At 46.8% G+C, this 124,320-nt stretch overlaps 1 protein-coding gene and 2 long non-coding RNA genes across 4 annotated transcripts; 2 read left to right on the top strand and 1 right to left on the bottom strand.

The window, feature by feature from the left end:
* The first annotated feature begins 24,166 nt into the window (after positions 1–24,166).
* PEMT (phosphatidylethanolamine N-methyltransferase) lies at positions 24,167–119,259 on the top strand. 2 transcript variants are annotated; one of them, XM_083474827.1, is made up of 8 exons: positions 24,167–24,544; positions 30,233–30,340; positions 68,488–68,603; positions 80,359–80,504; positions 99,085–99,196; positions 112,675–112,749; positions 116,028–118,623; positions 119,127–119,259. In XM_083474827.1, exons 1-7 carry the CDS (start codon positions 24,482–24,484, stop codon positions 116,074–116,076), a joined length of 669 nt encoding a protein of 222 aa, XP_083330953.1. In that variant the 5' UTR covers positions 24,167–24,481; the 3' UTR covers positions 116,077–118,623; positions 119,127–119,259. The 2 variants fall into 2 exon arrangements, with proteins under 2 accessions (XP_083330953.1, XP_083330952.1); XM_083474826.1 differs by lacking the exon at positions 119,127–119,259 and having other exon boundaries at positions 24,358–24,544; positions 116,028–116,304; positions 116,355–118,403.
* LOC310693150 lies at positions 45,143–47,336 on the top strand. The gene is made up of 3 exons (XR_014519015.1): positions 45,143–45,238; positions 46,515–46,605; positions 46,813–47,336. It is a non-coding gene; the product is annotated as an uncharacterized lncRNA (long non-coding RNA).
* Positions 77,062–112,702, bottom strand: LOC310693147. Its single transcript, XR_014519012.1, has 4 exons — positions 112,632–112,702; positions 85,651–85,785; positions 77,665–78,750; positions 77,062–77,403 (listed from the first exon to the last, which is right to left on the bottom strand). It is a non-coding gene; the product is annotated as an uncharacterized lncRNA (long non-coding RNA).
* Positions 119,260–124,320: the final 5,061 nt, after the last annotated feature.

Genomic DNA, 124,320 nt, shown 5'->3' with positions numbered 1-124,320 from the left:
ATATATACAAAGAGGATAAAAACCAACCTGGATGTTGTAGTCATAAATAGCTTGCAGACTCAATTCTGAGATCTTGGAGGCTGAATAAGTTCCCCAGAAGCACTGCAGGCAACCGGTGACACACCTGAGCTGTCATATCCTCCGACATTTCTCCGGTGAAAATGGGGACGTCCCATTCCATGATGATAATTTTACTATTTATACCCCACACATCTTGCTGCATTGCCCCAGCCACTCTGGACGGTTTCCAACATATATAAAAACATAATAAAACATTGAACTTTTTTTTTTAAAAAAAATTCCCTATACAGGATTGCCTTCAGACAGCTCAGGGGTTGGATAATTTCATACCCTCCAACATTTATCCAATGAAAAGAGGGACATCCTAAGGAAAAGTGGGATCAAATCAGAAACCAGGGTGGTTTCTCTAAATAAGGGGTGTCCCTGGGAAAAAGAAACACTTGGAGGGTCTGGGGTTCTGGGACAAAAAAGCAACAGCTGCTCCCTATCTTGGCTGTTACCTCTGTATAGGATTGTGCTGCAGCCAGAGCTGGATTTAGGTTTGATGAGGCCCTAAGCTACTGAAGCTAATGGGGCCCTTTATATGTCCAGCTGTCCTTTGTCAACAACAAATTGTCGCTGTTTTTTGTGCTGAATATATGCTGCATGGTAATTTATGGACCTAATAGGTATCTCAAGCCATTTGCAGATGCAGAACGTAGGCACCCTATATATAGAAATGAGCAAACCAGTGATATTTGAGGGAGCAGGCTAGCAGGCGGGGCCCATGACTTACATCATAGGAGCCTACACAACACAAAACACTGTTGCTGTATGTAGGTTTTATTTTATTTGTTTTTTATCTTAGATTTTGGAAATGTACATCCAGGTTTTTTTCCCCCTTAATTTTTTGGGGCCCTCAAGAAAGTGGGGCCCTAAGCTATAGCTTGTTTAGCTTATATGTAAATCCGGCAGTGGGTCTGCAGCTCTCTTCTTCCACATCAAAAGGGATTAGCCTGCATCGGCTGAAGGCAAGACTTTGATTCTGAACCTTCTGACAGCACCCAAGAAAGGGTTAGCAAGTAGCTGGAAGACAAAACACGTTGTGGGAGAATTGCAATGGCTGATTAAGACCTGGGACATCATGGATATGAATAAATTGAGATAATATGTTCCTGCTCACTGGGGAAGAATGATTATGCAACCAAATCTTTAGTTTGGTAACCTTTCGGAGATTTTTGGAACAGCGCATGACAATATAAATGCACCCATCATAAGGCTCTTCTTCTTCTGAACTGTTTTAATGAGGTCTTATAACCTTGCAGCTGTGTGCTCTTTTTAAAATTTTATTAATTCCAGGAATTGTAGTTTAATGTGGGTCTGTTAAAAAGTATGTTAATGTCAGGGGCTGGCTGGACTGGGGCGGAGGAAGGGGGTGGTCTGCCCCGGATGTCATCACTGAGGAGGGGTGACATTTGGCGCGCCTCCCACTCGTGACTCCCAAGCATAGCCTGAGCCGTCAGGGGAAGGGGCAGAGTGGCGTCACCTTGCCAGGGGCCTTCCCCCCTTCCCCCTTCATTTTGACAGCTCAGGGGAGGCTTGGGAGTCATAGGCAGGTGGCACGCCATTGCCCCCCGGCTCCTGGGCTGCTTCCAGGGGAGGGGAGCCTCCCCTGAGCTGTCAGAGGGATAGAGAAAGACAAAGGTTAGATAGCGGACATGGCGTTCAGACAGCTGTGGCTTGTCTGTGGGTGGAAGTGTGCTTCACACCCGGCAGTCATTCCTTCATCCATGCTTCTCCATGTGGCCTAAGGGTCTCTTCCCAGGCCACATGCCCTCTCCATCTCCACCCTGTGCCCTCCTCAAGTGCTTTTGCTTTTCAAGATTGCAGCCCTTTGAGCTGTGCTCTTGGATTTGATATCCCGCTTTATCACTACCCTAAGGAGTCTCAAAGCGGCTAACATTCTCCTTTCCCCCACAACAAACACTCTGTGAGTTGAGTGGGGCTGAGAGACTTCAGAGAAGTGTGACTGGCCCAAGGTCACCCAGCAGCTGCATGTGGAGAAGCGGGTAATCGAACCCGGTTCACCAGATTACGAGTCTATCGCTCTTAACCACTACACCACACTGGCTTTCTTGCCTTTTGCTCGCTTGGATAGGGAGAGAGGTGGGAGTGGGAGAAAGGCCTGTAGAAAGCTGTGGCTTTGGTATGACTGCAGAGCATCACCTGATATCCCACAATGGCTGGGCAAAATTTAATTATGAAAATATTTAAATCTTGCCTTTCTGCTCTTCTTGGGCACCCCCAAACTGGCTCACGGCATCAGTTAAAAGGATATATCGCCCACCCTCAGGAAATCCCCCATGGATGTTCAGGTGCTGGCATGAAGGCAATTGCTCTCTTCCACTGTGGTTGCCTAAAAAACTGGCACCTGGAAGCAGAGGTCATTTCCCCTCAAGCTGTTAACCATGTAAGCTCTGGGTATCCTCACAGGAGCATGACTCCTCACAGGGTTCAGTCAGAGTCTTGGGAGGCAAATTTTGGCACTGCACAGGGTGCCACTGATATTTAAACCCACAAGGTCCACCACTGTTAGGCGTATGCTGCCTCTTAAATGTGAAGGTTTAACATGGTTACCATGGCTAATAGTCATTGATAGATAAATTATCCATGAAGTTATTTAGTCCCCTTCTATTCTTTAAAAAATTTTTTTATGCGTTTTCCATTTACACATCATGTTTCCTCCACCTAGAATATTTATTTACAGATTTCCCATCCTAGTATTCCACAACATTCATAATAAGCCTAAAGTTTGCTGCATTTCCTTTTATTTATCCACCTTTCTTTCATCTCTTTCATCCCTTAATTACATTTGACTGCTGCTCTTGTGATTACCCCTAAAGGTAAAGGGACCCTGTGGCGCTGTGGGTAAAAGCCTCAGCACCTAGGGCTTGCCGATCGAAAGGTCGGTGGTTCAAATCCCTGCGGCGGGGTGCGCTCCCGTTGCTCGGTCCCAGCGCCTGCCAACCTAGCAGTTCGAAAGCACCCCCGGGTGCAAGTAGATAAATAGGGACCGCTTACCAGCGGGAAGGTAAACAGCATTCTGTGTGCTGTGCTGGTGCTGGTTCGCCAGATGCAGCTTTGTCATGCTGGCCACATGACCCGGAAGTGTCTCCGGACAGCGCTGGCCCCCGGCCTCTTAAGTGAGATGGGTGCACAACCCTAGAGTCTGTCAAGACTGGCCCGTATGGGCAGGGGTACCTTTACCTTTCATCTCTTTCATCCCTTAATTACATTTGACTACTGCTTGTGTGATTACCCCTAAAGGTAAATGTAAAGGGACCCTTGACCATTAGGTCCAGTCGTGGCTGACTCTGGGGTTGCGGCACTCATCTCACTTTATTGGCAGAGGGAGCCGGCGTACAGCTTCCGGGTCATGTGGCCAGCATGACTAAGCCGCTTCTGGCAAACCAGAGCAGCGCACAGAAACACCATTTACCTTCCCGCCGGAGTGGTACCTATTTATCTACTTGCACTTTGACGTGCTTTCGAACTGCTAGGTTGGCAGGAGCAGGGACCGAGCAACGGGAGCTCACCCTGTCGCGGGGATTTGAACCACCAACCTTCTGATCTGCAAGTCCTAGGCTCTGTGGTTTAACCCACAGCGCCACCCGTGTCCCTGTGATTACCCCTACTTGTAGGTTAATTCTAGTATTTTTTTTAAGTACTCCCTAAAGCTTTCCCATTTGTCCTTTCATCGAAATTTCATCCAAATTTCTTATTTTGGCTGTCATACTGGCAAGTTCTGCAAATTCTGCCAATTTATGTATAGCCATTGTTCCTTAGCTGGGATTTCACTTTCTTCCAGCGTATACTATTCTGACCACGGCTATTGCATAGAGAAATAAGTTGCATGCCTTCCTGGGAATCTCCTCGCGAATTATGCCTAGTAGGAAGGTGCAAACACACCCCAAAATATCAGGATATGGTTTATAATGAGCGTAAAACGATCTTTAAATTTACATTTTTTTAAAAGGCTGAAGCCTTCCTATTTAGTTCCCTTCTGCATCCTCTAGCCCAGTAATATTTCACATCTTGAAACCTGGGACTAATGTGCAACTGGGGACCCACTTCTTATTTCTTTACCTTAAATATGCACAGTAGTGCTACTGCTCTTGTGACTCACCTTACATCAAGCTAGGAGTCCTGACTCACCAGCTGTAGGCCATATGCTCCAGGCTACCTTACAATGGTCTGCCAGTGCTGAGGCAACTGAGACTCCCTTACCTGCAGAATTGCTGTCCAGGGTCCTGAAACGCGGCGTCTGGACCTCTGACTCAGCACCTTTGTTGCTGTCCAGGGTGCTGACCTTGATCTTGCACAAAGCTTGCCTGGGCAGCCCTGAGTCTGCTTCCAGCCTCTGTTGTGGTTGCCACCTCCATGTAGCAATACAGTATCAGGACCCTGGAGAAGAGGAGGTTAAGGGGTGATATGATAGCCATGTTCAAATATATACTGTAAAAGGATGTCACATAGAGGAGGGAGAAAGGTTGTTTTCTGCTGCTCCAGAGAAGCGGACATGGAGCAATGGATCCAAACTACAAGAAAGAAGATTCCACCTAAACATTAGGAAGAACTTCCTGACAGTAAGAGCTGTTCAACAGTGGAATTTGCTGCCAAGGAGTGTGGTGGAGTCTCCTTCTTTGGAGGTCTTTAAGCAGAGGCTTGACAACCATATGTCAGGAGTGCTCTGATGGTGTTTCCTGCTTGGCAGGGGGTTGGACTCAATGGCCCTTGTGGTCTCTTCCAACTCTATGATTCTATGATTCTATGATTCTAGGACGTGCACAAGGGAAGTGTGTGTGTGTGTGTGAAGATTTAAGAGGGAAACCAGTGTGAGAATGCCAGAAGTGAATTTGCAATAGGCATTTATTCATTTGCAGTTCTTTTCTTTTCTTTTTTTAAGCGCTCTCCATAACAAATGTTCCCTGGGCAGCTTGCATGATAAAAAAGCAAGGAGGGGAAGAAAACCCTGCAACAACAAAGTCAAAAACAGTCGATGCAAAGCAACAGACCAAAGGAATAAAAGGGTGGAGGTCGATCAATTTAAAACCAAGAGCAGTAGGATAAAATCCACAGTATGAAAATCACAGCATAGTATCATAGAATTGTAGAGTTGGAAGGGGCCCCCAAGGGTCATCTAGTCCAACCCCCTTTAATGCAGGAATCTCAACTAAAGCATCCATGGCAGATGACTATCCAACCTCTGCTTAAAAACTTTCAAGGCATCAGGTGGACCTTTCTGGGGAGAGCATCCCACAGGACATAAAAAACGTCCGTTTGGGGATTTCACATGAACAAAATGTAGGAAGATGTTCCTCAAAGGCAAATTGGGAAATTAAAATCGGACAGTTGGGAGACACTGATTCCCCAGGCACGGGGTCTGTTGCTGGTAAAGAAAAAGAGAGAGATAGCACCTGTTGTTTAAGAGGCACATTTATTTCCCCCCAAACATCCTGACTGACTTTTGCAAGACCCGAAGGCCATCATAGCTCTGCTGCTGCAGCAGCAGCAGCAGCAGCAGCACCAAGCCAAATGTCACCCACACATTCCTCCTGCTGCTTCCTTGCTTGCCTTCGCGCAGCTGGAGGCATCTCTCTCAGAAGCAGAGAAGGCTCCCTGCAGCCAGGAGAGGGTATTTGGCCCAGCTGCCTTTCCTTCGCCTCCAGCTCCGCCACCTGAGGGCTCCTGGTGTGAGGTCTTTAAATAGGCACCACCGAGTCCATCTTCACTGGAGTTATTGACTGCAAAGGCGACCAGTCTGTTTGATCCAGGCCCCCTCCAGGCTGGTCTGTAAGGTTGTTATTGTTATTCCAGGAGTATTCCGTAACATGCCATCGAACCAACGACAGGGCATTAGTGATGGATTCATGCTGGAACGTCCACATAATGTTTTGCTTTAGGAGTTTTCCAGCGATGTTTCTGGCAGTGTTGCTGTATTGCTGGCATCTGGAGAGACATTCTGGCACTACCATGGGGGAAAAGAGGAGCAACACACAGCCCAAATATTTGGGTTATGAAAAGTTACAGGATTTCAGCAGGAAACTGTAGCCCATACACTGATGGAAAACCAAGCAATACATCTACCCTGAAATTTTGGCAGTTGCAAGCAGCATTGGAAGCCCTGATCACCACCAAGTACCACTGGAAAAGCAGGTTCCCAGTACGTTTCCAAGCACAATTCAAAGTGTTGGTGTTGACCTTTCAAGCCCTAAACGGCCTCGGTCTAGTATACCTGAAGGAGCGTCTCCACCCCCATCGTTCAGCTCAGACACTGATGTCCAGCTGCAAGGGCCTTCTGGAGGTTCCCTCACTGTGAGAAGTGAAGCTACAGGGAACCAGGCAGAGGGCCTTCTTGGTGGTGGCACCTGCCCTGTGGAATGCCCTCCCATCAGATGTCAAGGAGACAAACAACTACCAGACTTTTAGAAGACACCTGAAGGCAGCCCTCTTTAGGGAGGCTTTTAATGTGTGACATTTTAATGTATTTTTAATCTTTGTTGGAAGCTGCCCAGAGTGGCTGGGGTACAAATAATACATTATTATTATTATTATTATTATTATTATTATTATTATTATTATTATTATACCACCAATAAGCTGTGATTCCTGCATGGCAGGGGGTTGGTCTAGGGTTGCTGTATTTCAAAATGTGAAAATCTGGACAGAAAAGTTGCAAAGTTTTTGAGTTGTTTTTGTTTTGTTTTGTTCTTCTTTTGTTTTGCCCAAAGTTGTTGAGCCAAAATTGGACGGTTTTGAGCTATTTTTGAGGGAAATAGGCAAAAACAACACTGCCGACATCGGTTGCCGTACATCTGGATTTTAACTCTAGAGCTCTATTATTCTAGTTCTAACTACAGTGCTGAGCAGCAACATCACTCCAATCCGAGCCAAACGGCTGAGTTCAGAGAACACCATTTTAATCTCCCACAATGCCCTTGGCATAGCATTGCCCTGGGGCATTGTGGGAAATTAAAATGGCAGCCCTCAGATACAGCTGCCTGGTGATGGTTGGAGTGCCGGTGATGGTGGGGGAATGAAGGGGTGGAGGCTGCTTCCAGATTCTGAGGGAATTTTCCAGTGTTGTGAGAGAGGGAGAAAACCTTTTCTCTATCTACTTTTTCCTACTCTGCAGGGTGAGCGCTAGGTCTCAGCAAACAGCCAAGAGAAGATGCTGCACCACATCCATAATGCAGCCGACTTCCTGGTCCATGTGACCTTTCCAGGAGAGGTGATTGGTTGTGGGCTGATTGCCCCTCCCTCTCTCCAGGCACATTTGCGCCATCACCAAAGGAACCGCCAGTTGTTCCCTGTCCGATATTAAAAACACAAGACTCTGAGAAAGGGAGGTGTGTACTTTTCTTTTAATTTTTATTGAATTTTACAAGGAGAGAAAGAGAAAGAGAACCAAAGAAGAATGCATAACACTGTAAACACATTTATATACATGTTTTCCAAAATGCAAACTAAAAAAAAATTCTTATCTGTTTTAATTATCAGTTTTTATCCATCCATTATCCGTGTTTAATCTTGTATTTTATTCAGATGTTTTATCCTATGCTTGTTTCTTTGTCCTTATTTGCTCCAACATTTATCAGTTTAAAAAATAAATAAATCCTAACTGCTATTTTATTTATATGTTGTTTTTTATCCTGGTCTGTGACCGTAATAAAGTTCATTCATTCAAAAAAAGACAAAAGAAAAAAAGAAATACTTTTCATAACCAATAATATTACCAAATTCATGCTTCAAACCTTGCAATATATAAATCCTACTTAAAATATTATAAAAGACTTTTCACGGGCCTCCTTGAGCTGCTGGGTTTCCAGGAACTCTCCATTCCCTTTTTGCAGGGATCCACTTGCCCAGATAGGGGAATAATGTGCCCCAGATGGCAAGATGTACGGGTCCCTAATTAGAGACCACACTTGCTTCCAAGAAAAACAACTCTGCCTTTAAGCATGCAGAGAGAGCCAGCTGTGCTCTGGAGGTGCATCGACCAAGCAGTCCCCATCTGCAGAATCCTGGCGGGTTTACACAAACAGAATGATTCGACCTCTTCATCACAATGGGGGCAAATGCCTTCTCATCTTTCCACATCTGTGCATTCTTCAGAATCCCAGCAGCCCGCTGTGTGAGCAGAACCGGCAATGAGTTGCCCTCTGAAGGGCCTTGTTAACGCAGGCGAAGCTGGAAGGCTGGGAGGTGGAAGGGCCCTTTGTGCCTCATCGGAGGCTGCTAAAATTAGGCCCACGGCTGGTGACAATGGCTTCATTGAGGGAACTGACAGTGTAGAGGTGTGATGCAGGACACAAATGATCAAGGGACCTTGCAGAGAAATGTGTTGGACATGCAAAGACAGCCGCTGCTATTTAATTTGGTTCTCCAATGCAGTGTTTTCCTACAGGTTACATCGCCTCCAGTATTTTCATCCGCAAAATCGGGGCATCCGAAGAGGCACGTCTTCCTTTCCAGAGCTCTGGTGCTCATCAGCAGAGTGCGCCAAAGCTCTGGAGTGACCCTGCTGCCTCACACCAGAGTGAGCACCTTTTGCACCGACGCTCTGGCAGAAGGGCTGGATCTAGACACATCCAAGAAGCATTTCAGTTAAGCGCATTGAAAACTTTGTATGAAAAAGCAGGTTGGCAAAAGCGGAACTCCACAGCGCCATCTGGTGCCACAGTGTTATAATGAAATACAACGCATATAAAGCGTTTTTTCTTTGCCAATGTAGCTGAGTCCAAGGACTTGTGCCGGAGCACCAGACCAAAAAAACAGGGCATTTGGGGATGCAAACAGGATGATGATGATGATGATGATGATAATAATAATAATAATAATAATAATAATAATAATAACAACAACAACAACAACAACAACCTGCTCCCCTCTAGTCTCAGAAGGGCAATGTGTTGGCTGGGATCGCCCACTGGTGAAAGGAAGATGCTCTGACGCACAGGGGAAGGCCTGTGAATTGTGGCCAAAGCCCAGGTTCCAAATTAGGAAACAAGGTCAGGTTGGTTGGGCGAACAGAAGGGGCCAGAGCAACAAGGCCGCTCGGACTGGCAGCAGCTTTTCACCGTTTCAGAGAGCAGCCTCTCCGGCTCCCATCCTTACACGGAAAAAATGGAATCTTCTGCAAATGAAGCAGATCCTATGCCTCTGAGGCCCGGAGGCAACCAGGAACCTGGAAGGCACCCAATTCCCACATTCCATCTTAAACCTGTGCCAAAATGCAGGCAGCATCCATGTCCCCAATATCAAGCAGTTTCTCCCCTCTATCCCAGTCGCCCAACCCATATGGCTTTGTTTACCATCTAGCCCGGTGTAAAACTTCTGCAGAACACGGAAGCTTGCACGCTGTCTTGTTTGGCTGGTGAGAGGATGTGTGTGAGAGTTTATGCAGAAACTTGTTGTTGTTTAGTCGTTTAGTCATGACCCCATGGACCAGAGCATGCCAGGCACTTCTGTCTTCCACTGTCTCCCGCAGTTTGGTCAAACTCATGTTTGTAGCTTCGAGAACACTGTCCAACCATCTCGTCCTCTGTCGTCCCCTTCTCCTTGTGCCCTCAATCTTTCCCAACATCAGGGTCTTTTCCAGGGCGTCTTCTCTTCTCATGAGGTGGCCAAAGTATTGGAGCCTCAGCTTCAGGATCTGTCCTTCCAGTGAGCACCCAGGGCTGATTTCCTGCAGAATGGAGAGGTTTGATCTTCTTGCAGTCCATGGGACTCTCAAGAGTCTCCTCCAGTACCAGAATTCAAAATGCAGAAACTACCCTATCGTAGAATGCAAAAAACACCTGCAAGAGAATAGTGCCCCTGAACATTCTTGGCCCAGACAAAAGGCACCTGTTTATCAGTCCTGAATTACAAAGATCAGCTCTGAAAGAGAAGGTTTGTGACATCAAGTCTCCACTTAGGAGGACCTAGGCGTGTTGTCCCTGAATCTCACCAAGGGTAAGGGGGGAGGCCACTCTCCTTGATAAATGCAGCAATTTCTGGGTCATTCCATCATGTTGGCTCCTCAGAGGCTATTAATACCATCTCCTTGTAAATAGGAAGGTGGCCTTAATTAAGAGGCTTCTGTTTGTCTCTCATGACTCGCCTCATGTTGAGATGAAAGGAAGCATCAAGACCGTAACATCTCTCACTTTCTTCCTCTGCATCTTCATCCGCTTGGGAGCTTGGAAGGTGTGAGAGTGACTTCCTAATAAAGCTCAAGACTCTCCTGAGTCATGCTTCACCCTCAAGGCAATTTGGTCACCAAAGAAGAAGAAGAAGAGGAAGAAGAAGAGGAAGAAGAAGAGGTGTTTGGATTTGATATCCCACTTTATCACTACCCGAAGGAGTCTCAAAGCAGCTAACAATCTCCTTTCCCTTCCTCCCCCACAACAAACACTCTGTGAGGTGAGTGGGGCTGAGAGACTTCAGAGAAGTGTGACTGGCCCAAGGTCACCCAGCAGCTGCATGTGGAGGAGCGGGGAAGCGAACCCGGTTCACCAGATTATAAGTCCACTGCTCTTAACCACTACACCATACTGGCATCCTGCTCTTTCTTTGTGCCCTTCAGAGACATGGCCTCCTCGGCTTTGCTCGGCGAGGCTGGTCAGAGCAAGCTGATCCAGGGGCCTAGGCCTGAATGATCTGTTACCTGACCAGGAGGAATGCGGAGAAGCCAGGAGTGCTTTGAGGCCTTCACCAGAGGGAGCGTGATGCAGTTTCCATGCCGCCACTGCTGTTGCCTCCAGCCCTAACCCCAAAGCGCCCCCCTTTCCCTCTTAGGTCCTGCCCAAATTTTGACTAGCGGGGTGTTGGAGGGTATGAACTCAGCCCTCACCAGTCCTGACCTCAGCCCTCCTTCCGCGTTTTTGCCTGGATGGAACTTGTCCCTCGACTCTGATAAATGCCTCTTGCTTGACTGGAGAGAGAGGTGCGAGGGCCAGGTAGATTGTTTTTGAGGACCACATACAGCCCTCAGCCTGAGATTTCCCCAACCTGTTGTTCAGCCTTTCTCCTGAGAGCTGTGTGAGGAGGCCTTCACTGGCCAGCCAACTTTGTGGGGAATGAGGACCAGGGGCGTTTATTTTGGATGCCGTAGTTAACCGTGCAAACGTTCCTAGCTTTAACTCAACAAATCCACGAAAGCAATAAGAAATCCAGAGCAAACAAACAGAAAAACACAACAGTTCAGACTTCGTGGTCTAAATATTTGTGAGGGAAGGACGAGCCGGTGGCCTTGACGTTTTTTGGCCGTCTTGTGGAAAACAACATTCCAAGACTTGGGACAAGTGGCTTTTCATCTTATTTATTTTTTGCTCGGAAGGAGAGGTCTGGCGTGAACAAGATTTGTGTGGTTTTGATCAACAGATCCAGATTTACAGGTACCTGAGCGTAAATAACTCAGTGAAATTTACAGAAAGATGTAAGCAAGCAAGTGATCTTTCTCTCTCTCTGGGGCAGCTGCGGAATGTCAAGCTCAGGCTAACGCTGAACAGCAGCTGGCCAAGGACTGTGAGAGAGAAGCAGGTTCGAATCCTGACTTGGCCATGAAACTTACTATGTGGCCTTGGGCTACTCACTGCCTTTCAGCCTGGCCTAGCTTGCAGGCCTGTTGTGGAATGCTCTCCTAGACAAACATTCATGGTGCCAAGATGGTCAGCATTTAAGTGTCAGGCTAAGATGCCTCACTTTCCCCAGACTTTGGATTTTTAGCATAGATCATATTGTGCTACTGCTCATTTTTGAGTGGTGTGGGGTAGAATTTGTCCTTTTTATAATGAACAATTTTAGACATTCCTGTTCTTTTGTATTTTTATTCTACATTTATGGTTTTACATAAGTGATAAGCTGTTTTGTATATTATATAAGTTGCTTTTTATAGGGAGTGCAAGTAATAATGGTGATTATTATTTTTTAACTGTGACTGCTTTTATATGTCTTAAATTGCAATGCTTTCTAGAACATTTCAATCTGTTTTTGTTTTACAGTGGTACTTCGGGTTAAGTACTTAATTCGTTCCGGAGGTCCGTACTTAACCTGAAACTGTTCTTAACCTGAAGCACCACTTTAGCTAATGGGGCCTCCTGCTGCTGCTGCACCGCCAGAGCCCGATTCCTGTTCTCATCCTGAAGCAAAGTTCTTAACCTGAAGCACTATTTCTGGCTTAGTGGAGTGTGTAACCTGAAGCATATGTAACCTGAAGCGTATGTAACCCAAGGTACCACTGTATTTTTGTTTTTAAATTGTGTGTCTGTTTGCCACCCTGGGCTCCTCAGAGAGGAAGGGTGGGATATAAAATCAATCGATCATCATTGTTATTATAGTTATTATTGGTAAAATACCACTCTGTTCTCTTTTTATAGGCTTGGCATATGTCAGGAATACTCCTGACATGTCCTGGTTTTTGGTTGTAAAAATGGTGTTGGGGGGGATTTTTGCTGAATTGTCAAAAATTCATGGATTACTGAGTAGTATAGCAATGTGATGGAAATAGCAGAAGAAACAACTTTGCAGGGGTCAAGGAATACAATCAATAGTGTTACTCAGCTTAACAGCCTGAAACGGGAAGACTACAAACTGAGGTGACTTTGTAGGCCCCAGAACCCATAATTGTCCATTGACACTTCGACTTAGCACCAGTGTGAGACAGTGACAGAGTTATGACTGTCCTCCATCCTGTTCTCTGATATGACTTTTCATAAAAGCGATTTGCGAATTCAGGCTGCAAAACAGTGTGTGCTGCTAGTGGCAGCGTATAGCTACTTTTCGTGACAATATATTGCTATAGATGTGAGGGGAACACCCCCCCTAAATTCTAGAAATTAATAAATGGTAGGATTTTGATTATTTGGAGTATCGAAGGGAAGATTGGGATGGGGCAGGTGGATGGCATGGCCCTGGCACCGAAATTTGTGGGTGCCCAGTCCAGAGCCCCACAGAGCCGACACCTATGGAACAGACACTGTATCATACACATTTTGGTCCTCCGACACCAGGGAATGGCCAGGAACAAAAGCCAGGGGGAAGGCCCTGCTGTTCACCACCATCTGCCACCTGAGGCCATTGCCTCACTTGGCCGAATGATAGGGCTGGCTCTAACCAAAATAGTCAGGGAGTTAGAGTTCCATCTTTATGGGGAAACATGGAAAGGTCTGAAAGTTTGGGGTGGTAGCCCACTAAGTTTTACTCTGAGCAGTCCCACTGAAGTCAACGCACATCACTAAGCTGGGCGCAGTTTTGCCGAAAACCAGCTCCATTAGGCACCTCCTGAACTGTGCCAGCTGAACATTATAAGAACAACTGTTTAAAAACTGATTCCTTGAATTTGCTTTCTTCCTCTTCCCTTCCTGTCCTTTCTTCCTTGTGTGCCGTGCTTTTTATTTTTTATTTTCGATTGTAAGCCTGCGGGGCAGGGACTGCCTTATTTTGATTGTATATAAGCCGCTCTGAGAGTCTTTGGCTGAAGACTGGGGTCCAAATGCTTTCAACAACTAATAATGATCTAGGTCCATTAATTTCAATAGGTCCACTCTTAGCTGAATACCACCCTTCATTTCAACGGCTAATTGTGGGCAGAGGGGAGAGGATTTCTGCTCATGGCTGTTGAGGGAAAGGCTAATCCTCCCCAACCCGTAAACCACACACTGTGGTCCTGATATCCCTTCAAACAGCACACTCTGTTGCTGCAAGGAGACGTGAATATTATGTCTTAAAAAACCCAAAAAGATAAAGGACCTCTGACAGTTAAGTCAAGTCACAAACAACTCTGGGGTTGCGATGCTCATCTTGCTTTACTGGCCAAGGGAGCCAACATTTGTCCACAGACAGTTTTTCCAGGTCATGTGGCCAGCATGACTAAGCCACTTCTGGCGAAACCAGAGCAGCGCACGGAAACGCCGTTTACCTTCCCGCCAGAGTGGTACCTATTTATCTACTTGCACTGGTGTGCTTTCGAACTGCTAGGTTGGCAGGAGCTGGGACCGAGCAACGGGAGCTCACCCCGTCATGGGGATTTGAACCGCCGACCTTTTGATCGGCAAGTCCTAGGCTCTGTGGTTTAGACTACAGTGCCACAAAAGGGATTAGAGAAATCTGCTGCGGAGAAGGGAACGCCAACTGAAGCCTAACATCTACCCCTGAAGCTCACCTGATACTTCCATGTTCAGAGGTACTCTACCTTTGAATATCAGTCGCTAGGGGTGCTGGGATACCTCAGTTGGTAGAAAACTCTGACCTTAAACTTCCACTGCCTTGTGGCATCTTCAGGAGACGGAAAGGCTAAGAAGTAAACCCAGTCTCTAAATAAGACTGTTGGATAGCACCTTGTCCGCCCTCTTCCGGCAACAGATATATTTTGTCCCCTTATGTTCCCTGGTCAAATGGCATTTTCTCCCCCCCCCCACCTAAAACATCGCCTGATGCCTCCGCATTCCTCCAAAGAGATGGAAAACAAGATGTGACGTTGTCTCTGAGAAGGCAGAAATCAACAGCTACCGAGCACAAAAGCTGCTGTGTGTCCTGATTCGTCCGGAAAGAGCTGTGTGACGCACCGATTCCCGGTGGCTGGAATTTAGCAGCTATAAAGACCTCTGTGTGCATGAAAGATGTACAAACAGGAATTCCAGCAGGTGCCTTGCGGGCAGGATCCACGGTCTTAGGCAACCCGGGACACAAACAAACAAATCACAGATCTCTGGGAAGATGTTAATGGTTGACATCTTCTCCTCGAAGGCTTTTATAAGGACCCTTAATCAATAAAAAGGATCTCAAGGAGCAGGGAAAGCACATCCCATTCTGCCGCCTGAGGGCGAAACAGGTCGGCAGGTCTCTTCCGCCTCTTGTGGTTCCGCCACCTGAGGCAGCTGCCTCAGCCTGCCTCTTGCCCAGGCCGGCCCCGTCAGGGAGGATTAGCGGGGGCCACGGACCATGACTTCTGAGTCTGCATCTCTTCAACTCCCATGGCTCCTGGTTTTCGGCCTAGAGTTTTAGAGGCTGGGTGGGTCAGTCCGACAAGCTGGCCAATCCTGCAGTCCTGCTGTTATGGTACTGAGTTGAATAGGATCCAAATGCAGTAGTCTGATTGGTCCTAGAACAATGCAGCAGTATGGTTGGTCCGCAGCAGCCACCCAATCCAGCTCTAGGTGGAAGTGAATCCGCAACCTGAGAATCCAGGTATTAGCCAATCACGTGCGGCCCATTGTGTAAATAATGTATATAAAGCAGATATTTTGGGGAAACTTTCATTCCTCACTACTATGAGCTGAATAAAGAGCATGAAATCCACACTTGACTCCAAGTATATTTCACTGGCGACAAGGATGGGATCCAGCTGAGCTGACCACCACACACAGCACCTACTTATCTTCAGCCTCCATTTTGAAGTTTACAAAACTGCTCCAGAGTCAAAATTACAAGAGTGCTGGATAAGTGGAGCTCTGTTCCTTCAGAAACCAGGCAGGCATCTGCAATCCATGTTATTTTGCCCGCCTGCTGAAAATGGCTTTGCTTTGCCAAGTCTTTTTAGAGAGTTAATTGGATTTGGCGCCCGGTTACTTTTTCTGATTGGTTTCTGGTGGTTTCTTGTACAGCACCGTGATATTTTTGAATGAGCTGGTGGTTTCTAAGTATTCTTATGGATGAAAATAAATAAATACATAAACTTCAGACTGGTGGAACAAAATGTGATTGCTTTTTTCTGAATCATACAGAGTTATACGCTAGACTCCTAACCACACCTACTCAGAGGTTTGTTTCCTGTTTGCGAAATGCCTCCGTTGGATACAACCCCATAAGTCTTAAATAATAATAGGCAGTAATAATAATACTGATGTCCCACAGAGTTCAACAAAGCTTGTTTCTCAGGTAAGTGTGTAGAGGCTTGCAGCCATTTTTCTTTTTTAGCAGCAGCCAGGAAGATGCTTCCAGAAAGCCCGTCAGCAGGGCTTGAAATACAGGTAAATGGTCTCCCCTCCTGTTTCCCTAGAAAAAGCTCGTTCTGGTTGTGGGGAGAAGGTGGCAAAACCCTCTACTCTGTTTCAGAGCTGGTTGCCCTATACAAGGAGTGGCCAACTTCCAAGAGACAGTGATCTACTCACAGAGTTAAAAACTGGCAGTGATCTACCCCATATTGGGTGGGGGGGCTCAGGCTGAAGTTGCTGAGCTTTTTTAGGGAGGCGAAAGCCACGCTTTTTATGGGTCTAGGGCAAAAATGTTGAGCTTGTAATAAACGAAAGAGCCCTTATAGAGTCCTTTGTGGGTTCTCCATCGGTTGGAGAAAAGAACAGAGGCCAACCAGAGAATATTGAGAAGCAAAGCAGCTAGTAAGCCTGATCTTCATTAAACTGTTGCAATAGGGTGCTCCCCTCACATACAGAAAGGGAGGAGGACCCAGAACAAAGGTGTGTCCACACTTATATAGACATTTTAAATTGCCCACCCTGGAGTCCAAGACCACCTCCAGATACATCATACCTACATCACAGAAAGGGCGGTCTACAACAGAAATCTGAGTGTGTTGTTTACCTCCTGTCTGGCAGGTTACCAGTTAATGCTTACTTGATTGGATACCCTGGGGAGCCTGGCCAGTCTTTTGTAATGATAAATACTTAGTTCCTGAGCCAGGTCACAGGCTCACCCTATTTATAAACAGACATACCCTTAAGACAGGATTTGTGAAGGAAAAGACAATGGGGAGGCTCCCCCACCTCCTCCCTCCTTGAAGAGGAAACATTTGGTCAGTTTGGGAGTGAAAATGGTTTCTGGGCGGTCCTCCTGTGCTGCTCCAGACATGTGATCCACACATCTATATATGCGCTTGGTTGGTACATTTATGAACATTTATAATATATATATATATAAGACCTTTTTTTTTTATTTCAAGCTTTTTGGGGGGGAAGGCAAACTTGTTGAGCTTCTGGGGCTGGGCAGTGATCTACCGGAGATCTACCACAGATATCCAGTGATCTACCGATAGATCACGATCTACCTGTTGGACGTGCCTGCCCTATACAAAAAAATTCAAGAATTCCTCTGGCAGTTTCATTCCAACCCCACCAAAAAAGAGAGACCAGTTTGAAGGGGTTACGTGCGCTCAGAAAGGCTCTCCGCTGAAAAATTCACTTCGTGTACCCTGGTTCATTATGTGCTGGTTTTCGTACGCGTAAATTAGATAAAATGGAATTTTGAAAAGGGGTTGAGGGGGAGTTATGTAACACTTGCCTTTAAAATGCAAATTCGCAGAGTGGGTTTCACAAAGGGCTTTTCACGGTTCAATTTAAGGTGAACGAGATCTCAGTAATAATAATAATAAAAAAAAACAGATTTGTGGGTCCTGTTCGTTCCCTTTTCAAATAGAATTGCCTTCGCCCATCAATGTGCCCCCCGTTCATTTTGCACTCAGGAGAAATGGGTTTGATCAAGAGGCACAGAGAGTGAGCTTTGCAATTTGTCAAATCCATTTGCCCTCCCTTCCAATGTCCTGGAAAAAGCACAAGATGGTAATATGTGTGTCCCTGCTATTTAACCCTTCCTCTGCCTGCCCCACTCTTCCCTGTGCTTGGTGCCTAAGGTGACTGCCCCAGTCTGTCCAACGGTAGGGCCAACCCCAATTTGACAGAGGGAAATTGGTGCTTTGTGTGTGCCTCAAATGACCCATGCAATCAAGGCCGAGCTAAGTTCACAATGTCTGCTGCTTGCTGAGGTCAAAGGAGTGGATAGAGCTCACAGGGATGGACAATCACCTGCAACCCTATGGGATTTCTTGGCTTGGCTGTCCAGCCTCAGGCTCAGCATTGATGGGACAACAGCCAGCCACCATCTAAGGGGCTGGGGCAGGGGAGATTGGCTGTCAATCCACGTGGGGAAGAAGGATGTGCAGCTGCGAAACAGCGATAGAGGATCAGAGGGGTCAGAATCCAAGGCAGAGGTGGGGAGCCTGTCGCCCATTTGATGCTGCTGGACTACAATTCCCATCATCCATGGCCACTGGTCTGCTTGATGCTGCTGGACTACAATTCCCATCATCCATAGCCACTGGTCTGCTTGAGGCTGCTGGACTGCAATTCCCATCATCCATGGCCCCTGGCCTGCTTGATGCTGCTGGACTGCAATTCCCATCATCCATCGCCCCTGGCCTGCTTGAGGCTGCTGGACTACAATTCCCATCATCCATGGCCACTGGTCTGCTTGAGGCTGCTGGACTGCAATTCCCATCATCCATGGCCCCTGGCCTGCTTGATGCTGCTGGACTGCAATTCCCATCATCCATCGCCCCTGGCCTGCTTGAGGCTGCTGGACTACAATTCCCATCATCCATGGCCACTGGCCTGCTTGATGCTGCTGGACTGCAATTCCCATCATCCATGACCACTGGCCTGCTTGATGCTGCTGGACTACAATTCCCATTGTCCATGGCCGCTGGCCTGCTTGATGCTGCTGGACTGCAATTCCCATCATCCATGGCCACTGGCCTGCTTGATGCTGCTGGACTACAATTCCCATCGTCCATGGCCGCTGGCCTGCTTGATGCTGCTGGACTGCAATTCCCATAATCCATGGCCATTAGCCTGCTTGATGCTGCTGGACTACAACTCCCATCACCCCTAGCATTGGCTTCCCTGCTGCTGCTGTACTACAAGTCCCATCATTCCTGACAATTGGTCATGCCAGGTGAAGCTGATAGGATTTGGAGTCCAGCAGCCTCTGGAGAGCTCAGTTCCTGATCATAAGGGACAGGGAGCAGAAACCCAAGCAGTGCCTTTGCTCCTTAGATAAGTTACCTGGACCTAGGAACAAACCTCTTCCTGAGACCCCCCCCCCCAGAGGGTAGCTGCCAGTCAGAGGAGACAACACTAGTCTAGATAGACCAATGGTTTGACTCAGGACAAGGCAATTTTCAATACTCCATCACCAACCTAAAGGGTTTGGGGAGAGTTCAGCCCAGGCGACATAGCCGCTGGTGTCGGATTTCAGCCAGAAAAACAGATATTTGTTTGCCTGCATGTGTCTCCCACCGTTTCTCGCTGCGGGACCTTTGCCCAGTCACTTTCTCAGAGCCTGGCCCACCTCGCAGGATTGCCGTGAGGATAAAATGGAGCGGGGAGAGAGAAAGAGTCGCATGCGCTGCCCTGAGCTGATGGGAGAAAGAGGTATTAGAGAAACACGATTGATAAATGAAGTTTCCTGGCAAGATCTCTTTCTGTTCCGGTTTCGCTGGCATCATGGAAAGCAAAGGAACCCCAGGTGGCGTGAGTTGCCAAGATGGATTCAAGAATTGCTCACTAGACTCCTTGTTGCTGGTGCCCTTAATAAGCCCATAGCCATGGGGTGGGGGGGGCAGTGACCCAGAAAAAAACCCAAACAGTGAAATTAAGGAGAGGTTGCTGGGCTTTTGCTGTTGCTGTTGTGAAGGGGTGGTGGTAAAGGTTTTCCAAACGATTGATAGGAAAGAAAGGACCTTTCCAGGGCATTTCAAGCCCATGGCTTGAACCTTGGGAACTGTAGTTTATTCTCCACGGCGCTATAAGTCCCAGCACCCAGAACATACCACAGTTCCCATGATTCTTAGGGGGAAGCCTTTTGCTTCAAATGAATGGTGTGAATGCAACCACAGAGAGATGGATCGGGTTCCCCCTCTTTTTAAAGGAGAATCCAGAGTCACCTGGCGGAGCCAACTGGCATCGGGTTCACAGCTGACGAAAGAAAGGGCAGATTTCACATTAAAAACACTCTGATGCCTCTTCGAGAGTCATGGAGAATGCCGGGGCCTGTAGTTTGTTAAAGGAGCTGGGAAGTGTAGTTTAGGGAGCTACAGTTTAGGGAGGTTTTTAATGTTTGATGTTTTATCACATTTTTAATATTCTGTTTTTAATATTCTGTTGGGAGCCAGCCGGATGGGTGGGGTATAAATAACAAATTATTATTGTTATGTACTGAGTTGAATAGGATTCAGAATGCAGCAGTCTGATTGGTCCTAGAACAATAAGATTCAGGATGCAGCAGTCTGATTGGTCCTAGAACAATAAGATTCAGGATGCAGCAGTCTGATTGGTCCTAGAACAATAAGATTCAGGATGCAGCAGTCTGATTGGTCCACAGGAGCCACCCAGGTGGAAGTGAATCTGCAACCTGATGGGCCTACAGGAGAATCCTGGAATTAGCCAATCACGTGGGGCCCATTGTGTAAATAATGTATATAAAGCAGATATTGTGCCATTCCTCCTCACCACTATGAGCTGAATAAAGAGCATGAAATCCACTCTCGACTCCGAATATATTTCTATTATTATTATTATTATTATTATTATTAGTCTGTGAGGACAGCTGCCTTTACAAATCACAGTTCCCTGGGATTCTTTGGAAGTAACCATGGCTGTTAAAGTATGATAGGAATGGTGCGAATGTGGGTAGAATCAAAATGTACTAAATTTGCAGCTGTAAGTTGCATTGATGGCCACCAGTTTATGGGATGCCTTTTAAAAAATGGAGGAAAGGCTATCAGGCACCGTGGCTTGATTAAGTACAACCTCAGTGTTCAGAGGCAGCAGGTCGGGATGGCATGGGGATGAGGGACCAACTCCCTTCTCTTGCGGGGGCCCAATTAGTGCCATTGCCTTCCGTTAAGAGTTTGGGTGTAATCCTTGACGCCTCCCTTTCCATGGAGGCGCAAGTTACAGCAACAGCCAAGGCGACATTTTTCCACCTTCGCCGCATCAAGCAGTTGGTCCCTTACCTTTCCTGCTCCGACCTGGCCACAGTGATCCATGCGACGGTCACCTCCAGGCTTGACTACTGTAATTCGCTCTACGCTGGGCTGCCCTTGAAGCTGTCCCAGAAACTCCAGCGGGTACAGAATGCTGCAGCGAGGCTCCTCACGGGGTCTCTGCCATGGGAGCATATTCACCCAGTGCTTTTCAAGCTGCACTGGCTCCCGGTGGAATTTAATGTGCTGCTTTTGACCTTTAAAGCCCTTCACGGCCTAGGACCCTCGTACCTACAGGACCGCCTCTTCCGGTATGCCCCACGGAGAGCCTCAAGGTACATAAATAACAACACCCTAGTGGTCCCGGGCCCTAAGGAAGTTAGATTGGCTTCAACCAGAGCCAGGGCCTTCTCAACACTGGCTCCGGCCTGGTGGAACGCTCTGCCTCATGAGACCAGGGCCCTGCAGGATCCGATTTCTTTCTGCAGGGCCTGTAAGACAGAGTTGTTCCGCCTGGCCTTTGGCTTGGAGCCAATTTGATTCCCTCCCTCCCTCTCTTTCTTTTTTCTTTTCCTTCTCCTCCTGCAATGAGGCTACATTTTAATATTTTAATGTTCCATTATTTTAATGTTGTATTTTATTTTTGTTTTCAAGTTGTAATCATTCTTCTTGTTTTTATTATTGCTTGTAAGCCGCTCTGAGCCCAAAAGTGTGTGTGGGGGGAGCCGAAGTCCCAGCCAAGGAAGAATGGATACAAAAACTTATGGAACATGCAGAAATGGCGAAATTTGCCGGAAGAATAAGAAACCAAGATAACAAACTCTTTATAAAAGAATGGAAAATGGTTTATTGAATATTTACGGATAGAATGCAAACAGATAAAAACATTAGCAGGATTAGTGCAGTTTTGTAAGAGTATATATTTACAGTAGATAATTAAAGGAGTAAATTAAATGAATTTGGATCTGCAGAAGATATGAAAAAAACGAATTTAAGGAACTGCAAAAAGAGGGGGAAGGAAGTCAATTTTTGAAATGTTTAATGGATTGTACAATTAATGAAATGTATAAATGTGAAAAGTATAAATAATAATATAAAAAAACACCCCAATGATAACAACCAGAGAGCCACAGATCACCCATCCAAGTCAATTCCACTAAGGTTCTTGTTTCCTCTGACTGGTAAATGGAACATCCATGTTGTTCAGTCTACGTCTGAATAACAGAGCCCTGTGAGCAAGGCCAGATTTAGGTTTGAAGAGGCCCTCAGCTACTGAAGGTAATGGGGCCCTTTATGTGTCCAGCTGTCCTTTGTCAACAACAAATAGTCGCTGTTTTTTGTCTTGAATATATGCTGTATGGTGATTTATGGACATAATAGGTATCTAAAGCCATTTGCACATGTTGCCCTGCAACCAGTCCATGCAGAATGTAGGCACCCTATATATAGAAATGAGCAAACCAGTGATATTTGAGGGAACAGGCTAGCAGGCAGGGCCCATGACTTACATCATAGGAGCTTACACAACACAAAACACTGTTGCTGTATGTAGGTTTTTTTTGTTTGTTTTTTAGCTTATATTTTGGAAATGTACATCCAGGTTTTTCCCCCCTTTACATTTTTTGGGAGCCCCTAAGAGCATGGGGCCCTAAGCTATATAGCTTGTTTAGCTTACAGGTGAAACTTGAAAAATTAGAATATTGTGGGAAAGTTCCTTTCTTTCACTAATTCGACTTCAAAGGTAAAACTAACATATGAGATCGACTCATGACATGCAAAGCGAGATATGTCAAGACTTGATTTGTTGTCATTGCGATGATCATGGCATACAGCTGATGAAAACCCCAAATTAACAATCTCAGAATATTAGAATATTCAAGGAAATCAGCAAAACAAGGATTGCAAATTGAGCAATATTGGACCTCTGAGAAGTAGAAGCATATCTTGCTTTGCATGTCATGAGTCAATCTCATATATTAGTTTCACCTTTTAAGTTGAATTACTGAAATAAAGGAACTTTCCCGCGATATTCTAATTTTTCGAGTTTCACCTGTATACATAATTCTGGCACTGCCTGAGAGGTTAGCGAGGCTCCGAGCAGGAGACTAGGGGGAACCGCTGCGCCCCCTTTTTTCGGAAGCAACTGCAAAAGTCACACCGGAGCGAATGGATCTGTCACCCTGTCCCGGTTGCACTGCCAGCAGGTCAGCAACCTCGGCGTGCTCTGGAAGAGAAGAAAGGTCAGCCAAGATTTGCCAGGCGCCACGTGCGAGTCTCCAGCTCCCAATCAGCCCACTTTGAACCACTCTCTGCCTGTGTACAGTACAAAGTCCAGGCCTGCCAGGAACCAGCTTAAATGAATTAGCCAGTCTCTTTCGAGCTTCCACCAGCCCAAGAACGAACAACTTGCAAAGGTCAGTGTCAGAATTCTAATATCTGTTTTTCTCTCTCTCTCCGTTGGAACTCTTTCATACGTCCCATACGCTCTGACCATTTACAGACCCTGTTTTTATTTTTCTATAAGATTTACAGGCATACAAATCGCAAACACACAAATCACATGCATTTCCAATATAGGACTCATATATGTTTGACTTCCCTTCTCCCCTTTTGTGGTTCCTTTTTAAATTTATCTTTTTTAAGGCTGCATTTTCCACATTTTTAAGCCATTCTTTAATTTCTCTTGCTAGCGTTTAACTGCTTGGTTTACATTAACCCTGCTAATTAACTTACTTGCATACAAGAATTTTTGAGATATTCCACAATTTCCCCCCAATCTTTAATAATTTCTTCTTCTTGGTTTCTTATTACACCTGTTAAACGGACCCTGTTTTCTGCTAAATCACCGTCTCACCAGTATGCCCTGATTTTTGTCTTTAGTGTTTTGCTTTATAATCTTTATTTGTAACTTTTTTTGTGTGTTTACTGTGTTTCATTTTGCTCGAGATGCTTATAAAACCACTTGACGGATGTTTCCGAAATGTGAAGCTGTATATAAATTTGCTTTTAAAAAAAGTATGTGATGAAAAGATAACCACCTCATCTTGTAAATCGGGACACAAACACGGGTGCAGGTTCAGGGGAAGCTTACAATATTGTCAGTCAAGCCGCTGTTGCCAAAAAAAAACAAAACAACAGCTAATAAATTTAATAAATAATAATAATAAATCCTAATAATGTCTACTCAGAAGTAAGTCCTGTTGAACTCACTGGGACTTACTCCCAGGCTAGTGGGTTTAGGGCTGGAACCTCCCCAACCCCCAATTTTTATTTACGTATGCCTTTTTTAAAAAAAACCTGTAACGTGTGCATGACAAGACACGTGTTTACCGCTGCACCAGGGAGCAGGGCTTGTATTCTGTCATGAATTGGAGGCATCATGCGTGAAGCTGCCGAGACCCTCCCCCTGCACACGTGCACGGAGGTTGACCCGAAGCTGTTTCGATTCATTCCCAAAGAAGCCTATTTTCTGCCCGAGGATCCCCGTCCCGCGCGGCTTGCTGGGTTTTGCAGTTCGCCTCGAGGGCGTGGGTGGAAGAAAACTACATTTCCCAGAGTGCTTTGCGAGACGCTCGCCGCGACCGGGCAACCAGGAAGCTCCCCCTTTTGCAAATGGCATTGCATCGGCGTGCTCAACCCAACCTCCCTCTCTCTCCAGCTCTGTCCTTCGGGAATTCCTGTGCGAATTTTGTAAAGGTGCAATCATTTAAGCTGCAGTCCTGAATGCATCTCTCGCTGTGTTCTTTGGATTGCTGCGAAGGGTTGAGTAATGTGGATTATAGCCAGGTATCTCTCAATATATCTATGCATATTTTGGAAAAAATGATTGTATTTTGATTTGCAAAAAGAGGCGTTTCCTAAATGGATGCAGCCAGCAGGGCTTCAACAGAAAGCAGCAGCACACGCTATTTCCTTTTGCTGGGCTCCCGTGGAAGAAGTTTTGCATTCAGTGGCTTTTAATGTTTCAGAGAAAGAAAGAAAACTAGAACTCTCCCAGGCAGAGATACCCAACAAGAGTCTGGCAGCAGGCATAAGAAGCTGCCTTAAAACTGAGTCAGAGCATTGGTCCATGTAGCTCAGGACTGCCTACACTGGCAGGCAGCAGCTCTCCACAGTTTTCGAATATGGCTGGGGTTGAATCAGGAGGTCTTTTTGCATGCAGAGCAGCAGGCGATCTACTCCTGTTCTGCTGACAATTTCAGCATTAGGTGAAAGCCATTTGGGGGAAGACATGGTGGGAAGCGGGTGGCGCTGTGGTCTAAACCACAGAGTCTAGGGCTTGCCGATCAGAAGGTCGTGGTTTGAATCCCTGCAATGGGGTGAGCTCCCGTTGCTCGGTCCCAGCTCTTGCCAACCTAGCAGTTCGAAAGCACGCAGTGCAAGTAGATAAATAGGTACCGCTCTGTCGGGAAGGTAAACAGTGTTTCCGTGCGCTGCTCTAGTTCGCCAGAAACGGCTTAGTCATGCTGGCCACATGACCCGGCCTATAGAGCGAGATGAGCGCACAACCCCCGAGTCGTCCGCAACTGGACCTTACTGTCAGGGGTACCTTTACCTTTGCCTTTTATGGCTGTTAAAAGTACAGTCATACATTGGGTTACAGACGCTTCAGATTGCGTTTTATCGGGTTGCAGACAGCCGGAAGTACCGGAACGGGTTAGTTTTGGGTTTCGGTGGTTGCTTATGCACAGCAGTGCTAAATCACAACCCGTGTGTGCACAGACGCACCGCTGTGGGTTGCGGACGCTGCGGGTCGCGAACGTGCATCCTGCACGAATCACATTCGTAACCCGAGCGTCCACTGTGCTATAGGAATGGTGCGAATGTGGGTAGAATCAAAATGTACTGAATGTGCAGCTGTAAGTTGCATTGATGGCCACCAGTTTATTGGATGCCTTTTAAGAAATGGAGGAAAGGCTACCGGGCACCGTGGCTTGATTAAGTACAACCTCAATGTTCAGAGGCAGCAGTATATCACAAAATATTAGCTGATAAAGAGGATTGCAATGCAGAGAGGGTTGTTGGTTTCCTGGAGGTAGCTGGTGGACCTCTGTTGTGTTGTAAACAGATAGGTTTCTTGGAGGTCTTTTTGCATGCAGAGCAGGCGATATACCCTTGTTTTGCTGAGCAGCCACAATTTCAGCATTTCCCAGTCTGCAAAGGGTGCTGTGTCTTGTTGCAACATCCTGTAACTTTCCCTCTCCTCCTGCGCCCTTTGTGTTGCCTTCACCAGTTATCTTTTCAGGGAACTCTACGCTCCGCCCCCACCCCAAGCCTTTTCTGAGGCTATCTTGACCTGGGAAAACATGTACAGTATTTCAAAGTTGGGGAGGAAAACCCACGTGGGTTAGACTCGCCTCCTGCTGCCTGGTGCCGAAATTCTCATCTGGGAGAAAGCAGCGCCCCATAAGTTTAACAAATTTGTGCTTTGTTGGCTTAAGAGCTGTGTGTGCTTCTTGCTTTCTGAGCAATCACCCTGACCTGCTTTCAGAGGGAGATGAATCTGGCAACCTTACAGGATTTTTTCACAGTGCAGTCCTGTGTAAATTTATTTGGTAGCTAAATCTTGTTGTTTTCAGTGACGGTTGTCGCCTAGATGAACCTGTTCTCCTCCAGATGTTGTTCTGCTCCATAGAATCAGAGAATTGTAGCATTGGGAGGGACCCCCAAAAGTCATCTAGTCTAACCCTCTGTGTCAGGGAACTGACATCGGAGCGAGAGGCGAAGGGGTGGCTCCCAGATGATGCTGGCGAAGGACCCAGCAGCAGGGGGAGAAACAGCTCAGTAGAGGGGGAATTGGAGAGAGGGCTCCAGGACTCTTCACTGGACATCAGTGAGGAGAGCCCAGGTCCTCCGCTGCCCACGCCCTCCCTGCGCAGAAGACTCCCGCGCAGTGAGAGGAGGAGGAGACTGGGTGTCAAACAACTTTTATGTTGGAAGAGGTTCAAGAAACGCCCACTGACGGATTCTGCCAGTGACTGAGGCAGCCACGATGAGAAGGGGCTGTGCAGTCAGAAAGGTTTAACAAGGCAAATTAACAGAGAAAGGCACCAATTTACGCACGAGTAACTCATACCTATTACACTCTGCAATGCAGGAATCTCAGCTAAAACATCCATGGCAGATGGCCGTCCAACCTCTGCTTAAAAACCTCCGAGGAGAGAGAGTCCATCACCTCCTGAGGGAATCTTCCCCACTGTCAAACAGCTCTTCCTGTCAGAAAGTTCTTCCTGATGTTTCGTCAGAATCTCCTTTCTTGGAACTGGAAGCCATGGGTTCAAGTCTTGCCCCCACCATCCCTTGCTCAGGCTGATAGGAGCTGGCGTCCAATGACATCCGTAGGACCACAAATTGCCCCTGAAAGTGTGTTGTTTAGGCCTGCAGTCTTAGTGTGCTTCCATTTGACCTTTCAATTGAGCATTTGTTTACAAGGAAATTAATGGCATTACATCAAAGGAAGTGCTACTCACACTTTCCAGTTCATTTTCACATAACTTAATGCAAAAAAATTCTGATCTTTTGGAGATGTGTTCCCCAGACCTCCCAACCAATTATAAGTCTGCATGTGATTGAATCCCACCTGAGAATAGCGAAGTACAGTAAGTGCCTTTTTGTTTTCTGAAGTGTGGTGTAGTAGTTAAGAGTGGTAAACTTGTAATCTGGTGAACCGGGTTCACGTCTCCGCTCCTCCACATGCAGCTGCTGGGTGACCTTGGGCCAGTCACACTTCTCTGAAGTCTCTCAACCCCACTCACCTCACAGAGTGTTTGTTGTGGGGGAGGAAGGGAAAGGAGAATGTTAGCCGCTTTGAGACTCCTTCGGGTAGTGATAAAGTGGGATATCAAATCCAAACTCCTCCTCCTCTTCTCTTAAAGATGGCACCTTTGGTGATATATAAAAATATGAGTGAAATAACAACCAGCTTTCGGTTTGTGTTTGGGAAAGGAGGTTTAGGCTTCTGTGCTGGAACCTTCTGCCATTGTTTCTCCCCACCTCTGTCTCTCCAGAACTGAAAGGTGATAAATTGCTATTTCTTCTAAGAATTAATGGAGGTCGTTCTGCTGGGGACTGGGTGCCCTATGGATTTCTTTCTGGGAACAAGGGCCTTGGGAGATAATTGTGAAAATTTGGCAATGAACTTTGGAGCAAAAAGAAGTCTTGCGGCATTCACAGGGAGCATGGGTTGTTGTTTTTAGCTACACTGCGGACAAAGAACTGAAGAAAGAATGAATACCTATTGCTGACTTTTCCTTAAGCTAATGCTTGGCTTGGTGGAAGAAGGTGGACAGAGAAAAGTACCCCCCCCCCCAACACCATAGCACTAGAACTGAATGTTGGAAGGTTCAGGACAGGCAAAAGAATGGATTTTTACAAACAGTGCATAGTTAAACTGTGGAACTCACTGCCACATGAAGCAGTGATGGCCTGGGTGAAAATAAGGTTAGACAAATTCATGGAGGATGAGGCTGTCAATGGCAACTAGCTTATGATGCCCGGCTCTGCCTCCACGGTTGGAGGCAGTGATGCTTCTGAATACAAGTTGCATGGAGGTCTTGCGTCCTTCTGGTTGGTCACTGTGCTGTTGAATTTTCATGAGACCGTAAGAAGAAGTTTGCAAACGGATGTGGAAAAGTGATTAAGAGTGGAAAACGAGAAGCTGAAATCGACCAGGTCACCCATCCCTGCTTGAAGCTCAAGCACATAATGCACATTTCCCTCTGGGCATATTACAGTGGCAGATGTCCAGATTTCACTGGCAATGTGCTTTGGATTGTAAGCAAAGTGTTTATCTTTTAAAAAAGTTGTAGCTTGGGAAAAAGGAAGGTAGGAGCGGGGGGCCCAGAACCCTTTGCAGAAGACTCCATGGACTGCCACGCAACAGGGCCCTTGCATTCATCAGCACATAACACTACAGGTATTTTTGGATCAGATTATCACAAAATTGCAAGTATAACTGGCACGGAAGTTCCACTAAATACCATTCATAATTGCCTTGTGAATATCTAAAGGAACTTGGTACCAAGGACGGAAGGAAGTTAATTTCTCCTCTGCTGCTTGCAGACCCTTAATAGTTTTATACCTAGGTAAGCATAATACATCTCAGCATAACTGTGGGGTTAATATCAGCTGTTTAAAATTAGCTCCACCGCTCAAGAGATGGTCGGATAAAATATGCTAAAAATGATGGGGTGAAATAAAATACAACAGGTTGTTTTTTCCAGAACCTCGGCATAAGCACATCCTGTTGCCAATGGCCTGTCTAAGCCAGCATCCTGTTCACAGGGACCAAAAGGATGTTCCAGAGGTCCTCCAGGATCATAGAGGTGTTACTAGAAGGGCTCCCCCCCCCTTCTGCTTGGTTGTGAGTTGTCATTGAATACAACCTGGGATGGGCTGTGCAAGGCAAAAATTGCCAGCGTCTTGCATGTTCTTACAAGAAGAGGAGCCTTGGGCAGGGAGGGATATACATAATTATAATAAATCAGGGCCTTCTGAGAAGTAGAGCATCTGCTTTGCATTGCATGCAGAAGACCCCTGGTTTAATCCACAACATCTCCAGGTGGGATTGGCAATGTCTCATATTCTGAAAGCCTAGACAGCGACTGTCCACCTGTGTGGACAATGCAGAGTTAGGTCTGACTCAATATAAGACCGCCGCTTATGTTCCAGAATGCGGCAGCTAGACTGGTGACTGGGAGTGGCCGCCGAGACCACATAACACCAGTCTTGAAAGACCTACATTGGCTCCCAGTACGTTTCTGAGTGCAATTCAAAGTGTTGGTGTTGACATGGACCTAAACGGCCTTGGTCCAGTATACCTGAAGGAGCGTCTCCACCCCCATCATTCTGCCCAGACACTGAGGTCCAGCACCGAGGGCCTTCTGGCAGTTCCCTCCCTGCGAGAAGCCAAGTTACAGGGAACCAGGTAGAGGGCCTTCTTGGTGGTGGCACCCACCCTGTGGAATGCCCTCCCACCAGATGTCAAAGAGAAGAACAACTACCGGACTTTTAGAATACATCTGAAGGCAGCCCTCTTTAGGGAAGCTTTTAATGTTTAACAGACTACTGTATTTTAATACTTTGTTGGAAGCCGCCCAGAGTGGCTGGGGAGACCCAGCCAGATGGGTGGGGTATAAATAATAAATTATTATTATTATTCCTTACCCACAATATTGATATGTATGGGTAAGCCATGGTTAGCATCCCAGACATTCAGACCAACCATAGTTTGTGCCCCTTCTCTACCTCCACCCCCTGTTTTCTGGGAACCCTAAGATGTTTCCCAAACAACGGTACGCAATGGTAGATCAGTGTTCCAAACCATGGTTCTTTTGGTACATCTGGAATGCAAAGTATAGTTCAGAGTCTCAAGTACGATTAGCACAAACCACACGGTTCGTGTTTCATCTGAAGCAACCCTGTGTGGAAGCTCTTGCTGGGTGCTACACAACTAATTTCCACTGTCCTTTGCAGGTTGATCTCTCGGCCATGTCTCTGCTCCTTGATTTCGTGGATGTGACCGACCCCAGCTTTGGGATAGCTGTCCTCTGCATCGCCTTTAACCCTCTTTTCTGGAATCTGGTATGTTTTGTCTGTTTTGCCGATTCACTGACCGGGAGTTGTATTTTTAGGTTTTCTGCCTATCAGAGGCAGTCACCATGGTTTGGCCTAGTTCTGCACCAGCGCTTCCTCTCTTAGTGAACTTTTTCAATGAGCGATGGGTTTTCTTTGTTTCCTCCTCCAGTGCTTGAATGCCCTTGACTCTTTGAACTCTTCCTTTGCTTTCTCCCGTTACGATTTTTATTATTATTATTATTACTGTTCTGAGGAGACACAGAGGCTGCAATCAATTGCTTTTACTCTGCCATGATTGCACGGCGCGGGGATTGAAAAGCCAATCAATTGGAAAGCGGTGAGCTCAGGATAGTGCTGGCAAGCCGCAGTTGATGAGCTCTGCAGAGGCAAACAGGAGTGCACAAGAAAATGTTTGTCCAAGACCTGCAAATCTTAAGACTGCCTCTTTCCCGTGCGAGTCAACCTCTCTTGTCATGTACTCAGGCTACAATCCTCCATCTAGCTCAGAGGCAGACACCCACCCCTCACAGGACCACCAAACCCTTCTTCTGTTTGGATGACAGCCCTGCAGCCATCCCTCACTGCCTCCATGCTGTAGGAGCCAGTGGTTACAAACTAGGGCTGTTTAAAGGAACAGACAGCTGCTGATATGGGGTGGGGCTAAGAGGACCAGGCCATCCAGCCTTCAGCAGATCTCAGAAGAGTTCAGCATGCAGCTGAGGCAACAGATCTCCCAGAGGGAGTCCTAGCAAGCTCTCTCTGCTGGGAGCTCTCCAGGGTGCTGACAAGATGCATTTTTGCTCCACTGTGCATGCTGCCACCCTGGTCAGGATCTGGCAGTTCCGACTACATGTGACAGGACTGCCTGACTTCCCTTGACCCTGCTGTCTGGGCTGCCCTATAGGTGAGTGTCATGGTGCTGAGACAGCTGTCCTGGAAGTAGGTGTGACATCCTTGCTCCATTTGCCTTTGTGTGTGTGTGTGTGTGTGTGTGTGTGTTTGAAGTCCATTCAGCAGCAGTGAGGGTGTAGAGCAGCCTTTCTCAACCTGTGGGTCCCCAGATGTTGCTGAACTACAACTCCCATCACCCCCTAGCTAGCAAGGCCAGAGTTCAGGGATGATGGGAGTTGTAGTCCAACAACATCTGGGGACCCACAGATTGAGAACCACTGGTGTAGAGTCTTCACTGCAGCTGCCCCTAGGCTCTAGAATGACCTGGTGGTGGATGCCAGGAGTAACTCCGCCTTTTCACGCTACGAGACCCAGCCTATTCTGGGCTTCTTTTGGTAGCCAATCTGAGAGAAGGACGGTGCTGGGTTTATTTATTTATTTTTCACTAGGTGCTAGATTTTTCCTTTGTTGCCCAGTTTTTGCTGTCTAGCAACCAAGAGAGCTACAGCCCTTTCCCCCAAACTCAATAGGAAGGTAGGAAGCTGCCGTGTCTACTGATCCATGTGGCTCAGTGTTGCCTGCACTGACTTCCAGCAGTTCACCAGGGCTCCCAGCCCTACCTGGAAATGCCAGGGGGTGAACCTTCTTCGTGAAAAGCTCATGCACTACCACTGAGCTTGGGCCCTTCCCACCAGCCTTCTAGAAACTTCTATTTCTGCCAGTCCCAAAATTCGACGGATGTTTAACCTGGGCAGGAGCCCCTGCAGCTACCCCTGAAGTTTCACTTTGTGTAAGTGCTGGCGACCGCTCAAAGTGATAGCTACAGGGGCAGCCAGAAGCTCAAGGCAAGAAGGGGCATTAAAGTTCCAATTTAGCAGCAGCAAGATGACTAAGAGGAAATGAGCTTCGCTAATTTTCTGGAGCCCCTCTAGTCTCATTGGCGGGGCATTAAGAAGTACGAACAAACGACTAGAGCCTGAGCAGGATATGCCACCCACCATGCCGAGATATTAGATGAATTACCCGCAGCGGCTGTCAGGAAAAAAAGAAGGCATTGACAACAGAGTTATCGGAACAAAGGGAGGGAAGGAGCAAGTGCTGAGGGAGGAATGGAAGCTGGGTAAACAGTTGGAGTCAGATGACTTCTGGGATAGGGCAACGTTTTGCTTTTTTCTTTTTACCTTTGGTCAGTCTTTATTGAGTTAAAATGAATACATCCATACAGTATTTGTCATTACATGCTTAGACAGCATAAGAAAGAAAGAAAAGAAAAACGCGAAATAAGGACAAGTGTATAAAAATCAAGGGAAAAAAGAAGAGAAAAAACAGGAAGATCATTTTGGGATGTTCATCTTCACCACGGAGATTCTACCGCATAGCAAGAGATGTAATTTATTCCAGGTTTCCATTTTTTTTCTTAATCTCCTTCCACATTTTGACATAATTATCCTCATATAGGTTGATACTTTTTCTTGAAATCCGGACCCTTAGATATTTTAATTTATTCTTTATCTCTAAGCCCGTCATTTCTTGAAGTACTTTGTTCTCTTCTGTACTTTTAGTTAGCATTTTAGTTTTTGAGTAGTTTACTTTTAGGCATGCCGTTTTTCCATATATTTTAATTAATTCCAATGCCACAGGAATACTTTGCTCCGGATCTTGTGTTGTTATTATTAAGCCGTCTGCGAATGCCCTGACTTTATAGGATTCCCCCCCCCCATTACAACTCCTCTGTCATGGATGCTTTATGGTCCTTGACCACTGGCTATGCTGGCAGGCAGGGTGACAGGAGCGAACCAGCAGCAGAAGGCATGAAGTAAGTGGAGTTCCCCCTTTATTAGAAAGAAGAAGAGAAAAAAAACCAGGATCTGCGCAGGAGTGTCAGGCCTAATGAGCACAGCCACTCTTTTTTGGTAGCTCTTGCCTCTATGAATCATAGAATCATAGAGTTGGAAGAGACCACAAGGGCCATTGAGTCCAACCCCCTGCCAAGCAGGAAACACCATCAGAGCACTCCTGACATATGGTTGTCAAGCCTCTGCTTAAAGACCTCCAAAGTAGGAGACTCCACCACACTCCTTGGCAGCAAATTCCACTGTCGAACAGCTCTTACTGTCAGGAAGTTCTTCCTAATGTTTAGGTGGAATCTTCTTTCTTGCAGTTTGGATCCATTGCTCCGTGTCCGCTTCTCTGGAGCAGCAGAAAACAACCTTTCTCCCTCCTCTATGTGACATCCTTTTATATATCTGAGCATGGCTATCATATCACCCCTTAACCTCCTCTTCTCCAGGCTAAAGCAGTTGCTGAGACTGAAGGTTCCCACAGATGCCTAAGTCTTCTTCAGGGCTTTTCACCAGCAATTGGGAGACTGCGCCTGTGTGACGCGTGACGCCTGTCGCTGCCCATTTCAGCCCTCTCCTGATCCTGGGAGACGAGGGTGGGGAGGGGACAGGGAGACACCCAGGCCTCTTCACCAGCCAGATTCATTTCTGCCTCTTGGCCTCCCTGCAACTGTTCACCTGCTTCAGCTTCTGCCTCTGATTCTGGGCTGCTCTCTGCCACAGCCTCTCCCTGCTCACAAAGCCCTGTTCCCTCCTGAGCTTCCCACACTTCCTTCTCCTGATCTTCTCCCTCTTCCCACCCATCATTTCCCCACCACCACACCCTGGGCTCTGAGCCTTCTTCCCTTCGTGGTTCCCCAGCTGGTTCCTCTCACCACTCTTTTGTGTCCAACCAGTCCAGGACACAGGGTCTGATGGGAGCTGGGAGTCCAGCCATGTCTAGAGGACCTCAGGTTCCTTCACCCTGAGTGAGGAGGAGCTTGGTTGAGTAGGAGGGTTTGGAGAAGACATCTGTCTGGAGCTCTGGTGAGCGAGTGCCCACTGAAGAGCACAAGAAGAGCCTGCTAGATCTTGCCATTGCTTGTGGGGAACCTGGAAGCAGGATTTGAGCACAAGAGCAACTCTCCCCTCCTGTGGCTTCCAGCAGCTGGTACTCAGAAGCATTACTGCCACTAAGCATGGGGGCAGAGCACAGCTGTCATGGCTAGTAGCCATTGATAGCTTTCTCCTCCTCCAGTTGCCTTGGAAAGCTATCTAAGATGGTGGCCATCACTGCCTCCTTGGAAGAAATGGTTGTAATAACAATAGTAATATTTTTTTATTTATACCCCGCCCTTCCTGGTTCAAAAACCGGGCTCAGGGCAGCTAACAACAAATTTAAAACACTTAATTGTAAAAGCATCATAAAATACAGTATAAAATCATGAATAACAATAAAATTCAAAATTCAGAAATCAATTTAGGGGAAGTAAGCATTAGATAATCCCCAGGGCTAGCTGGCTGAAGTGGTCCTACTTGGGCCAGCGTGGAGACCAGGGGAGAATTAGCTGTGGGGTCTCAGAGCGGGTGATCTTCATAAAAGGGGAGGGGGAAGGAAGAGAAGGGAAATAAAAGATCAAGCTGAATTCAAATTAAAGGCCAGGTGGAATAGCTCTGTCTTACAGGCCCAACAGAAGGAGGTTAAATCCTGCAGGGCTCTGGTCTCATGGGACAGAGCATTCCACCAGGTTGGAGCCATCACTGAAAAGGCCCTGGCGCTGGTGGAGGATAGTCTGACTTCCTTAGGGGCCGGGACCTCTAAACTATGGTTCTTCATGGACCTTAAGGTCCTCTGCGGGGCAGACCAGGAGAGGCAGTCCTGTAAATACAAAGAAGGTTCACTCCGGAGACTGGATGACGTTCCAGAATGCATGAAGTATCTTCATAACTTAACCCAGCGGCGTTGTTCTGTTCCTGACCTGACGCACCCCCCATTTCATCCTTGCAGTTTTGGAAAGAAGAATTGAATACGGAATGTGGAAAGATGTCACACGGAACATGTACCCATGCCTTCTTCCTTACCAGTTCCAGCTGGGCAAGGTGCATGTGGCTAGGAACTGGAACAGGAAAAGGAGGCTCACATTCTAGAAGGGCAGTGTGGTGTAGTGGTTAGAGCCTAACCTATCTCTCAGGGTTGTTGTGCAGATTAAATGAGGAGGGAGAGAACACATCACCTTGTGCCCCTTGGAGGAAAAATGGGATGTAAATGCAATTGAAATTCATTCATTTACTCACTTACTCACTTCCTGATCAGAAATAGTGAGCTGTTATCAGTTGCCTGCAGGGAGTAAGGCCATTTTGGAAACTGTTTTTCAGAGCCATTTTGATGTTGATGTCTAACTGTCACTGCTCACTTTTTCGCGAAGCGATTGTCCCCACACCAGACAGCGAGTTAAAAGGGAGGATTGTTCATCCCATTCCTTCTGGCCTTTTGATTTCAGAAATAGAGGTGACCTTTCTCATACCCCCTTTTTGGAATAATGACATTTCCAGAGGGTGGTGGTGGTTTGAGGCTCTTGAATCTGCCTGGGAGAGAGAGAGAGGCGCTGGCAGTTGAGACTTTCTCTCCCAGGCTGAAAGGCATTGATCATCGACGCTTTGTCAACCCCGCGGCTGTAAAGTGAGCAAGGTTCTAAGTAGGCTAACTCATAACTCCGACACCTGGGGATGCTGGACAAAAGCTTTGTCGACTGCTAAATATAGTTTTCCAATGACTCGGCATGTCTAAGTTATACACAAAGGCGCGACAAACTGGGTCATTCAACTGGAGATATTTGATGCATCTGTGGATAGGATTCTGCCCCAGTCGCAGACATCAAAACTGTGAGTGGGCTGAGGCAGTACACTCTTATTTTGTGGGGGGCAGCAGGGCTGGCTATCTTCCCCCCTTCTTAAGCTCCCCTCAAGCAGGTGTCCTTTTGCGGTGAAGGTGAACTGCAGCCGAGGAGAACCGCTGCTGCGTCTGGCAAATAAAAGGCAGAATGGAAAAACCATGTGTTACATCCTTGGTGAAAGCAGGGAGAAAGATGAATGGCATACTTAAGATTATTAGGAAAGGGATAATCCTTTTTGGGGGGTGAAGGGGGGCTTCCAGGAGGCATCTGGTTGGTGCTCTTGAGAAGCAGGATGCTGGACTTAGGTGGACCTTTGGGTAAGGTAAAAAGGTAAAGGACCCCTGGATGGTGGAAGTCCAGTCAAAGGCGACTCGGGTTGCAGCACTCATCTCACTTTCAGGCCGAGGGAACCGGCATTTGTCCACAGGCAGCTTCTGGGTCATGTGGCCAGCATGACTAAACTGCTTCTGGCAAAATGGGACACCTTGACGGAAACCGGAGCGCACAGAAACGCCGTTTACCTTCCCGCCGCAGCGGTACCTATTTATCTACTTGCACTGGTGTGCTTTCGAACTGCTAGGTAGGCAGGAGCAACGGGAGCTCACTCCATTGCGGGGATTTGAACCACCGACCTTCTGATTGGCAAGCCCAAGAGGCTCAGTGGTTTAGACTACTGCACCACCCGCATCCCTTGGGTACCTGTCTCTTGGTCACTCTTTCTTGTTTGCTCGCCATGTCATTCTTGTCATTTGCCAGCAGGGGGCACTGGAGGAGCAACATACTTTCTCCTTCCCTCAGCTTTGAACGCACCCGGTTGATATTATTCCCCTCCCACCCGCTTGGACGCCTCTTCTAATGACATTTTACAACCAAGCACTTGAGGTTTGTGGAGAGAGAGAGAGAGAGAACAGAAACATATTTATCAGTTACCTCTCTCAGTTTCCTTTTCTTATTTACCTTTGATGAAATAAATGACTGGGCACCACTTGGAGTGTATATTATGCTCTGTGTTATTTTGTGTGTGAAAGTGGAAAGCAGGAATCGGCACTTTAGATAATGGCTTTGTCTGTTGGGACCAGATTCCTGGAACTCATTAGGCACTCCAGTTCCTGCTGGGTGTTTGCAAATGGCTTTGGAAAGGTTCCTGACAACCTCGTTTGGGTTCTCGTTAAAAGGCCCGAGCCATTACCTGAGGACGTGGGTGCATGCCAGGGCAGGTGGCTGAGTGCTGCTGAGATGACTCTTGAGACAGCCTTATTCCTTGTGCACCCGGTAGATCACTGCAGTGTGCGGGAGAGTATCTCCTGCAAATTCCAAAGAGCTCAAGCTTGTTTTGTAGTACAGTCATACCTCGGGTTACAGATGCTTCAGGCTGCGTTTTTTTTGGGTTACGGACCTGCAAAAACCCAGAAGTACCGGAACGGGCTGCTTCCGGGTTTCGGGGGCCGCGCATGCACAGAAGCGCTAAATCGCGCTTTGCGCATGCGTAGAAGCATCGAAGCGCATCCCACACATGCACAGACTCTCCGCTGTGGGTTGCGAACACTGCAACGTTTGCACCCCGAGTGTCCATTGTACAGTATTACCTTGGTTCTCAAATGCCTGGTTCTCAAAATCTGAAAACCCGGAAGTAAGTGTTCCGGTTTTCAAACAATTTTCGGAAGCCAAACGTCCGGTGCAGCTGTCGGCTATTGTTTCTGGGGCGCCTGCACCAATCAGAAGCTGCGCCTTCTTTTTCGAACACTTTGGAAGTCAAATGGACTTCCGGAACGGGTTAAGTTTGGTTCTTTTGTTTTTGCTATTTATTTTGCATTTTTGTTTTTGAGGCTTTTTTGGTTAATTTGTTTTTTTGACTGTGTGAAACCCAGTTCAGCTACTGACTGATAGATTGTGTGACTGTGGAAATGGATAAAAGCCCCCCATCCAAACAATATCATCAGTGCAGGGAAGAAAATAAATAAATTTTCATTTTTATCATCTACAATGCTGTCTTATTTATTTTATAGTACATTTATTTCATTTTATGGATCAATGGTCTCATTAGATAGTAAAATTCATTTTAAATTGCTGTTTTAGGGGTTGTTTTTAAAAGTCTGGAACGGATTAATCTGTTTTGTATTACTTTCTATGGGAAAGCGCGCCTTGGTTTTGGAACGCTTTGGTATTGGAATGGGCTTCCGGAATGGATTAAGTCTGAGAACCAAGGTACCACGGTATTGCCAGGTCAAAAATTATGAAACCAATGTCACAATGTGGGCTTCAATTTGCGTGGCCCCTCCCTAGGACCCAGCTCCTTCCTCCCCTGCCTGCTTACTTCCTCTTCTGGATCCAGTGTTTAATGGGGTCTGGTAGAAGAAGAAGAAGAGTTTGGATTTGATATCCCGCTTTATCACTCCCCTTCAGGAGTCTCAAAGCGGCTACCAATCTCCTTTCCCTTCCTCCCCCACAACAAACACTCTGTGAGGTGAGTTAGGCTGAGAGACTTCAGGGAAGTGTGACTGGCCCAAGGTCACCCAGCAGCTGCATGTGGAGGAGCGGGGAATCAAACCCTGTTCACCAGATTACGAGGCTACTGTTCTTAACCACTACACCACACTGGCACCCCTGGTCTTCTGAGCCTGCTCAGATCCTTCCCCGGGGCATTTGACTCTGTCTTCCTGTCCTCCTCCCATTCCTCCTTCTGATCTGGCCACCCACTCCCTGACACCTCTGCAGGTCCACCTAGTCCACTACGATGCCTCCAGCAGTGGCCAACGAGAGGTCTCTGAGAAACTCCTAAGGACGGCAAGAGAGGATGCAGCCATAATAATAATAATAATAATAATAATAATAATAATAATAATAATAATTTTTATTTATACCCCGCCCTCCCCAGCCAAGACCGGCGGCTCAGGGCGGCTAACAACCGATTTAAATACAAATTGATTGAAATACAGCTTAAAAAACAAGATTAAAATACATCATTAAAACATTAAAATGCAACCTCATTTCAGTGGAAACTCAAATCAAAAACGTCTCACATTGCCAGCCCCCAGCCCCTGGTTTTCAAGGCTTGCTGTCTCTGGACATGAGAGTTGCAGCCAGATGTGATGGGTAGTAAAAGCAGACCGACTTTCCAGGAATTTACCTTTCCCCTTTTGCAATGGTCTCTGAGCTAGAGGTCACTGCCCAGCCTTGTAAATAAGCCAATGAAAGTTACTAGCCTGCCTTTTGTTTTCCACCAGCCTGCAAAGAGGCTAGAAAGTTTGTGTTTCTCTGCTGGCTGCGACCCCCCTCCTTCACAGCAGAACTTGAGTGATACTTGTAAACACAACAAATACTGTTTGTGGAGTTGTTGTTGTTGCTTAGTCGTTTAGTCTAAGCTTAGTCGTTGTTGCTTAGTCGTGTCCGACTCTTCTTGACCCCCTGGACCAGAGTACGCCAGGCACTCCTGTCTTCCACTGCCTCCCGCAGTTTGGTCAGACTCATGTTGGTGGCTTCAAGAACACTGTCCAACCATCTCGTCCCCTGTCGTCCCCTTCTCCTTGTGCCCTCCATCTTTCCCAACATCAGGGTCTTTTCCAGGGAGTCTTCTCTTCTCATGAGGTGGCCAAAGTACTGGAGCCTCAGCTTCAGGATCTGTCCTTCCAGTGAGCATTCAGGGCTGATTTCCTTCAGAATGGAGAGGTTTGATCTTCTTGCAGTCCATGGGACTCTCAAGAGTCTCCTCCAGCACCAGAATTCAAAAGCATCAATTCTTCAGCCATCAGCCTTCTTGTGGAGAATATTGTTTGTGGAGTAGACAGGAACAATATTAAAGAATATAAAACTGTGTGGGGAAAACGATGACAGTTTAAACAGTGCAACGAGAATGATTGGAAGACTCATTTTTTCAGAAGCCTTTTTTATTTAAGTGTTTAATTAAGTATTAATTAGGAAGATTAAGGGTTTTTTATGTACGTAAATTTGCTTTTTCTTCTTTCTTTTTTCTGTATTTTTTTCTGTATTTTTTTCTTAATTGTTTTTTCTTTCATTTTCTTTTTGTAGTATGGGATTGTAAATTCTTTGTATAAGTGTGTAATTTAAATTAAGAAAGATTATTATTTTAAAAAAGGGAAATGCAGGCCAGTAATCTCTTTGCGAATCACTTTTCTCTCTTTTTTAAACTATGCATCTTAGTGGAAGAGTGATACACAGCCCCAGTGTAGGCAGCCAGCCCAGAAGCCAAGCAGAGAGACCAGCGGAAGGGAAATGAAGTGAGGTATCTCTCTTTTGCCAGTCCCATTCATTTCATCCGATTTCATGGGATTCTAGGCACTCACCTGTATGGAATTCCTGGTCACCTATGGTGACCAGTCTGGTTGCTAAATGCCAGGGTGTCACCCTTATAGCAATACCATCTTTCAGGCAAAGCAAGCAACCCCCCTCTTCTGCAACAATATAAAATAATGCGTCCCTCTTTTGTTACGTGCAGGCTTGTGGCTGTCGTTACAGGGGAAGGCTGAACACAATTTGGTTTAAAAAAACCCCACCACCAGTCACATGGTTTCACTCCGTTCTGACGTACATAGCTCAGTTTTGTTTTGTTGTTAATGCCATTGATTTTAGAGCGCTTGCCAAATTGGAGGGGCACCGGCGAGGGCAAGCACATTCTGGCAGATGGGCTTAGCCGTTTGCAGGCGAGGTGTGCACCCTGCTGAGAGTGGTGTTCTGTTTGGTAAAACATTAACTCTAAAATGTGATTTCTGCTTACAGCATGGCACTTTTTTTATACAGTGGTGCCCCGCAAGACAAATGCCTCGCAAGACGGAAAACCCGCTAGACGAAAGGGTTTTCCGTTTTGGAGGTGCTTCGCAAAACGAATTTCCTATGGGCTTGCTTTGCAAGACGAAAATGTCTTGCGAGTTCTTGCAGGGTTTTCTTCCTCCCCCCCCCCTTTTTCCCCAAGCCGCGAAGCCACTTATCAGCTGATCCGCTAAGCCGCTTAACAGCTGATCCGCTAAGCCGCTTATCAGCTGATCCGCTAAGCCTGCTAAGCCGCTAATAGCGCTAATCCGCTAAGCCGCTAATGGGCTTGCTTCGCAAGACGAAAAAACTGCAAGACGAAGAGCCTCGCGGAACGGATTCTTTTCGTCTTGCGAGGCACCACTGTATATATAAGCGATGGGAAGCAGGATCAAGGAGGTTGTATCTGCAGGGGAATTCCAGCTGGAGAATGGAAGGAAGAATCTGGGATCCTTCTGTGTTTTAGCTGTAGCTGGAATGTCCCCATGCCCGACATCATGGATGATGTCAGGAGCAGGAAAGGTGGGCGTGGTGAGCCCAAAACAGGTTGCAGGGTTGACCTCAGACTCAGGTCTGGATTCAGGTTTGATGAGGCCCTAAGCCAGCGGTTCTCAACCTGTGGGTCCCCAGATGTTGTTAGACTACAACTCCCACCGTCCCTGAGCTCTGGCCTTGCTAGCTAGGGGTGATGGGAGTTGTAGTTCAACAACATCTGGGGACCCACAGGTTGAGAAAGGCTGCCCTAAGCCAGTGTTTCCCAACCTTGGGCCTCCAGCTGTTTTTGGACTACAACTCCCATCATCCCTAGCTAGCAAGACCAGTGGTCAGGGATGATGGGAATTGTAGTTCAAAAACAGCTGGAGGCCCAAGGTTGGGAAACACTGCCCTAAGCTACTGAAGGTAATGGGGCCCTTTCTATGTCCAGTTGTCCTTTGTCAACAACAAATGGTCGCTGTTTTTTGTCTTGAATATATGCTATATGGTGATTTATGTACCTAATACAGTGATGGCCAAACTTGGCCCTCCAGCTGTTTTGGGACTACAACTCCCATCATCCCTAGCTAACAGGACCAGTGGTCAGGGATGATGGGAATTGTAGTCCCCAAACAGCTGGAGGGCCAGGTTTGGCCACCACTGACCTAACAGGTATGTATCTAAAGCCATTTTCACATGTTACCATGCAATTAGTCCATGCAGAATGTAGGCACCCTATATATAGAAAGGAGCAAACCAGTGATATTTTAGGGAGCAGGCTAGCTGGCGGGGCCCATGACTTGGATCATAGGAGCCTACACAACACAAAACACTGTTGCTATATGTAGGTTTTATTTTTATTTTTTTAATCTTATATTTTGGAAATGTACATCCAGTTTTTTCTTCCTTCAAATTTTTTGGGGGCCCTCAAGAGAGTGGGGCCCTAAGAGGGAGCAAATTGAGCAGGGGCATTAACCCCGAGTGCATATTTGTGGAAATCATATATGTCTGTAAGTATTCTCCACCTGGGAGTTCCTTCATGATTGAGAATGAAGGTTCTCTATACAGTGGTGCCCTGCAAGACGAATGCCTCGCAAGACGGAAAACCTGCTAGACGAAAGGGTTTTCAGTTTTTGAGCTGCTTCACAAGACGAATTTCCCTATGGGCTTGCTTCGCAAGACGAAAACGTATTGCGAGTGTTCCAAATTTTTTTCGCTCCCCCCTTTTTTCTAAGCCGCTAAACCGCTAATAGCCGCTAAGCCGCTAAGCCTTTAATAGCCGCTAAACCGCTAATAGCGCTAAGCCGCTAATAGGGTTGCTTCGCAAGACGAAAAAACCGCTAGACGAAGAGACTCGCGGAACGGATTATTTTCGTCTTGCGGGGCACCACTGTAGTCTCAAATGAGCCAGACTTTTGCATATTCTCATTGTGCTAAGGAGGCGCGTGCCTCAATATTTGTATATGAAATACAATCAATATAACCATGCTGCGTGCAAAATCAACATCGCCATCATTTGAGAGATATTTTTAAGCAAATCGCCACATACCCCCATCCCCCCCCAAAAAATGTGTGTGTTGATAGTTAGCATCCCTTGAGTGTTTAAATCGGTGCTATTTCTCTAGAAAAAGAGGTGCCGGGACTCAGCACGGACGCCTCCTTTGTTCTCTTATAACGGTAATGGCACCTACCGGAGAGGGGCCGGAACTGAGTTCCAGTGAGTTCCAGCTGAAACCCTCTCGCTGCTTTATATACAGTGGTACCTTGGGTTACATACGCTTCAGGTTACAGACTCCGTTAACCCATAATTATTACCTCAGGTTAAGAACTTTGCTTCAGGATGAGAACAGAAATCACATAGCAGCAGCAGGAAGCCCCATTAGCTAAAGTGGTGCTTCAGGTTAAGAACAGTTTCAGGTTAAGAATGGACCTCCGGAACGAATTACCGTATTTTTTGCTCTATAAGACTCACTTTTTCCCTCCTAAAAAGTAAGGGGAAATGTGTGTGTGTCTTATGGAGCGAATGCAGGCTGCGCAGCTATCCCAGAAGCCAGAACAGCAAGAGGGATTGCTGCTTTCGCTGCGCAGCGATCCCTCTTGCTGTTCTGGCTTCTGAGATTCAGAATATTTTTTTTCTTGTTTTCCTCCTCCAAAAACTAGGTGTGTCTTGTCTGGTGCGTCTTACAGAGCGAAAAATACGGTAAGTTCTTAACCCGAGGTACCACTGTACTTATTTGGGCTTGTTTAAATTGCAGATTAAGGCGGAAATGAATGGGTAGAAACACGCAAAACATGCATGGATTGGGAACAGGTAGTTTATCAGTGAACTAATTGACTGATTGGAAATATGCAGATTTCTCCAGCCCAGTTTCTCCCTCTCCTCTCTGTTCCATCTCTGCTTGCCTCCCTTTCTTTGGCCCACAGGTGGCTAGGTAAACAGGGACTTGTAGGTTTTCCTTTTTGCTGACGCGGTTCTGTATGCCATTAATGCAGGGTGGTTGGTGTGGGGTCTGCACGATTTGCATAGTGCTATAAATCATGATAATGCTTGGCTTCCCCCGTGATGAGAATCATTTAAAACCGACGTCAAACACTTGGATCTTCTCAAATTGGAAACGTCACATTTCAGGTGTATTAAAGCAGTGCCCTCTGTTACGGTGTTGTTGTTGTTGTTGTTGTTGCTGCTGCTGCTCCTAATTGTGTGCAGCTGTGGGACACCGTGGCAGGAGCACAAAGGTTGCTAATGGGGGAACATTAGGTACCCTGCGAAGGGTGATGAGCTGGACTCATTCCCTGGGGTGCTTGGCATTCCAGATGATGCCGGCTAATCACCGTGTTGCTGCCTCTGGCTGGTCATTTTAATGGCCTATAATGTTTTATTTTCGTCCTGTATTCAGGATTTCATTAAGGGTGCCTTAATCAACGCCTACCGCACTGGCTTCAGAGAGGTGAGCAGGGAAGCAAAACAACCTCAGCGTGGCTTTGATTTGCAACTGGCGGGCATTAACAGTGGGGGTGATCTAGATTTAGTATCCTAATCGGCCGTGCGGCTAATGAGGGGAGCAGAGCTAGAATCCAAGCGAGGCAATTATGGAGGGCGGAACCATGTTGTCTGGGGAGGGGGTGTGGTGGTTTGGGGGGGGTACCACCGCCATACTATGGATGGGGAAGAAATTTGGTTTGCACCTAACTCGCCATGGCTAAGGTGGCGTGCTAACAGCTGCCCTGTGACATTCGTGCTTCTCTGAGTTTTGGGAAACAGCTCTGCAAAAATGTAAGCTAAAGGGACCATTAGGTCCAGTCGTGACCGACTCTGGGGTTGCGCCGCTCATCTCACTTTACTGCCGAGGGAGCCGGCGTACAGCTTCTGGGTCATGTGGCCAGCATGACTAAGTCGCTTCTGGCGAACCAGAGCAGCTCACAGAAATGCCGTTTACCTTCCTGCCAGAGCGGTACCTATTTATCTACTTGCACTTTGAGGTGCTTTTGAACTGCTAGGTTGGCAGGAGCTGGAACCGAACAATCCCCTTGCGGGGATTCGAACCGCCGACTTCTGATCGGGAAGTCCTAGGCTCTGTGGTTTAACCCACAGCGCCACCCGCGTCCCTTACCTGCAAAGATGAGATGTGTACAAAAATGCATGTGGGAAAGGGTGCATAACAAGGCATGCGCATACCTGGATTTCAGGAGCCAAAATGCTGCTTCTGTGCAGCCTGCAGTAGGAGCAGTGTTTGTTTTAGAGAACTGTTGCAGCTTGCCTTCATTTCCCCCACCCCAGTGCCCTACTCACAGTTCTGAAGAACATTCCAATACAGTGGTACCTCGGGATGCGAACGGGATCCGTTCTGGAGCCCTGTTCGCATCCTGAACAGAACCCGTTTGCAAACAGAGGTACCACTGTATATATTTGGAGTGTCCCTGGATCAAGCGACTTTTCTTCTTTAAGTTCTTAAAGTTCTCGACCTAGCATGTGGGATGAGTTCCCATATAGGATGAACTCAAACCCTCTTCAGTAACTCTAAGCTAAAGCCTGCCTTCAGGGATCCAGCTGTGAACTGAATGTGAGCAAACTTCTTATTACTTTCAAAAGAAGACTGTTGTGTCTTTATTCTTTTAGGAGGGAATCAAAGGGGTTTCACCAGGAATAATAGAACTTAAGAGATTCTAACGCAGGCATAGGCAAACTTGGCCCTCCAGCTGTTTTGAGACTACAATCCCCATAATCCCTGACCACTGGTCCTAGCTAGGGATAATAGGAGTTGTAGTCCCAAAACATCTGGAGGACCGCGTTTGCCTATGCCTGTTCTAACAAATCTGCAACTAGCTTCCTGCTGTGTAAAGAGGGGAATGTACTCTGCTGCATGAATAAACTCACTAGCGTGAGTTAGGAAGGATAATATTTAATCAATATGTCCTCTCCTGCTACCCACAACATTCCCACATTGCCCCAAAATGGCTACTGCAACATTGGTTTAGGGAGCTTCTTAGTGCCTAATTTTTGTATATATCTGAGTTTCCAACCCTGAGAAAAGGAACAGTAGAGGGGGAAGCACATTGCCAGAGTTGGTACCGTTGTGTTATTGCTCATCGGATTATGCTCCCAGCAGCACGCATCCTGTCCCCCTTCCTCCCAAACTCTCAGAGGCCTCCTGATCAATGCAAAACTCTCTGCTATAGCTTCTCGGCTCCATTGGGAAGGTGTTTCCTGTGAGTTGTGTTCTTGCTGAACATTGTTTAATTACTTCCTGCATTTGAAGGTTCTGCATGTGTGCAGGTGACAGTTCCCGGGTGCTGCCTTGCCTTATGTGAGGGCAGGTCACTGTTTGACAGGAGACAGAAACGAAATCTTCAGGAAGCGCTCCTGAAATAATATCACTGACCAGGGCCTTCCGTCTCCAGCTCATTGATTGATGAAGCCCCTTGGGCTCCTGTCTCACGTGCTTTTAGCATGGAACAGGTAAGAGAGATTTCACCTGACGCAATAGCTCCCTAAGACGCGGAAATGAGGAATGGATCCTCTGTCTGAAATTCAGCAATTAGCCAGCAACCCTCGAAGATTGGGCACCTTCACGTGGCAGAAGCCGCTCAGTCTAGTTAGAACGCTCTCCTGGAACCTATTAGACACAAACGTGCAGCTCCCACAGTCTTCGAAAAAGTCAATTTATACGATTGCGGGAGGTGTGGCAGGGAGATTGAATTGCTGATAAGCCGGGCTGGGTGGGGGCAAGTTGCAATTCCCTGGGTGTGCAAAGAAAAAACAACCATGGAGGTGGTGTTGGGTACAAATTCAGTCTCCACTATCTTTTTACTAAGGGCAAGTTTCTGTCCCTTATGAAGGAATGCTTGAAAGTGTGTGGGCAATGACAGATGCCGGAACAGCAGTAAAACAAGGTTTGCAGGAGGTGCAGTTCCTTGCCCCCACCCCAAGGTGAGCAATGCTGGAATGAAGAAATAGGTGACTCTCAGTAGGGGGGCAAGGCAGGGACTTTGTGAGGTGCAGCCTGACCCAAAACTACAAATATGAGGTGAGGCAGACATGCCTCACTCACCTCTATATGTGGTGAGCTGAAATTCCTCTGAAAGACGTTTCTTACTGAGAGATTTCCTGAAATTTCTCTCCCTTTTTTCCTCACAGCCCCCAGAAAAGGAAGAATTTTCTCTGCCATGTTTTGTGTGTGGGAGACAGAGAAAGACAGTGATGGTTTTTCTCCCAAGCAATCAGAGACTGTGTTGGCGTGCGACCAATCTCTGCTCTGCTCTTTTCATTTCTCTGAGAGTTCTGGCAAACCAGGGGAAAGAAGAGCGGCAGGAAGGGGAGACTCCCTGGCTTCTTCAGAAACCTGATTCTTCTCTGTCTGCTGGGCCCCCTCCTCTCCTGCCTCTGAGTCAGGACTGCTCTCTGCCACAGACTCTTCCTGCTCACTTCGCCCTGTTGCCTCTTCCAGCTTCCAACACCTCCTCCTCCCAGTCTTCTCCCTCTGACCACTCACTGTCGTCTCACCACCACTTCCTGGGCTCCGAGCCTTCTTCCCTTGGGGGGGGGTGTTATGGACCTGAGTGCAACAGCAACTGGTATTCAGAAGCATTTTCTGCCCCCCAGCAGTGGAGGTGAAGCATTGTGGTTAGTGGCCAGTGACAGCCATCGCTGTCTAATCCTCTTTTGAAAGCCATCTAAGTTGGTTGCCATCACTGGTTCCTGCAGCGGCGAATTCCACAATTTAACTATGTGCTCCACAAAGAAGTGCTTTCTTTTATCTGACCCGATGCTTTTCGCAGAAAGGAAGGAAGAAGAAAAATCAGGTTTTGAACCCCAGTTTCCTTATCTCTTCCTTGCATCCGTGGTCCTTGTAGGCACTGGCAGCCTGACCATTGCGAGATGCCCGTCCGTATTTAACCAGCTTATTATTTTACAATTGTGACTGTCAGTGACCACAGAGAGCCCAGAGTTCATTTGGGGCCACTTTTCTCCCTTCTTGGCAGCTTGGCTGTTTTGCTCGTATCGAAAGGAGCTTTGTTTTCACTTTTGAAAATTCAACAATACGAGGCTTTGGCTTATCAGTCCATGAATGAATATAGCCTAAAAAGTTGTGCCGGGGGAAATCAATTAGACTGGATTGACTTCACTGTCCTCAGCCTGATGTGGATCTGACCTAGGGAAACGAGGCGTTCAGAAAGTAAACAGATATAGGTTTCATGAGGTCTAGGATGTTGTTTTGCCTTTGCACCTGTCCCTGAGATTATTTCTCAATGAGCCCACTCTTTAAATCCACACATGATGTAATAGCTTGATAAGGTTTTAATCTCTCTAATAGTCTTCAATGTGATTTGCTAAAAGGCCCGGCTCATTACCTAGCTTAAAGCCCCCCCTTTTTGGCACATGCTCCCATGCAACAGAAACTGGTAGTAAATGTTCCCCAGTGGTCCCCAGTGCTATAGCAGGTTCTCCCCCCCCCCGAAGCAAAGGGTTGTTTGGGCCAGCTCGTGGCGAATCGGCTTCTGTGGTCCTGCCCCTCAGTTTGTTGGGGACGTGATTCAGCCGATTCCCGTGGCTTCTGAGATTTTGCTGGGTGTAAGCATGCTCTCTTTCAGACATAATTCCATACTCATAAGGACTAGAAACTTCCTTTAAAAAAAACGGGGGGGAGTGAGAACTTCTAAGGACTGTGGCCCAGTGGCGTAGCGAGGGTTGCCAGTGCCCGGGGCAAGTCAGGTATTGTACCTCCTAACCCATGGTTCCTGTTAGGGCCAGGTGACAGCAGAGATGGGGGAGGAAGGGTCTCCCCAGCAGGGAGATGAAAGCTGCAGAGGGGACAGCGACAGCAGCCATTTATTTTATTTTATTTTATTGTTATTTATTTCACTTCTTTTTTTTTACACCACTTGATGGTTTTTTTAAAAAACAACCTCAAGTGGTTTGTTTTTCTTTTGGGATTTTGCACCCCTCAAATGTTGCATCTGGGGCAACAGCCCCTCTGCCCCCGTACGACACTATGACACTGTTGTGGTCCCCTTCCTCTCCTGAGAGCCATGGTGTGTTTCTGTGAACGTGCAATATTTTGGCATCGCCTTTATTCCATGCCGCCAGAAGGAGACATCTCCGAAAAGACTGTAGGGTGGAAACAATTAACTCAGAAACAAGGCTCCCGATCACGTATTCTCCCCATTCAGAAGGAATGTGATTGCGGCATATAATCTTGGGTAATTGTTAGTAGCGAGTTGAGTACTGTTTAAGCAGCCTAATTAACGTCGCTTAATTGGCTCTTGGTTTGATGAAGATTGCTTGGTGTTCCCTCGCCGGCAGAGACACCTTGAACGTTCCTATACGATAGGACTACACGTAGGACATATTTTAAAGAGGCTCATTAGAGATTTCATGCAAATATCATCTTCTCTTAATTGCCAGCTTGTACAAATTAATTAGTACATGTTTTTCTTTTTTCTCCCTCCCCCCCCCTTTTGTTCTGTTCCCCGGTCTGCCCTCCTCCTGCTATTTTTACTAGCGATTAAAATTATATTCCCTCTCTCTCTCTCTTTCTCATTGACAATGAAACGTGGTTCTAGATGGTAGTACAATGAGAGCAATGGGGAATGCTTCTCCATTGAGGAAAGGGTCTGTTCAGTTTCGGCGGTGGCTGGATTTACGGCCAACTCTGTCCTTAACTCCTTGCGAATTCTTTTTTGCAGGCGACAATCATGGCAGCTTTCCCACTTTTCACAAGAAGGCATAATTGGGAGCCGTCTTCCCAATAAGACTGGTTGCTTGTTCCATTTCCTTAGCATTTCTCTGTTAACTTCCATGTTTCATTTGAGTGTCAAGCCTTCAGGGAATTACGATCCCTCCCCCTGTGGCAGTCAAAAAGCAGATAACCAAAAAGAGTTCTTACCACGTCATTTATTCAGTATTCACATGATGGTGTTGCTTCAAGTAAAGTCCCGCCCCCTCAGTCCCTTCTAATCTATGTCATTCCTGCAACCGGCTGGTCAGTGCTTTTTGGCCTCTATGTTGTCCACTGATACCCATTGTTGCAGTGCTTCTCAACCTGTGGGTCCCCAGATGTTGTTGAACTACAACTCCCATCACCCCTAGCTAGCAAGGCCAGAGCTCAGGGATGATGGAAGTTGTAGTCCAACAACATCTGGGGACCCACAGGTTGAGAACCGCTGCATTGTTGTGTCACACCACACTCACTGGTGTGAATGAAATCTAGCGCAGCCGGCTGATATGTCGTTCAAAACCTCACAGCTTGGTGTTGCAACTGGGACTGCAGAGCCTAAGGAACATTAGAAAACCGGTCAGAAGCACTAGTGCTGCAAACAAGAAAAGTCGCTCAATATTCACCATGTCTGGATGTTCCCTTCATCTGGCCCTGAGCTGTTGTAGAATTTATTGACTGATTGGTTCTAGACATTTGCATCCCGACTTCTTGTGGCAAACTTTGCTCAAAGCAGCCTCTGGGAAAGAACTGAACAGATTTAAAATGCAATCCTAACTGTAGTAAGTAGGGTCGTACCTTGGTTTTCAAACAGCTTAGTTCTCGAACGTTTTGGCTCCCGAACTTCGCAAACCCAGAAGTGACTGTTCCGGTTTGCGAACTATTTTTGGAAGCCAAACGTCCAGCGAGGCTTCCGCGGCTTCTGATTGGCTGCAGGAGCTGCCAGTCAGAAGCCCCGCTTTGGTTTTCGAACATTTTGCAAGTCGAATGGACTTCCGGAACCGATTCCGTTTGACTTCCAGGGCACAACTGTAATAATCAAACAACAGCAAAAACAAACAAACAAACAGTATTATATAGGTATAGAGCTGGGCTATATATCAATATATTCTCCCAAACTGGTTTGAAGTCCATATTGTGATATCGGCTTCTTAATTTTTGACTGGGTAGTACCGTATTTTTCGCCCCATAGGACGCACCGGCCCATAGGACGCATCAAGTTTTTTTGGGGGGGAAATAAAGGAAAAAATTTTTATTTCCCCCCCCCAGGCGCTTGTGGGGCCGGCAGCGGGGAGAAGCGCTCTTCTCCCCGCCGCCCGCCTTCAGATCAGGTCCGGGGACAGCAGGGAGACGCGCTGCGCCTCCAAGCTGTCCCCGGAGCTTGCGCCTCCCAGCTCTCCCTGCCGTCAGCCTCCAAACCACTTTGGGAGACAGCGGGATGGTGGCGTTCCGCCTCCCTCTGTCCCCCGACCTTGTGGGGCTGGCGCTGGGGCTCTCCTGAAGCCTGGAGAGCAAGAGGGGTCGGTGCGCACCGACCCCTCTCGCTCTCCAGGCTTCAGCGAAAGCCTGCGTTCGCCCCATAGGACGCACACACATTTCCCCTTCATTTTTGGAGGGGGAAAATGCGTCCTATAGGGCGAAAAATACGGTATGTTGCGAATCATGTGTGTGTGTGCTATGCAAAAAACACAATGCGGGAGAAAACCGTGAAGCCGGCCAATGCCTTCCTTCTGACATAGCTTCATCCTTCTTTCAGAGATCATGGATTTCCGCTTGCGTGATGCAACTTCCTGCCCCTTCCCTCCCCTCCCCACCCCCAGTGTGCCCTGCATCCTCCCCAAATCTGCTCTCTAGAAGACATCCTCTCCCTCCATCCTTGATCTCTTTTGCCTGGCTGGAAGGCACGATTGGATTGTGACAGTTCTTAGCTGTTTGCCAGAAGGGAAGTGTGTGTTTAGAAACTCCTGGTTCTTGCTGGGCTGGAATATAGCCTGCTGCCCAGAAGTTGGTCTTCTCTGTTCCTCCACTCACTTAGTGCCTCTGGCCCTGCCCAGAACTGATATGGACATTAAATAAGTTGGAGAAGAGTTTGGATTTGATATCCCGCCTTTCACTCCCTTTAAGGAGTCTCAAAGCGGCTAACAATCATCTCCTTTCCCTTCCTCCCCCACAACAAACACTCTGTGAGGTGAGTGAGGCTGAGAGACTTCAGAGAAGTGTGACTGGCCCAAGGTCACCCAGCAGCTGCATGTGGAGGAGCAGAGAATCAAACCCTGTTCACCAGATTACGAGACTACTGCTCTCTACAGCTACACCACACTGGAGTTCTTGTTATTAAATACACCAAGAAAAAAGCACACCAAGAACACTGGCCAATAAAAGTTTCATTAGTGGGAGCGGTCCCTACTCACAAATCAATAGTCAATTGTAACAAAAACTTGTTGTTGTTTAGTCGTTTAGTCGTGTCTGACTCTTCGTGACCCCATGGACCAGAGCACGCCAGGCACTCCTGTCTTCCACTGCCTCTTGGTCACACTCATGCTGGTAGCTTCGAGAACACTGTCCAACCATCTTGTCCTCTGTCGTCCCCTTCTCTTTGTGCCCTCAATCTTTCCCAACATCAGGGTCTTTTCCAGGGAGTCTTCTCTTCTCATGAGGTGGCCAAAGTAGAATCATAGAATCATAGAGTTGGAAGTGACCACAAGGGCCATCGAGTCCAACCCCCTGCCAAGCAGGAAACACCATCAGAGCACTCCTGACATATGGTTGTCAAGCCTCTGCTTAAAGACCTCCAAAGTAGGAGACTCCACCACACTCCTTGGCAGCAAATTCCACTGTCGAACAGCTCTTACTGGCAGGAAGTTCTTCCTAATGTTTAGGTGGAATCTTCTTTCTTGTAGTTTGGATCCATTGCTCCGGGTCCGCTTCTCTGGAGCAGCAGAAAACAACCTTTCTCCCTCCTCTATGTGACATCCTTTTATATATTTGAACATGGCTATCATATCACCCCTTAACCTCCTCTTCTCCAGGCTAAACATGCCCAGCTCCCTTAACCGTTCCTCATAAGGCATCGTTTACAGGCCTTTGACCATTTTGGTTGCCCTCCTCTGGACACATTCCAGTTTGTCAGTGTCCTTCTTGAACTGTGGTGCCCAGAACTGGACACAGTACTCCAGGTGAGGTCTGACCAGAGCAGAATACAGTGGCACTATTACTTCCCATGATCTAGATGCTATACTCCTATTGATGCAGCCCAGAATTGCATTGGCTTTTTTAGTATTGGAGCCTCAGCTTCACGATCTGTCCTTCCAGTGAGCACTCAGGGCTAATTTTCCTTAAGAATGGATGTGTTTGATCTTCTTGCAGTCCATGGGACTCTCAAGAGTCTCCTCCAGCACCATAATTCAAAAGCATCAATTCTTCAGCGATCAGCCTTCTTTATGGTCCAGCTCTCACTTCCATACATCACTACTGGGAAAACCATGGCTTTAACTATACGGACCTTTGTTGGCAAGATGATGTCTCTGCTTTTTAAGACACTGTCTAGGTTTGCCATCGCCTTTCTCCCAAGGAGCAGGCGTCTTTTAATTTCATGACAGCTGCCACCATCTGCAGTGATCATGGAGCCCAAGAAAGTAAAATCTCTCACTGCCTCCATTTCTTCCCCTTCTATTTGCCAGGAGGTGATGGGACCAGTGGCCATGATCTTCGTTTTTTTGATGTTGAGCTTCAGACCATATTTTGCGCTCTCCTCTTTCACCCTCATTAAAAGGTTCTTTAATTCCTCCTCACTTTCTGCCATCAAGGTTGTGTCATCTGAATATCTGAGGTTGTTGATATTTCTTCCGGCGATCTTAATTCCGGCTTCGGATTCATCCAGCCCAGCCTTTCACATGATGAATTCTGCATATAAGTTAAATAAGCAGGGGGACAATATACAGCCTTGCCGTACTCCTTTCCCAATTTTGAACCAATCAGTTGTTCCATATCCAGTTCTAACTGTAGCTTCTTGTCCCACATAGAGATTTCTCAGGAGACAGATGAGGTGATCAGGCACTCCCATTTCTTTATGAACTTTCCATGGTTTGCTGTGGTCGACACAGTCAAAGGCTTTTGCATAGTCAATGAAGCAGAAGTAGATGTCTTTCTGGAACTCTCTAGCTTTCTCCATAATCCAGCGCATAACAAAAACTAATCCATTCAAAAGTATGTATTCTGACAAGGATTACAAACTCAAATAGAGATTACAAACTCTTAACAGAGATTACAACTGATATGGGGCTCTCAGAAGGCTGCCCCAAAGGGAGTATTCCCCTTGAGATGAGAAAAGTTTCCCCAGCCCCTAGTGTGAGAGATTCCTTCCCATGGCTAAAAACGTCCATTAGGTCCAGTCGTGGCCGACTCTGGGGTTGCGGCGCTCATCTCGCTTTACTGGCTGAGGGAGCCGGCATACAGCTTCCGGGTCATGTGGCCAGCATGACTAAGCCGCTTCTGGCGAACCAGAGCAGCGCACGGAAACGCCGTTTACCTTCCCACCAGAGTGGTACCTATTTATCTACTTGCACTTTGACGTGCTTTCGAACTGCTAGGTTGGCAGGAGTTCACGCTTCTTAATTGTTCCTTTTTTGAAAGCATTGCACCTGGACTGTGGACTGCCATTTAAAGATGCACAAATACCTTCCTTCTGGCACTCGCACCTCTCAATGGATGCCTTGTTTGTCTCCGGCTGCACCAGCCCTGAGGAACTCAGAAAAGTACCCCATGCAAGCGAAACTTCAATTCATCCTCTTCCCTGCAAACGAATCATCTCTTCTTGGATGCACTTTGATCATTACTGCTTTCAGACTCCGAGAATCGGAGCAGAATCCATGTCCTCCACGTCAGAGCGCAGAGACGAGCAGCTTTCTAGGAAAGAGCAGGCTTGAAGGCTGTCAGGGACTGTTTGTTCGAGTTCTTCTGCCTCGGGATGCAGTTGACTATACTTAATTTGGTTCTGCAAATAACACTTATTTGTGCAGACTTTTCATCTTCGCACTGTTTTCCCCTTGCAGACTTCAGACAAAAGCAGACAAAGAAGACACTTCTGCAGTGGTACCTTGGTTCTCAAACTTAATCCGTTCCAGAAGTCAATTCCAAAACCAAAGCGTTCCAAAACCAAGGCGCACTTTCCCATAGAAAGTCATGCAAAATGGATTAAACCTCTTGGGCTTGCTGATCAGAAGGTCGGCGGTTTGGATCCCCGTGACGGGGTGAGCTCCTGTTGCTCGGTCCCAGCTCCTGCCAACCTAGCAGTTCGAAAGCATGCCCCCCCAAGTAGATAAAGCACGCCCCCCCTAGCAGTTCGAAAGCATGCCCCCCCCAAAGTAGATAAATAGGTACCGCTCCAGCGGGAAGGTAAAAGGCGTTTCCGTGCGCTGCTCTGGTTTCGTTGTTCCATTGCGCCAGAAGCGGCTTAGTCATGCTGGCCACATGACCCGGAAGCTGCATGCCGGCTCCCTCGGCCTATAAAGCAAGATGAGCGTCGCAACCCCAGAGTCGTCTGCAACTGGACTTAACTGTCAGGGGTCCTTTACCTTTTAAAACAGCAATTTAACATGCATTTACTATCTAACCAGACAATCAATCAATCAATCAATCAATAGCTGAACTGGGTACCACACAGTCACAAAAACAAAAGGGCCACAAAAACGCAAAATACCGTATTTTTCGCTCTATAACACGCACCCGACCATAACACGCACCCGACCATAACACGCACCCGACCATAACACGCACCCGACCATAACACACACATAGTTTTTAGAGAAGGAAAACAAGAAAAAAATATTCTAAACGAAACAGCGGATGTATGATTTTTGTGGTTCATGCTGTGGCCACAGACATGTGATCTGACGGTGAGTTTGAGGTAGCCCAATGCAAAAATCCTGAGGATCCATGTGGATCCATGCTTTGTAACCACGTTTTTGCACCACTGCGGCCCCAGGCAACAGTGGGTGCATGATTTTTTTGGTGCAAGCTGTAGCCATGGACATGCTATGTGATCTGATGGTGAATTTGGGGTGACCCAGTGCAAAAATCCTGAGGATCCATGTGGATCCGTGCTTTGTAACCACGTTTAAAGTGGGGAGGGAAGGAAAAGCACTCAAGGGACAAAGGACACGCGTGGGGTGGGTGGAGAAGGATGCTGTTAATAATGCAGAAGAGTGGTATAAAAGGAGAAGGCGCCTCTCCTCTTCTCTCCCACTTTGCTCCTTTAAAGCAAGCAGGCTCTCTGTCCCTCTCTCCTCCCCACTCAGCGGCTCTTCTCCCGCTTTGCTGTTTCAAAGCAAGCCACGGAGGAGGGAAGGAAGGGGAACCATGGATCCTCTGCTCATGACTGCAGCAGATCCCCCCGCCATTCGTAGGCATTCGCTCCATAACACGCACAGACATTTCCCCTTACTTTCTAGGAGGAAAAAAGTGAGTGTTATGGTGCAAAAAATACGGTAAATAGCCAAAACAGACAGACCTCAGCGTAACACTCAAAACGGAAGTCTAATCAGAAGTGTAACTCTCAAAACGGAGCATGTTCGGCTTCTGAAAAAAGTTCACAAACTGGAACACTTCCGGGTTTGCAGTGTTTGGGTTCCAAGTTGTTTGAGAACCAAGGTGTTTGAAAACCAAGGTACCACTGTAAGCATAAAGACACACACAGATTTGTGGTTCCGGGTTAAGGCTGATGAACCCTTTCAGCCTGAGGGCTGCATTCAGGGAAAACTAGAACTCATAGATATCCAGAGAAGCTGAATGTTGGAAGTTGCTGGGTATCAGAAGTGGAGAGAGTGAGAGCGGGATCAGGGCCATGGACCTGCAGGTTCTTCTTAGGTTCTCAAATCTTCCAGGGTCTGCATGCAAGGGGTGGGTCTCTGGAGCTCCTGTAGTTTGCATGCTGCAGAGCTCCAGAGTGCAGTTTGCTTTTCCAGTAACGATAAAGGGGAGCTGTGTTTAAGGAGCCTCCTTCATCCTCCTAGGTTTTCCTGCTACTGAGACACAACACCCCACTCCCAGTCTCTCTTTCTGCTACACCAAGTGCCCGTGTGATTTGTTGCAGCAATAAGCAAAAGAAACACAGATATTTCCCTACCTGGAGCTGCTTACAGAGCTGCTTTGTGGCGGAGTGAAGATGCCAAATGAAGGCTTAGGATGCGCTATACGTGGGGCTGCCTTTGAAGGTGACCCGGAAACTACAAATAATCCAGAATGCGGCAGCTAGACTGGTGACTGGGAGCGGCCGCCGAGACCATGTAACACTGGTCCTGAAAGACCTACATTGGCTCCCAGTACGTTTCCAAGCACAATTCAAAGTGTTGGTGCTGACCTTGAAAGCCCTAAACGGCCTCGGCCCAGTATACCTGAAGGAGCATCTCCACCTCCATCCTTCTGCCCAGTGCCAAAGGCCTTCTGGCGGTTCCCTCACTGCGAGAAGTAAGGTTAAAGGAAACCAGGCAGAGGGCCTTCTCGGTAGTGGCACCCGCCCTGTGGAACGCCCTCTCACCAGATGTCAAGAAAATAAGCAACTATCTGACTTTTAGAAGACATCTGAAGGCAGCCCTGTTTAGGGAAGTTTTTAATGTTTGATGCTTTATCATGTTTTTAATATTCTGTTGGGAGCCACCCAGAGTGGCTGGGGAAACCCAGCCAGATGGGTGGGGTATAAATAAATTATTATTGTTATTATTATTTATTAGAAATGCTTGCAGGGTGCACATGAGCAAATATGGTTGTGGAAGGTTTTTTGTGGTGGTGGTGCATGAAAGACGGGTGGGAACGGTGACCCTTGAGCACATGGCTCGTTCCTGGATTTCTTGAGGTGTGTTTGCCTGAGGAGTGATCCGGTTTTCATTCCAGATCTCTGCGCCTTTGCCTTCTGTGCTCTGAGTTGGCAGCATTCCCGATTGCGTCTTCCCTAATTCCTTCCCTAATTCCTTCATCTGTTTTGTTGAGCACAGGGGCTGCATCCCAGCATACTCCTCCCTTTTGCCTTCAATGATGCACCTGCTCATTCTGGAATCCTTTCATTCCTTATTTCCTGCCTCCATTAGTCAACGGCATCCTTGAAGGCTCCTGGGGCCTTTGGACATCATCAAGGCTTGTCTTGCTACCCTTCTGCTGCTGTCTGTTTGCCATAAGAACCCAGCTGCAATGCAACTGCAATTCTTCAATAAAGAATGGGAATTTTTAAAATAATTTATCTAGGAGGCCACTGTAAGCAGATGAAAACATTAGCAGGATTCTAATAACACTTGTGGGACGCAGGTGGTGCTGTGGGTAAAACCTCAGCGCCTAGGACTTGCCGATCGTATGGCCGGTGGTTCGAATCCCCGCGGCGCGATGAGCTCCCGTCGTTTGGTCCCATCCCCTGCCCACCTAGCAGTTCGAAAGCACCCCTAAGTGCAAGTAGATAAATAGGTACCGCTACAGCGGGAAGGTAAACGGCGTTTCCGTGTGCTGCGCTGGTGCAGGCTCGCCAGAGCAGCTTCGTCACGCTGGCCACGTGACCCGGAAGTGTCTCCGGACAGCGCTGGCCCCTGGCCTCTTAAGCGAGATGGGCGCGCAACCCCAGAGTCGGACACGACTGCCCCGTACAGGCAGGGGTACCTTTACCTTTTAATAACACTTGTAGTGTAGCAAATATTATGGACAACATGGAGAGATATAACACATGGATTATGAAATAATTTGCAGTTGAGAAGGTGGACAATAGGAGCCATGGAGGGGAAGGTGGGAAGTCCAGAGATCTGGAGAAATCTCTGAGAATATGGATATGTAATTTGTATTGTTATAATACTGTATTTGTAAAATGAAATACCGTAAAAATTACTTCGGGAAAAAATAGAGAAATTCACTACCAAAAAAGAACTCGGCTGCATCCCTGTAACCAGTGATGTATGCAGAAAGACTGTTGTTGTTGTTGTTGTTGTTGTTGTTGTTGTTGTTGTTGTTGTTGTTGTTGTTGTCCTCTATAACCCTCGCACCCAACAGCTCAGGGATCAATGCTGCTTTGATGGGGCATGTGGCCTGTTCTTCTTTGGCAGCTTCCAGTTAACATTAGCACCTGTCTCCCCTTGTGTTGCCCTTCCATTTTCAAAGCTTGCCTCTTCCCTTTTTATGTCACACAGTGGTACCTCTGGCTACGAACGCTTCTGGTTACGAGCTCCGCTAACCCGGAAGTAGCTGCTCCTGGTTGTGAACTTTGCCCCAGGATGTGAACGGAAATTGCTTGTCGGAGCCCCATTAGTGAAAGCGCTCCTCGGGATAAGAACAGTTTCAGCTTAAGAACGGACCTCCGGAACGAATTAAGTTTGTAACCAGAGGTACCAATGTAGTGGGAATTTTTATATCAATGCATAGACACTGGTGGATAGCTCACTTGGTTAAAGCATGGTGCTGATATCCCCAAGGTCACAGGTTCCATCCCCAAGAGGGACAGTTGCCTATTCCTGCATTGGAGAAGATGATCTTCAACTTCCCTTCCAGCGCTATGATTCTATGAGAACAAGATGCTGAACAAGATATATTGGACTCCAACTCCCACCAGCCCCCTGCCTGCATGGCCAATGGATGGGCATGTTGGGAATTCGGGTCCAATGATATATCTGAAGGACAGCAGGTTGGGGGGTGGCTGGTCTAGATGTTAATTGGTGTCCTGTTGGCTTTCTTGGCTGATAGTTGAGTGTTTTCTGGAGTAGTTTCTTTAGATCGGATCCCTCCCTCTCTTTAACCATATGAGAAATCCATGTGCCAGATCAGAGAATTCCTTTGTCGCCGGAGGGGTGCATGTGTGAAAATCAATCTCATTTCAAGGAAGTTCACCATGCAAAAATCAATGCCTGTTAATCTTGTCATGTGGCCTGGGAACGTGTCCTTTGCGTCTCCTGTCGTTACAGTAGATGATGAACACCAGACGTAGATGTTCTGGGTCTTCAGTTCTAAAGACGCAGCAACGGATCTGCTAACGGGACCCAAATATATGCAGAAAATGTCAGTGTGATGGCCTGGGATTCGGACTTGGAGGCTGAACCTGAGGAATCCCAGCCTGCACAGGATTCCCCACCTCCAGAACCATCTGAGCCGGGGCTGGGGCTTGAGCCTGAAGGGTCCTCACCTGTGCTGGATCCTCAGGTGCAGGCACCAGCTGAGTCTGCTCTGGCTCCTGAGGTGATGGAGGACCCATTGCCTGCAGGTGCTCCACTCTCAGCCCCGTCAGGGGAAGCTGAGGTTGCCTCTGGGTCCAGTAATCCTCCAGCCTCTCCTGAGCTGCAGAGGCTCAGGGCAGAGAGGCGGAGGGAACTAAGTTCTCGCAGGAGGAGTGCTCGCCTCCAGGCCAGGAGAAGCAAGTCACCTGTGGACCGGGGCTGCCCTAATCCTTGGGGCAGATAAAAGCCAGCCAGTCCCAAGTTGCAGGAGCAACATTGTTGGTAGCCTGTTCCTGCCTGCACCCTGTCCTGCTCTTCTGCCAGAGTTCCTGACTTCACCCGACTCCCTGCCTTGGACTCCGCTTCAGCTTTGATGGACAGCCTCCATACCTCACCATCAACCTCGGACTGGACTCGGACCTCGCCACACAGCCCTCGGGACCAGCACAGTCAGCCAAGTAACACAAGCTTTTGCCTGGCTGAAGGTCCCAGAAATGCAGTTCTGCTTTGCACATCATTTTTTTGTGATCTTTTAGAGCTGTGTTCTCTCGTGCCTACCAGTGGAGTACATTCCAGCCAGGCAAAAATCTGGATGGTGATAGCCAGGCATAAGTAGCCTATGATCATGTAAGCGCATGGCTGTTGTTGTTTAGTCATGTCCGACTCTTCGTGACCCCATGGACCAGAGCACGCCAGGCATTTCTGTCTTCCACTGCCTCCTGTAGTTTGGTCAAACTCATGCTGGTAGCTTCGAGAACACTGTCCAACCATCTCGTCCTTTGTCGTCTCCTACTCCTTGTGCCCTCCATCTTTTCCAACATCAGGGTCTTTTCCAGGGAGTCTTCTCTTCTCATGAGGTGGCCAAAGTCTTGGAGCCTCAGCTTCGTGATCTGTCCTTCCAGTGAGCACTCAGGGCTGATTTCCTTCAGAATGGATAGGTTTGATCTTCTTGCAGTCCATGGGACTCTCAAGAGTCTCCTCCAGCACCATAATTCAAAAGCATCAATTCTTCGGTGATCAGCCTTCTCTATGGTCCAACTCTCACTTCCAGATTGCTGCAATTCATTATACAGTGCTACCTCGGGTTAAGTACTTAATTCATTCCGGAGGTCTGTTCTTAACCTGAAACTGTTCTTAACCTGAAGCACCACTTTAGCTAATGGGGCCTCCTGCTGCTGCCGCACCGCTGGGGCACAATTTCTGTTCTCATCCCGAAGCAAAGTTCTTAACCTGAAGCACCATTTCTGGGTTAGCGGAGTCTGTAACCTGAAGCGTATGTAACCTGAGGTACCAGTGTACATGGGGCTGCCTTTGAATACAGTTTCTTAAGGGTGTTGACTGAGAGTTATTAGGAAGCCCCTGTTCCCCTCACAGTACTACAGTTCCTAGAGTGGCTTAACAGTCGGTCCCTCTTCACAGCGAACTCTGGGAACTGTAGCTCTGTGAGGGGAATGAGGGGGGGGGGTCTCCTGACAACTCTCAGCACCCTTTGCAGCCACAATTCCCATAATTCCTTGGGGAAAGCCATGACTGCTTAAAGTGCTGTAATACTACTTTGCCTGTGTAGTGCCAATGGCACCTTAGTCTGCAGGTGTCCTGCTCTGATATACAGCTGGCATTAAATCCCATTTGGAGCAGAACCTTTATTTTTCTGAAAGGGGACAGGGCGTTCCGAATTTTTCAAATTTCAAAAAAAGAGGAGTGCTAAAAAGTTGTAACACAAATTCAAAATATATTTTGCTTAAACAAATATGATTTAGTTTTGCCTGCTAAGCAAAATGTGTGCAAAATGGCATAGAAATCGTTAAAGCCGATTGTCAAGTACTTGCAGTCAGTAATATTATTTTTATTCGTCATTGTCATTATTTAGCAGTACCTGACATTTTCAGAAGGCGCGATTAAAATTCTTTGGTTTTCCGAAAGCAGTGCTTCTTCACCAGGCAAGCTGAGTATTGTCTAGTCACAAAAGTAATAGCAGATTTGAATTCCTCACACCCAAAAAACCCTATTTTTAAGACTCCTCGCTGAAGAAGTTTGTAAAATTTACGTTTCACTCCCTAAAATGACACAATCTACGCCACACACAGAGTTGTACCGAACAGCTATAAACAATTATACGATGTGCACAGGTTTGTCCAGAATCGACCTGGTCACAAGGGCCGTCATAGCTGCTGTTGTTTTTGCTCATGGCCTGGGGTCATTGCGATGGAGGCCACGTAAGGACCTAGACAGGTAGATTAGCGCAGAGCAGGAGAAATCAAAACCTCCCCCCGTATGTATTTGGCGTTGGAGTGTACGTTTGCAGTAAGCCGGAGATAAAAATGGAACGGCATAAAATAGAACGGGGGCTGAGTTTGAAAGCCGAGATGGCATAAAATTAAAATGCAACGTGTTTCAAAGCCGGGACCGCTTGGCTGATGGAGAAATCGTATATCCATGTCCCCGGAACAAATACTAAATATGAATGAATGGCAAGGATATATGGTCTGCGGAGCACGGAAAAGCGATCTGGGCTATTTCCAGCTGATTAAATTGGAGAGGCTGAACAGCTTTCCAATTAAAAAAAGGAAGAAAATGGAGCTGGGGGGGGGCGGGTGTGGAGAAGCCACCACACTCATTGCAGCCAGGATGTTAAATATTTGATGTGATTTTTTGGGTGGGGGGGGAGCCATTTTATTTTCTAAATGTCATTATTTAATGTTTATTTATTGCATTTATAATTCCCTTTTCGCTCCATGGAGTTCAAGGGGGTGAACGTGGATGTTCACCCCTCATCCTCATTGAATCCGCACAGCAACCTTGTGAGGAAGGTCAGGCCGAGAGGCAGCGACTGGCCAGCAAGGTCATCCAGCGAGCTTCAGGCCGAGGGGAGGGGGATTTGAACCCTGGTCCCTCCCAGGTCCTCGTCTGACACTCTAACCCAGGCATAGGCAACCTTCGGCCCTCCAGATGTTTTGGACTACAATTCCCATCATCCCTGACCACTGGTCCTGTTAGCTAGGGATCATGGGAGTTGTAGGCCAAAACATCTGGCGGGCCGAAGGTTGCCTATGCCTGCTCTAACCATTATGCCGCAGTTGCTCCTAATATCTAAATAACAACAATGGAATCATCTCATGAATCTGTTTTGGGAAGTGGCATCTGCTTGTCTGCTGTGGGAAAATATTCTGGATTAGATGAGCCTTTGGTCTGGTTCAGCAGTAGGTTTCTTTCTCCTGTGCTGCTCCACATCCTCCTTTATGGCTTTGGCCTGACTGCAATGTGTCCTTTTGCTAGGATGGTGCCTCTGACATAGAGTCATAAAACTGTCGAGATGCAAGGGACCCCAAGGGCCATCTAGTCCAACCCCTTGCAGTGCAGCAATCACATCTAAATAATCCCTGGCAGATGGCCATCCAACCTCTGCTTAAATACCTCCAAGGCTTGTGGCCCTTGGGTGAGGAGGCCATCCAGATGTAGGGCCTCAACAAGCGCCCAGAGGCCTTACCTGATCAGAGTGAGGCACCTGGAGTATGAGGATAAGGTGCTGAAGCCCAAGGCTTCGTTGATGCACAGGAAACTGAGGCAGTGCCAGAGAAACCTGCCAATGGGCAGGAAACCACAAGAAGGAAGCAGCTGGAGGGAATGATTCATTGTTTCAGTTGTCTCTATACCGATGCACAGAATATGGGAAACAAACAAGATGAATTTGAGTTCTTAATATGGGATGCCAAATATGATATAACAGGCATTACTGGAACCTGTGGTGGAATAGAATCATAGAGCTGCAGAGTTGGAAGGGACCCTGAGAGTCATCTAGTCCAACCCCCTGCGATGCAGGAATCTCAACTAAAGCATCCGTGGCAGATAGCTACCCAACCTTTGCTTAAAAATCTCCAAGAAAGGAGAGTCCACAACCTCCCAGGGGAGACTGTTCCACTGTCAAACAGCTCTCAGAAAGTTTTCTGATGTTTAGTCAGAATCTCATTTCTTGTAATTTGAAGCCATTGGTTCGCATCCTACTCTCTGGAGCAGCAGAAAGCAAGCTTGCTCCATCATCTTCCATGCGACAGCGCTTCAGATATTTGAAGATGGCTACCCTATCGCCTCTCGGTCTTTTCCTCTCCAGGCCCAACATATCCCAATCCCTCAACCATTCCTTGTAAGGCTTGGTTTCCAGGCCATTTATCGTCTTGGTCACCCTCGTCTGTGCGCATTTCAAGTTTTGTTTAATATCCTTCTTAATGGGGTGCATGCAGTTCCCACCCCACCCAAAGGCAGCTCTAGAACAAGTGCTGGTGGTGTTTCTGCGCCCCTAGATTACAGCATCAGAACCAGCAATCAGGGTTTGCAGATTTGTACTTGGTTTTCTAACCTTGTACCGTAGCATCGTTCGTTCCAAGCCACACTTTTGACAAGCAAAATGATTTCCCATCCGAGGCATCAATAACTGGCTGCGCATTCTTTTTCTGTTTTTGCCTGGCTGCCTGTCAAATGATGTGGCGCCATTGCTCCCCGTGAGTCACCAGCCTGGTGTCAGTCGTTGTTGGTGCAAAAAAAAGCAGCAACTCGCCTTGCCCTCATCCCTTTACAGCCAACCCTTGCCCGGAGCTCCAGTTATAGCAGCGTTGGTGACGCACTCCTCCTGTGCCCCCCCGTCCCCCCCTTTTCCTTTTAAATTGAATTTAGAGCTGCAAACTATTTACGCCGGCAGAAAGGAGGAATGGTACATCTGCACTTGATCACTCTGCCATTGCGGAGCCGTCCGTTGCAATTGCGGAGCCGTCCGTTTACATGAGTAATCGAATCAGCTCGCAGGCTCTGGGTCTGTTGCCTCGCAATGCCTGCAGCAAATCTGACTGGTGGCTGGTTTTGCCCTCTGGCAGAAAAGATAACCTGCCCATATGCTTTATTCCTCCCCGGGCAGAATGCAGTAACGTCGTGGATATTTACATCTCCCCCCCTTTTTTTTTTTAGCCCGAGGGCCACATTATCGCACTTCAAGGACAGAGATGTCAGGATGCTCAGCATCCTAAACAGACTACAGTTCCCAGAATCCTTTGGGGGAAGCCATGACTGTTCAAAGTGTTATTATCATGGTGCTTTCGATGTATACTGCGGATGGAGTTGTGGGGGTCACACCACCAACACAGCTGCTCCTGGTGCCATTTGCAGAATCAACCCTCAGTGTGCACCACCCAAAAAAACCCATAGGGGAAAAAGAAAGAAGCTGAGCTTACTGTCGTTGCATAGGGTGATTCCGTCCCTGCAATAAAATTGCATAGATTTTCTCTTCTCCAAGAGAAACGCATGTTTGTTTGTTAAATGTCTGCTCTGTCCTCCCTCCCAGAGGAGTCTAGGGCAGGAAACAACAAGGTGCAGCAATGTAATTAAAACAAAACATTAAAAAAGAAAACATTACGAACACCTAAAACACCTTGGCCCAATGTACATGGGCCCCATATTTCAGCCCGGACACTGAGGTCCAGCTCCGAGGGTTCTTCTGGCGGTTCCCTCACTGTGACAAGTGAGCTTACAGGGAACCAGGCAGAGGGCCTTCTTAGTGGTGGCACCCGCCCTGTGGAACGCCCTCCCTTCAGATGTCAAGGAAGGCAGCCCTGTTTAGGGAAGTTTTTAATGTTTGATGTTTTATTGTGCTTTTAATATTCTGTTGGGAGCCGCCCAGAGTGGCGGGGAAAACCCAGCCGGATGGGCAGGGTATAAATAATAAACAATAACTATTACAGTGGTACCTCGGGTTAAGAACTTAATTCGTTCTGGAGGTCTGTTCTTAACCTGAAACTGTGCTTAACTTCAGGTACCACTTTAGCTAATGGGGCCTCCTGCTTCCGCCACACGATTTCTGTTCTCATCCTGAAGCAAAGTTCTTAACCCGAGGTACTATTTCTGGGTTAGCGGAGTCTGTAACCTGAAGCGTCTGTAACCCGAGGTACCTTTGTATTATTATTAATTAATTAATTAATTAAATTAATTAAATTGTTCCCCTCTGAAACCTTAGTTTCTCTGCCCACAAACAAGAGTGGAGACCTTTGGGAGTTCATTTGTTTTTTTATATATATATAATAATATTTATTAGTTTTCCAACAAATTAACACACTACAAAAAAACAAAAAACAAAAAACATACAATAATACAATACAATACAAAAAACAACAACTGCAAAACACTAACATACAACTAATAAAACAGAACAAAAACCATTTAAAACACAGTCCAATTTCAATATCTTATTTTTCTTTCACTAATTTCCACGACCTCCTCACACCTCCCTTTTCGTATTCCGCTTCTATTAATTGTTTCAGCAATTCCTTTCCATCTTCCTCTGTTTTCTATCCTATAATTGTCTTAACACATTCTAACCTTATTTTTCCCTTTAATGCTCTAATAATCTATTTATACTTAATTCCTTATAACTTTTCTACTAAAGCCATATAACTTCATTCCAACATCTTTCTAACATTCATGAATTTTTACAGTGTTTCTGTAAATAGTCTTTAAACTTTTTCCAGTCTTCTTCCACCGACTCTTCTCCCTGGTCTCGGATTCTGCCAGTCATCAACTTCATCTGCCATTCTTTCCTGGTGGGTAAATCTTGTGTCTTCCAATATTTCGCGATGAGTATTCTTACTGCTGTTGTTGCATACATAAAAAAAGTTCTATCCTTCTTTAACACCGACCATGCCCAGGAGAAAGGCCTCTGGTTTCTTAAGGAAGGTATATTTAAATACCTTTTTCATTTCATTATAAATCATCTCCCAGAATGCCTTAATCCTTGGGCACGTCCACCAAAGGTGAAAGAATGTACCTTCAGTCTCATTACATTTCCAACATTTATTATCGGGCAAATGGTAGATTTTTTGAAGCCTAACTGGTGTCATGTACCACCTATAAATCATTTTCATTAAATTTTCTCTTAAGGCATTACATGCCGTAAATTTCATACCTGTGGTCCATAACCATTCCCAGTCAGCCATCATTATGTTATGTCCAACATCTTGTGCCCATTTAATCATAGCTGATTTCACCGTTTCTTCCTGAGTGTTCCATTTCAACAGCAAGTTATACATTCTTGACAAATTCTTAGTTTTTGGATCTAACAATTCTGTTTCCAATTTTGATTTTTCCACCTGGAACCCAACTTTTTTGTCCAATTTGTATGCCTCTATGATAGTAATGGAGCCAATCTCGCACTTCGTTTTTCAATTTTTCAAAGCTCTGCAATTTTATTCTCTCTCCATCTTGTTCCAGAATTTTCCAATATTTCGGCCATTTGGCCTCCATATTGAGTTTTTTCTGTGCCTTCGCTTCCATTGGTGACAACCATCTTGGGTTTTTCCCCCCTAACAAATCCTTATATCTTATCCAAACATTAAACAATGCTTTTCTATTTTTAAATGCTTTAAGTGCTTTTACCTTATCATACCACAAATATGCATGCCATCCAAATACATTGTTAAAACCTTCTAAATCCAACACTTCAGTATTTTCAAGAAGCAGCCATTCTCTCAGCCAACAAAAGGCAGCTGATTCATAATAAAGTTTAAGGTCTGGCAGTGCAAATCCACCTCTTTCTTTAGCATCCGTTAATATCTTACATTTTATTCAAGGCTTCTTGCTCTGTCAAACAAATCTAGAAATAGCCTTCTGCCACTTCTTGAAACAATCCATCTTATCCAAAATTTGCAATGTTTGGAACAAAAATAACATCCTTGGCAGCACATTCATTTTTATCACAGCAATTCGGCCTAACAATGATAACTTCAAATTTGTCCATACTTCTAAATCCTTTTTCACTTCAGTCCAACATTTTTCATAATTATCCTTGAATAAGTTCACATTTTTAGCAGTCATGTTAACCCCTAAGTATTTCACTTTTTTAACCAATGTTAGTCCTGTCTCCTCCTGAAACTTCTGTCTCTCATTAATAGTTAATTTTTTCTCTAGAACCTTGGTTTTCATCTTATTCAACTTAAAACCTGCAACCTGTCCAAATTCTTGAATCAGTTCCAATACCCTTTTAGTACTAGGTTCTGGCTCCTGTAAAGTCAATACTAAATCATTAGCAAATGCTTTCAATTTATACCGTTTAGCTCCCACCTGAATACCTTTAACCTCTTGGTCCTTTCTAATCATATTTAGCAAAACCTCTAGGACCGATATAAAAAGCAATGGAGAAATTGGGCAACCTTGTCGTGTACCTTTTTCAATCTTAAACTCTTCTGTCATCACATTATTCACAATTAAGTTTGCCTTTTGTTCTGAATAAATTGCACCTATACCATTTTCAAAACCTTGTCCTACCCCCCTCCCCTGTAAATTCTTCTTCATAAAACTCCAAGAAATATTGTCAAAGGCTTTCTCTGCATCCACGAATATCAAAACTGCTTTAGTATTGATATTCACTTGTAGTTTTTCTAGAATATTAATTATATTCCTTGTATTGTCAGACAGATGTCTGCCCGGGAGAAAGCCCGCTTGGTCTGTATGAATTTCTTCTGCTAACACCTTTTTTAATCTTTTAGCCAAAATATCTGCGAAAATTTTATAATCCACATTAAGCAGCGATATAGGGCGGTAGTTCTTGAGCTGTGTCTTTTCAATCTCTGCTTTCGGTATAAGTGTAATGTAGGCTTCCTTCCACGACTCTGGTGCCTGTCTTCCTTCCAATATTTCAATGCAGACTTCCTTCAATGGTTGTATTAACCATTCTTTCAAAGATCTGTAATATCTTGAAGTCAAACCATCTGATCCTGGAGATTTGCCTAATTGCATATTTTGGATGGCCCTGACCTTTGGGAGTTCATTTGCACCCAGCTCTGGTTGTTTCCAGGCGACAAAATTGGGAAGTTGACTGATCTGGCCAGCTTGCACCCTTAAGCATTCCTGTCCCTGACGCACCTTGTTTTTTGTTTGTCCAATCAGGTAGCGAGATGGGAGTACAGGACCCGGTCGCTCACGCGTCTCTTCCGTTCTCCGTACCTGGCCTGTTACTGCCTGGGAGCTGTCATCGTGTTCCTTAATTTCCTGCGGAGCCACTGGTAAGGAGCATTCTTTTGGGCTAAATCCGGCCGATATTGGCCGCTAGACACCGGAAGCCGTGGCCGCAAGGGGCGTTGGCCACATTCACACCATACATTTAAAGTGCTGTGGTAGCACTTTAAACTACCACAGCATCCCCCAAAGAATTCTGGGAGCTGTAGTTTTTTTAAGCGTGCTGAGAGTTGTTAGGAGACTCCCCATCCCCCTCAAAGAACTACATTTCCCAGAGCTCCCAAGTGGACCAGTATCAAGTGCACGTCTGTCAAGATGGCCGTCTGTCATGGATGCTTTAGCTGAGATACCTGAATTGCAGGGGGTTGGGCTGGATGACCCTCAGGGTCCCTTCCAACTCAACGATTCTATGATTCTATAAATTTATTTACGACACTGCCTGTTGTTGTTGTTGTTGCTGTTGTTGTTGTTGTTGTTAAGCATTTCACCACTGCCATTTTAATAATTAACTTTCCCCCAAAAAAATAACCATTAGTGGTTCTTTTAGTATAGTTTCTCTAGTTAGGAGGGATCGTTGTAAATTTTTGCAATAGATAATAAAGGAAAGAGAGGAGAAATATATCGTTTTGCACCGATTGTTCCTGCTGACTTTTTCTCCTGCGGGAAGCAAAACATATCTCTAGTGTGCTATTCGAGTGTTTACAGAATTCCCTGTTTGGAGAAGCATGGAGGATTATCTGTGCACTTAGCTGGCAGGTCAATTCAACTCCCCTATCTGCGATATGACAAGATAACGCCTCCCACACCGCCCCAGCTTGCTCGTAATCCAGTATGAATGATGTACTGTACATTATGGTAATGTGTCCTCAGGTGTTCTCGGAGCAGCAAAGGTAACTGAAGAGGCAGAAGCTGGCTTCTGAGCGGCTTTGCCGAAATCCGCAGTGACTTCAGGGAGCTTTTATCTCTCCTTGTTTGGAACTGGTTCTGCGGGTGTCCGAGGTGGCATCAGTGCACCAGGCCAAGGCTGGATCCGACCAAGAGCTTAGGAACCGTGGGGTCCACAGCCCATCTTGGACCCTCTGCCACCTCCTGCCTGAAAAGCCACACGCTCTGCCACCAAGGTTGGAGCAGAGGGATAGAGGAAAGTTCTTCTTTCTCTCCCATAGTGCCAGATGCGGGGAGTTTCAGGACAGATAAATGGAAGTCCTTCTTCACGCGGTGCGCGGTTAAACTCTGGAGCTCACTGCTGCAGGAAGCTGCCAACTTGGATGGCTTTAAAAGAGGACTGAGCAAATTCTTGGAGGGGAAGGCTAATAATAATAATAATAATAATAATAATAATAATAATAATAATAATGTTATTTACCATTTTTTCACTCTATAAGACGCACTTTTCCCCTCCTAAAAAGTAAAGGGAAATGTGTGTGCGTCTTAGGGAGCGAATGCAGGCCGCGCAGCTGTCCCTGAAGCCAGGAGAGCAAGAGGGATTGCTGCTTTCACTGCGCACTGATCCCTCTTGCTCTCCTGGCTTCAGCGAAAGCAACACAAAGCCTCCTGAGCAAAGAGGGAAGACCATTTTCTTAGTTCTTGTTTTCCTCCCCTAAAAACTAGGTGCGTCTTATGGTTGGGTCGTCTTATAGGGCGAAAAATACAATATACCCCGCCCTACCTGGCCAGAGCTGGGCTCAGGGCGGCTAACACCAATAAAATAAAATCACAGTAAAAACATAATAGGGGGGAAAGAGGGGGAGAAAAAACCCCAATTTAAAATACAGGTTAAAATGCCATTTAAAATGCAGCCGCATTTTAAAATAGCTGATAAATCAAGACCACAAGGGGAGGGAAACATAAGGGTCAGACCGAGTCCAGACCAAAGGCCTGGTGGAACAGCTCTGTCTTGCAGGCCCTGCGGAAAGATGTCAAGTCCCGCAGGACCCTAGTCTCTTGGGACAGAGCGTTCCACCAAGTCGGGGCCAGTACTGAAAAGGCCCTGGCCCTAGTTGAAACCAATCTAACCTCCTTGAGGCTCGGGACCACCAAAGTGTTGTTATTTGTGGACCTTAAGGTCCTCTGCGGGGCATACCAGGAGAGGCAGTCCTGTAGGTACATGGGTCCTAGGCCGGAATGGAGGCAGCAAATCTTCATACAAGCTATGGCCCCCTCTGTAAGGCAGACCTCAAACAACCCTCCGAAACCAATTCCTAGTATTTGTGGGTGAAGGGGGTCAGGCCACAGAGCTCTTGCAAACTGCTGAGATAATTCCCAAAGCTCAATGGCCTCAGTTCATTACAGCGCAGACCACCAGCCGATTTTATTGGCAACGCAGCATGTTCCTGGAACTCTTCTGCGATAGGATGCAATTGGATCATAATTGATTCCAAGGTAATGGTAGGTTCAGGGCCCACTCGGCTTATGTAACAGGCAGATAAGGGTGTTTGAGTTCCTCCTAGGTCAGTTTCGCTGGAGGAAATCTTGCGGCTGTTTGCTTTTCACTTTTTCCGGGACTCTCCATAAACCGTGCTATCAGCTTCCGGACATAAACAACACCTGGTAGTAAAAGGAGGACTACTCCGTGTGTACAGAGGCTTGTTGCCGGGCTGCCAGCAAACTCAGCTGGTGGCTTTCATAAACGGCTGAAGGCTTGCAAGCCAATATATCAATGGAAGCGTGTAATCAATGGAAGCGAGTGGGCAGAGAATTGGCTTCCTGGTGCCAGTCTGATCTGTCTGATCTCTCCTTCCAAGCAAGAGATCTGTGGACTCAGCACAGTGAACCTTCCTTCCTAATGAATCTTGGCCGACTGCATTGCTTTTAAGGCACATATTTGCATACATGGGCGTAGCCAGGGGGGCAGTGGTCACCCAATCAATAAAAATCAATAAAAAGTCCTTAGCAAACTGAGGTCCCCACCCAACCCCAAAAATCCTGGCTACGCTCATGTTTGCATACCCTCCGATGAAAGTAGGGACATCATCATCATCATAATGTACTCTTTATACCCCAACCATCTGATTGGGTTGCCCCAGCCACTTTGGATGGCTTCCGACATGTATAAAAACATAATAAAACATTAATAATAAAACAATAAAATAATAAATAAATAAATAAACCTTCCCAATACAGGGCTGCCTTCAGATGACTTGGGGGTCAAATAGCTCCATCCCTTCCAACATTTCTCCAATGGAAATAGGGACATCCTAAGGAAAAGTGAGACATTCCGGGATCAAATCAGAAACTGGCGGTTTCTGTAAATCCCGGACTGTCTTTGGAAAATAGGGACACTCAGAGGGTCTGTTAATATGCTTATTTGCTTGGATAAGGGGCTGGAATTGTGTTGTTTTGGGGGTGCTGGCCTCATGGTAATCTATAATCTCCTGAGTAGGGTAGGGGGTCCTATTTGGTTTACTGTTCTGTGATTATCTTTAACATGAGAAAATAACCTATATAGGTAAAGGACCACTGGATGGTTAAGTCCATTTGAATTCAACTCTGGGGTGCAGCATTCTTCTCGCTTTTAAGGCCAAGGGAGCTGCCGTTTGTCCACAGACAGCTTTCCTAGTCATGTGGCCAGTACAAATAAACCGCTTCTGGCACAACAGGACACTGTGCTGAGTTCCAGAGCGCACAGAAACTCCATTTACCTTCCCGCCGCAGCAATGCCTATTTATCTACTTGCACTGGTGTGCTTTCAAACTGCTAGGTTGGCAGGAGCTGGGACAGAGCAACGAGAGCTCACCCTGTCACTGGGATTCGAACCACACACGTTCCGATCGGCAAGCCCAAGAGGCTTGGTGGTTTACACTACAGCACTACCCATGTCCCAAATCATATATCTATATTGTTAAAAGGGACGCAGGTGGTGCTGTGGTGTAAACCACTGAGCCTTAGGCTTTCCGATCAGAAGATCGGCGGTTCGAATCCCCGCAATGGGGTGAGCTCTCGTTGTTCGGTCCCAGCTCCTGCCAACCTAGCAGTTTAAAAGTATGCCAAAAAGTGCAAGTAGATAAACAGGTACCGCTCCGGCGGGAAGGTAAAAGGTGTTTCTGTGCGCTGCTCTGGTTCGCCAGAAGCGGCTTAGTCATGCTGGCCACATGACCTGGAAAAAATGTCTGCGGACAAAAGTCAGCTCCCTCGGCCAGTAAAGCGAGATGAGTGCCGCAATCCCAGAGTCGTCCGCAACTGAACTTAACTATCAGGAGACCTTTACCTTTACCTAAGAAGCTAGACTACTGTACAACAGTTAAATTCTCATTCCTTGCTCTGCCCACTTCTCCTCTCTGACCCCGACCACCAATTCCGTGTGGACCCCGGAAGGTTGCCCCGGAGGGGGCGGGAATGTGGCCACTGGACTGCAGATATGCCCCCATCCCTGCCACGGGCAGTCAGACGAGCTCTGGAAGGCACAAGGCTTGGCGAATGCCAGTTTAGATAACAGGAGCGAGGGACGAATTCTTGAGCAACGTTTGATGAGCGCCAACTCTGGGCATGACACACGTTTGTGCTCTTTGAGTAGTAGGAACATACGCAGAGGCAGAGAGAGGCCGAGGGAAAGGGCAGACAAAATGGAAGGTCTGCGTTGTAAGTGGCACCCGCTTGGCTAACGCAGGCCCTGTAATCTGAGCGTCTGGTTACGTCAGAAAAGCAAAACTGCCTTTCTGTGTCATTCCTTTGATTCCTGCCCCCACCCTTTTTTTTATTTTCTGACTCACCAAATGCCTTTCCCAAAAGATGCACATCTACCGAGTCGAATAAAGCCAGGCTGTGCATTAAATAAAATTGCTGCTTTACATTCATCTGCCCTTTCCAACATCTTGCTCTTTTCGGTGAGCTGAGTGACGGCTACAGATCGTCTCGCACTTCCTTTTACATGAAAGGGTATTCATATTTAATGGGATGGGCCTGCTTGTGTTCTTCCTCTAGAGTAAGAATGAATAAGGCTGGTTATGGTTGGGTTTTTAAAGACATGTTTTTTATTGATTTTCACAAGTTTTTCAAATTTACTTGTATTTCAATATATGTCTTTTCTTGAATTTTGACTTTCCACCTTACTTCCCTGATGTTCTTATTCCTACCCGGTGTTTCCCCCCCTAAAAAAAAAGTTTAGGGGTACTCTCATTTTCCTACTCATATGGAAATACTGCCCCTCGATGAGGCCAAACTTAGATCCACAAAATGTTTAGGGGTATGTGTCCCCCTGCGTACCCCCAGAAAAAAGCACTGTTCCTACTGCTTTATGAGAGCACTTTAATCCAGTGCTTTTTTTATTGGGCGATGCATACTCCTGAACATTTTGTGAATCTAACAGGAGAAGAAACTAAAAATGTTCAAAAAAATAGTTTTTTCTCTGGCACGATGGCAAGCTGCCCCGGTACCCTCATTCCCAACCCCCCAACACCAAGTGACCCCAGCTAAACCTGAGACGAAACCCAACAACTTCGGGCCAAAAATGACCCAACACTGCCGTTTACAATTGACGTTTTGCTGGAATCGCTGCTTACCGCATTAACTGGAAAGCTGAGACCCGCCAGGGTGGCGTAACCCCCCCCAAAAAAGGTGTTAATTGGACCAAGAGGGAGAGTTCTCATTGGCTGGAAGGGGGCAGCTATTGTGTCTTGACTGCTTTCCACCTGCTTCCCGCCAGTAGCTGTCAGAGCCAAGCCTTTCATAAGTCCAATACCTGGCGCTTTCCTTAAGAAAACCAGCCTCTCCTGCGGGCCTCGCTGCCAGACTGTTCTTTTCCATGGCTGATAATGACTCTGCTTTTCTAACAAGCCCTGCCTGGGTGTTACGTGTTATTTGGGTCAGTATGTAACTGTTATCACAACAAGCGCCCTTTTCTTGGCATCTATTTCTCCTCTGCCCGTATATTCCCTTGCTAAAATTATCTCTCCCCTCTCCTCGTTGGGTCAACGCCGTCCAGCCCCTCACTGGCATCCACTTCGGCTTGGAGCTCCTGAACTTTAAGCCAGGCTCGAGAGGGAAGGTTCCGCAGGAGGGTGTGGGGTGTAGTGGTTAGAGCAAGGGCTACCAACATGGTCCCTTGCATGGTGGACTCCAGCTGCCATCAGCCCCAGTCAATGGGGACAATGGTCAGGGATAATGGAGGCCGGGGTCCAAACAGCATCCGGCAGGGTGCCATGGTGACGGCCTCATCAGTTTGGCTCTGCCTGTGATTGGTTCCAGTTCTGCCTGCACTTTCCAAGCACAATTCAAAGGGTTGGTGCTGACCTTTCAAGCCCTAAATGGCCTCAGCCCAGTATACCTGAAGGAGCGTCTCCACCCCCATCATTCAGCCCGGACGCTGAGGTCCAGCTTCAAGGGCCTTCTGGCGGTTCCCTCGCTGCGAGAAGCCAAGTTACAGGGAACCAGGCAGAGGGCCTTCTCGGTGGTGGCGCCCGCCCTGTGGAACGCACTCCCGTCAGATGTCAAGGAAATAAACAACTATCTGACTTGTAGAAGACATCTGAAGGCAGCCTTGTACAGGGAAGTTTTTAATGTTTGATGTTTTATCGCTTTAAAAAAAAAAAAACTGTTGGGAGCCGCCCAGAGTGGCTGGGGAAACCTAGCCAGATGGGTGGGGTTTAAATATATTACAGTGGTACCTCAGGTTAAGTACTTAATTCGTTCTGGAGGTCCGTTCTTAACCTGAAGCACCACTTTAGCTAATGAGGCCTACTGCCACCGCGCCGCTGGAGCACGATTTCTGTTCTCATCCTGAAGCAAAGTTCTTAACCTGAGGTACTATTTCTGGGTTAGCCGAGTCTGTAACCTGAAGTGTATGTAACCTGAGGTACCATTATTATTATTATTATTATTATTATTATTATTATTATTATTACAGTCCCAGAGCTGGAGGTCAACACCATGTTGCATGATAATACCCAGAGATCCCTTATGTTGACAAGGCTTGTGCAACCGTAAAGCAAAGGCGGTTGGTTGATGGCTCCAGCTGAATTTTTAACAGATGTCACCAGCAAGATTGACTACCGATGCTGGACTGATTCCATCCTCCGAGAAAGTCGGTGTTTGTTGTTATGGCGCAGAGCTGCAAAGTTTATTTACCAGTTCTGAGGGGACGTGGGGGGGGGCAGGAAGAGAAAGAGACCTGAGTTCGAGCGCTGTGCAAATAAAAACTATTCTTCAGAAGCCACAAATCATTACTCCAGGAGAAAATGGCCCATTACCCTTTGCAAACAATTTCCCTCTTCTCCGTAGTCAAAACACCAGGTGGGTGGATGGGACCGCTTGTTTGCCTAAGTCGGTGTTTCTCACACTGGGGTCTCTGTCTGTTGTTGGACTGCAACTCCCATCGTCCATAGTTGGCAGGACCAGTGGTCAGGGATGATGGGAGTTGTAGTCCAACAACAGGCGGAGGTCTGAGTTCAAGAAGCACTGGCCTAAGCATTGAAGCCTGAGCAAATGGGGCATGGGGGTGTGGGCTTGAAAGGGGGTCTCCAGCGGCTTATCTGCCAAGCCTTGAGCCCAGAGGGGAATGCCTTGGGTCTGCCCTCAGGCACCAGCTATCTACCCTATTTTTTGCTCCATAAGACGCACTTTTTCCCTCCTAAAAAGTAAGGGGAAATGTGTGTGCGTCTTATGGAGTGAATGCGGGCGGGAGGCTCTGCTCAGAGCTCCCTTTAAAGAGCCGCACGGAGTGTGTGTGCGGCTCTTGGGGGCTTTTCTGCGAGGTGGGAGAAGGGACTGACGGGCTGCCCTCTGTCCCTTCCCCCACCTCCCGGAAAAGCCAGCAAGAGCCGCTGCCAGGCTCTGCTCAGCGCTCCCTTGCAAGGGCTCCCTTTCGTCCCTCATCCCGCTTCGCTGGGAAGCCAGCAGAACAAGAGGCGCTGCGCAGCTATCGCTCTTGCTCTGCTGGCTTCAGCGAGAGCTGCGCAGTCTGCTCTGCTGGCTTCTCAGTGAAGCGGGAGGAGGGATGGAAGGGTTTAAAGCAAGAAAAGCGAGAGCCGCTCTGTGCTCCCGCTGTGCTCCGGAGGCTTCGCGTTGCTTTCGCTGAAGCCAGGAGAGCAAGAGGGATTGGTACGCACCGATCGCTCTTGTTCTCCTGGCTTCACTTCGCTGGAGAGGCGCTGCGCAGCTTTCCCTCTCTGCGCAGCGCCCCTTCAGCGAAATGGGAGGAGAAATGGAAGGGGCTCAGTTTCTCCTCCCGCTTTGCTGGAGCGGTGCTGAGCAGAGAGGGAGAGAATATATTTTTTCTTGTTCTCCTATAAAACTAGGTGCGTTTTATGGTCAGGTGCGTCTTATGGGGCGAAAAATACGGTAACTTTGCCTAATGGTAGAGCCGGTCCTCTTGCCCAGAGCCGAGTGAGACTGTAAGAAAAGACTGCTGCCTGAGACCCAAGGCCTGTCTGCTCCTGCACCCTGATCTCACATGGCCAACCAGAGGCATCTGAGAAACCCACATGCAGGATCTGACCTCATCAGCCCCTCTCCCTGCTTGTGATTCCCAACAGTGTGGAAATAGTAGACCTAGGGTTGCTGTCTTGGTCTGATCCTACTTCAGACCTGACGCTTGCACTGTTTTAGTTTAAAAATAACTACTGGAAGTTTTCCAGAAGGGGCTTTCCATTGTTTACCACCACCTTTCCCCAAATATCTAATTTTAGGCTCCAGCTGTGGAAAATGTGTTGATGCTGTGCCCGATATGTGAGCTATGTGAGCTATGCGATATTTTGGAAGTGTGAGGGGGGGAAAGGACTAGATAACAGAGCAAACCTTTCTCAACTCCTGTCTGAGATGGATGTTTTTGATCGGGACTCAGTTGCCCAAGATCACAGGGGGGACCAAACTATCCTGCCAGCCTCAGGGAGTTGTGTACAGTGAAACTTTCCACTCATACGGCAAGAAGAAGAAGAAGAAGAAGAAGAAGAGTTTGGATTTGATATCCCGCCTTTCACTCCCCTTCAGGAGTCTCAAAGCGGCTGACATTCTCCTTTCCCTTCCTCCCCCACAACAAACACTCTGTGAGGTGAGTGGAGCTGAGAGACTTCAAAGAAGTGTGACTGGCCCAAGGTCACCCAGCAGCTGCATGTGGAGGAGCGGAGACACGAACCCGGTTCCCCAGATTACGAGACTACCGCTCTTAACCACTACACCACACTGGCTCTCAGGGGACTACCATATTTTTCAGTTTTCTGAGAAACAGGAAGAGCTCTGTTGGCCAAGGAGGATGCGGGGCCAGGAATGAACCCTGTGGCCTTCTCCCATATATTGCTGGTCTCCAGCTGCCATCATTTCTAACCATTGGTCATGCTGGCTGCGGCTTATAGGAGTTGGAGTCCAACAGCACCTGGAGGTTTCTCATCTCTGCTGAAAAGCTCAAAGCACCATGGAGTTTTCTTGGGATAATTTCAGGAATCTCTGTGGGGCTGACTCAACATTGTGCTCCAGCTGGCAAAAGAAACTCAAATATTTGGCCAAGATATGAAGCTCTTATATCGCATGAAGCTAGAGCTGAAAATGCTTCCCATCTTGGTTTTAAAAAAATAATATTTATTGGTTTTCTATTTAGTAATACAATATACATTCACATTATTATTATCTACTTTACCGCTCTGGCTCCTTAGAGCCTATCAACTTCCTTCCCTCTCACTTCATGGCTTTCAAAATTAACCTTTGTATCATTGCGTTTTGTACATTTTCCAGTTCTAATTACACTCATATATAGAATTACACTCATAAATACAGAAGGGGAGAAAATTTCTCTTTACAAGATTTGGGACAACCCTGCTAGTGATGTTAATTGCTTACAATAATCTTTCAAATCTCGTATAAATTTACTTCAATCTTTTTGGGATACTTGATCGTGCTGGTTTTGAATTTTCCCTGTCAGCTTCGCCAGTTCTGCAAAGTCCATCATCTTCATTTGCCACTCTTCTTTCGTTGGTACTTCTTGTTGTTTCCATTTTGGGGCTAAAAGGGTTCTTCCCACTGTTGTTGCATATATAAACAGTATTTTCTCTTCCCTCGGTATCTCAAAACCCACTATGCCCAATAAAAAGGCTTCTGGTTTTTTAACAAAGGTATTTTTGAACATTTTCTTTAACTCATTACAGATCATTTCCCAGAAAGCCTTTACCACCACATGTGGTAGAAGATACCTTCCTTTTCTTTACATTTCCAGCATTCATTCGTTCTTATACAAAAAATGCTTCCCATCTTGTAATCAGTACAACCACCCTGTAAAGTAGAGCAATATTATTAGTGGTTTGGAGTATTCCTTATTTAATGCATATTGCTAACGCTGTTTGCTACTGTTTATGGGGCTGGTGCGATGTTTTCGTTTCTCCGTAAGTTGCATGTCACATGAAATATTAAAGTATTACATCATCTCACTCATTTTACCCCACTATGGTATTAAGTATGTAATAATAATAATAATAATAATAATAATAATAATAATAATAATAATAATAATAATAATTATTTATTTATACCCCGCCCATCTGGCTGAGTTTCCCCATCCACTCTGGGCGGCTCCCAACCAAGTGTTAAAAACAATACAGCATTAAATATTAAAAACTTCCCTAAACAGGGCTGCTTTCAGATGTCTTTTAAAGATAGGATAGCTGCTTATTTCCTTCACATCTGAAGGGAGGGTGTTCCACAGGGTGGGCGCCACTACTGAGAAGGAATATATGTACATACATTTTTCCTTTAATATAAGCCGCTTGGAGACTTGTGGGCAACAAGCAACTAATAAGATAGATACAGTTGCAATCGAAGTTATCCAACCCCCATTGCAAATCAGATTTCTTATCAAAATTTACAGATGTTCAGCTGCTTGCAATGAGCAAACGCAACAAGAGCAATTGAAATAGCTCAACACAACGGACGCTTTAAGTGGTTCCCCCAAATTCAGCTGAAAATGCAACTTGGGGAGTTTGAATAATTTCCATTGCAATTGTAAATATCCCCATTTTTGCAGAAAGGGAAAACTGAGGCTGAGAGAGACTTGCCCAAGGCAGTCTGAGGAGTTCGTGGCAGAGGCGAGAGTCAAATGGGGAATTTTGCACTTTGTGTGCTTATCTCCAGCTAGTATGCTGCACTGACCATGCTGTCAGGTCTACGGACCCAGAAGGGAGGGCTCCAAACTGCAACCATACTATGCTATAAGACCCACTATCCTGTAATATTACATATGAGCCTGTACAACTGATAAAGCCTAGGATGGCGAAACAAGACTAATATTCCTGAAATCCTTGTCTTAGACTCTGTGAAAGGATTCTGTGGAACTGCAACAACCCTTCATGTGGATTATTGGACTCTATGAACAGACAGGTGGACCTTATGCATGAACTGACTAGAGAATGAACTGATCCACTGGGTCTTCGGTACAGTGGTGCCCTGCAAGACGAATGCCTCGCAAGACGGAAAACTCGCTAGACGAAAGAGTTTTCCGTTTTGGAGGTGCTTCGCAAAACGAATCTCCTATGGGCTTGCTTCGCAAGACGACAATGTCTTGCGAGTTCCTGCGGGTTTTCCCCCCTCCCCCCCTTTTTCTAAGCCGCTAAGCCGCTTATGAGGTGATCCGATAAGCCGCTAATAGCGCTAATCGGCTAATCCGTCAATGGGCTTGCTTCGCAAGACGAAAAAACCGCTAGTCGAAGAGAATCACAGAACGGATTCTTTTCGTCTTGCAAGGCACCACTGTACCTTATTTATTTAAAGGTACAGCCGGTTATGTCTTGTGTGTTTATTCAATATGCCTTGGTAAGCAGAGAGAGAGAGAGCAGAGAATGAGACAGGATAACAGGAACCGCTGGTCTACCTCTCCTTTCCTTGCAGTTTCACAGAAGCCATGAAGAGCCAGCCCAAACTGAAGGCCCTGGATTCCCTCTTGGTGCACTACACCAGCGTAGCCCTGATGTCCGTAGGCATCATGTTTGTCACTTCCAGCTTCCTGGCCCTGGGATTCATTGGAACATTCTTGGGTAAGGCTAAAGGTCGCTTTGCTAGACTACGCGTTTATGTATTTGTTGCTTGTTTGTTCCATATAAACGTTTCCATTCCAAACTGGGATGCAAGGCAGCACCTACAACATTTTAAATTTTTACTGAAATCATTTTTATATTTGAGTCTACGGCATTTTAAAACATCCGCTATCAGATACAGAATGATGAAAACAAACGAGTTGGAAGCAATACAGTGGTACCTCAGATTTGTTCCAGAGGTCCGTTCTTAACCTGAAACTGTTCTTAACCTGAAGCACCACTTTAGCTAATGGGGCCTCCTGCTGCCACCGGGCGATTTCTGTTCTCATCCTGAAGCAAAGTTCTTAACCTGAAGCACTATTTCTGGGTTAGTGGAGTCTGCAACCTGAAGCATCTGTAACCTGAAGCGTATGTAACCCGAGGTACCACTGTAATTAAAATACATCCTGGTGCAAACGTCAACAGACATAAATCTGACACCATTAAGTTAGAGATGCGTTAACAAAAGGCCAGCATTTCAGCTCAGTTGGTAAGAGTGTGATACTCTTAAACTCAGGGTTGTGGCTTCAAGCCTCACGTTGGGCAAAAGATTCCTGCAGTGCAAGGGGGTTGGACTAGGTGGCGCCTTCTAACTCTGCAATTCTATGCTTGCCTGTTGGATCATGAGTGTCTTCACCTGTCAGTGGAAGGACAGCAAGGAGGGAGCCAAGCTGGCTTCTGTAGCAAGGGAGATCCAAAGTTGTCAGGGGGCAGCCACCGAGAAGGCCCTCTCCTGTGTCCCCATCAAACGTTCCTGTGAGGGTAGCAGGACCGTGAGAAGGCCCTCCCCAGAAGATCTTGAAACCCAGACAGGTTCATGTGTGGGAATATGGTCTTTCAGAAAACCTGGACCTAAGCTGTGAAGGTAGCTTTAGGTAGCACTTTCTCCAGTGACTAATCCCTTAATCTAGAGGCCTCTTCCAAACAATGGATCTAGACTTTGCCTGTGATCTAGCACTCCACAGGTAAAATGACACAATTACAAGGGAAGTATATGGCTTGTTGTTTTGTTTCACATGGAGTTTGTGATGGTCATCTTATTAACTTGATTTGTAATCCACCTTCCAATGCAGGGATTCTCAAGGTGAAAAACAACAGCAAAAGGACTGGTGGGAGGGAGAGATGAAAAATAAACACAACAGTATCAATAAATGCAAGCACAGATAACAGCAAAGGAAGAAGTAATGGTAGAATGTCCCTTTGTGCCTTGTGATAAACGAAAATCTGCCCTTATTCCCTTATGGGGGACACAAGAGCCCTTATAGAGTCCTTTGTAGGTTCTCTATCATTCAGAGAAAAGAACAGAGGCCAAGCAGAGAATATTGAGAAGCAAAGCAGCCAGTAAGCCTGATCTTTACTGAACTGTTGCAACAAGGTGCTCCTCTTTTACGCAGGAAATGAGGAGGACCCAGAACAAAGGTGTGTTCGCCCTCATATAGACATTTTAAATTGGAGTCCAAGACCACCCCAGACACATCATACCTACATCATAGAAAAGGCAGTCTACAGCAGAAATCTGAGTGCATTGTTTACCTCCTGTTGTTGTTTACCTCCTGTCTGGCAAGTGAACTGTTAATTCTTACTTGACTGGATACCCTGGGGAGCCTGGCCAGTCTTTTGTAATGATAAATACTTAGTTCCTGATCCAGGTCACAGGCTCACCCTGTTCATACACAGACATATCCTTAAGACAGGATTTGTGAAGGCTAAGTCAATGGGGAGGCTTTTCCATTTTCCTTTGACTTTGCAGAGAAAACATTTGGTCAGTTTGGGAGTCAAAATGGTTCCAGGGCTGTTTTACTGTGCTGCTTCAGACATGTGGTTTATATATTTATGTACATGTTTGCTTGGTACATTTATGAACATTTATTATATATCTAAGACCTTAATTTTGTTATTTCAGTCTCAACAAGCTTAAATGTGAAAGTAGAGCAAACTGTGTGTCTCTCTCTCCTTATTTCCAAGTGTTCAGCGGTGCCAGTTTCAGACTACTTTGCGGACTCTGTGGGCAATCTGTGGGCTTTGTTAGACATTAAGTTAGAGAGAATGATAGAACACCCATTAACAACGATTACCCTGGTGGGTGATTTCAGTGTCAGAATGGGAGGTAGTAATATTGTTATGGCAGAAATAATTGGTTTGTTGAATGAGGACTTGGAGGACATATCTCCCAGAATATCGAAAGGTAAGACTACTTCAGCAGTGATTAAGCCAATCAGCAAAGTTAAGTGGGGATGATGCAGAAAACCAAAATAAAGCCAACTTCATTTTTTGCATGTTGTTAGAGCAGAAATACAGGGACAGAATCATAGAATTGTAGAGTTGGAAGGGTCTGCAATCTTGTCCAACCCCCTGCGATGCAGGAATCTCAGCTAAAGCATCCATGGCAGACGGCCATCCAACCTCTGCTTAAAAACCTTCAAGGAAGGTATTATGTACTGAATTGAATAGGATCCAAAGGGCAGCAGTCTGATTGGTCCTAAAACAATAGGATTCAGAATGCAGCAGTCTGATTGGTCCTAGAATAATAGGATCCAGAATGCAGCAGTCTTATCGGTCCACAGGAGCCACCCAATCCAGCTCCAGGTGGAAGTGAATCCACAACCTGATTGGCCTACAGGAGAATCCTGGAATTAGCCAATCACATGGGGCCCATTATGTAAATAAGGTATATAAGGCAGACATTCTGGGGGAACTTCCATTCCTCCTCACCACTGTGAGCTGAATAAAGAGCATGAAATCCACTCTCAACTCCGAGTATATTTCAGAAGGAGAGTCCACAACCCAGGGGAGACCATTCCACTGTCGAACAGCTTTTACCACCAGAAAGTTCTTCCTGACGTTTAGTCGGAATCTCCTTCCTTGTAACTTGAACCCATTGGTTCAAGTCTTCCCCACCACCTCCTAACCATTTTGAATTGCCCCCCCCCCAGTAAAGCTCCTAAACTGATAGTGGGCTGGAGTGAGGGAGGAGGAGCATAGGGTGCAAATTAAAATAACATGGGATTGAGCACCCTTGCCTTCCACTGGCTGGCTGTTCCCTACAAAGGCCTCTATTCTGATCCTATTCATTCCTCTGGAGAAGTGATACCGCAAGCAAGGGGAGATCGATACTTCCTTGTTCCCCCATATCTGTGGGATGGCGAGGCAAAAGTCAGCAGTTAGGAGGGAGATCTGGGTGTGGGTTCAGGACCATGGATAGTTCTCCTGCAACTGCAGCTGAGAAGTCTGGACTAAATGTCAGAGCCGGCTGGCAGAGGTATCTCCTTGGGGTTCACGGGTGAGTAGGTGGGTTCTGATGCCCACACACCTTCACAGCAGGGAGAGCAGGGCATGAATCTCTCCTTGAGGAGGCATGGCAGCTCTCTGGGCTTGTGTCATCCTGTGGTGCAGTGGTTAGAGTGCCAGTCTAGGACCTGGGAGGCCAGGGTTCAAATCCCCTACTCAACCATGAAGTTCACGAAGTGACTTTGGAAGCCAGTCCTAGCCAATCAGCCTAGGGTTGTTGTGGGGATTCGATGAAGGTGAACCATGCATGTCACCTTGGAGAAAAGGTGTGATATAAATGAAATTAATATAAATCATCACCATCACCATCATACTAAGCACCACCACCATGGATTTGGGAGCCCATAACTGTCAGAAAACATTTCCTCCCCCAAGCTGTGCTGCAGACCCTATGTCCCCACCCGCCCCATCCTCTTCCCAGGGGGCTTCATTTTGCATTGCACTCTCTGAACAGAAAGAAAAAAAATCCTCATCTCCCTTGTTGGTGGGACAGGAGATGCCGCAATACGATCCTTGATCCGGTACAGTGGTACCTTGGTTTAAGAACAGCTTAGTTTATGAACAACTTGGATTAAGAACGCTGCAGGTGTTTTGGTTTGTGAACTTTGCCTTGGAAGCAGAACATGTTCTGCTTCCTGTCGAGTGTGTTCCGTTTGTAAATTGAGTCCCCCACTGCTATGGGAAAGCACGCCTTGGTTTAAGAACAGACTTCTGGAACGGATTAAGTTCGTAAACCCAGGTACCACTGTACTTCATTTGAAGCCATTGGGGCTAGAACCAGGCGACCTTTGGTTCTGTGCACAGCTGCCTAAAGTTGGGGTCGACCAGGGCTGCAAATTGGGGCTCCTCCCTAGGAAGTAAAGCTGAGTTTGGGAGCCTGTGGCCCTCCAGATGTTGTTGGGCTTCAACTTCTATAAGCCCCAGCTATCCTGGCCAGTGGTCAGGGCTGGTGGGATTTGAGTCTTAGGAGCTACAGGTACCCCATCCCTGCAGCAAACAGGTCCTCGTGATGGCACTGGCTCTGCCCATCCGAGCTGGTCATTGGCTCTCCTAAACAGGAAGTGGCGCTAACAGTTTCCTGTTCAAGAGGTGGGACTTTGCCTGGGGAATGATTCTCTTGGCTTTGCCTCTTGGCTTGTTTTCTAGCTCCTGGTTCTCTCTGTCGCTGCCTTTGAGGCATCCCTCCTTCTGCCCCACAACATGTGGGGTGGGGATTGGGGTCCCCTTTCCTAGACACCATGCTGTGCTCCTTTGTAGTGGAGATCAACAAAGGCTTTCCTGCCACTCAGCATCCAATAACCCCTCGGTTCCATCTGAAATCTTTCTTCGGTCTTGGAAAGGAGGTCAAAAGTTGTCGGGGTTTCATCCTTTCTTTCAGGCACGCAGATTTATGTAAGTCCGGTTGCATAAATTCCCATCTTTTCCATTAAGCCTCTGGCAGGTTTAACCCCTTTGCCCCCGTCCCCACCTGAAATGGAGCCCTTTGCAGATCAGCTTTTGTATATTGTCAACTTCTCTTTATCCTTCTGCCTTCCTTCCCACCCCACACCCTGAAACCCCCTGCTCATCTCTTCTACCACCAGCATTCAGATTGTAAGCTTCCTGGGGCAGAGACCTGTCATTGTGGAATGGGGAGTCCTTCCATTATTCCTTAAAGTGCCGCACACCGTGACAGCTCTACATGAATGGAAACGGAGGCTAGGGTCTTTTAAATGAACCCACCTGCAGGCAAGCACTTCAAATCGTGAAGATGTGTTTTCCATTTATTTTAATACACAACGGGGGCCGTGACAAACAGGAGAGGAATCACCTTCCTTACCTCCTCCCCTCCCACCTTGCTGGGTGAAAAATTGGGGTCGGCGCCATCTTAAGCGAGCGTAGCGGGGTCTCCAGCTTGCTTGCGGAAGGTCTGATTCATCGCAGCCGGGATGACTTAACTTGGGTGTCATTTCCGCTGAAACGCAAAAACAGGTGAGTCAGGATGAGCCTCAGAAGGTGTGACCTCACCTCTTGGGGCTTTTTCTTGACGCCGAAGATGCTCATAAGCACAGCCTTGGCAGACAGGGAGAGGCATGTTCTCTGCCCGCAACAGCCGCATGGCACCCGGTTAGCAGGGCATGTCAGTGGTGCAGCTGGATTTGGAAGTGGGAGGGAGTTATCCTGCTATGCCTCGTTCCGGGACAATTAAGCATGTGCGGAAGCAGCCCAGAGGAAGATGCTCAGGAATGCAGGAAAGCTTCCTTTTGTGAATTCAGAGCCTTGGTCCTTGCAGCTCAGTATTGCACTGACAGGCAGTAGATTTTCAGGGTTTTAGGCAAGGAGCGTTCGCACTCCTGCCCAGGGTTTGAACCTGGGTCCTTCTTGCAAAGCACATGCTCTACAACTGAGCTGCCTTTAAAATACCGTATTTTTTGCTCTATGAGACTCACTTTTTCCCTCCTAAAAAGTAAGGGGAAATGTGTGTGTGTCTTATGGAGCGAATGCAGGCTGCGCAGCTATCACAGAAGCCAGAACAGCAAGAGGGAATGCTGTTTTCGCTGCGCAGTGATCCCTCTTGCTGTTCTGGCTTCTGGGATTCAGAATATTTTTTTTCTTGTTTTCCTCCTCCAAAAACTAGGTGCGTCTTGTGGTCTGGTGCGTCTTATAGAGCGAAAAATACAGTATATCAAAGCCCTTCTCCTTTTAGGCAAAGATCAGAAGACGACCCGGATGGTAACCAGATTCTGTGTACAGATCTGTAGGCACAGACCATCTCCTGACTCAAACTAGTTCGTTAAGAAAATCCTCAAACTCGGTTCTGTGGGTAACACTGGGTCAGCTCTCTGTGGTAGTTTATCTTAAAGTTTTAAGTGTCTATACGCTTATCGCATTTATGGATTTTAAATTTATTCTTGTACATTGTTTTAGTTGTTTGTTTTCCTTCTGGGACTGTACACCCAAGTGTGTTTTATAAGCTGGTCTCCGACCGTAATAAATTATCTATCTATCAATATCAAAGCCCATAATCCAGCTCATGTCAAAAGCCTTCCAGAGGGCATGGGGTTAATGAAGGGCGCCAGAGTGGGCAGGGAAGGGAGCTGAGTTCCACATGTGGGTCTGTGTCAGGGCGCAGTTCAGCACAAAGAAGCAGGGTCCGTTGTCAGTGAAGTTAGCTCTTTATTCAAGGAAACGGCATGCAAATCAGCAACACTTCCCAGTAGGTCTTGCCCTGTGTTTTGTTTTTTTCCTGGGGGGATAAAGGGCTGCACATACCCCTAAACGTTTTGTGAATCTAATGAGAGAAGAAACTAAAAATAAAAATTAGTTTCTTCTCTAGCACAGTGAATTGTCAGTGTGGGAAGCTGTGTGGAATGTGTGGAGCTGATACAGGGGTAGGCAACCTAAGGCCCATGGGCCGGATGCGGCCCTATCGCCTTTTCAATCCGGCCCGTGGACGGTCCGGGAATCAGCGTGTTTTTACATGAGTAGAATATGTGCTTTTATTTCAAATGCATCTCTGGGTTATTTGTGGGGCATAGGAATTCGTTCATCCCCCCCCAAAAAAAAATATAATCCGGCCCCCCACAAGGTCTGGGGGACGGTGGACTGACCCATGGCTGAAAAAGGTTGCTGACCCCTGAGCTAATACATGTTCTTTCCACTTGTGTCCATTTACTGTATTTATTTTTCCTGATTCGAACCATACAGTGGTACCTGGGGTTACAGACGCTTCAGGTTACAGACTCCGCTAACCCAGAAATAGTACCTCGGGTTAAGAACTTTGCTTCAGGATGAGAACAGAAATCGTGCAGTGGAGGCGCAGTGGCAGCAGGAGGCATCATTAGCTAAAGTGGTGCTTCAGGTTAAGAACGGACCTCCGGAACAAATTAAGTACTTAACCCGAGGTACCACTGTAAAATGGTTATTTTCTTGAGTCAAAATGAAAGTGCCCCTAAACATTTTTTTAGGGGGGGGGGAAGCACTGGTCTTGCCCCTATAGAGCAGTTGCCAGGACTGACGGTCCCTGCCGTCCACACTTTCTAAGGCTCCTCTTCTCCCAGATATTTCCCAAGCAGTCTCAAACTGCACCTGCACACCTCTGGTCTCTGTCCTGCTCTCGTTATTCTGCATGTTCTTGGGGAGATGGGAGCTTTTTGCAGCCACAGAGGGAGGCCCCCCAGGATTCCTCAGCTGCCTCTTGACCTGAGCAGTGAGTGTTTGATCGGTGGAACTCGCTGCCACCGGAGGAAGCAACGGCCACCGACTTAGATGGCCTTGAAGAGAGGGCTATTGATGGCAACTAGCCCCACCAGTTACTTTCTCCCCTTCGCAGTTGGAGACATACCTGAATACATGAATACCAGTTGCTGGAATCCCCAGGAAGGAAGAATGATCTTGTGCTCAGAGCCTGCTTGTGGCTTTACCTTCCTGCCACAGTGGTACCTATTTATCTGCTTGCACTGGCATGCTTTCAAACTGCTAAGTTGACAGGAGCTGGGACGGAGCAAAGGGTGCTCACCCCGTTGCATGGATTCGAACCGCCGACCTTCCATGAGATCACCTTTTTTGCCCTATCCCAGACCAGGGACCCCACCCCACCCTTGCGCAAAGACCCCTGGTTGTGCATTGAGCTCCCTTTGGCAACAACCACACTGGAGGATGGAGGAAGAAGAGTTGACGACATGGAGCGAGTCTCAAGGCAGAGCCTCCATCCCAGTGCAGCGAGGCCCTGCTTAAAGAGTCTTTGGGATATGACGGCAGCAGAGACTGTGCAAATACCTGACTAGAATAATACATGCAAAGATGGGGTTTCTGTGCCCGCCAGATGTTTCTGGAGAGACGCTCCCATCCCCTCTGTCCATTGGCTATGATGGCTGGGGCTGGTGGTAGTTCTCTCACCTGAAGGGCGCCACGTTGGCTACTGTTGTTTCCTAATGAGGCAATTAGAGCTGTCTCTTATATATCTTAGGATTAAAGCACTTAGCAACCGCTAGGCACCAAGGGCTCTTTAATGTAGGCTGAAAGGTTGGAGAGGCACATCGTGAATCACTCTTACTAAACCACTTCTCTGTGGCTTCCCAATTTCCTTCACAGTAGGGGTAGCTGAAGGCCTCAATTTTGCAACAGTTGGGGATCTTCACTTTGACCTCATGTGGGCCCATTTTCTTTCTTGAGTGCTGGCTAATTTGGTGTGCGTGCTTGGGCCAGTCAGTAGGGCAGCTCCCAGCACTTTCCTCCTCATTGTTCCTCTACAATTGGGCCCATTGTGACAGGGGCGGGCACTCCCTGGAATCCTACTTTCCAACGCCTAGTTTTCGCGAGATGCTTGCCCTATTTTCTGCCGTTCCTCTTGGTTAATGTGTTCTTGGAGGGGAGTAATGAGGTTTTTGTGGCAAAGGTGCAAGCAGGAGAGTGTGCTTATGAGTCGCGACTATCTCGGCTCTGTGTTAATAGTATTTATTCCCGCTGTAAACACATTAAAAAAAAACAACTGACAAAGATTTTGTGGTACTGTGACTGGAGCAAAACCATCATGTCCTCTCTTTTTCCCTTGTTAAGTTATTAGTAAGAGAGATCGGGAATCAGCTAAGACTCAGTGGGCAGCTTCACAGAAAGGTGGAAGGACTTGGTGCCTCAGGTTTCCTGACTAGAAAAGTGGTACCAATCTTGTGTGGTCGGTTGCATTACTACCAAAATGGAGAGACCATCAGAACCCTTTTGACACAACTAACCTGTATTTCTGGGCCTGAAGAAGGCTTAAATCAGGGGTGGGGGATTTCATGCCTGGAGACCAAATGTGGCCCTCCAGACCTTTCTGTGTGGTCCTTGAAACCCTCCCCAGAGCATCTCCCTGGCCGACTCTGCTTTGTAGCTTCAGTGCCTTTTGTCGGATGACAAACTCTGATGAATGTGGTGTGTAGAAACTAGCCTTTTGTACAAATGAAACATTTGTTGCCGCGCTCAGTTTTGCCTCTGGCATGCGGCCCTCAAAAGGTTTTCCAGATGGGAATGTGGGAGCCAGTTTGGTGTAGTGGTTAAGAGCGGTGGACTCGTAATCTGGTGAACCGGGTTCGCTTCCCCGCTCCTCCACATGCAGCTGCTGGGTGACCTTGGGCTAGTCGCACTTCTCCTAAGTCTCTCAGCCCCACTCACCTCACAGAGTGTTTGTTGTGGGGGAGGTAGGGAAAGGAGAATGTTAGCCGCTTTGAGACTCCTTAGGGCAGTGATAAAGCGGGATATCAAATCCAAACTCTTCTTCTTCTTCTTCTTTGCTTGAGAAGGATTCCCACCCCTGACTTAATCGGTCTGTCAAATACATTATTCTCTTATTCATTCTCCCTCTCTTTCTCCCTCTAAATGACTTGGATGGGATGAATGGAGGAGATGCTCATCAAATTTGCAGATGACACCAAACTGGGAAGGGGTATCTAATGCTGCAGAAGACAGCATTTAGATTCAAAATGGCCTTAACAGATTGGAGAACTGGGCGCAAGCTAACAAAATGAGTTTCAACAGGACAAATGCAAGGTTCCACAAGGAAGAACCAGATGCACAAATATATGATAGGGGTCACCTGGCTTACTAGCAGTACATGAGAAAAGGATCTAGAGGTCTTGGTGGACACAAGCTGAACATGAGTCAACAGTGTGATGCAGCAGCAAATCTAATGCTCTCCTAGGCTGCATCAACAGAAGTTTAGTGTCCATATCAAGGAAAGTAATAAAAAGGTAAAGGACCCCTGGCAGTTAAGTCCAGTTGTGAATGACTGGAGGGTTGCAGCGCTCATCTCACTTTACTGGCCAAGGGAACCGATGTTTGTCCGCAGACAGTTATTCTGGGTCATGTGGCCAGCATGACTAAGCCGCTTCTGGCAAAACCAGCGCAGTGCACGGAAACGCCGTTTACCTTCCCACCAGAGCGGTACCTATTTATCTACTTGCACTTTGATGTGCTTTCGAACTGCTAGGTTAGCAGGAGCAGGGACCGAGCAATGGGAGCTCATCCTGTCGTGGGGATTCAAACCGATGACCTTCCGATCGGCAAGCCCTAGCCTCAGTGGTTTACACCACAGCGCCACTCTATTGTGCCTTGGCCACATCACACTTGGAATACTGTGTCCAATCCTGGGCACCAGAATTTAAGAAGGTTGTTGACAAGCTGGAAGGTGTGCAGAGAAACAGAGCCTTTTGAGGAATGGTATAGATGGCATGTTTAGCCTGGTAAGGAGGGGACTAAGAGGAGATGTGATAGCCATCTTCAAATATCTCAAGGGCTGTCACATGGAAGAGGGAGCAAGCTTGTTTTCTACTGCTCCGGAGGGTAGGACTCGAACCCATGGCTTCAAATTACAAGAAAGGAGATTCTGACTAAACCTCAGGAAGAACTTTTTGTTGGTAAGAGCTGTTTGACAGGGGAACAGTCTCCCTCAGGAGGTGGTAGACTCTCCTTCCTTAGAGGTTTTAAGCAGAGATTGTCAGGAGTGTGTGCAGGAGCCAGGCCCTGTGACCAGTAAGGCTTCGCAGGACTGGGGCCTTCCTAAGTTTGTTGTGGTGAGGCAAGGCGCGGCCGCACAGGTTGGTAACCGCTTGGTAACTCACTGCACCTGGTGGCAAGAGCTGGGAAGGGATATAAGGTCAGCATTTCCCTTCAGCTTTTTGCCACAGCAACTCATTTTCTGCTTTGCTGCGTTTGGCTTCTTGCTTCCTGATTCTCAGACCTTGGCTCCTTGACTCCTGGTTTCTTGACCCTTGGACCCTTGATTTTGTGACTCCTTGCTTCTGGACCTTCGGACCCCTGGCTTCTGGACCCTCATTCCTGCTCGCCCCCCACCATCTTGCCCCGGTCCTGACGTCCTCAGCCGGGACTTCGATCTCCCGTAGACCGGACCGTGACAGAGGTTGGGTGGCCATCTGTCAGGGATGCTTTAGCTGAGATAGACTGGATTACCCTTGGGGTCCCTTCTATGATTTTATCATCCCCCCCCCCTTTAAATGAAGGCTTTTCCAGTAGATCAAAACCAGAAACCTTGGACCAAAGTTGGCACCTCATGTGGTGTAGCAACAAATGGTCTGACAAGCCATTTCTCTCAATCCTTACTGGCAGCGTATCTCAAGAGAAGGCCTCAAGCATTCTCACAAAATGACCACGCATATATTCACAGGAGGAGCCCAACAGCCCTCTCCCCGCTGTTGGCACACAGAGACATAAGGCCTCCAATAGCCATCTTGGGCTACCAGCCATTGATAACGCCATATCCTCCCGCGAATTTGCCTAATCGTCTTTCAAAGCCATCCAAGTTGGTGACCTTCTCTGCCCCCAGTGGGAGGGAGTTCTGCAGTTGAATGCTTGTGCTGTGGGAAGAAGCCCTTTCTTTTTGCTGCCCCAAATCTTCCAGCAGTTTAGCTTCGTTGGGTCCCCACAAGTTCTAGTGGGAGTGGGAGCAAAACGTCTGTCTCTCCACTTGCTTTTTCAAAACATACAGAAATGGGGCAACTTCTTCATGGATCTTCAACATCTCTAATTTGGCCCGTGCAAGAACGCAGGCTTGGACTTCTCATTGTACACAGGAGTTTATTTCTCCCTCCTTCCCACAACCCCTCTCTCCAAACTCACATATTGATGGACAACACGGACACACTCAAAAACTTGTTCCCTTCCTTGTAACTTACTTCCACTTAAGGCACTGTTGGTTTTGGTCCAGCACAGCTTCCTGCAATTTTTTGAGATCACAAAGCTTAGCAACTGCTTTCTCCTTATCCGTACTTTCCTCTCCCCCAATAATACTTTGTTCCCTTTCTCCTTTTGTTTCCTCCTGCCTGACTTCAAAAGATTTGTATATTACTAGAATTATGTTCTGGAATTCTGAGGAGATAAGATGCTCAGGATGTGCAACCCATGTCATGAAGCAAATCCTCTCTGAAACATCCGTACGCACCGAAGAAGCTGATATTACGGGGAGGAAAAGAGCAATTTTCTTGCAGGAAAACAGAATAATGATCCCTCTGTTGAGAGCAAAGTAGCATCAGATGTGTTGCCAGCCCGCTCTTCAGGCTCCAGCAATCAGCAGGTTTGGCGTCAGTAAATCTATAAGATTTGTATTGGGTTATTTCTCCCCACCTTGGGAATTGGATAAATATTCCCTCTCTCCCTCCCACCCATTCTTAAGGCTTAATGAATTGAAACTGAGGGAGTTTGGCTTCCCCCAAAGAACCCTAGGAACTGTAGTTTGCTTGTTTTTTCAGACAAATTTTATTAAATTTCCAGAAATTTCACATATACATTTCAATACATAATGTTGTTGTTTAGTTGTTTAGTCGTGTCCGACTCTTCGTGACCCCCTGGACCAGAGCACGCCAGGCACTCCTGTCTTCCACTGCCTCCCGCAGTTTGGTCAAACTCATGCTGGTAGCTTCGAGAACACTGTCCAGCCATCTCGTCCTCTGCCGTCCCCTTCTCCTTGTGCCCTCCATCTTTCCCAACATCAGGGTCTTTTCCAGGGAGTCTTCTCTTCTCATGAGGTGGCCAAAGTATTGGAGCCTCAGCTTCAGGATCTGTCCTTCCAGTGAGCACTCAGGGCTGATTTCCTTCAGAATTGAGAGGTTTGATCTTCTTGCAGTCCATGGGACTCTCAAGAGTCTCCTCCAGCACCCTAATTCAAAAGCATCAATTCTTCGGCGATCTGCCTTCTTTATGGTCCAGCTCTCACTTCCATACATCACTACTGGGAAAACCATGGCTTTAACATGGCTTTTACGGACCTTTGTCAGCAAGGTGGTGTCTTTGCTTTTTAAGATGCTGTCTAGGTTTGCCATTGCCTTTCTCCCAACAAGCAGGCGTCTTTTAATTTCGTGACTCCTGTCACCATCTGCAGTGATCATGGAGCCCAAGAAAGTAAAATCTCTCACTGCCTCCATTTCTTCCCCTTCTATTTGCCAGGAGAAGAAATAGAGGCAGATATTTATTTTACTCTGTCAACTTCCCATCCGATTTTCCATGGAGCTTTTTTTTGGTTTCTCCCCATTGCAGCACCCTATCTTCTCTTTCTTATATCATAACAATAATAACAATAACCTCTGATTCCTTCTGTTGCTCATAGTTCAAATCCTGATCGTGAATTCCATCACGCCGTAATATTTAAATAGTCTAGGAGAGAGACAAAGGCTTCCATTCTTCCATAAAGCAATCATCCTTGTGGTCTCTTATTTTTAACTGTTAACTTGTGCCGATTCAGCATGACATTACTTATTCATCTTTCCTTGGTGGGGACTTCTTCATCCTTCAGGAACTGTAGTTTCTTAAGGGTCCTGGGAATTGTAGTTCTCTGAGGGGTGAACTACCATTCCCAGGATTCTTTGGGGTTGGAGGTATCCCTGTTGAAGTCATACAAACCTACAGTGGACCCTCTGGATACGAACTTAATTCGTTCCGGGGGTCCGTTCGCACCCCGAAAATAATGTAAATAGAGGTACGCTTCTGCACACACACGTGGCGCGATTGAGTGCTTCTGCGCATGTGTGTGCTGCGAAACCTGGAAGTATACACTTCCTGGCTTGCCGTGGCCATAACCTGAAGATTTCATATCCAGAGGGATACATAAGTAGAGGTACTTTAAATCTATGGTACAGATATGACTGATAGATTATTATTTTTTAAGCTGCAGTCCATTTCGAGCAAAGCCTCGATCCTTTTCAAAGGCAGCCCACGTATTGCACGTCACAGTAATTCGAGGGGATGCAACTTAAGACATAGGTCACTGTGGCCAGATCCGATATCTACTCAGCAGCTGCTGTTGGCATTCAGATCATTGCAGTTCAAGGGTCCTTGAAACCACCCACAGACCCTGTTCATCTGCCTGAACTTTCTGAGCGCTGTGCCTGGACACGGGTTTCTGTTATAGGCCCCTTTGAATGTTTCCAAGAAAAGTGAGATGTCGAAAGGTTGTGCCCGGCTAAATGGGGGAGGAAAAGAATGCAGGAATCTTAATGAGTTTTCTCTCTCTCTCTCAACAAATCAAGGATTCTAAAGTGCACTGGATATCAAAAGTGCTTTCGAAAAGTAGAAATTATGGCCTTGGAGTGAGTCACGTAAAACACGACCCGGTTCGTTTTGCCCCCCTTCATGCTACGAAGTTGACACTTCTTTTCAAATCTGCGCTTAATTGACATTAGCAAAGTGTTTCCAGATAGCGGGCTAAAAGGCAGCCACCGAGAGAACAAAGTGCTGTAATTTGCTACTATTACTACCTGGGTCAAATTGTCAATTTCCCTGGTCTCATGCCGTGTAAGAAACACATTTCAACTTCCAAGAATGAATGGCCTCCTGTCCGATTAAACACACACACACACACAAACACAGGGCCGTTGCTATAGGCGGCTAAGTGGGCTAATGACATAGCAGGGGGAAAAGTTTTACCCGCCAGAGACAATTGCTTTCTGTTGCCTGGCAATCAGAGCTGCAGCCCGCTGAGTCATACTTTAGATGGGCTTGGCTGGTATTGTGTGTTGCCACTCGGAATGCCAAAAAAGCCACCAAAATGCTTGTTTCACGGTGTTGGGGCAGGTGGTTTTTGCTTGCCATTTTGGGGGGCTCAGTTTGTAGCAGGAAGGGATCTGCGGGGCTCGGTCTGACCTGAGAAGCACAAGAGTCCCTTGTGATCAAACGCCCGGAGCCCAGGCTGATGGTTTGGCTACCATCTCGTCCCATCAGCATCTCCCTCTAAGTTAGGAAATGATTGATTCCTCTCCTGTGCCTTTATCACCGCTGTGGATTATTCTGCCATGCAAATTATGGGTCGCCTAAGAGAAATTCTAAAATTTAATTTTGGAACACTCAGTTTGCAGTTTTCATATCCCCTTTAGTTCATTTTGCATCTCTTCCCTCTCGGTGTTACCAAAAGGGAGTGGTCAGATCTGTCCGTTTCAGCTTCTCATTTTTTCAGGCCTTAGTTTCATTTCTCCGCATTTTCACATCAGTTTGCAATAAATATAATAATGATGATAAAATACTTTTGGAAACCTATCAGGATTGTAGTGCAGATTTCTTGCAATATGCAAGCTCCCCCAATCAACACACTTTTGCAAAGTCCATTTTTACTAATATTGCACATTTTAGTTTGTTATTTTTGCTGGTGTATGCACACTTTACCATACTGTATGCGTATATATACGTATATATTACTGGAGAACAGCATTGCAAAATTCAAAGTGTGGGTAGGTTTGTCTTTAAATGCAAACTTAATTGAATGCCTGTATACTTAAAAGAATGTCTCCACCCCCATCGTTCAGCCCAGACACTGAGGTCCAGCTCCGAGGGCCTTCTGGTGGTTCCCTCACTGTGAGAAGTGAGGCTACAGGGAACCAGGCAGAGGGCCTTCTTGGTAGTGGCACCCGCCCTGTGGAACACCCTCCCATCAGATGTCAAGGAGATAAACAACTATCTGACTTTTAGAAGACATCTGAAAGCAGTCCTGAATCAGGAAGTTTTTAATGTCTGATGTTTTATTTTGTTTTTAATATTTTGTTGGGAGCCGCCCAGAGTGGCTAGGGCAACCCAATCAGAAGGGTGGCATATAAATTTTTTATTATTATTATTATTATTATTATTATTATTATTATTACTACTACTACTACTCCCACTTATTTCCAGCATTCAGGATGTGAGTGCATTGCTTATATGTCCAAAACTGGCTCTTCCACAAACAAGGGGAAGATATCCACAGACTGAGTGGCAACCCCAAAGTTTGCAGAAGAAGGGGGGAAATTGGAGGGAACCTTTAAGATGGGGGGAGCTCGACATGTTCAGTGGCTGCAGAACCTTGGCTGACTGTGCTGAAAACTGTAGGAAGGAATGTAATGAAATGAGTAATTGTGATCCTGAATAGAAGCACTTTGTACTGCAACATCTTGTAGCAGATTCCACTTTTTCTTACATTTTTATATTATTGTTACTTTTATCATCACTCCCCCTTCACCTTTGGGGATCGGACAGGCGATAAATCTAAATCCCAACTAAGTACATAAACATCTCCCGGGCTCTCTCGCTCCTTTAGCAGCTACCCACATTCCCAGTAATTTTCCTTTCTGCCCTTATCTGCCTTCTCTTCCGAAACGGACGTCTCGCAACCCTATCTTGCTGGCAACAGGCTCTCTGTTATGTCCAAAGGTGGAGGGGAGGCAGAAGAAGATGAGAAGTTGCTTTGCAGGAGGTTGGTGGTGCATTTTGAGAAACGCAGTGCAGCCGGAGCCCCAGTCAGCTTAGTGAAAGCGAGAACCCGTTCCTGGAATTACATACCCTCCAACATTTCTCCGATGAAAATTTGTTGTTGTTGTTTAGTCGTTTAGTCGTGTCTGACTCTTCGTGACCCCATGGACCAGAGCACGCCAGGCACTCCTGTCTTCCCCTGCCTCCCGCAGTTTGGTCAAACTCATGCTGGTAGCTTTGAGAACACTGTCCCAGCATCTCGTCCTCTGTCGTCCCCTTCTCCTTGTGCCCCTCCATCTTTCCCAACATCAGGGTCTTTTCCAGGGAATCTTCTCTTCTCATGAGGTGGCAAAAGCCTTGGAGCCTCAGCTTCAAGATCTGTCCTTCCAGGGAGCACTCAGGGTTTTTTAACAAACATATTTTTGAACATCTTTTCCATTTCATTATATATCATTTCCCAGAAGCCTTTACCTTTTTACATATCCACCACATATGGGAAAAGTACCTTATTTTTCCTTACATTTCCAACATAGATTAGATGAGTTTTTTATACATCTTAACAAGTTTTACAGGTGTTAAATACCATCTATACATCATTTTCATATAATTTTCTTTCAATGAGCTCCATGCTGTAAATTTTAAATTTTCTTTCCACAGCTTTCCCCATGATTCCAAGTAGTATATTATACCCTATATCTTGTGCCCAGATGGCTGCACAGTCTTTACCCAGTTACCTGTGAGTAGGCTCCATTGAGTACAATGGGACTTACTTCTGAGTAGGCAGTGTAAGGCTCCATTTACAATAAAGGAATAAACGCTCCCCGCATTTCCTTTTAAAATGGCTGGCTGCTGAAGTGTTGCAATTAAATAAAGTGGACTGGTGACATTTTCCTTCAAAATTATAGGAAGTGGCTTCATATGCCAGCTTCACCATTTCCTTCACTCGGTGCAGGAATTTTATTTTAAGGATAAACAGGACTCTGGTTTTGCACCTACGAACATACGCACATCACTTTTAATTGAATGAATTTTATTATTACGGTCACAGACCAGTTCCTGCTCACTTACAGTATCAGGAAAATCATAAAACACAACAGGAATACATTGAATTGTAATTGGGTGTAACAGAAACAATTCAGATATAGTGGCAGTTAAAAATATATACAGTGGTACCCCGCAAGACGAATGCCTCACAAGACGGAAAACTCGCTAGACGAAAGAGTTTTCCGTTTTGGAGGTGCTTCGCAAAACGAATTTCCTATGGGCTTGCTTCGCATGACGACAATGTCTTGCGAATTCCTGCTGGTTTTTTCCCCTCCCCCCCCTTTTCTAAGCCGCTAAGCCGCTTATGAGCTGATCCAATCAGCAGATAAGCCGCTAATAGCGCTAATCCGCTAATCCGTCAATGGGCTTGCTTTGCAAGACGAAAAAACCGCTAGACGAAGAGAATCACAGAACGGATTCTTTTCGTCTTGCGAGGCACCACTGTATTAAATCTTGATCACTAAAATATAACCTAAAATTGTCATTTAAAACCTTAATCAGCTTGTTCCCTGAGTTTTATGGCAGTCGCACAGAATTTGGCCACCCTTAGCGTGATCTCTGGGTCCTTGTCCTCTACTAGGAGTTTTAGACATTGAAGTTCAGACCCATTTGGATATTTTTTTATAACAGGAGTGATAAATACTGAGCGTATATCCCCGTAGAAACGGCAGCGTAACAAGACATGAGAGACAGTTTCTACCTCCATCAAGCTGCAGGGGCAGACTCATTCCCCATATGGTTTACCCGTGAATCTGCCCTACCATCACTTTTAATTGTTCTCTGGAACATGGAGGGGAGGGGAAAAGGGACCTTCCGGGATCAAATCGGAAACTGGGGTGGCTTCTGTAATGCCAGGGTGTCCCTCTTAAATTGGGACATGTGGAATTAAATCAGAAGGAGCAGGCTGTCTCCTTGTGCATTATGGATCTTGGAGGGAACGTCTACTGAGACTTTTCTCCGGCACCTAAAGGAGACATGGGTACCATGTTGGCAAGCCCCGCCTTAAGCCTTGTGTCTGCTTCTTTTCTAGGGGACTACTTCGGCATCCTCATGGAGGCAAAGGTGACGTCTTTTCCATTCAACGTGTTGGACAATCCCATGTATTGGGGCAGCACCACGATCTACCTGGGCTGGTCCGTCATGTGAGTCCATCATGTTTCTGCTCTTTTCAAACTTATTTATTTATTACATTTGCAGTGGTACCTTGGTTTAAAACCATAATCTGTTCTGGAGGTCCAGTTGTGAACCAAAACAGGTTGTAACCCAAGACGCGATTTTGCCAATGGGGCCTCCCCCCCCCCCAAAAAAAATTGGTTGTAATCCAAAATAGGGACACACACTTGGTATTGGTATTGTTTTGTAGATGGAAGAGGAGAGGAAGCGCCATCACCTGCCCCGCATATTGAAGGGTAGTCTGATAAAGGATTCTGGGGGGCGTGGCCCTGTCTGAAGCCTAAGGAGGTGAGGGCCTAAGGCAGGCCCCCTATCGGTGACCCCAGGGGAGTTCCTAGTTGATGTGCATCAGCAGGACTCCCCCAGTGGTGGTTAACCCTTCCCGGACTTCAAGCAGATGGGCTGGAGTTGGATATAGTCGGTTAGGACCAGTGCCTAGGCCAATACCGTTCTTCACCTGTAACCAATAAAGTTGTGGCCTTATTTAGCCCATTTATCTTAATAATTTTGCCATGTGTCTTTATTTCCACTGGGGTGGGGATGGGAACTCGCCACACAAATGTTAACCTACTTCGTAGAATGCATCTAGATCCAAATGATCACAGTGCATGTGATCTCCAGAGCTGGAAAGGTGAAACATCCGCTTCCTGGTCTCCTCTATAACTGTGTCCTTAGCAGGAAGGACACAGCAGGGGATGGGGGGTGGAATCGACAGCGCAGGCCCAGTGTATCCTCCAAGTCACTCGGATGACGCCAGAGGAGACCACGGTAAATAGATCAGCAATTTCACCAAATAGGAAGGTCGGCTGAAGGGACTTGGGGAACTGTCAGTACAGTGTAGAAACAGGCTGCTCAGAATAACAAAAAAGCTTTTAAACCGGCCGATTCTGCGGAAAATGCAAAACACGTTCCTCAGCAGCGCATGGCCAGCTATCGTGTTACATGCACCCCATTCTCTGAAGTTTGAGGGGGTTCAGTGCATGCCCTGAGCTGGTTTCCTTGGAATGAAGGACTGCTCTCTACCAAGCTGGTGTGGCGTAGTTGTTAGAGCGTCAGGCTAGGACCTGGGAGGTCAGGGTTCAAATCCCGCCCCAGCCACAAAGGAAAGGTGGATTAGGAAATGTAAAAATAAACAAATGAACTATATAAAGTACATTAACTGTGCAAGTTGGCTGCTGTCAGTATTTTTGCTTGCAGGTGCCAAGAGTTTGGCTGTTTTCCCATTTTTGCGTCCTTTTAGCTGCTGGGTCTCTGTTCTGGTGTTTGGCCTGTCCTTATTTTAGGATTATCTGTTGTTATTAGTATTACTACCACTACTTGAGCATACCTATTAAAGCAAAGAGCACTTTCCCCATTACATGAATGTTCTCTACTGATTCGTGTCTGCGTTAATGTGTTCCCCGCGGATAATATTAACTACGAGAGTCTTTTGTTCGTTGTTCTCTGACTGCTACACACAGGGTGTCAAATGGATGTCCCTGTTTTCATGGTGGTAGAATGCATCATCCGTGGTCAGTCGGTAGTAACCACAGGGAACAGAACAGACAGTGCTTTATTGCGTTCTCTCTAGGGCAGAAGTACCCACTCCATTTTGATGTGTTCATTTTTGAGCCCCAAACAAGCACAAAATAGTTTTGTGTATTCATCAAGCCTTTATTCCCCCCCACCTTTCAACCCAGAATCCTAGGGTGGTGTAAAAGCTGGGATGACCTTGCTGTTTATGAATTGGTGAACAGAACCTATGAACCATGTGTCTATCTATCATGGTATTGTCTGCACACTGAACTGGAATCTACTCTCCTACATTTCAATTCCCAACATTACCCAGGTGCTCTACCTGGGAATTGCAGCTCTTGGACCACAAGGGATGTTTTGCACCTGAGCAACGGAGCCACGAGAGCAAAATGTATACCTGAAGGAGCGTCTCCACCCCCATCATTCAGCCCATACACTGAGGTCCAGCGCCGAGGGCCTTCTGGCGGTTCCCTCGCTGTGAGAAGTAAAGCTACAGGGAACCAGGCCGAGGGCCTTCTCGGTAGTGGTGCCTGCTCTGTGGAACGCCCTCTCAGCAGATGTCAAGGCAATAAACAACTATTTTACTTTTAAAAGACAACTGTTTAGGGAAGTTTTTAATGTCTGACACTGTATTGTTTTTAGTATTGGAATTTAGTATTGTATTTAGTATTGGAAAACAATTGGAAGCCGCCCAGAGTGGCTGGGGAAACCCAGCCAGATGGGCGGGGTATAAATAATAAATTATTATAATATTATTATTATATAAAATGCAGGAGTGGTGAACTTGTTGCCTTTGGATGGACTCCAAGTCTCATCATCCCCAGCTGCCATGGCCAACAGTCAAGGATAACAGGAGCTGTGGTCTAGCAACATTTGAAGGGCCCTGGATTCAGCAGCCCTGCTTCATATATTTCATAACTCCTTCCACCCAGTTGCTTATTCTGCCTCTTCTCTGCATCTGTTTTTAACAAGCCTCTTTCTCTGGTTTTGAAGCATCCCTTTCTACATGCTTAAATCAGGGGGTGTCTACAGAGAGGCCCAGCAATGAATGATTGCATGCACATCTGCGGGAGCCACTGAGACCGTAAGTCAACAAGGTGGTGTTGGCGGCAGATCCGGCTTGTATGACGCACTGACTCTCTCGCACACATCTCTGGCGTTTTAATTGGCTGCTAAACGAGCCCTGCGATGAGCTGGCAATGCTAGTAAATGACCCTCCGTGAAATGAAAGCAAAGCTCATGGGGATGGAGATGATGAAGTCAGAGAGTAGTGGAAGAAGAGATATCCACAAGCTGGGAAGAGGACCGGTTCCTGAAACCACCTTGAAAGCTTGTTGTTGTTTAGTCATTTAGTCGTGTCCAACTTCGTGGCCCCCTGGACCAGAGCACGCCAGGCACTCCTGTCTTCCACTGCCTCCCGCAGTTTGCTCAAACTCATGCTGTCCGCTTCGAGAACACTGTCCCACCATCTCGTCCTCTGTCGTCCCCTTCGCCTTGTGCCCTCCATCTTTCCCAACATCAGGGTCTTTTCCAGGGAGTCTTCTCTTCTCATGAGGTGGCCAAAGTATTGGAGCCTCAGCTTCAGGATCTGTCCTTCCAGTGAGCACTCAGGGCTGATTTCCTTCAGAATGGATAGGTTGGATCTTCTTGCAGTCCATGGGACTCTCAAGAGTCTCCTCCAGCACCAGAATTCAAAAGCATCAATTCTTCGACAATCAGCCTTCTTGATGGTCCAGCTCTCACTTCCATACATCACTACTGGGAAAACCATAGCTTTAACTATACGGACCTTTGCCGGCAAGGTGATGTCTCTGCTTTTTAAGATGCTGACTTAAGATGCTGCTGAAAAGCTGGACAAGTGCAAATCCCTCTCAGAAGAAATTGGCAACAAGGAAACCCAAAATTCTGTGATTGGCCTAAATTCTCCTCAGGAGGTTCCAAATGCTTCTCCCCTTTGCTCTGAAGGCCCTGTGTGGGCATCCATATGACTGGCACCATGGCCACATTCACAACATACATTTAAAGCATTATGGCGCCATTTTTAAGTTTCCCACAAAGAATTCTGGGAGCTGTAATTTGTTAGGGGTGCTGATAGTTGTTAGGCGCTCACAGAGCTAAAATTTTCAGAGTCAGCTGTGAAGTACAGACCCTCCCAAGTGCCCCTATTTTCCAGGGACAGTCCCGGATTTACAGAAGCCATCCCAGTTTCTGATTTGATCCCGGAATGTCCCACTTTTTGTTAGGACGCCCCTATTTTCATCGGTGCCAAGGAGAGAAGACTCCTTTAGAAGACATCTGGAAAGGAGCCCTGAATAAGGAAGGGTTTTTTTATGTTTCATGTTTTATTGTGTTTTTCTTATGTTTTTCTTGCTGCAAGAAGCCAAGTTACAGGGAACCAGGCAGAGGGCCTTCTTGCTAGTGGCACCCGTCCTGTGAAACGCCCTCCCACCAGATGTCAAAGAGAAAAACAACTATCAGACTTTTAGAAGACATCTGAAGGCAGCCCTGTTTAGGGAAGGTTTTAATGTTTAATACACTATTGTATTTTAATATTCTGTTGGAAGCCGCCCAGAGTGGCTGGGGAAACCCAGCCAGATGGGCGGGGTATAAGTAATAAATTATTATTATTATTATTATTATTATTATTATTATTATTATTATTATTATTATTATTATTATTATTATTATTATTAATGTAGGAAGCCGCCCAGAGTGGCTGGGGCAGGGGCACCCAGTCAGATGTGTGGTGTACAGTATAAATAATAAAATAACAGTAACGACAACAACAACAACAATGGAATAGGAAATCCCTATTTTCATCAGAGAAATGTTGGAGGGTACATATTAAGCCACTCTGGGAGTTGTGACTCTGCCCAGTGTCTCTTCAACCTGCTTCCTTCAGCAGAGACATTTCTGGGTGGGTTGGCAGGCACAGCCCCCTGTTTTCACAGAAGTCCCACAAGCCACTTGCAGCTGTGGCATCAGGCCCAGAGCTGTAACGATCATGGGTGACTTAGAATCATAGAATCATAGAGTTGGAAGAGACCACAAGGGCCATCGAGTGCAACCCCCTGCCAAGCAGGAAACACCATCAGAGCACTCCTGACATATGGTTGTCAAGCCTTTGCTTAAAGACCTCCAAAGAAGGAGACTCCACCACACTCCTTGGCAGCAAATTCCACTGTCGAACAGCTCTTACTGTCAGGAAGTTCTTCCTAATGTTTAGGTGGAAGCTTCTTTCTTGTAGTTTGGATCCATTGCTCCGTGTCCGCTTCTCTGGAGCAGCAGAAAACAACCTTTCTCCCTCCTCTATGTGACATCCTTTTATATATTTGAACATGGCTATCATATCACCCCTTAACCTCCTCTTCTCCAGGCTAAACATGCCCAGCTCCCTTAGTCGTTCCTCATACGGCATTGTTTCCAGGCCTTTGACCATTTTGGTTGCCCTCCTCTGGACACGTTCCAGTTTGTCAGTGTCCTTCTTGAATTGTGGTGCCCAGAACTGGACACAGTACTCCAGGTGAGGTCTGACCAGAGCAGAATACAGTGGCACTATTACTTCCCTTGATCTAGATGCTATACTCCTCTGCTTGCCCTCTGCTTTCCAACACAAGTGGGAATGCTGTGATTCAGTTAGGAACCAGGGCAGGCAACTGTCATGCCCCATCTCGGCCGCTGCTTGTCTCATCGCCGTCGCCATGACGCCCAAACACCAAGGCTGTTTCCTTCCACTCTGTGAGAACATGTTCTGTATGACTTCAATAGAGGGATGGATCCAGTTTCCCAGGCTTTAGCTCAGCATCCTCAGAACAATGTTTCAAACACTCAAGAGGTGTAATCCTTCTCTCTGCAGGATGTTGCAAACAGAACTGATTTGGCTGTTTTATTCCTCCCGCTATTACCTACCTTTGCAAGTAAACAGTCGCAGCATGTAATAGGGGTGGCACTTTTTAAAACAGCCACAGGTTGTTTGCTGTTGTATTATTTATTTATTTATTTATTTACTTACTTACTTGTTTGTTTGTTTATTACCCACCCCTTCACCCTAAGGTGAAGCCATTTGAAACAACTTCCAATCACAAAAATATAAAGAAGGTGGGTGCAAAACAATATACACCCCAAGTACCAAAAGCCAGGGTAAAGCTTTCACCAGAAGCTGTGCAGTGAAAGTGCCAGGCACACCTCTGTAGGGAGGGAGTTTCACAGTTTAGGGGCCACCATAGAGAAGGCCCTGTCCCCAAGTCTCTGAGGGTGGAGTAACTACCATCTGTAGGGAGGGAGTTTCACAGTTTAGGGGCCACCATAGAGAAGGCCCTGTCCCCAAGTCTCTGAGGGTGGAGTAACTACCAAGAGTGCCCCTGTCAATCTCAGCCCGCGGTCTTTCGGATATTTGGGGCATGAGTCATTTATGGCTTTAAATGCTAATGTGAGCCTGAAAATGAACCAGCAATCAGTGCAGTTGTTTTAAAATGGGTTATATGAGATCTAAATGGAACCCCAGCCAGTATTCTACTCTACAGTATTGGCACATTTGCAAAGCTAAGCAGGGTCCGGTATGGTTTCAAATTGGATGGGGAACCGCATGTAGAGATTCCTTCATTGCAGAGGGTTGGAATAGATGATCCTTTGGGTACCTTCCAACTCTCCAATTTCTGTGATCTTATAAGTTGCTTCTCCACAAACCAACTGAGGCAAGTGAAGAGAAAGAACTAAGAGCAACCAGGAGATAAAAGATAAAGGACCCATTTGAGAAAATATGGAAAGCCTTAATTGCTTATACAATTGTAAAAGGATAATGTTTGCTTCCTGCCCTTGATATAATCTAGACTAAATTACCTTTCGACTTATCTTTTTATCTTGAAGCCCTGTAGGGAAGAATTTTATAAATAAAACCCCATAAAGAAAATACAAAGGAGAGAGAAAGTATTAAAATTATCACTATATATAGTACTGAGCTGCCTTAAGCCTGTTATGTCAATAATTCACCCCTTGCAAAGAAAAGGCTTCTCTGAGGAAAACAGGATGAAGCAACATTTTGAAAGAGCCAGAAATCCAATGCAATAGAATACTCGTTTAAAATTAAATCCTGCTTGTGCTACCTGCTATGTTTTTTCCACGCTTCATTTCAAAAGCCTCCCTGAATAAAACATGTTTTCAACCAGGGATGGGCCAACTGCAGCTCTCTGGCCCTCGGGACACGCTGGGATTGTTTTTGCACAATGGAATGTGCCCTTACAGTCTGATAATGCCTCTTATTTCCTAGAGGGAGGAAGTTCCACAGTACAGGTGCCACAACTATGAAGGCTCTGCTTCATGTGCTTACGGATGTAACTTCAGCGAAGGAGGGCCCATTCCCCATCCTGAAGGAACAGGAAATGTGGAACTCCAGAAAGATCTTGGTCTGCCAGTTACCTTAACTGTGCAAGGTGGCCTCTGTGGGAAAATAACTGGACCTGGTGAAAGGCAACTTCCTATGATCAGTGGACCGGGAGACCCCCTTATCCCTGCATCCACTGGATCTGGAAGCTGAAGGAGGATGAGGAATAGTTTTCAAGAAGAGGTCTGAATCAGGCTGCCTCCCACCCAGCGCAGCTCAACCTCCCCTAATGCAGAAGGCGAAAGGAACAGTCTGAGGCCTTTCAGTACCAACACTGACCCTAATGACCCCAAGCCAGGGTGACCCCCCCTTTCCATTTCCTGAAACTCCACTTCAGAAGTGAGACTCTGGTGGTCATAAAGTCCCTGCTTGCTGTTAAAGCCACGTTGAGCTTTGGGCTGTTACCAGAACAACGCCTGTCTTCAACAGGAGCTGTCCAAAGTCCTGTAAGGCCTGTACCAACCTCCTGAAGCATCCAGCCGCCTCTTGTTTCCTCTGTCGCCCAGCCTGGCTGAAATAGGGCAGCATTAAAGCAGAAGGGAGGGAAGCGGGTGGCGCTGTGGGTTAAACCACAGAGCCTAGGGCTTGCCGATCAGAAGGTTGGGGGTTTGAATCCCCGCGACAGGGTGAGCTCCCGTTGCTCGGTCCCTGCTCCTGCCAACCTAGCAGTTCGAAAGCATGTCCAAGTGCAAGTAGATAAATAGGTACCGCTCCAGCGGGAAGGTAAACAGCGTTTCCATGCGCTGCTCTGGTTCACCAGAAGCGGCTTAGTCATGCTGGCCACATGACCTGGAAGCTGTACGCCAGCTCCCTCCGCCAATAAAGCGAGATGAGCGGCACAACCCCAGAATCAGCCACGACTGGACCTAATGGTCAGGGGTCCCTTTACCTTTAAAGCAGAAAGGGGGACCTGTTGGAGAACTGAGTCTTCACCCCCTTCCCACTGGCCCACCTTAGCCCTCCCAGGAAGAGGAGAGTGAGTCCCTTTGTGCTCATTTCCCTGTTTGCAGCGAATACTTTCCCTTGAAGAAGAAAAAACTGTGTTTACTGAGGAGGCCTGGAAATGAGATTGCAAAAAGGGGAGAGAAACATGATCAAGGACTGATCACTCGTATTTATGATGGTTCTCTCTGAAAATAGTTGCTTCTTGAATAGCCGGAAAAGTCAATCCAGCTTTTCTTCCACTCGGCCCCTTGACGCCACATTGATCGTTTTCTTCCTGCACGCCAGCTAACAAGGTCAGCCGCTGTTTTGGGCCCCTGAAGCAAATAAATGTTTTGAAGTAAGAACCCAACAGGCTCTCATCTCACTGCCTGCCCGGAGCGTCACTCAGTGGCTCAGAGATGGGATGTAATGACTTTTGCTCAATACAAGGAGCAGGTCAGGTTGATTACTGACTGGTCATGTCAGTTGTTGACTGTTGCAAGGAAGCCAGAAACTTCTCGATCTGCCGCATGAGTTGAGTCTGTGTGTCCGCGAAATGCCACCTCCTTTTCTCGAGGTCCCCTTTGCAGCCCCAAGAAAGCGGGTGGCGGCATTTTGGTTTATTTCAGAGGGAGGGATGGAATTTAGAAGGTGGTGGGTTCAAAGTTTGCTGGAATCTTTTGGGCTCCTTGGAGTTGCTAGTCGCTGTTTTGCTGCCATCAGGCTGCTGTTCTGGAACAATGCCATGCCAAAATCCTGCTGGGGCATTCTCAGACTAGAGTCAGGGGAGATGTAGATGAGTTTAGCTTCCTCTGCCCTCAAGATTCACTTCTGCTTGCCTTCTATCACTGTGCCATTGAGAGCGTGCTCACTTATGGCTTATGTGTGTGGTACGGAAGCTGTACTGCCCAGGACAGGATGGGGTTGTGCAGGGTTGTTAAGGCAGCAGAGAGCATTGTTGGCTGCCCACTCTCCACCTTAGAGCAGATTTATGCCACAAGGTGCCATAGGAAGGCACTGGACATAGTAAAAGATCCATCGCATCCTGGTCACTGTCTCTTCGAGCTCTTGCCGTCGGGACGGAGATACAGGATGATGAAGACAAGAACGAGCCGTCTTAAGAACAGCTTCTTCTCCAGAGCAATTTCGGCCCTGAATGGGAAGCCCGGACTTTGAAAGTCATCTAATCTCCCTTGCTGTATTATACTGTATTGTTTAATTAGTGTTTTTATGGAGCAGTCAAGTAATTTCGTTGTCCCCGAAGGGGGCAATGACAATAAAGATGATATTATTATTATTATTATTATTATTATTATTATTGACCCCCCAAATCTGGATGTATTTTTACCCCCTTTTTTGCATATGAGCCTGTCCCCAACGCGGGTGGTGCTGTGGGTTAAACCACAGAGCCTAGGACTTAATGATCAGAAGGTCGGCGGTTCGAATCCCCGCGACAGGGTGAACTCCTGTTGCTCGGTCCCTTCTCCTGCCAACCTAGCAGTTCGAAAGCACCTCAAAGTTGAAGTAGATAAATAGGTACCGCTGCGGCGTGAAGGTAAACGGCGTTTCCATGTGCTGCTCTGGTTCGCCAGAAGCGGCTTAGTCATGCTGGCCACATGACCCGGAAGCTGTACGCCGGCTCCCTTGGCCAGTAAAGCGAGATGAGCACCACAACCCTACAGTGAGCCACGACTGGACCTAACGGTCAGGGGTCCCTTTACCTTTACCTGTCCCCAAATTTGGGTCAAACTATGGCCTCAGCCCAAAGATTTGGTCCAACACTAGCAGTGCTTTTCTTCTTGGTCCACATAGAACATACGTAGCAACCAGACCATTGACCCACCTAGCTGAGAATGGGCTGCACCAGCAGCAATCTAGGGGGGTTTCTCTCCCAGCCCTCCCTGGAGTTGGCAGGGAATGAACCTGGGACCTTCTGCATGCAAAGCAGTTGTTCTGCCGTTGAGCTACAGCCCTTGCAGTTATCAGATGGCAGCTGCTCCCAGAAAGCTCCAAACCTTGAGGTCCACCTGACCTGGTTTAACAGACCAGCAGAGACCAGATATTGTATGGGCTGCTGCCTGGTGTGACACTAACCTCTGGAGCACTTCAGCAACTCCTTTTATGTTGACTTCGTTGTTTTTTAAAAGCGGCAAGTGGAAGTTCAAATAAATATACATGATCCACCAGATTTTAATCCCAATTGTTTAGTGCAGTAGTACCTCAGGTTAAATACTTAATTCGTTCTGGAGGTGCGTTCTTAACCTGAAACTGTTCTTAACCTGAAGCACCACTTTAGCTAATGGGGCCTCCTGCTGCTGCTGCGCCGCAGGAGCCCGATTTCTGTTTTCATGCTAAAGCAAAGTTCTTAACCCGAAGCACTATTTCTGGGTTAGTGGAGTCTGTAACCTGAAGCGTATGTAACCTGAGGTACCACTGTACACACAAGCTTAGTTTGCATTACTTGAGTTACCCATGTATGGTTGCTGTCGAAACATGATCAAATAGTTCTTTATTCTAGTTAGGGCAATGGTTTGCTGTGTCCTTCCTTCTACAATGGTGCCTGCCGTCACAGATATACGCACCGTCTGTTTTTAAAAAATGTTTCCCTTACATTTAACCTACTTCTGGGATGCAGCTGCCTTGCGTCATGGTCTCGTATGATACGAGTTTCTTCTCTTCGGTATATCATATCAAAACTCATGTGGGCCAATTGTTTACCTGGCAGTTTCCACATCTGTGACTTAAGCTTATCATCAGACTCCAGCATCTAAATGTCCTTCCCTTTCCCACATTGTTAGTGCGTCTCGCTCGCCTGCCATCCTCCTCGCAGCAGCAAAATTGCCAATCACCATGCGCTACCTAGATACTGTTTTTTGGTCATTCTCATTCATTTGTCCTCTCCGCTGTGACCCATTTCTGAAGTGGCTAACTCAGCTCGATCTGAGGAGAGGAACTTGATCAGGGCTTTCATCAGAACAAAACAATCCTCTAAGTGGGCTTAGACACAAGCTCTGTCCCCTGCAGGCCCTGGGTTGATCAAAGGAAGACACACGTCACGTCGAGACGAATCCGTCGCCGGCCAATGAGGAAACGCTTTCTCCAAAACCCTGGCAGAGAAGCGACCAGCTTTCCTAGGATGCTAACTTAACATCAAGTCAGGCTACGTGCCCATTGAGCTAAGGGTTTTTAGCTCTTTTTGGAACTGGATTTCTGGAGTTAGTGCTGTGGGTGACGCCGCCCCTAGTCACTTCTCCGCTCCCCCTGCCCCTCCCCCCAGCATCAGGCACACTGTCCACAAAGAGACAGGTCAGATTCACACTGTACATTTAAAGCTCTGCAATCCCACTTCTTCGAAATAATTTTTATTTGATTTTACAAATGCAAAGTAATACAAAATAGATATCCCTATTTAGAGATTTCTCTGAATCTCAAGATTTCTCACCATCCCCTACACAGGTCCTATTCCCCATCTTTTCAACGGCATAGTATTTCATAATCCATATTAAAAATCTCCCCGTCTCATCCATGTTATCTGCTACATTACAATTGTTATTTAAAAATCCTGCTAATGTTTTCATCCGCTTACAGTTGTCTCTTAAATAAATCCCCCCCATTCTTTATTAAAGTTTTTGTCTTCTTGGTTCCTGAGCTTCCCGGTCAGTTTTGCAATCTCAGTGTATTCCAGGCATAGGCAAACTCAGCCCTCCAGATGTTTTGGGACTACAACTCCCATCATCCCTGGCCACTGGTCCTGTTAGCTGGGGATGATGGGAGTTGTAGTCTCAACACATCTGGAGGGCCGAGTTTGCCTACGCCTGGCGTATTCCAACAGCCTGACTTGCCATTTCTCTCTGATTATTGCGATACCACTTTAAACTAGTTAAGAAAGGTAAAAGGTGTGGGATGCAGAAGGTTAGAAGGCTCAGGGGCCAGGAAGTGGTGGTGGGAGAATGATGAGTGGTCAGAGGGAGAGGGAGGTGTCAGAAGCTGAAGAGGTCACAGGGCTTAGTGAGCGGGGGGAGTCTGTGGCAGAGAGCAGTTCAGACTCAGAGGCAGAAGCTGAAGCAGGAGAGGAGGGAGGCCAAGAGGCAGAGATGAGTCAGGCTGGGGAAGAGTCCTGGGTGTCTCCCTGTACTACTGCGACAAGCTTCCCTCTCCAACTTGTGTCCCAGAACCAGAAGAGGCATGAAGAGGGCAGAGGAGAGATTGGCAATCTGCAGACACAGTCTCTGATTGGTAAAATCCCCTGGAGAGGAGGGGACTTAGATGACTACGGGGAGACGGCTATGGGGAGGCCTCAGCCCAGTATACCTGAAGGAGTGTCTCCACCTCCATTGTTCAGCCCATTCACTGAGGTCCAGCACCGAGGGCCTTCTGGCGGTTCCCTCACTGCAAGAAGCCAAGTTACAGGGAACCAGGCAGAGGGCCTTCTCGGTAGTGGCGCCCGCCCTGTGGAACGCCCTCCCATCAGCTGTCAAGGAAATAAGCAACTATCTGACTTTTAGAAGACATCTGAAGGCAGCCCTGTTTAGGGAAGTTTTTGATGTCTGATGTTTTGCTGTATTTTTAATATTTTGTTGGAAGCTGCCCAGAATAGCTAGGGAAACCCAGCCAGATGGGCAAGGTATAAATATATTTTATTTTATTTTATTTATTTATTTATTTCCGCTTCAGCAACTGATCTGTGAGGCAAGACCTACTGGGGATGAATTGCTATGCTTATTAGGGCTGATACTCAACCCACTCTGAGGGGGCCGTGTTTTTGCTAATAAAGAGTTAACTCCAACTTGCACAGTGTGATTTACTGCCAGCTCACTCCTGACGGAGAACCACAAATGAACGGCACCCTAATTGCACCCCCATGTGCCCTAGGGTGGGTTACAACACGATAAAGGTTATAAAGTTAAAATAAATGCAAAGCATTCAGAATCAGAAGAATAGGGTGGGTCGTGAAATACGCTTTAATTATTACATGTCATTTTAATGATTTTTGGTACTATTTTTATGCTGTTGTATTGGGCGTATAATTACACACCTCCTTATTATATTCTAAGAGTTGGTGGTATTTACGTAAATACTTTTATAAATAAATAGGGGGGCACATCCAGCGTAGTCTTCCTTTCGGATCTAGACAGCAAATGCACGTCGGCACTTTTGAGTCGCCCTTTTACCTCCTCCTTCCTAACCTCCTTGGCCTACATTTCTGAGCTGGGGGTCGGGGAGTCGTTCCTCATCCGATTCTGCTGACTCCTTTCCGTGGGCTTATATAACCACCTTAAGCAGCCTGCCTAATCTCAGGAGTTCGCCTCATCATTCCATCTCCAGAAAGCAAAATCACATTGTTTAACTTAGCAAGAGAGAGGGGACCCAATTAGGTCAAGAGGCAGTTTTCGCCAAGGAGAGATTGGCCGGTTTTTTTGCCAGCGGACAGAGTGGGGAGGTGGGGAGAGTTTGCCACCCGATGGCAAATTTGAAACTTTGGGCACCCTCCTTCGGAGGGCCAGCGCAACAGCTTCCCGGCCCCCTGACTCAACTGCGTCTTACATAAGGCCGTTCTAGAATACTGGCAGTAAGAAACCACTTACCCGTTTCTCAACTCTTTGTCTCCTTCCGCTTTTTCAAACTCAGGCATGCGAGCCCAGCTGGTCTCATCCTGACGGCGGTGGTGGCGCTGTGCTACACAATTGCTTTGCGGTACGAAGGGTGAGTCTCTTTGGTGCTTGCGGAACAGAATAACCAGAAGCAATTTCGTTTCAGAGAATTGTGTAGAGGGAAGAGACACTCTCCCCTCGCCCTCCCCCAGTTAACTTACTCGTGTGTGTGTGTTTTCTGCCCTTTGCAATATGAAACCGCTTTGCACTGAGTCAGACTAAGGATCCCACAAGCGCGAAATGTATTGACTGATTTGCTTACAGCATCCATTCCCTAACTTTTCCTCCAAGGAGATTGAGGGAGCGTACGTAGCTCTCCCCCCACCACAACCCAGTGAGATAGGCTAGGCTGAGAGGCTGTGACTGGTGCAAGGTCGTGGCCAAGCTGGAATCTGAACCTAGCCTGACGCTCCTAAACCAGTGTTTCTCAAGCTAGGGTCTCCTCCATCTGTTGTTGGACTACAATTCCCATCATCCCTGATCACTAGCTAGGGATGATTGGGGTTGCAGTCCAACAACAGCTGAAGACCCAAGTTGGAGAAACACTGCTCTAACCACTACACTACACTGACTCTGCTCCCAACTGACCATGGAGTCTCTAGGCCGCAGCAGTTCTCAATCTGTGGGTCCCCAGATGTTGTTGGACTACAACCCCCATCATCCCTGGCCACTGGTCATGCTGGCTAGGAATGATGGGAGTTGTAGTCCAACAACATCTGGGGACCCACAGGTTGAGAAACACTGGGCTAGGGCTTGAGGCGGCCGCTCCCAGTCACCAGTCTACCTGCCGCATTCTGCCAGATAGTCAGGCATGGGAGACCTGTGACCTCCTGATGTTAGACTAGAATTCCTTCTGAATCCCAGTTGCTGGAAGCTACAAGAGGGTAGGGACGCGGGTGGCGCTGTGGGTTAAGCCACAGAGCCTAGGACTTGCCGATCAGAAGGTTGGCGGTTTGAATCCCCGCGACGGGGTGAGCTCCCGTTGCTCGGTCCCTGCTCCTGCCAACCTAGCAGTTCGAAAGCACCTCAAAGTGCAAGTAGATAAATAGGTACCGCTCCGGCGGGAAGGTAAACGGCGTTTCCAGGCACTGCTCTGGTTTGCCAGAAGCGGCTTCGTCATGGTGGCCACATGACCAAGAAGCTGTACGCCGGCTCCCTCAGCCAATAAAGCGAGATGAGCGCCGCAACCCCAGAGTCGTCCGCAACTGGACCTAACGGTCAGGGGTCCCTTTACCTTTACAGGAGGGGAGAGTGCTGTTGTGCTCAAGTCCTGCATGCGAATTTCCCACAGGCTTCCGGTTGGCCACTGTGAGATCAGGATGCTGAAATGGACAGGTCATTGGCCTGATCCAGCAGGCTTTTCTTACAGCTTTTGCTCTGAACCAGCAAAGAACTTTCGGCTGGCCTCCCAAACCGGCAAGAAACATTTTGTACTCCTCCAGTTGCCATGCATGATTTTCCTCTCTCGAACCCACACACTCGTTGAAAAAGCGTCTCCTGCTGCATTAATTATACGCTGGCAGCTCCCGATATTTCCAGTTCATTCATTCAAATGTGATCTGCGAAGGGAAGGGGGAGGTCTAACTCTGCTTCCTCTCGGGTTGACGGAGAAACCCCTAGGTGGTGACTAGAAGGGGAGTTTAATTCCCTTCTAGCAAAATGCCTTTTATTTAGGCGTGAGAAGGAGACAACATCCCATAACCCTGGTCTGGGGGAAGAGGAGATGTGTAGCACCCATGGTACCCTCTCCCACAACGCTCTTGTCAACCACATTCAATTTACCACGAAACTGTGGACTGTGGAACTCACTGCCACAGGAGCCAGTGACGGCCACCAATTCAGATGGCTTTGAAAGAGGACAATTTCACGAAAGCAACCAGTTGCTTCCTGGCCATAACGGCTGTGCCGTGCCACCACAGTTGGAGGCAGTTAATGCTTCTGAATACCAGTCGCTGGAAGGTGCAGGAGGGGAGAACGCCCTTGTGTTCGAATCCTGATTTCTGGTTTCCTGTGATGGGCATCCAGTTGGCCACCATAAGAACAGGACGCTGGGCTACGTAGGCCATTGGCTTGATCCAGCAGGAACTCCACGTATGTTCTTATTTAAGTTTAGAAACAGAAAGCCGCCTTGTACCAAGTCCGTCCATTGTGCCTAATAATAATAATAATAATAATAATAATAATAATAATAATAATTTATTTATATCCCGCCCTGCCCAGCCGAAGCCGGGCTCAGAGCGGCTAACAACAGTAAAATGATACAACATTCTAAAATCATTATAAAATTAATTCAACTCAAATTGATGGCAACCATTAGGCTAAAGTTCTGTGAAGATTGCCAAAGAAAGGAGTCAGGCTGTGCCCTGACCAAAGGCCTGGTGGAACAGCTCTGTCTTGCAGGCCCTGTGAAAAGATGTCAAGTCCCGCAGGGCCCGAGTCTCTTGTGACAGAGCGTTCCACCAGATCGGGGCCACAGCTGAAAACACCCTGGCTCTGGTTGAGGCCAGACTAGCCTCCCTGTGGCCCGGGACCTCCAAGATGTTTTTGTTTGAAGACCGTAAGGTCCTCCGTGGGACATACCAGGAGAGGCAGTCCCTCCCAATGTTGTCTGCACAGACTGGCAGCAGCTCTCCAGAGACTCAGGTCTTGCTCTGCCCTACCTGGAGATCCCTGGGCCTGAACCTGAGACCTTATTTGTGCAAAGGATGTGCTCTGCTATTGAACCGCAACCCATCCACAGGAAGTTATAGGAGCCACTAACATCAGATCCGCTCCTATACACTCAGCTCCAGCCTGGCTTCCATCTGTTGGTCATGCTAAGCTGTGACACACAGAACTGACTTGCTTAGCAATAGTCAGAGACCAGTCTTTTTTGGAAAAGGGGCAAAGGTTGGGGGCAGAGGGCATGCCAGGGACTTGCCCGTTCTGCCACCCCAGCCTTTTAACGCCATATTCGGCCTGCATGTATAGGCAAGGCTTTATGGTTCTGTTTTGGCAGTAGGGGCACATACACACGGCTTCCCCTGGGAACTGCAGTTTACTTCTTACGAAGCTACAACTCCCAGCACCCTCCCCCCTGGTTTTCATCTGCAATCTTAACAGAAAAAGGAGGGGGGAATACAAACTAAATACAATTAATAACAATAGTTCCCAGCACCCCTAAACTACAGTTCCCATGATTCTTTGGGGGAAGCCATGTGCGCTTTAAATGTGTGGGTTTGGCGCAGGAAGAGACGGGGGCAATGGGGGTTGTCTCATGCTAATCAGCTCCTTCTTCTTCTTCTTGTCTCCCTGTCAAACTTGTATGCCGCTCCCAATTCCCTCTGCCAGGCCTTTCACAGAAGAAATCTATCGCCAGAAAGCAGCCAAGAGCAAATAGGCCACCGAACCCTGAGAAGAATGGCTCAGTTTGGAAGCTGGAAACTGGCCTGCCGCCGCCACTAGCTAATGGGTGCAGGATAATTTGACGGCGTGTGAAAAGTACAGCCTGACTTCTAATCATGCTTTCCACGGACTCTTCAGAAGCCTCCTTTCGAGATGGAGTTGGGAGGGAGTGGTTGTGGAAGGAACTCCCCCAATCCTTCACAAAGCCTCTCCCCAGCCCCAGGCGGGGAGGGGGCTTTTGACGAAGACCCCTGCCCCACCCCTGCCTTTCAGCAGCTTCCATTAAGTGTGCCAAGTCTGAATGCGTTGATTATATACCGGAGAGCGTCGAGAAAAGTGGAACAGGCAGGAGGCCTGATTATTTTATGTAACCCAAAAAGATGATTAATGTACATTCCTCTTGGGGGGTGGAGGGGAGAAAAGCCATAATTGCACAGGCCCGTTGAACGCACACGAGAGCTTTGCCCCTGCTGGCTTATAGGAGATGGTGTTAACCTTTTGGAAAGGGAAGCGGGGTTTGGAGCTCGTTCCCGGCGCGGGAACGCCCAGCGCCACAATTTCTCATGCCGTCTTTTCATGTCCACGCAAATGTTTCGAGGTCATTTTTCTGCTGTACCCCTCTTCTCGCGGAGCTTTTCAGCCAGAGCATCACACTCGGAAGCTCGGCAGGTGTTTTTTCGTGGGGCGCCCCAGAGCTCACAGCCGAACCGCACGATCAGAACGGTTATATGGTGTGCCTTTTGCTGGGCCGAACCATACCACACTGCAGCTGGAGAACTTGACATGTTTTGAGCGAGGAGAGCCAAGCCCCTCTCCCCACAGAAAACAAACATCTCAGCTAAACATTCTTCCTGATAAGCTAGAATTCTGTGCAGGGAGGCTCTTGCTGTTGTAGTTGTTTTTAAATGTGACAAATTTTAAAGAAGCATTTTCTCCCTTCCTGCAGTCTGAAATGGTACTTCCTGCCCAAGCGGCATCACATGACCCTGCTGCTCGAGTATTTCAGTTCTCTACCGGGCTGTTTTGGTTGTGCACATTTGCACATGACTTAATTAGGACGTGTTGCGCACTCAACTTCTCAGCCTGTGAGGCCTTTTGATTCTTGCAGCGGACTCCTTGGCCTCTCTTTCTGCCCTCGATGTCATTGGCTGACCTGCTCTGACATCACGCAGTTAGAATTTAGGCTCCGAAATACGCGAGCAGCTTTTCCGAGATTAAGCCTCAGAAGTATTATCTTTGGGCTCTTACGCGTCTCACTCCAGCCACATCCAGATCAAATCCCTCTGGGGATGTCAAAGGGGCAGTGGGAGCCACAATATGCCGATTTCCACAATTCAAGTAACATGACATAAGCCTCACAAATCTTCTCTGAGCACTTGCCCAGAATACAAAGCTGATTGCCCCTTTGGTTTGGGAAAAGTTGAAATGTATTTGATGACATTACCTGCAGCTGAGGTCACATCGATGACGGCATGCTTAAACTGGTTTCCCTAGCAGGGCTTTCCTGCAGAGATGTGTCCCTCCGCTGCCTGTCAAACACCACTGCCCATATTTTCAGGCCAGGCCGAAAAGATGATAAAGACTGAAAAGCCTTTTGGAGATCAAAGGATGGAAAAGCTTATCAGGTGCCCTTAGCAATATGAGGAATCTGGTGCCTTTTCTGCTGTGTGTACAGTTGGTGCTATAAATTCCTTCCCCTTCTTTTCTCTCCTTACTGGTGTTCATTTATGGCTCTACCACTTTCCATCAGCCTGCCATGAAAATATGTCACCCCACTCCTCTCCCATTGTTTCCAAGATCTCCCAGACAATCCCCAGTATCGGCTTCTGGGGCTTATCCAAATTCCTCCCACTGCTGCCCTAACCTTCTGTGCCCCATACATTTTACCTTTCTGAACCAACTCCAGTCACACGAACTATACTCACAAAATACCAAAAGGAGACAGGAGCTCAGGAGGCTGCCTTATACAGAGTCAGGCCAGTGGGCCATTTTGCTCAGTACTGTTTGCACTGACTGGCAGCAGCTGTCCAGGGTTGCAGGAAAGAGTCTGTTCTAACACTACCTGGAGTTTCCAGGAATTGACCTTCTGTAAGATGCTGTATGCACGGCGCAACAGACCTCTCTCTCGCTGCGCCATGCCTCTGTTTCCCTTTCCCTTGGGTAAAATCCCCAATGGAGAATGGGTTTTCCTTTTGAGAAAACAGGTTTCAAACAAACTTTATTATAACAGGTGTAAACAAGGAGTTTTGGTGGTTCTCCTTCTTCCACAGACATATAACAAACAATGCTGTTGCTTTTTATTAAAATGTATACCTGTCTTAAGTTATAGTTTGTATGCTGTTCAGCCTTAAGGTTACTCTCTTTTACACATCTTCCGTAGATCAGACTTCTGATCAGGAACTGTTGCTGGTTAACTGTTTGCTGGCAAGGGGGGAAAATCACTCAGCAACTCAACCCGCTCAGTAAACAAACTTTTCCGTCACACTGTACCAGTGAGCTCTGGCCCTTCTTGGTGCTATATTAAGCAAGCTATAGCATGGAAGCCCATGTCTTTTTTTAAAAAAGATATTTATTAAGTTTTCAAAGGAAAAAAGTTACATAAGTAAAAAAATTAGACAAAAAGACAACAATAAAAAAATTAAAAAATACAAAATACAAAAAAGATAAAAACATTTAAAAAAGAAAAAACACATCAATCTTTCCATATCATATATTCATATCCTTGCTTCCCTGACCTCCTCACACCTCCCTTTTTTGTATTCCAGTTCAGTTAGTTAATTCAGCAGTTTCTTTCCCTCTTTATTTTTGTCTTAATCCTTTAACTTAATATAATATAACTTTGAGTTCTCACCTATTATTAATCCATTTTTCATACACCTTTAAAACATTGCTGCTTAAACCACTTAACTTCATTCTGACATCATTCTAACATTCATTAATTTTGCAATATTTCTGTAAATAGTCTTTAAATTTCTCCCAATCTTCTTCCACTGACTCTTCTCCCTGGTCTCGGATTCTGCCAGTCATTTCCGCCATGCATGGAAGCCCATGTCAAATTTGGGCTTTATATCTTGGTAGCGTTACCCTGCTTCCCCCCGCTTTGTCCACAGCAGTTGGACCTCAAGGTGCTGAGCACTATATACCCCCGTTTGAAAAAATAAAATACAGAAGTCCAGGGTTATCTGTGTGTGTTCCTTGTTCTGCCAGACGCATCGTATGCTATGTTCCCTATTGCTTTTCGATCAGCCTTGTTCACGACTTCTTTCAAAGGACAGTATATTTAGACATCAACTTGCTTCATGTTGGCGAGGGGGCACAACTCCCCCTAACAACTGAGAAGGCAAAGATGCATTGCATTATTCAGACAACGTATGTCAGGTTTCACCGGTCTGGCTTATAGTTAATGGGTCTAAATTAGCTCTCGCTTGTCGAAGGGCAAATTGGGGTTTTTTTCCAGAAGAAGGCAGCTGCCTCCATTCACTCCAGTTGTCCTTATTTGCTAGGTCCTGTGCCTCCCTGGTAAAATCACTGTCATGGTATGGTTCTGCGTTTTGTGTGAGCTGTTGGTGTTTTCATCCCTCAGAGTTCAGCCCCTAGTCTGATATCTTTAGAAAGATCTGAGTGAATAATTCTTCTAGTCCTCAACAATATATCTGTCTGTCTCCTGCTCTGACACCCTTAATGGTGTGAGACAGAGCCCCAAAGCCCGCCCTCTCAACACCAGGGTTACTGCAGTTTAGATGGCCCTGGGGTGGCATGTCAAAATTGCACAGATGCCGCGATTGAGCCAATTGGGTGCTCCCAGCAGGGGGTTCCTACACCCATCCAACCTCATTGGTGCTCAGCACCCACCCAAACTCTGTCCCACCAGCTTGGCCTGCAGATTTCACCTTGCAGAGCCCACCTCCCCCCCCCCCAAACTTTGCTTGACACTAATGTCAACAGCTACTCCTTTATACTCTCCCCTTGCATAATCCATAAATCTGCTAAGCCAGTGATGAAAGGAGGTGTTAAACAACAACAGATTCCAGGTCTGTCCTGTTCTTTGCAGTCAGAGGCTCGGATTTTGCTGGCTGTCTCTTCTTACAAAACGAGAAGTTTAGAATATTGGTTGTGCTTGCAGCGAGTCTTGTTCTGCTTTTTTATATTCAAAAACAACAACACAATACCTCTGTTCCCAAGCTGCCGCCTTTGGCTTCTTAGCAGCGTTTGTTGCGGAGGATTAAACGCCTTTTGCTCCCCATTTCTAAAGAAACATTAATGTCGTCATGGATCGCTGGGGAAATTTCTAAGAATGGGGGGCAGATCTGTCTGGCAATGTCTCCGCACCCACCACAAGGGTTGCAGTCCAGTTGAATCCAGGGAGAGGCACGGCGTCTGTCAATCAGCTCATCACATTTACAGCAGGCCTTTTCCAAGGTGGTTGCAACCTCGAGCAGTTGCTCTCGGTGCAAGGCATTTTGCCACCCGAGGCAGAGGTGGCATCTTTTCCCAATTCCACTTACAGAGCCCAACCACACTGGCAAATTAATCTTCCTTCGACGTTGATGATGAGGTAGCTATCTCCACCACAACCTGAGACAGCAGGACAGGCTGCAAGAGGCCATGTGGGAACAGACAGCAATGTATGGTAGGTGCTCAGAAGGAGTATAGGAATTGCTGTGCCTGGATATCCGCCGCCTGAGGCAGTTGCCTTGCACTGCCTAATGGTAGGGCCAGCCTTGCTCAGGAATCCACATGCAATACGTGCCATCTTGGAGGCACGACAACAGGAGGAGGGTCAGCAATTGCTAGGTGGGTGAATCTGGCAATTTCAGGTTCTAACCAGTCTTAAGTTCAGTACTCCGCATTTTCCGAATCAAATTGGGTTGGTTTCAACTGAGCCCTGCTGAAAATATTGATAGTATTTTTTTATTATTATTAAATTCATTTGGTTTTTCAAATTACAGTTTTACAATCACATTTTCAACATACAACATAAAGACAAGATTCCATAGAATCTCCTGGACTTCCCTCCTGCCCTTTATGGGTCCTATTGTTAATCAGTTCCTCCTGCATCTTTTATAATAATCCAAATCTTTTACTTCTCCATTGGGTCCAAAATTTACCATTAAACTACAAGTGTTATTCCAATCCTACTAACAATGTTGCATGTTTACAATGGTTTTTAAGATAAATTATAAATTTTGCCCATTATTAAAATTGTGGTCTTCCTGATTTCTGATTCTTCCGGTCATTTTTGCCAGTTCGGCATAATCCATCAACTTAATCTGCCATTCCTCTCTGGCTGGGACTGAAATTATTGATAATATTAAACCTAAGTCAGTCATCAAAGAATTGTAGAGCTGGATGGGACCCTCAGGAACATCTAGTCCAGGGGTCTGCAACCTTTAAGACAAAAAGAGCCACTTGGACCAAAGAAAAAAAAACCGGGAGCCGCAAAACCATTGCGACATTTAAAACAGTGGGGAGTGTCAGGGCACACAATGCACCTCCTCCCCTCGCTAGTATCCGCCCCGGAGCCGCGGCAAAGGTGTAAAAGAGCCACATGCGGCTCCGGAGCCGCGGGTTGCTGACCCCTGATCTAGTCCAACCCCCTGGCGATGCAGGAATACGCAACTGGCCCACACGGGGATAGAACCTGCAACCTTGGCATTATCTGCATTATGCTCTAACCAACTGAGCGATCCAGGCTGTAGGATTGTTGTCTTGGTGCCCAGTTCTTTGGCTTCCTGGAGCCATCTGGCCACTACTCCATGCTGGACCAGATGGAGTTTTTCTGTTTGATCCAGCAGGGTCTTCATAAAAAAACCCACCAGTTTAATAATAGTAATAATAATAATAATAATAATAATAATAATAATAATAATAATAATAATAATAATAATATATTATTTATACCCTGCCCATCTGGCAGGGTTTCCCCAGCCACTCTGGGCGGCTTCTAGCAAAATATTAAAATACAAGTTTCTAGGCTTGAACCCTGGCTAAAGATTTCACCCAAGCCTTCCTTCAGCCTAATGCTCTCATGATTTCACGCATCTTCCATCACTAGCTTTCCCTTCTCAATTTCAAGCTTCTAATAGCAGTGGGGTCATTTCCTTGAGCTTTGCAACCAATCCTTTGGGGACTTCATTGTGCATCACAACAACACTTACGAATGGAGCGTTGATGGAGATCTCTGCGATCCTGCCGCAGGCCAGGCCTTCGGTCTCTGCTCTGTTGCTATTTATTCAAGGGATAATTATTTTGGACCGCTGCTTCATGGGTCGAGATTAATCGGGGCTGTGTTGGCTGGAGCCGGTTCATACCTGTCTCTGTTAATTACAAGGCAGAACTGCCACTCAACGGCGGAAGAGGCCTCCTCACCCATGCCTTGCTGTTCTGAGAAAATGAAGGTAAATAAAAGCACTCGTGGTGAGATATTATTATTATCTGGTTGCTTGGTAAACGCTCTCAGAGTGACACATGCACAGACTCTAAGCTGGCACCAAGAAGGAGCGTTTTTCAATCTGATCTGAATTCCGCAGCAGGGAGAACCCACGACCAACTTCATTTCCTTCCGTGCGGGTGAGGAAAAGCAACTTCAGATTATCAAAAGAAGAAGGAAGGGGGAGGGAAGATGGCGGTTGAAAGGTTGAGAGGGGAGAAATTCAATTCAGCTCTCAGTTAAAGGATATAAACTGACATTATGCGAGAACTGGAATGCAGACTTCCAAATTTGCACTTCTCAGAATTTTGCAGTGCGTTTCTGCAGCCAGTGGCAGACTTTGGGCTCTCAATTTTCAGTGGCACCCTGTGCGATGCTAAAATTCGCCTCCCCCCACCTCTCACACTTCGTTCCACCATGTTGTTGTGCAGCCGCATTCGTTGCGCTACCCTAAAACCGCTACTGCTCCCATCAGCATAAGGCCAAGTAATACGTGCAAAAACTGTATATACTTGGGTATCATCTGGCCACAGATTCCCTGCCCTGATGTAAAATACATGCAGATCCACCATTCAAACAGCCTCAATGATGCTCCCTGCCTTAGTTGTGCTCACAGCTTCCAGCGCCCGACACCTGCTAGATTCACGTGCAGCAAAAGTGTTTGGCTTTCTCCAGTCAGGTGAGCAATATGCCATCATTTATCAGATAGTGATGGAGAGGTTATCATGTGCCATCTTAAACAAACATCAGGATCCACCTGCAGAGTTTTGTGGGATTAGAAGCAAGGGGGAAAGATTGCAGAGCACACTGCTTGCAATGGAGTGGAAAGAGGTACATAAGGCGTCGGGGAAGAAGTGTGGACTCTGCACTCTTCAGAGCGCTGGTCCATTGACTGCAGCATCAGTCAAACAGATGCCTTTGGAAGCCACAAAGCTGGTGTTACAGTGATGGTGGTGGTGATGATGATGATGATGATGATGATACAGTGGATGCTCAGGTTGTGAACATGATCTGTGCAGGACGCACATTCGCAACCTGCAGTGCTACATCTGCACATGCACAGGACTGGAGCAAATATTTGAATTATTTGAAAAGCAATTGTGATCAGCAGATTACGTCAGTAGGACTGCAAGAAGTTCTGTAAGGAGGACTTTGTGAACTATTGCAAGGAAGACTTTGAGAAGAATTATTAGTTAAGGACAATTAAAACTAAGAGAGAAATTAAGAAATGCAGGACAAGGGATAAAGAACGGAAAATCTTCAGAGGTTGTTGACGGAAATCTAAAACATTGTATAAGATAAGAAGTTATGGTAAATGATTTTTTAACCTATATGTTAAAAAATGAATATATATATATATATGAAAGACATGAGCTGAGCTTGGGGAGGAGGTCACCCATTGAAAATATGGGGAACCAAAACAACAATGTAAAAAGAGGAAGCCTTGTTGATGTTAATGGAATATGATGCTGAGATGAGCCGGCCGACAGCATGTGGCACGTGATGGCGCTGAGGGCATGGGCTGGTACCCAGCCCTGTGGCTGAGGCTTCACATGGATCCAGATGGGTTTCTTTGAGCCTCTGCTTTTGTTCTGCGTTCCTCAACGCCTTCCACCGAAGCCCAGCCTCTCCCTCCTCTTGGTTACAAAGTGATGCACTGGATGTTCCCAGCCGGGCCTCGGTTCGAATTATCGTCACCTTCTTAGCCATCTGGGACGCCAGTCCTGCAGAACATTGTGTGTTTGAAGATCCCTGAGGGGAGGGAGGGGAGGCGAAAGGCCAGGCGTTCATCTGCCTTTCTGGGGTGAG

The sequence above is a fragment of the Podarcis liolepis genome (genome assembly GCF_965112155.1).
Source record: "Podarcis liolepis genome assembly, chromosome: 14".
Classification (NCBI taxonomy): Eukaryota; Metazoa; Chordata; class Lepidosauria; order Squamata; family Lacertidae; genus Podarcis; species Podarcis liolepis.
Note: the sequence above shows the minus strand (reverse complement) of the source record. Positions and strands in the feature narration are given on the sequence as shown.

What these genes read in the sequence shown, in the direction of transcription:
- PEMT (XM_083474827.1), top strand. Translation starts at nt 24,482, where the DNA reads ATGCATCTCTCGCTGTGTTCTTTGGATTGCTGCGAAGGGTTGAGTAAT. An exon ending in ACCCTCTTTTCTGGAATCTG is followed by an intron (nt 30,341 to 68,487) that starts GTATGTTTTGTC and finishes TTGTCCAATCAG; the next exon opens with GTAGCGAGATGGGAGTACAG. An exon ending in ATTGCTTTGCGGTACGAAGG is followed by an intron (nt 112,750 to 116,027) that starts GTGAGTCTCTTT and finishes TCCCTCTGCCAG; the next exon opens with GCCTTTCACAGAAGAAATCT.